This window comes from Hermetia illucens, chromosome 5 (genome assembly GCF_905115235.1).
Source record: "Hermetia illucens chromosome 5, iHerIll2.2.curated.20191125, whole genome shotgun sequence".
Taxonomy (NCBI): Eukaryota; Metazoa; Arthropoda; class Insecta; order Diptera; family Stratiomyidae; genus Hermetia; species Hermetia illucens.
Genome location: NC_051853.1, coordinates 32506262 through 32649977, shown reverse-complemented (window position 1 = coordinate 32649977; position 143716 = coordinate 32506262). Strand labels below are relative to the sequence as shown.

The 143716-nt window shown below is 43.1% G+C and overlaps 12 protein-coding genes across 13 annotated transcripts in view; 5 read left to right on the top strand and 7 right to left on the bottom strand.

The window, feature by feature from the left end:
• Positions 1-1475: 1475 nt before the first annotated feature.
• On the bottom strand, positions 1476-12041 carry LOC119657647. Its single transcript, XM_038064654.1, has 5 exons — positions 11882-12041; positions 6487-6613; positions 6188-6344; positions 5933-6119; positions 1476-1775 (listed from the first exon to the last, which is right to left on the bottom strand). Exons 1-5 carry the CDS (start codon positions 11968-11970, stop codon positions 1607-1609), a joined length of 729 nt encoding a protein of 242 aa, XP_037920582.1. The 5' UTR covers positions 11971-12041; the 3' UTR covers positions 1476-1606.
• A 14460-nt stretch (positions 12042-26501) lies between these two features.
• LOC119657023 lies at positions 26502-35533 on the top strand. Its single transcript, XM_038063772.1, has 7 exons — positions 26502-27032; positions 27095-27549; positions 27612-27726; positions 27795-27851; positions 33329-33479; positions 33535-34227; positions 34292-35533. Exons 1-7 carry the CDS (start codon positions 26618-26620, stop codon positions 35403-35405), a joined length of 3000 nt encoding a protein of 999 aa, XP_037919700.1. The 5' UTR covers positions 26502-26617; the 3' UTR covers positions 35406-35533.
• Positions 35534-38704: 3171 nt separating this feature from the next.
• LOC119657635 (mpv17-like protein 2) lies at positions 38705-39425 on the bottom strand. Its single transcript, XM_038064640.1, has one exon. It carries the CDS (start codon positions 39339-39341, stop codon positions 38745-38747), a length of 597 nt encoding a protein of 198 aa, XP_037920568.1. The 5' UTR covers positions 39342-39425; the 3' UTR covers positions 38705-38744.
• Positions 39426-43711: 4286 nt separating this feature from the next.
• LOC119657526 (mpv17-like protein 2) lies at positions 43712-44757 on the bottom strand. The gene has a single exon (XM_038064469.1). It carries the CDS (start codon positions 44633-44635, stop codon positions 44057-44059), a length of 579 nt encoding a protein of 192 aa, XP_037920397.1. The 5' UTR covers positions 44636-44757; the 3' UTR covers positions 43712-44056.
• Positions 44758-50000: 5243 nt separating this feature from the next.
• On the bottom strand, positions 50001-56827 carry LOC119656673 (putative inositol monophosphatase 3). The gene is made up of 4 exons (XM_038063156.1): positions 55979-56827; positions 55767-55915; positions 50468-50588; positions 50001-50409 (listed from the first exon to the last, which is right to left on the bottom strand). Exons 1-4 carry the CDS (start codon positions 56487-56489, stop codon positions 50156-50158), a joined length of 1035 nt encoding a protein of 344 aa, XP_037919084.1. The 5' UTR covers positions 56490-56827; the 3' UTR covers positions 50001-50155.
• LOC119656672 lies at positions 56790-58252 on the top strand. The gene has a single exon (XM_038063155.1). The coding sequence runs from the start codon at positions 56798-56800 to the stop codon at positions 58214-58216; it is 1419 nt and encodes a 472-aa protein (XP_037919083.1). The 5' UTR covers positions 56790-56797; the 3' UTR covers positions 58217-58252.
• A 369-nt stretch (positions 58253-58621) lies between these two features.
• Positions 58622-67908, top strand: LOC119656674 (glycolipid transfer protein). Its single transcript, XM_038063158.1, has 5 exons — positions 58622-58777; positions 67151-67206; positions 67276-67394; positions 67496-67637; positions 67698-67908. Exons 1-5 carry the CDS (start codon positions 58645-58647, stop codon positions 67863-67865), a joined length of 618 nt encoding a protein of 205 aa, XP_037919086.1. The 5' UTR covers positions 58622-58644; the 3' UTR covers positions 67866-67908.
• A 5-nt stretch (positions 67909-67913) lies between these two features.
• LOC119656675 (transmembrane protein 17A-like) lies at positions 67914-72741 on the bottom strand. Its single transcript, XM_038063159.1, has 4 exons — positions 72671-72741; positions 72509-72612; positions 72334-72447; positions 67914-68175 (listed from the first exon to the last, which is right to left on the bottom strand). Exons 1-4 carry the CDS (start codon positions 72708-72710, stop codon positions 67939-67941), a joined length of 495 nt encoding a protein of 164 aa, XP_037919087.1. The 5' UTR covers positions 72711-72741; the 3' UTR covers positions 67914-67938.
• Positions 72742-78193: 5452 nt separating this feature from the next.
• On the bottom strand, positions 78194-93062 carry LOC119657020. The gene is made up of 9 exons (XM_038063768.1): positions 92768-93062; positions 88926-89088; positions 88603-88867; positions 88437-88542; positions 88271-88369; positions 88039-88198; positions 87075-87980; positions 78887-80017; positions 78194-78815 (listed from the first exon to the last, which is right to left on the bottom strand). The coding sequence occupies exons 1-9, from the start codon at positions 93060-93062 to the stop codon at positions 78260-78262; spliced, it is 3681 nt and encodes a 1226-aa protein (XP_037919696.1). The 3' UTR covers positions 78194-78259.
• A 6336-nt stretch (positions 93063-99398) lies between these two features.
• Positions 99399-100338, top strand: LOC119658273. The gene is made up of 2 exons (XM_038065564.1): positions 99399-100007; positions 100067-100338. Exons 1-2 carry the CDS (start codon positions 99549-99551, stop codon positions 100172-100174), a joined length of 567 nt encoding a protein of 188 aa, XP_037921492.1. The 5' UTR covers positions 99399-99548; the 3' UTR covers positions 100175-100338.
• LOC119658272 (DNA polymerase eta) lies at positions 100321-107732 on the bottom strand. The gene is made up of 5 exons (XM_038065563.1): positions 107520-107732; positions 107194-107461; positions 106797-107137; positions 106593-106733; positions 100321-101922 (listed from the first exon to the last, which is right to left on the bottom strand). Exons 1-5 carry the CDS (start codon positions 107681-107683, stop codon positions 100353-100355), a joined length of 2484 nt encoding a protein of 827 aa, XP_037921491.1. The 5' UTR covers positions 107684-107732; the 3' UTR covers positions 100321-100352.
• A 16812-nt stretch (positions 107733-124544) lies between these two features.
• The window catches only part of LOC119657969 (centriolin), a 154973-nt gene continuing 135801 nt past the window's right edge, over positions 124545-143716 (top strand). The window contains exon 1 of one of the 2 annotated variants that reach the window (XM_038065179.1): positions 124545-125788. The gene's annotated coding sequence lies outside the window, so the exon portion shown is untranslated. The remainder of the gene's footprint in view (positions 125789-143716) is intronic. The other variant, XM_038065180.1, reaches the window with a different exon arrangement.

Here is a 143716-nt window from a genome sequence, read left to right as displayed (position 1 = left end):
AGTTTCTCACTGACCATGGAGGATACCGTCAATACCTGTATACATTTAAATTGGACCCCTCACCTAATTGTCCAAACTGCCACGGGGTCCCAGAGGACTTAGCGCACGTATTTTTCCAATGTCCTAGATTCGTGGAAGAAAGGTAGAACCTAGAGGAAACTCTAGGTGAAGTGCTATCACCGGAAAATTTCATCCGGAGATTGGTAACCTGCCAGGAGGGCTGGGATGCGATGAATACCATGTTCCCAGCAGCCCAGGATAAACTGCCAAAAGCAGAAGAAGTGAGGAAGGTGCGATTACAAACCCCGCGGATAGACGGAAGGAGACCTAATTAAAGTAAGCTAGCTGCGCCCCATGATGTAATACCTACCACGGGGTAGAGATGAGTCGGGAGTGGTGTTAGTGGGTAAAAATCCCACACTCCGATGTGACCAGGCCAGACTCTTTTGAAGATTTTCCCCACTTTTAAAAAAAAAGAGGCAGACAGACAAACAGGCAGACGGACAAACAGACATCGATTCGATTCTTATAAGGTTTTGTTTCACACCAAACCTTAAATAAATGAGGAAACCGGAGGCTGGACGCTTCAGGTATGGAAGGTTTTGTATATTCCTTTTATAATAATATATCATTTGAATGTGCATCTGTTCCAATTATTACGTAGCACCTAATATGTGCATATATTATATGAGAACATCCACATTCAGTCTTAAATTTGCAAAGAAGCGACAACTTTGATCTATTATAACTTTGTTAGTAATAGTGCGATTTCCAGCAAACTTGGTAGGATCATGCTCTATATTATAGCCTACATTACTGCATTACTCCTGGTGCTAGGATGAACTTAAGAGGGGTTCTACAGCCAATTACTAAAAATTATAGTAATATACTATTATCAACTTTATTTGAACAGATATCTACATGGAAGACATTTCGGAGCCTAGGCATCATATAGTGGCTCCTGATTTTCTACAGATTTTCCGGTTGGGTAGTTTCGGAGATTGGGTCCATTAAAGAAATGATCACTTTCGACCCCCCACACTCCAAATCCAAAACCCTGGTTTCGATTGTGAACCAAAATAAGTCATCATACAGAACTCCACTGTCGTGAAAACTAAATATTTAGCTCCCACGTTAAGGCCAGTAGATAGATGACAGAAAAGCTAATGTTTTATGATGAAAAAATTCGTAAACTCAAAATCAAGGAGTGCGTCAATTTTGGAGCTCTTAGAAGCTACAGTGCTTAGACAATTTTGCAGCCAGGACAGGGCTGAGCCAATTGACTAAAGCCTCTCATTAGAGTAGATTATTTACTTATGTCATTTTATGAAAGAAGTAGTTTTGGCACCATTTCGTTGACTAGACCGATGTACAAATCAAAGATACCCCAAACCTAGTGTTATCCAGAAAATAAGTCAACGGATCTGGTGGAACTCTCATCCATTAGGTTTAAAAAATATATGAACAACAACCAATACATTTAACACATTTTATTTTACATTAAATACATTTTTTTTATTCAACACAGTATTTACTACGAATAAATTCAATTTCATTTCCTGATCTTCGCTCTCAAGACAGCCAATTGGTGCTCTTCAATCACTGTTCAATTTGAATTATTGGGAAGAAGTTTGGTGACAATTTTCATAGCCGACGTCGAATCGAGAGGACACTGCGAATAGATCACATCACATTCCTTACCACTGACATTCTTCCCATTTTCAAGGGCCTCCTTGATAGCCGTACCATCTAGCATGTAGTCCACCAGGCTGTTTCTAAATATAAAATTAAACAATTAATAAAACAAATAAAACAAATGGCGAGAAAGAGTATAATGAAAACAATAAATCATGGGAAAAATTAAGACGTTGAGTGAGTCTAGAAAACTCAGCCATTTTCAAGTGTACACACACATTCAACCAAACAATCGATCATTGATGAGAGGGCTTCACTGAGATACTACCGAGAATTTTATTTTTAAAGTTTATAAACAATTTAATTTATTTTCGGATGTCTCTATTTTGAGGGGAATATCTGATGGCAATGGAATTTGTCGTAGTCAAGGCAATGACTGACTGGGTTAAGTTTTGACGATGAATCATTTTCATTCAAAAGGAAAGTTTGCAGAACGGGCCAAGAAGATCATATGGAAGCATTTATAATTATATTGGAATTGTTAATGCACAAGGGTACCTTCAAGCGGTCACAACAATATATCTTCACGCTGGCACTGAACAGCCTCGTTTCAAACTGTCCTAGACGAAAGGATGAAAACCTAGGGCGTCACAGACCACTATTCCTCTTGTCTTCTAGGAAATGAATGGATTTTTTTGGGTATGATGAGAGAACGTCAAGGACTAAGCGATTTGAAAGTAAACCTCTCCATCACAGCCCCAAAAAGATAATCTAGATCAATCATTTGGTTGACTATATCAGTCACCTGCTAGTGAAATTCTTCCAAATATTTACTACTCTCATTGGAGTTCCGTCCACGACGATCCATTGATTAGGGTATTTTGGTATTCATACCACGAGGTTCACTGTTCGGGACGTTTCTCCTCTATCTAACAAATCTTTGACAATTGTGAAACCCGGCTCATCCCTGCCTTATCATTCATCCACACCACGCTAGGTATCTTAATAGGCATGTCACCCGTCTACCCCCACCTCATATTCGACTTATTGAGACAACTTTTCGTTGCTACTTTGAAGTTAAAACCAATTTGCCCATATAGCTTCACTGGCTTACATTCTGGTTTCGCCTCTTGGTGAAATTTTATTATTTGCCAATCCTATGATGACAGTTTGGTTGAACCACCAGTGTCGGAAAACATATGACCTGTTCCGAAAATAAGTCTCTTTCAATGGCCTGACGCTAGTTCAAAGCTTGAAGCATTCCTGATAACCAAACATTAATGGTTTCGAAGGAGGGGATTACAAGAAAGCATTATGGGTACCAAATAATGTGTTTGTACCGAGGACTAAAGGTGACACGGCACGAATACGAGCCAAGACACGTCAAAGTAATTTTGTAGCTCAATAATTTACTTTGAAATGCTGGAATTATGGGAGGTATACCCTATCTAATCTACTGTTTAGATCTTTTTGAATATCACTCTTACTCCGACTGATAACTTACGGCTCCCTTCAGTGGAAACCAATTCCGGAATCTCATGTCTCTCATATTAAGTTGTGCTTGATTGAAGTCTAACTAGATGATCATCCACGATAGCTCATTGCGCGGACATACAGCAATAACTGTAGGAACCTGCTGCTCACTTCAATTATGCATAATAGATCCTTTTGATGTGCGTTAAAAACCCCTTTTCACAGCCAGCAGAGGCCGTCCCTCGCCATTATCTACACTGCTCACCACGTCATGGTCCACACAATGCTGCTGGCTTATTTAAATGATCCATCCCTTAGTTTAATGTCCAAGTGAGCGGTTCAGGCAGAACGGATTTATGGCTTTTTTATGTAAGAGCAAATTTTATTATGCAGTATTTATTACGGAATACCATTGACTTCAGTAGCAAACGCGTACCACTCACTGTAAAGGGTTTAACAAACCATATATCTTCACCGAATTTCATAGCAATAGCTTTAGCCGTTTTCCAGACGATGCAGCCTGGCAAATACACAGAAGTGATCTGTCTTTACCATGCGGTTAGTAAGGACGCCATAACACCGGATCATGCCGACAGTGTAATCGTGATTTCAGTTTCAAAGCACCACGAGAAAGGTGAGTTCTACTTATTCGAAACAATTGGTAACACAAGGATAATGAAATGGCTGAAAAATGGGTGAAAAATGGTACTGCTCCTTTTCTCGAAATTCTCAACATTAACGGAGACATAAACGTTTCAAGTTTTTGCGATGATTCCTCCGAATTTGAGCAATTTTTCTGGCACCCAGACCCCCCAACCTTTACACCATTTTGAAGCTCAAACCCTCCCTCGATAGTAGTGATCACGAATTAAAACCCTTTTCTCGAAATTCTCAATATTAACGAAGATATTAGAGTTTAAAGTTTATCCCAAGATTCCAGGAGGAAAAACACTATAAAAAAATATCTGCGCCCTTCTGAGTAAAGAGCCACGTTATCACTTTAAGACTAGCCATCAAAAAATAAAAACACGTACCTTTAAACTCCCGGAACAGAACGCCTTTGGACTTCCAACTAAATACCTCCACATCACCAGGGAATTAGACTCAGGCCGGAACTCACAGTCAAGAAATCGTGTCTTCCCAGATTTGTCCGGATCTAAATTGCCGATGACAGTGCAGTCCATTTGCCACTTGACACATTTTTCCATAGAAGTTCTACTCATTTAGTATAAACACGTAGTCGTTTTTCATAAGGAACCTCCACTTTTTAGTCTTCTCCCTGGCGTTTGTAGGTGGCTTCACATTCCTTAACAACTAGCGTAAAGGGGATGACTTCCGCGATCACCATCACAACTTATTCTGAGACAGTGCGATAGGGAGGCGATTTACCAGAGGCTCAGAGAAAACCCGGTCGAAAGAAGGCACACAGGCAACTGTAGGACCGCTTAAAAGAAATCATTTGAAAAAGTAAAGGGAACTGCTTCAAACAGATGACCTGCCCATGCCTTCTAAATGTAAAATTGTTTCCACTCTGTTTTCTCACCATCAGGGCAGCGGAAGGCAACCGGTGACTTAGTTCAACGAACCCATGGTACCTCCAGTTACTGAGGAGGAACTATGGGAAATATGCAGTAGAATCTGTAACAACAACACTCCAGGCAGGGATGGCATCCCTACCAAGTATTGAACCAACAGGGCAGTGCTTTTAGAACCACATCCGATGAAGCAATACTTGTATTGGCCACCGTGAACTTAGCCTACAACGAAAGACGTATAGGGAGGCACACAGAACCCAGTAATACGAAAAGGTCGTCATTCGCAAAACAAATGGGACCATCCTTGAAAGGGTCGACGGACGCACAGTTCCTTACAGGACACGGTAGTTGTTGCAGGTAGTATCTACATACATCGCTTCACATTATAGATGCGCCAAATTAGCCTGGATGCAGGGATGTGTAAGGTTCACCACGGAAAGAGGAAATCTGAACCAAACGCTAGGAAGGAGCGTGAGCGCAAAGAGTATAGTTGTGGAGATGCTGAGGTATGGCGTTCATCATGAGGAATCAAAACTAAGGATCAAGCTGCCAAAAAAATGTTCATATTAGCTTAGAGGATTTCAGATTCACTGATTGAAACAATGTAGCGAATGGTATTGTTCTCCTTGTCGTTAAGTTTCCGCAGTTTGGTAGAAATTCACGAACCCGATTCAATGCAGTTTCGTCTAGCAAAAAAGTGCAGTCGTAAGGCCCCAAGGTAGTTATCAGGCGGCAAAGCAGGAATTTTAATGCCTTCTGATTTGAATTGAAAATATTCAGACATATAGAGGTAGTGTCTGAAAATTTCTTCAAATCCTAAACTGTCTAATCCTATTTGAATTTCAAAAGCAATCAATGAAAATCTTACTTTGGTTGGAAATCTCTTATTTATGAATATGTGTGGAACTAGCCCTCAAAGTTTTTCTCAAAAAACCATGTCTCCCCGCACAAAATATCATTCACATCCTGACTCACATCTTGAAGATTGACACTGTAATTAGTCTGAAGACAAATGTCCCGAAAATACCACTCGAAAAAGTGATCGAAACAACATTGTTTGAGGATGCAATAAGCAACCAAGTATGCATAAATCTGTATTTTTACAGCCGAACTCATTTTCCCAACACAAACAATTGTAAACATTTCCACTTTTCTCTCATCACAGCTTGGTAGCATGTTTCCGATTATGTATGATTACTTACTCATACCACAAAGACTCACCAAGAAACAATCGATCTTTTCACGTTCTTATTTTTAAATTTAAATTCTTGGCTATTTGCCGAACTTACCTTGACAGTGTGTGCACAAATTGGTCGATCTGGTCTGCAGCTCCGGTTTTAACACTTGACTCAGTTGACCTCAGGTAAGCGCAGACAGCTCTTTGCATACAGTTTGTCGAGTCAATGTTATTCTGGCCTAACACCTCATCAATTTTGTTAAGCATCTCGGTAAGGGTACTCATCTCGTCATCTGTACCTGTTGTCAGTCAAAAAATTAAATATTATTCTAACAAAAGCATTCATTCGTCAGTTTTGGAGTCATACTTCTTGCATACTGCCCGTAGCCACCAGAGAATACGGTCACCAATTTAGGAATGATTAAAATTGCTCCAATTCCAAGAAGTGTCCCAAGGACAACACCTCCAAGGTCTAGTTTAACTGGCGAATAAGAGGCAACACCAGTTCCAGAATTTGGATAGCCCTGTTTTAAAATAAAAAAATTGTATCACACAAACACTGCATCTTGGAGGTTACCAGAAGGAGTTATGGGATGGGATTCAAATTAAAAATTAAAAATCTAAAAGTTACAAGTGTATGTCCAAAAGTTTGCGAGCAGTTCTTACATTTATTCCTCCATATCCGGTTGCAAATCCAAATCGCTGAATGCGTTCGTTACTAGATTCCGCAGCAGCAGTTTCGTTTACTTTGTCGTTATAATATGACCTTTTCCACTGACTGGCGTCGTACTGTCTGCAACGTAGAAAATTGAGAAATAAGGACAAAATTCAATATTCTTTAACAAGCAAAGTTCACTTCCTATCTTAAATGAGAATGCAACGAATGCTTCCTCAGCGCTTTGTCACCACCTTGTGTGTTTTTTTGTGCGATATGTTGAAACCCTAAACCATATGGACCCATATGGAAACCCTAACCCATATGGAACCGACAAATAGATCCGCAGCCTTCCTTTGTTTGGACTTATGTTATGACTCTTGAAAGTAAGGATTGGCACAAAGACCATCTGAGTTGACCGAAATCAACCACGAGGACTAAGGTAAACCAAAGCCTAAAGGAAATAGGGTAATTGACCGTGATGGTCTGCTTCCATCTGAATACCTCGTAAACATGCACTTATACGCCTCTGTGCTAGCCAAGCTAGAGAATATAGGGGAAGAGGTCATTCTGACATTTCAGTTCCTCTCATGTCATTTACATAAACGCAAGTAAGACAGTTTCCCCAAAGCTCAAACGGTACCACCTTTCAACCTTTAATCGATAAGGCTTCCACAGAGTTAAGAGAAGCTCCCTGGGAATACCTAAATCCCCAAACATAACACAAACGAAGATCAGAGCAAGACAGTTCTCAGCGCCTAGAAACCCTTCCAGCGACATCTGAAAGGCTTGTCAAATCCACACTTTAATCTCAAAATGGGATGTGAAGCGAAGCTTAAGAATAGTTGCTTTCGGGAAAAAGGCGGGCAACCCGAAAGGTGGGGTGCTGATGCTGGTCTATCCGACAAACCAAAACAAAATTGAAACCGGAATAGATTGTATTCCATAGGTTCAATTAAATGAACTTAATGAATCTCTAGCCCCACTCATGCGTTTAGATATCGCTGTACGTTTGCGATTGAGATATAATTTTCTAGAGAAGGTTTGCAAAACTTGGTTGGTAGATGCAGAAATCATGGTACCTAAACCTAAAGTAAGCTTTTGGGCAGAAAAAACTCAATATCAATGTTGAACCCGAAAGAAGTTACAATAATGGTAGAGTTGATACCCACTTATTTAGTATATCTCCTTTTCGCTTTGTTGTATCCCCTATTTGCAACGAGAAATATACAATTGGATTTCACCCTTGAACCTGGAGAGATGGATAGGTGATACATATATGTAAAATCACCGTGGACAATCCAAAATAACCTGATATTAGGTCATTAACATCAGAAATAACTGCATCGCCACCCAACATAGAAGTGATAATGAAATGCATTACTGTTGTAAATGTGATATATATATAGTGTTACGTAATGTTAATGCCGGTGTGATATCACATTGTAAGACATCACTAAACATCATCGAATAATACTGTATATATCGTTCTATGTATCACACCGCTCTTCTTCGTTCAAGTGGCGGGTTTTGGATTTGTTTTTGATACCCTAACTTTTAACTATAGGAATAGGATAACATTACATGCACTGTTAAGGTAACGAAAGGTGATCTTTGTGATATTAATTTTCAATATCACTTTTTTTCAAAAAGTGATGTAATATCACATCACCTACTCAGGTGAAATTTTATGCATTCTATACTTGGAGTTATCGACAAGAAATATGTAGCGTATTACTATACACGTAAAGTGCAAACTTATTCAGAAAACCTAGGAAGAGCTGAAACAGATTTCACTGCACCGTTTGCGACGGCGCGTAGGCGCGGTTGATGTGGTTTGCTCCTCTTAGGAGATAATGGCAACAATACCTTGTGTGGCTTATCTTGCTAGTTTTTATCATTGTCCTTGAAATTAATGTCGCTAAGGCCGGTGACCATCAACTTCTGTACACTCCACAAGCTTCTTAGCTTATTATTTCTAGAAGAAATCAAAACAAGTTTTTCACCACCGAGTGATTTGGACCTCGCAGGGATTTAAAAAAAAATTAAAAAGATCTTTCAAAGAAGTAGAGATCGATCTGAATCTCAATTGGATGTTTAAAACCGCATTGAGAAGCATGATTTAGCTGTAGATGTAGCTGTAGTAGAAATTCCTCGTAAACAATTTGGTGCGAGTAATAACAAGTACTAGCAACGCCTCAAATGGTTGGTATAAATTGACCTTTCACCATTTTGTAGAGTTTTTATACAGTGATCTGACGTCGCTATTATCACTTATCTAAATCCTAAAATTTCGGGGATTTTTCTTAAACTAAATGAAAAATTATTGTAGGTCTTTCCCATTTAGCAGTGATTTGTGATGATTAAGACATTTAAAAGGATTGCCAGGTCTCTACTTCGTTTCTTATTTAGTAGTCACCTAGTAATTAATACTCTGGTTTACAAAGCCGATACGCTCAATATCATAGTCATAGAGGCATTCTCTGCGACCTTCGCCTGAAATATTTTAAGGACACCGGTTTTCTTATTCGTGAACGGGTCACTTTCTCTAGCAAAATGGGTATGTCAGTACTATTACTTTACTGAAATATTGCAGACTTTCTTACCAGTGATTATGATGACTGAAATTCTCATAATAATACTTTAGTTTGCAAAAGGAAACGTAACAGCGCATGGGAGGCGAAAGAAGGAAGGATAGAGCCAACGATATCCCAAAGCCCAAAGGTTTCGATAAGCCAAAAATTAGAAACAAAAAAATTACCCCTATAAACAACTTTAAAGACTAAAATCAACATAATGCTCTACGGCATAATACACTTTATGCCTTACCCCTTGTTTTCTGTATCAGTGAGTAATGACTAACTTCTTTCTCCCTTTGCTACAGCACCTACAATTCAGTAGACAATCGTTTTCCCCAATTAAGTAAGCTGGACGACTAGATGCCATCTGAATCCGCATATGGATAGGACGAATCTTTAACAAAGAAAGACTTCTTTGAAGTGGATTCATTCACGAAACGTCGTCAGGTAAAGGAATTGACTAGATCTTGTGATAAATTTTTAAGAATATGCCTCCAGCCCAGTTCTTTGCAGTCAGCATTGATCTGTAAGTCGTCCCATCCCAATTCGATGGGAGCTCCCCACCGGTTTACGTCCGCCTCACAACATCCTCCCTCACTTTGCTAGATAGCCAGCTTGAGGTTTCTGTAGGCCTCTTTATAAACCTGGTCAATCCTACATGCCGACCCCTGAGCTACTCGTCTGGCTTAGTAACAAGTCAATCATAGGTTAGCCAATTCGTTGTTCCATAAATGGTTGCATGCTCTTCTTTGGAATTGGATCCCCTTGCATACTTTGGCGATTTATTATATTATGTAGAGAGCCCTTTCCTTAGAGATACTTGCCTTATTATAATGGTCCAGTTACACCTACAAGAATGTCTGTCCATACATTGCTTTCGTTAAGTCGTAGCTAACGTTCCAGGATATGTTAGAATTTTGTCTACATGGCATAGCTCACATTATACCCCTTGGACCTCCATGCCTCATCGATTAAAAAACTATAGATAAAAGGCAAGGTGAATCAGACTAAAAATGAATAGCGTCAAAAGCAAGCTTCTAGGATATCGAGTTATCTGAGACGCTAAGCAATTAAGCTTTAATTAAGTTAAAAGTAGCATCGTGCTCGACACTAGTCGAACTACACCATCGCTGGTACCACAACATCATATTGTTTGTGCAGATTCATACAGTAGCACCAGCAAAACGCCACTAGAAGTTATTAGCTTTCATCAAGGGATACAAACCTTGCCATGCCTGGACAAAATTTCTAGAGAAGAAGTATATATACAGTCTAGGCACCTGCATGGACTACGAACAACCGAATAGAACAGCAGAAAATTAGAAAAACTTTCTTTGTCCTGAAATAGGTTTCAGACGAAATTTCAGAACAACCATTCAAGGAGAATATTTACCAAACACTGCACATGTGATATGTAACACAAAAAAACAGCTTACATTTCTTATATTTGCCAGAAATTTAAATCCAGCGTTTAACTTTTAATCGTAATAAAACAGTACCCAAAAATCGGACTACCTATGTTAGATATTATTAGTGCTTCCTCTTCACACTTAATGCTGCGGAAGTAATAAACTCACAACAGCGAACAAACACAATGCAAAACGTACACATCCATGACGGCTGGGATTCGAATCCAGAACAACGAGATTGAGAGGCTGACGCTCTACCCTCTCGACCATTGTGCCCATGGTAGTAGCTAGTTAAAAATTTGCAATAAATAAAGCACGAGCCATAACAGCATTTACTGATTCTAAAAATGGTAATCGGGAAATGGTTTCTAAAAATGTACTTCAAAGAGGTAAAACTATAGAACCCACGTAGAAATGCACTTTAAACAAATCAATGAAAATAGGGAAGCCAACAAGCATATTCAATCATTTCTTTACCATTTTCAAGAAAATGTGTCTAGTGGAAGGTAACATATAGCAATTAACGGCACTCCAGATGAAATTAACAATTTTCCAAATCAAATTCACAGTTTTCTACACCTAATTGACATTTATCCGAATCGAATAACAACTTTTTATATGAGATTAACATATTTCCAAATCAAAATTACAGAATCAAATTATTACGTAATCTAAAAGGTAACCATATTCCCGCCTTTCATACATAGTTTTTTTTCGAAGTTACGTAATAAGTTGATCCTATGAGTTTAATTTGGAAAAACAATTTCATTTAGAAAGTCATGAATTTGATTTCGAATAATGTTAATTTCATCTGTAAAATCGTGAATTTAAATTGGAAACGTCAATTTTGTTTGAGGAATTTGATTGGGAAAATTGCCATTTTGATCAGGAATGTCGTTAATTTGAGGTGAAAATGTTATTTTTGGAGTTACTTTGGTAGCCAGTCTTTTGCATAAAAATATGATTCCCGAAACGGTATTTGTCTAATAAAGAAAAGTGGTAACCCCTTCTTTTCCTGGACTGCTACCGAAAACCAGCCAAAACTAGTCTTATTATCACTATCTCCAGAAATAACGAACTGAAGAAAGATGCTTTCCAAGAGCGACTGGATGCATATTATCTGGTAGACTGAACTTTGAATACTTTAGAAATTGAAACAGAGGGGAAAGTAATTTGTGTAACCATTGTGCAATTCCTGTGTTTCACTCTCTTCTAGTTGGTCCTAGAAGCCTAATGTTAAAAAACTGCGGAATATCTCTGTAAGGGTCCTATTATCCCACATTTCTTGTTTTGTCTGACAAGACATTTTATTTAATTATTTATTTTATTAAAATATGCATTTGCACTTGCATTTGCAATAGCTTTTTATACTATCAACTATCCACAAAACTAACTATGAAAATAATTAAAGCACTCACTTTGATGGCGTTTCATATTTAGGAACGGCTTCACTATAACTAATAATTCCAAAGGCAAGGATCACCACTAAGGACCAGTTTCGCAACATTGTACTCGTTGATTTCTAGAGTCCTTTCACGTATCTTCACTAAGCAACCACCTATCGTTTTCTACACACAATCTAATGTCGTCGGCGGTTATATACTCCAAATTATTGTCACAGTTTACAATTTTGAACAATACGATAAAAGAATTACGCGATTACGTTATGGCTCTTCACTCTCGTTAGGCGAAGAAAATGGCTGCAGTTAGTCATCATCAAATCAATTTAACGACAATTTCAAGAAAAGTACGTTACCCTGAAATACATATTAACACAAAATTTAAGATGAGGTAAATGGTTTTTGGCGCTATAGTTGTGAAGAAGGTAAGAGTTTTATCTGTTGAAGGGATCGTTTAACCCGTAACTGTTTTCTTTATCTTTCCTTCTTCTTCAGGAAAACACACAGCGTGTTTAGGTAAAGATTCTTTTTAATTATTAATTATTAATAATTGGAAAATTCGATACTAGATAGCCTATTTACTCTATCAAAGAAAAAAATATATAGCATAGCTCTAAAAGGATAATAAACAGATATAGCGTTCATAAGACAGCAAATTAAAATAGATAACACTTAATTTACTTAACTGTATTTTGTTGCATACAAAATTATTTGCCTATGCAGTGAAGATCAGATTCAGATTGAATAAAATCTTAATAGACACCTAATCCGCATAGATGAAAATGATCCTACCCGGAAAGTCTATTAGAGAAATGTCTGCGATAGGAAAGGAACACTTGGTAGACCTCAGATGGGGCAATGGTCACGGTCAATATGTCAGACAACTACTAACGATATTGACGCAAAACCAAAATGTTTGGAGTCGTCAGTAAGTCATGCTAGACCTACCTAGCCCGAACATCGGTTCATGCGCTGTTACTCATAATGACGAACAATAATAGTTGAAACTGTATCCTAGAAGAACTATTGTATCCCTTTGATAGCTATAGTATATGCACCTATTAACTATTGCAGCTGCAAATATCCCTTCCCTTAGCCAAGTGGCAGTTTGGCCTGCAATGATCAGTGAGTGTTCCTACTATGAGCCAAAGGCTCTTCTTGATGAGATTTAAATAATCCTGTGAGCGCCTGGGTTCGCATCGCTCATGGGTACCCTAGATTGCTCCATTCCTGGTACGTTGACCATGTATAGTTCCCTCAACCGTATCATTTCATAGACTAATACTTTCTCCTAAATGAAAACTGCATAGAAGAAGCCAAGCACTGCAATTCGATTGAAGGTAGTCTGCAGACGCAACGAAATCATTCTCACAGGAAATGTGCGGGTTTTGAAACTTTCTAACAGCCCCAGATGTCATTGGAAGCTGAATTTTATAACCAACATTACTTCCATTGACGTCCATTTTCAATGTAATTATGTACCAAAACTGCCGACGTAGAAGTATGCTAGTTCGTCTATTGAAATGGCTGGAATCGTAATCGTATAATTGGATTATTGTCTCCATGTGGTATCTTTGTGAAGAGCAGCATCCGCAGCAAACCTTAAATGAAATCGACTACTGAAAAGGTCTCAACACCAGAAGATGTCCGAGAAGAAATTCAGCTCCTTCGAACTTAAAATTAGTAGGGAACTAAATACCGTCATTAAAATAATAACCCCAGCCGTATACCCACTTAAAAGATGTTGTTTAAAACAAACATTGACATGGCGTATTTGCTTCTTCTAAACGTAGATGTTATTTAATGAAATAAAAAAACTTGATGTTATTTATGCTAACAATGGGGACAAGCAGTGCACTGCAGGATAGACTAAAGCGAAGTATAGCTCCCTGGGGCCAACCTACCTCTCTTTGAAGGTGAGTTGTCTCTCCTCTAGTGCAATATGTGGCTGTCCATGGGCCGTTACTGACTGGTAAAATCCACACCCTGTACGAGTTGACAAAATGCTACAGATCTAGACTGGGGAGTCAAAAAACATCTCCCCCAATCCAGGGTATCATGCAGATCCATTGGATAATTTGCAGTCGGGGGTAACTGATTGCATTCGAACGGAGCCTCACTGGTACCTGGTGACCTCAGTGAGTAAGTTTGACTTTACGGTAGACCTCATAACCCCATACTCGTGGGAATCAAATGAGTAATATTGCAAAAATAAAGGAAATCAAAAAAACTACGTCCAAATAAACGGGACCCCGTACCACTCACAAACTGGTTAACCAGGCGGAGGCACATCTCCGAAATATTGAGAGCCAGCTGATTACACCCAAGAAGGCAGAAATCGGGACATGAAGTAGTAGATCCAGTATACTGCGAGGACAACAACCAACAAACACCAATGCTCAAAAAGCAGGGACAAACAAAAGCACGTCTGAGATAAATATATCAGACGTCAGGAAAGAGACAGGTCTCAGTGGCGCAGGTGCTAAATGGTACCTGCGTTATCTGAACGAAGGCCTGAAACCAGAAGAGGCCCTTAAAAAGGCTCGGGATAGACCTAAGCGATCTTTATTTAAAGCAGAGAACAACGAGGATTAGCCGGCATGAAGGGAATGGTTCCAAAAAATCCAAACCTGAACCCAACAGGGGAGAAAATCCGGGCAGGTCAGAGGTGAAGGCAGGAATCAGGATGCCCGCCATTAGTTATGCTTGTACGGTTAAGGGCATTCGACTACCAAAAATGTTTTTCGAACAAATACTGACTCGTGACGAGTAAGAAACCATCAAAGACCTTGTCGTCAGACAGATGTGCAAGGGATGGACTGCGAAGCTTGTATTCACCGGGATACGCTTTCGCCAGGTCGTATACTGGTGGACTGCGCGACGGAAGACACTACAGAGTGGCTTAGGACCATAGTTCCTAAACTGCCATGCTGGGAAGGAGCAGAACTGTCAACATGTGCTGGGGATGATATACCAGGAGCACACATGGTAACAGTTTTTCTCCCGAAAGCCGCAACGGTAGAGACAGAAGATCCCATGGACCTGCTAATCGCTCAGAATAAGGTTCTCAATAAGCGATTATGGAGAGTCTTCAGAAGCAAGGTGGAGGGCACGATCAAGGTAGATGACCGATTCTTGGAGGCAATCAAACATCGGAGTTGCCATATCAACTATCGATATGACAACATACCTGTGCACGTGCACAGAGACCAGCCGAGGAAAGGCACGTCGGAGGAGACACCGCATGACCGAGGTCCCCGAAGAACTCTCAAAAGCCATAGAGGCAGAAAGGACTGTATAAGCTAGAGATGTAAACCCAGTGAAGAGCAGAGGCGAGACGACCTAGACCTAGGACTTCTAGGGCTTAGGGTGGACAGCGACGCGCAGGAAAGCAAGTCGGGGGAAAAGGGCGCTACTCCGGCAGTAGAGAAGAGCTCCAAACTATAACAGAGCCAATGGCCAGCAGTAACATAGCCCAGATAAACCTCTACCATACAATAGCGGCATCTGCGGTAATTGCAAGGCTAGTTCCAAGGAGAACATTAGAATAGTGCTGGCTCAAGAGCCTTGGGTGCACTGGCGGCAGATTCGCGGTCTGCAAGGAGGTAGCATGCAGGTAATTTGGAACGCCTTTTGTAAAAAACCAAAAGTTTGCATAATTATTAAACGTAATTTAAAATATATATGTATTTCAGAGTTCCTGACTTTTCCGGACCGGGTCTGGACCTTTTGGCTACTCAAGTCTCAGGGGAAGCTGGGAGCACTCGAGAAACAGTCGTGTCATCGAGATACTTCCCAGAAGACGACATCCCGGTTCCACCGGAACAAACCGCTAAACTGGTGCCAACGCCCATCACGAAGTCTGGGGAAGCAGCGACACCAATCGAGGAAGTGAGTACCTTCTTGAATTTATTCTTAGCAATAAGTTAGAAATATATAACATAGGGAACATTTGTGACCAGCACTAGACAGGAGGTACTAGACATAACTTTAGGAAATACTCTAATGAACGAGCTGATATAGCTGATAATCCCTCCGAGAGGCCTAGAAATCATATTAAAGTCCCTTCTGAGGGTGGTAGCCTTGGGATATTTTCAGACCAATTTGCCTAACATCGTTCATACTCAAAACGGTGAAGAAGGTCATAGGCAACTAATAATTAAAACTAACGTTCTAAACGCGCTTACGGGACATATTAGGTACCACTACGTAATCACGTGTTCCCTGATGTAAAATACGGTTAAGAATTTTCCACCTTATCTGCCGCAAATATTTGGAATACTTCCTCTGTTGTAGGAGTACTTTGGACAACGTTTTAAATATGTTAGCACTCTATGGAAACTAACGTTTCCAATTCGAGTCATTATTGGTACTTTTCGCTAGGTATACCCAGAAGCCTAATATCAATGTCAGGTCCCCACCTACATCTTTGACCTTGACTGAAATTCAAAGCCAAGACATGAAAACTAGCACCCCAATCACAGCCTCATTGGTCATGATCCTTACCTATTATACCGGTTTCTGAACTTTCTCCTTTAAGAATTACACTTCCCTTATAGAGATAATGATTTTTTTGATCCGTTTTAGCAGTTATCCGATATTTAATTTAAGGCTCCAAACTTCCTTTTCCAATTTCTCTCTAGCCTTCTAGCCTAGTTTTCACCCTATTAATTTTTTTTTTTAATCTTCCAGTGCTGCTTTGCTAGACGAAAAGCTTTTATGCCTTACCATTGGATGTTATGCTAATGCAGCTATGCAACAGTGAGGCTTTGCTATTAAAGGATATCAAGGACAGGATATGTACTTGTCAGCTCTCAGAAGCTGCCAGTACCTGCCCTACCTAAACCATTCCTACCTTTCCTTTAACGCAGCCATTTTGGATCTTTTAACAACCATTTACAAAGGAACTTCCTATAGAGATGGAAGATCTGGCCTATCCTCACAGGACTGTGCGAATGTTTTTCATGCATTATCTAGTCACGCGTCAATTATCAAGAAATTTTGTCGGAGTCGTGATACTAAGAAATTTCACAAACGGATGTTGATTTTCCATACAGACAACATAAGGATGTTAATTTCTTTTTCATAACTTATAACTCAGATATGAGACATCAAAGGCAAGTCACTTCGATTCGATCTCTCTTCTGAATTGGAAGCTTGCCTAGTCTATATTTTAGCACTTCCTTCAAAAAGTCTACAAAAACCCTTGGTTTATTCATATTGCTATAAAATTTTCATATAAACTAAGCGAAGGAAATCCGCAGGTAATGCTCGGGGTTAACTATCTATCTTTTGCCAAATTCCAGGGTTTTACTTTTGAAATTATAGATATGAAAGCGAAAAACGCACGTACTCCTCTCCAATATTAACGCACATACGATAAACACTTTTCATACCTTCTTAAAATTGTAGATACGCCAAGATGTTGAACAACCATCATTATACCGCCATTGTGCAGCCTCGAACTATTGTTACAAGTGATGCTCGGCAAATTGGTGACAATTTCACGGTGATATGCGATGAAAATCGAAAAAATGATTAAGTTTTACTGAAAGGAAAATGAAAACTTGGTTGTGGCGCATGAAAGATACACAGAAAGGTTACTTCTTTGAGGAAAAGCCAAAGACTCTTGCAAGTGTTCATGGTGTAGTGAGTTTAGGTAATAGGTAATTAAGAATGATGTAAGAAGTAAATATGCAAGATTTCAAAGAAACTTGGCAAAACCGGAAGAGTCTGTCTTTATAAGAAGTGTAGTTAGCGAAACCTTCTCAGATACGTTTCCTTTGATTGAGTGGGTTCCTATTTCGGAAAAATCTTATCAGGAGAAACTCTGCAATCTTGTTATACTTTGCTGTAAGAGTATCTGTGTATCTGGGTCAATCTGGGAATATGATTGCTATCACATTACTATAATCAAAGCTTCATTAACATGGGAAACTGAAAGATAGGTCAAAATTCATCCCATCCTCTAGTGGTCCATATTTGCTGAGATTCGTCCCAGAACTCGGGGAAGATTATTGCTTGTCTCCGAATTGAAATTGCTATGAAATGACTACATGTTCTACCCCAAGAAAAGATGGCACAAAAGGTCGCTTATTTCACTTGGCGAAAAGATAACGATGCGATCGGAAATGCTAAAAGCGTAAAGCAAAGGCCATAAGTGGTGCGCCCTAAGATGCTGAGAAGTGGAAAAAAGATGAATGAACTTTTTGGGATCGGATAAAGTCTACCAAACATTTTTACCTTAGAAGAAGGATACAAATAGCAATAACTGTTTTCACTAAAGATAAATATGTGGAACACCTTGCCTCATCGGAAAGGAAAGATGGTCCTGGATATGAACAGCATGTTAATGGAATTGAACGAATTAAGAGTTAAAAGAGCCGACAGTTTCTACAGAAAAAATAGGTAATTTTAAGCCGACAAGGCAAAGGCTACCCTTAAAAACAGGAGAATCTCATCAAGTTTAAAGGCTCAGATTGGTCTCCACTTGATACTAAATAAGTCGGGCAATCCAAAGCTGGACACTTCAGGTATGAAAAGTGTATTCCTTTTATAGAGGTATTTGAGTGTGCATTTGCCCCATTAATACGTAACACGTTATCTATGCATATATTATGTAAAAATTTCCACTTTCAAGTTATATTGACATTCAAAGTCTTAAATTTGTAAAGAAGTGAAAATTTTGACCAATTATAACTTTATTAGTAATAGTGCTATTTCCACCAAAATTGCTAGGATCATGCTCTATATTATAGCCTACATTGCTGCAATTGAACATTGGTACTGCATTGGTACTAGAACGAACTTGAGGGAGGGTTTTATTTGAACAGATATCGGTATGTAGGGTATTCCGAAGCCTAGGCACCATATAGTGGCAGGTTCTTAATTTTTTTCAAGATTTTTCGGTTGATTAGCTTCTGAGAATGGGCCCTTTAAATAAATGATCACTTTCAAACCCCCACACTCCCCACCTTTTCAACAAATCTCAAAACTTAAACCGGCTCCGAGACCTTTCATTTGATACCCCACATCATCCCCACCCTCACTACTGTGGAACATCGTGCATAATGATGTACCCTCCCCACATCATGAACCTTCCTAGTTCCCACCTTTCCACTAAATATGATGTCAATCGCTACAACCGTCTCCGAGAAACATGCGTGTGACAGACAGACAGACAAACAGACAGGCAGGTGGGGTAGCGCCTATAAAACCGTCGCTGGACGATTCAGATACCGTTCATCTCTGCAGATTAATCCAGGAGTTATTTCCCCAGCAAGAGGGGGGTACTAACACCCTCCAGCGCCCCTTGAATGTGACGCCGATTCCACCACTTACCAGGGACCAGCTGCTGAAGATCTACAGCCGAATAGGCGACAACGAAACCCCAGGTCTGGATGGCATACCGAGTACGATCTTCAAACTTGAATATATTCGCGAACCATTGATGTCATCTAAATGGTTACTGGGTTGGGCGAAAATGCAATTCACGGAAGGGTTTGTATCAGCAAATATTGCATGATGGTCATCCTAGATGTGAGGAATGGATTCAACTCGGCCAATTGGTACCTTATACGAAAGCCTCTGACGAAGATTGGTGTTCCCACCTACCTCGTTGCTATTATCGCTAGCTACTTGCAAGCGCGGACGCTCTGGTATAATACCGATGATGGACCCAAGGAGTACGTTGTTTCCGCGGGTGTCCCACAGGGCTCTGTACTGGGCCCACTACTGTGGAACATCATGTGTAATGATGTTCTTAACCTTCCGGTTCCGAAGGAGGCCACGGTGATGGGTTATGCCGATGATATAGCACTGGTTGTGGTCGCAAAGCATCTCGAAAATGCGAAGCAATCAGTGTTGTTAAGGTTTGGTTAGAGAGTGCTGGACTGGCATTCGCAGAGGGAAAGATGAAAGCGGACCTCATCACTAAGCACCGCGGAAAACTCAACTCAACTCAACTCAAACTCAACTCTTTAAACTTTCAATCGTCTACAACGACCTATTTAGTTAACTAATGTACAATTATGGTTATTGAGGTCATAAAGCATCTTACTCTACATGTAAAAAATTAAATAATAATAATAACAGTCACATATTTCTAAATATCTAATTCAATAGCCGAAAAATCAGCCATTTTTATAAAAAAAAAGTAAAACTCGAGTATCTCTAGGTCGACTTATCCTGTAACCACATATACAGGGTTACAGGATAAGTGACCAGCATCATTAGACAAGAATTTGTTCATGGAATTGAAGGAGAGCTGGAAGAGTCCACAAAAAAAAACCTAGGTAATTTTAAGCCGATAAGACAAGGTCTACCAATGTAAACAATCGAGTCTCATCGGGCTTCAAGACTCAGAGTGGTCCACATTTGACACCGAAGAAAGTTGTGGAAACACATCGACCCCAATAATTAATTACCATAAGCAAGATGAGAACAGGTTGACCCTGTTTCATACTAAGAAATTCAAAGTGAAACTTTTATATACATTAAATGGACCTCAAACAAGGAGATGCAGATAATAGTTAGTTAATTAAAGATTGCAGTTTTGAATGAGAGTATATGTTGCATAAGTCCGAGAACCATTTTGTTTGGATGAATGGACATATTGAACGCGGAAACGACGATGTGTGTAGAGGAGTACTCTACCTTCTTTGCCCAAAAACAGTTATTACTTCTATGTAAAACGACAATTTCCGAAAATTGGTTGGGATCAAAAAAAATTCCTAACTGACCTCAATTTCCAGACAGAAATGATTCCATTCCCGGTATGCAAAGAGGCTCACAGTTCCAACGAAATATCGTATGAATAGATACAACCGTTTTCGAGGAAAGCGCGTGTGACCGACAATAACTAACTTGCAGCTAGACAAAAAGAAGACCGATTTTAATGAAATTTTGTTTTCCTCAAAACTTCGTAAGCGATTCTAAACAATGTAAAATCAGCACATCTTCGATGAAAGTCGCACCATCAACAGGCATAATTTGATAAGATGGATCCCGAAAAAGTACTCGTTTACGAGAGGATAAACATCTCCAACAATAGCCAAAAGAATGAACAAGGATTTTGACAAACGGTTAAAAAGGTGACAAATTAATTCCACTTTTGGGTTGGCGAGGGAAACAGATCCTGGCGAAAATAGCAACAACTCCGCCACAGTACACTGCGTGATGAGAAGTTGGCTCGGAATTGTATCGCATCTGGTTAAGTACCTTTGGATGATATGATTAGAAAAAGAGGATGATTTCAAAGGAGCACCCGCCTTATGTGCGGCAACTGGAAAGGTATTTCAATGTTTTCTGCTGTTGCCAAGATGGTAACTAAAATAATTCTGGATTGCATCAAGAACCATCTCGGAAGTTTGATCTAGCATTACTAGAGAGTGAGAAATGCTTCCTGAAAAACCCTTGCTTTTTGAGTTAGTAGAACAGCCAAGCACGTGAAGACCACTGGATATGACCGAAACATGAAACTCAAGAAGTATTCAGAAATGGAAAAAAATTGTGAATAGACCTATAGTTAGTCGACCCAGGTTATTTCCCCTTCTCATCGTAGTTTGGCTTAGTGAAGGCATTTGTGGAGACTTTATATAAGGAAAATGAGAGCTTTCAATCAATTTTTTGCCTTTCCTCCCATGTCTTTCAGGGAGTTTCAAATTTCTTTGCTGAACCTCAAACTTGAACCTTCATCCGTGGAGAAGAACTTTCCAGAATGAATAAGAACAACTGATTTACATTGGAGATAACATAAGCGAGACTCCTGAGCTGGCACCTTGATAAATTCCCGAAAGCCTTGTAACTCTTACTGATGACCAAGAAGGATGCTTTCATCAAGATCTAAAGAGTATCAAAGAGCGCTACTATGGGCGAGGGTAGGAATACGCCGGCGTATTACCGCTGGAGCGTGAAACGAATTGTCCTTGACAAATACAAAGGCCAAACGGAAATTCTTGCCTGGTAGGACCTGCACGCGACTTATACAATTGTGGGATGACGACTTTGACGTTCAGACCAATCTTGACAAGTGAATTCTGGTTAGCACATAGGACTACAATAGAACTTGAAATTCAAGCATAGGATATCGCATTACTTAAATATACGAACGTGAACCTGAAAATGAAAAATAGAAAAATACCGACTCGGCCGCGCATCGATCGGCGGAACTTAAGACCCAAGAGCCGGGATGGAATGGAAAAATCCACGACGATAGGATTGGTCAGTGTTTCTACTGCTCAGGTTGTAAGAAGACGCGGTCTATGGGGGTTTCCACTCTACCTTGACATCCTCTAGCTATCATACTTGAGTATACCCCTAATCTTAAGCGTAAGTTTGATTGGGAGTCAAAACGAGAATGGAAGTGAAAAATCTTAACAGCTTCGCAAGGAGACAGGCTATCCTATATGTTTCCTAATTAATCCCGCGCAAAACGTTGGTTTTCAAGACTAAGAGTACATGCTAATCCAACTCGGGCGGTAGTGATTTGACTTGATAGCCTCAAAAATGTTGACAGTGGGTGCCAGGATAAATATCCGAGATAAGATGATTTTCGTTTTGCTTTGGGATGCTTATAATCTGTGCAGCTCCCAGATGGTTAAATAATATGAACAAGCAAGAACTAATAGCTACAGCAATTTTTTTAAGAATCATGGACGGAATTTTGTAAACCCCAATAGGCATTTCATATTTTTTCTGCTAATTTGATAAATTATATCAGCGAGTCTCTTTGGGAGGAGGAGGTGGTGACTTCTCGATATTAAAATACTGAGGATTGAAAGGCCTTGTTAATGCATTGAATTACACTTCAAAGCTTTGGTCAAGAATATGGGGAATTGAGTGATACATTGATTTTCAATAGGAAGCCAAGCCGAGCACTTGTTAAAAACTAAAAGAGGGACGAAGACGGCTACAGTTTCTTACCAGGTCAGAGACAACTCTTCAGACGCTGCCTCACCTCTGCCCTGGGAGCAGCGTGACCGAAGCGGCTCACAGATGCTATATAATTCACAAATCACGACAAGGGTGCGAATTATATTCAACGTAAATCCTCCCACAGTTCAGACCAAGCTTGGCAAGCGTATAGCATCTGCGAGCCGCTTCGGTCACGCTGCTCCCAGGGCAGAGGTGAGGCAGCGTCTGAAGTGTTATCTCTGCCTGGTAAGAAACCGTAGCAGTCTTCGTCCCTCTTTTAGTTTTGGAAACTTGGGTGTTAAACCCAAATTGAGGAGTCAGTGGACCATCAAGAGTGGGAGCAAGTTGCTCTCCATTTGGTCCGATCCGGCATCAATTGGATACGGACTTAGGACTTCCCAATCCCTAAAACAACTTGTTAAAATATCCCCGAAATTTCAATTTCAATTTCATTATAACGTCTAATTCAGTTTTAAAGATTTTGAAGCGCATCTTTGACAGACACATTAATGACCACATTATCGCAATTGAATCGTGTATTGTCTTGTTAATACCAGAGTTTTTGGCAAACTTAATTTCAACAACGTTGTTAATGCTATTGTTTGTATGTCGTTGTTATCGCTTGATTTTAGTTAGAAAAAAAAAAGTAAATTTTCTTGAAATGTCGAACAAAAATTTTTATTTCTCATACACCAATATTTTGGGGACCAGTTGTCCTTATTCTCAGTGAGTTTTAGTTTTGACCTTCATCAGTAAACACACACGAAGAAATTTGAAGTTCAACTGCAAAATGGTCGGCCATACCTGATGATGTATTACAGGATTTCACCTGGAGACTTTGTTTGGTTTCATCAGACAGCAGGAAGTAGTCGTGGATAGTCTAACTACTTTGTCTTCTCGATGCATCTGGCAAACCCGTCTGAATATTAGTGAGCAAAAGAAGATCGGGGATCTATTTTAGCAGGGTTTCCCAGTTATATTGGCAGCCTTGTCGCCACAGAAAGTGTGCTTCAAGCTGAGCTTAACTCCATAAATTAAAAATAAGTTTAATTGCGTTGTTGAGCCACTGTGTGTTTAACTGAAAATTTCTCAGTTGCCTTCGCGGTTTCCCGTCTGGCTATCATTTCCTTATAAGCTGGAAACCCACATTAGCCTGCAGGGTGCCCAGTTTACCCGCAGTTGTAGGAATCCCCAACTTCCGTCGTGTGGCTTGAGCATTCCCTATCCAGCAATTTTGGGTCATATACCCGAAGTTTTGGCAGTTGTAACATTACACTTCCTCCACTAATTTCGCCTTTTCGAGGGTAATCTTTTGATGAAGGGTGTACTTCACCTTGAAAACTTCACTTAGCTCTCGAGGGGGCTTTTAGTTAGCTAAAAAAACACCGGATTGAGATTTGATAGGGAGTCAGGGATTCTTATCTTTCCTGATCACAAAATTTGCAACCGGACAAGAAGTGAGTTCGGCCTTAATTTCTTCAGGGTTAGTTTCCCTGTGAAGACCACAAGTAATTATGGACTGAGTTCTAAAGGATGGAGGGGTGCTTGTAGTGGCTCTAGGTCCTTGCTCTTTGATAAACGAAAAAATTTTGGAATGGTTCCCTATGGACTCCGAAAAAATGAGGATTCTATCATCCCTCATGTTTTTAGGGTCGCCTTTAGGCCCTTGTCCTTTTGTGTTTTCAGTAACTGTGGGACATTAATATTATATGCCCTAATTGGAGGAACTGCTTCACTTTTGGGCTTTAAGGCACTGGATGCGGAGGAGACACTGCCACTTAGCATTTGGGGAAACCGTTTCCTATTTTGACGTTTTCCGACGTTGACGTTGGCTACTGGACGTGGCTCGGGCAATGGAGGGAAATGAGCTAGAACTTCTATTGACTTTGTCAAGAGTTCAATGTGCTGTTCCTCGTTTATAGCGGTAGATAGTGTCGTCAGCGTAGATTGCGGGGATTTCACGGTGTCCCTAAGTTTGCCGGCCGTTTTCGTCAGCAGTTCGATTTGCCATTTTGCCGTAACACATCATCATACATGGCTCGCATCTCGTCGAACTCGCTGACCTCCACATGCATTTGTTGCTGTGATTCGAAGTCATTGCTAATTTCGTCATCGCATGGCATGGGTAACTTCGACCCCACGCCATCTTCGGAAACTTCGTTAATACGCTAAATGTAATTGCGCAGTACTCATTACCTGAAATTGCTAAAATCTATTTTTTAAAAGAATCTATTTTTATAAAAGAAAAGGAAAATTAATTTTGAAAATTGCTGGGTACAGAGTGCCTGAAACTTTGTTTGCAGGTCGCGTTCTCAGTCTCTGCTCCTAAAATCTGAGAGTTAATAGCGGCGGTGAGAACTTTCCCAGAGTAGAAACAGATACAAGTTTGTGGCAGTCCACTTTCAGCGAACCTAAAAAAAGCATATTCTACCCAGGGCAGCAGTGAGTGCTGCAGCGTCGTCCACTCTGTTGATCATGATGGATCCGAGTCCCTCCCGGTTGAGAAGACGACATTATTAGGCTGGATCAGTGGTATAATTGGCTTTGATTAAGTCCTTAGTGAAATCATTCGCAATTCCTTTTGTCAATGGGGCACGACCCAAAAGTTGAATAAAGAAAAGGTAGGTAGGTTACACTAGAAAAAGACTTCCACTTCTGTTTTAAGGTGGAGAGGTGCTAATGAATATATATAGTTCCTCGTAATGTTCACTGCTTTCACAACTTACAAAACTTTCAACTGACCTGCTCCGTCATCGACTGGAATGTAAAACCAGTTTCCAACGGAATGAATTTTCACTGCTCCGCTAACAACTAAGTACAACTCCCTTGAAGTCCCCACCATCACTTGCGCTTTCACTAGTCAATTCGGGAAGATAGCTAAAAGACTTCTGGTATGTCAACCTCCCTTTCGTCATTGCCAAAAATCATGCATGAAACAACCCAAAGGATAATCAAAATGGATTAAACCGATGACAAAAGTTGTGGAACTAAATTAAAAAAAAAAAATAATGGTTAGTCAGTGCCCCTGGCTACCCAGGAAAAATCAACCACAGGTTGCACCTCATTTGATATCTCTTTCGACATCAATTGCAATTGAGGCACGGACTTCGCTCCTAGCAGGTCCACACGGAATTGCACCTCAAATGAACCTCCTGCAACATCGATTGTGATTGGGGCACGGCCCTTGGGATTCGCTCTTAGTAACCGGCAGGTCCGAGTGAATAAAATTCGCCAATCATTTAAATTTATTGGCTAGCTTTGCCCTTGAAATTCACATTAGTTGTAGTTTCTAAAAATGTAATTTTCTGAGTCATTACAGGTAGACCTTTTGTTGAACGCCATTTTAACAGCTAGGACTCATATATTCGTAGGGGTCCTTCAAAGCTTCACTCCACAAAAAAATAAACTACTTACTAGTTACTTGAGCCACTGCCGAATCTTTGGGTTCTCAATAGAAATTTCAAAGTTTTCATTGAAGGACAATATACAGGCAGCCCTCGTGTTTCGAAAGGGAGCAAAATTGGACTTAGAAAACCCTGATCCCTAAATCAGGACTCATAATATTTTTGTTACTATGTAAGTAATAAATAAAAGATCTTTAAGGAGAAATACATATCTGAGATTTCAAAATCTATGTTGATAAGCTCCACCATCAAAGATATCGGAGTTTTTACCTCAAATTGACAGTACCTTCTAACTTGACAATATCCTCTCCAAAATTTGAAATAAATTTGCATTATGCGAGTATCAAGTCCTTTTGATCTAATCGAAATTATTTTTGAATAAATTTGTATTTATCTGATAATTATTGAATTAAAGTGTCGCTATTTATGAGCAACAATGAGTCAAAAAGAGTTCGTGCTAGACATAATTGTCAATAAATTAGAATTGAAGGATGATCAAATAAAAGATACAAAAAATCTTCTTGTGAAATTTAGTTTCGATGATATCCAGTTGGATATTACAACAAGTCGTATAAATGTTGCGGATTTTGGGGAAGGGAGAAGTGTTGAATTCTCATCAACTTTGGAGGATTTAAAGAGAAAACTAAGAACGACTCCATTGGAGCTAACGATTCTTAATCCGAATGTCAATGCCGACTCTGGTGGTGACAAATCCGAAGCAAAATCCAACAGTAAAGTGATTGAACATGCTGGAGAAGGAAATGACGGAGACACCAACTCAGAAAAGACTGAGCTGAACAGCACGTTCAAATTAGGGACTTACACTGACAAGACCCCATCAAATATTATTGGTAAATTTCCAAAAAATTATAAAATTTTAAGGACCTTGCATGGTTTGATAACTTCCTTCCAGGGTCTGTATCCTGCAATTGGCCTTCAGCTCTCATTGAGAAGCTTAAAGATAACTGCACGGCAGTTATTCCACATATTCAAGTTTGTGACATTAAACGAAATGACGATGTTGTTGGGAACATCACATTGGGGATCATGCTGCACTGCAAATGCGAGGAGCGACCCTCAACCACTGACCGTCCCTACACCAACGATCGTGGTATTTTAACTGCCTTCGAAAACATCCACAAGGAAATCGAGAAAAACGATGTTTTCTTTGTTATTGGTAAGAAACCTGAAGAACGTGATGATCCAATTTCCGACTTTTTGCGAGAAGTCGCTCCTTGCTCTGAATCTAATAGACACCCCGTTCGACTGAATACAAGTAGATACAAATTTCTTAGAGGGACTTTGGTAAAAGATTGTGACGCCCTGAACAATGATGTTTGTGGACAACAAGGAGGATGTCCTGATTGGGTAACCAAAAAATTGTCTTTTTATGCGGACAAGTATGTAAAGGACATTTTCAAAATTTTAAGTATCAACCACCAGCGAGGCCCGCCGAAATTTTTAAGAACAAAGAAAAACGACGATCCTGTCATTGTGACATCGCGCAATTAGAGCTGGTAAATAAAGGACGATTATCTACCAAAGGTACAAATTGGTATTCATCTACGAAAATAACTTTAATAATAAGTTTTTTCTCTGATTGCATTACTTAGTGAGGAAACAAAGTGGAAAACCTGATAGAAAAGTGAAAGAAAATGTATGCCACCCTGGTAAGTTTCATGAAACTATTGAAACTTTTAACAATCAAATAAGATTTAAATTAAGAATACTATACCACCTAACTAAAACTAGTTTAACCAGGAGTTTTAGGCTTTATATCAAAGCTCAGCTTCACCACTTAATCGTAGTTTGCGCAGGTTGGAATAGTGAAGGTTCCAATTCATTGTCTAAAGTATGAAACCGTAGCTGCCAAAGTCGGCCTTTGAGTCGTACCGAATTGTAAACCGAAATGAGATAGCCAATATTGCTAAAAGTTTAGGCCAATTTCACTAGCTAGTTAACACCAGCGAATATGAAATGACCATGGCACTTAAGGCGTTTCTATCATATTTTCTCGATTGTGAGTGCAACGCTATATCCATCTCGAATGTCCTCATTTCGAACATAATTTTGGCTAGTTGTCAGGTTACGACAGCGTTGGTTTGCGGAATAAATTGACAGCACCCTCAAACTTCGGTAGCTTGCTGTGTCAACTTCTTTCAGGTCCGTCATCAGAAACCCTGTTTTATTCAGATTTAGCCATAGATGATGCTGCATGAGGAAACCATTCCAAAGTTTCTAGAGATCAACTATGCTCTAAGACGCGAGGTAGTATCCACAACAAGAAAGCAGAGGGGTAGTAAAGGAACAATCCTCGATGAATTCAAACGAAGATCCGAAGTGGATGTGATGTATCCGGCTTCGTTCCAAATCTGATCCTTGCATCTTGGTAAAATAGTTTAACCTATCGGACAAGATCATGTAACAGTAGATTCAAACCAGACGACTTTGTATGGCGTGGGTCCAACGCCTTCTCTCTTCTCTCTCTTGACATGGCTACTTTTTAACGAAATTCAATGCATGCTCCTGGTCAGCCCCCCGAAACACCTGTCATCAGGAGAGATCAAACGGTTGATTAACGTCGCTTTCGTCATTTTCTTGATTGGGTAAGATGTAGTGACTTATGAACTCACTTAATGAAGCACCATAAATAACATAGACCGCACCATTCGCCTAACGGTGAGCATGGGCGTGGTACGAAAATGATTATATGCTCGTTGGTTTTAAGAAGGAAGTTTTGATGGAGATACTTCAGCACATTGTTCGAAGAATAGTTTTATTCTTGGTATGCTCCTGATTGGAAACACCAAGGAATTTGATCCATCTGTTTGTTTTTAAGGTTTTGTGTAAACACAAAACCTTATTAAAATCGGTTTACCGTCTGTCTGTCTGTCTGTCTGTCTGTCTGTCTGTCTGTCCGTCTGTCTGTCTGTCTGTCTGTCTGTCTGTCTGTCTGTCTGTCTGTCCGTCACACGCATTTTTCTCAGAAACGGTTACAGCGATTGACACCAAATTTGGTAGAAAGTTGGGAACTGTGAACGCTCACGCATACAGTGAGTTACATCCTCTTACGTCGAATTTAAGGGGGGGTCCCCATACATGCAAAAGGGGGGTGTAATTTTTTTTTTCGTCAAATATAGTCATGTGGGGTATCAAATTAAAGGTCTCGGTTGGTACTTTTCGAAAACGGTCTTAGTTTTGACATTTGTTTAAAAGGTTAGGAGTGCGGGGGGTTGAAAGTGACCATTCCTTTACGGGGGCCATTCTCAGAAACTACCCAACCGAAAAATCTGAAAAAAATCAAGAGGCTGCCACTATATGGTGCCTGGGCTCCGAAATACCTTCCACACTGATGAGTATTGGCTGATTGACTGGTGTTAGGTTAGACGTGTTGATCAGAAAGCAAAAGTAGCAATGGGTAGCTTACCCTTGAAGAAAGAGTAACATTTCCATTGTATGGCCCAGGCCAATGAAGAAAGATTGGAAGCTTCCGGGAAAGTTCTGAAAGGGCTCAAAATCATATTTCATTAAACAGCGATGGCATGTAACCATGATTGATTGATGGGTTAGTTGCTAAATTTAGTTGCGCGGGGGGGGGGGGGGGGGGGGGGGGGGGTTAAGGCTATATTGAATTGAATAGAATAATGTTGTCGATTTTGGAATATTGTAGTATCCGTTGAAGAAAGGTCGGCAGTTTAACTCAGTCAGCTATTCATCATCATCAACGGCGCAACAACCAGTATCCGGTCTGGGCCTGCCTTAATAAAAAGACTCCAGACATCCCGGTTTTCCACCAGAGTCCACAAATTCGATATCTCTAAAAGCTGTCTGAGGTCCAGGTGTACGCCATCGCTCCATCTCAGGCAGGGTCTGCCTCGTCTTCTTTTTCTTCCATAGATATTGCCCTTATAGGTTTTCCTCATCCATACTGATAAAGTGACCCGCACACCGTAACCTATTGAGCCGAATTTTATCCACAACCAGACGGCCATAGCAGATTTTGTCCTTATGTAGGCTACGGAAGTCAGCCATTGCGGTGACTAGATTCTAGCCAGAAAAGCCTGAGAGTTCTGGGAGATGGAACCATATCGTCGAAGTACATATCGCGGCAAACTTCGACAACTTCCAACATCAGAAGCTGCTCTCCAATACAGATCACATCGAGGAAGTTGCAATTTCTGAGAGCTAGAGTATCTTAAGAATAAAGTCTAGGCTTTAAAACTTCGAGCTGAAACTTTGCCCAATATAAAACTTTGATGGTGCTTATAATAAAGCGGCAGAAGCCGGGAAGTGCTGAAGTTTGCATTGGTAAAGGCGTCATTCGCATTCAACCATTAGGGGACATTAGCGGACAATAATACTAAATATAGGCGGTCTGAAGCACAGCGAACGGTTACTTATAGCCTGAGTCGTCAGGTGTGCGGCACCAGTGGGCACATCACTAACCAGCATCATAGAAAATCATAGACTGTTCCAAGGTGTATGTCGACTCAGCGCAATTCGAACATGCTGAGCCTACCGGACAACATCGTATGAGGAAACATGCATAACTGCAGAAATGATCTATGTAGATAAACATCCTAACGTAACTGGGCGAATAAGGTGACAAATTGCATGAGTCCAGGCGAATACACAAGCTTACAGCAAACCGAGAAGACTTTACACAGGAAGAACAGCTTCAGCGACAAAGGGACACGGAATCTCATTGGCATATTGATGTAACCTAGATGGTTTTCTTGCGTGTTTTTCTTCATCCCAACAGGAAAGGGATGCATCCGAAAGATTGATCTCGGATACATCTACTTATTTCCTCCTCACTTCCTAGGGGAGCAAACGTGGATCTATTGCCGAGAATGTTGTGCATGTTAGCTTCCACCAAGTTTCACATAGAGGAATTTGACGGATACTGCCACGTACTCGCAGCCCCTGATAGCCATGTGCTCGCAACTACATAGGCTCACACCAATGCACTGCATCACATATATAACACCAACATCAGCCCTTATGCGCAGAATTTTGTTCGCGCAACTCTCGTCGCGATCAAAACTGTGCAAGACTTTTCCGTCACCATAAAATTTCAGAGAATGTGCTGAAAGTTGAATCTCCTGTGTATAGTCTTCTTACTCCAAACATAAGTATGCATATAGACTACATGAAGTCGCGGGGAGGCGAGTTATGATTTAAGGCAGCTCTCAAGTGGATCGTGTGGGTAAACGGATTTGGTTTGGATGAACAGCTGATTATCATACATGCGAAGGTACAGTTAAAGAAACCCTCAGACTGAACTAGGATTCCGCTGCGGTCAACTATACGATATGACGAGATGCAGTATGGACCGCAGTGGTTGCAACAGTAAAACGGATGCACCAGCGAAGGCCCTGTGAGTTCAGGTTTATGAATGTACTGAAAATCTTCCCTACTTGTTGTAGGAGGCGATTAAAAGAGATAGAAATTTGTGGGCCAGCAACCTGCAAATTGAGAAACTTTATTGCTACTGAAACGTCAACAAAGCCTCTGATAGGAACTAACTTCACATCAGTCTTTGAATGGTTTCTGGAATGTACTCACAATGAAAGCGACAATGTTCACTGTTTCCAACTCGAACAAGAATTCCAACGATATAAGCTGGATACTCTAGGTCTAAGCGAAATAAGATGATGCACACCTCTCTTCCTTGCGGCAATGTGTTTTGTACTTTGGAAAGCCAAGTGGTAGCAAACGCGAATCCAATGTCAGGTTGCTTCCCACTTCTATTGTAAGGTGCGCTCTCTTGACGTGGGGTCCGATTTCTGACAGATTTCTGAACACAAAATTCCAACTCAGGTCCAAGAGCATCACAATTCTAAAGTGCGCCAACAAAAACTTTCGATATAGTGGATAAGGATGCTTTCTACGAGCAATTACGCACAGTTCAAGGACGCCTTCTAATGATGACATCGGGATCGTACATGTGATAGCGAAACACGGTCTTAGTGACCGTAACGATAATGGTGCGAGGTTTGTGGATTTCTACAATTTCCATCGCCTCGTCATTGGTGGCGTATTGTTCGAACACAGAGCCTTCCATAAGGTTAGTTGGGTTTCAACTGACGGTAATAGCAATCACATCAACCACTTCGCGATCAGCAGTGGATTTAGGAGTTGCCTCCTGTGCGTAACAAATGAAACGCTGGCATCGGCTTTGAAAGGAATCACCATTTGATAGTCGCTTACGTTCGCTTGCGTGCTATGTCCGCCACTTCTCGCAGGGTTGGAGAGCTGCGACCCCTCAAGTTCGATATATGATGCTGTTGCTCGATAGTGGCAGAGTTATCTTGCTGATCGGACGGCAGATATACTGAGTAGCACCTGAGAATATCAATGGGGATTAGGATGCTATCAGAAATTCCTTTTTCTCGGTTGCTACGCAAGTCCTCCGCCACGCCCTGGCTAGATCTGGAGTGAAGAAACTAAAAGCTATTATCAGAGCGACATATGATGGCGCGCAGTACCACGTACTGCACTGAGGTAAAATTTCGGAAGATTTTAAGGTCCAAAGCGGAGTCCGCCAAGGCTGCGTCTTGTCACCGATATTATTTCTTCTTGCTTCTTGTTATCAGTGGCATTCTTCATGCTGCATTGTCCAGAGGTTCAATGGACTATGACATCTTTCTTCAAATACGTCGACTACGCTGATGACGTTTGTTTGCTCTCACCAGGTTGTAGACCTTGGCTCTAGATGGCTCTAGATTTGGCAAAAAAAGGCAAGTAGAGTTTGACTGTTTATGTTCAACAACAAAATTAAGGTTCTCAGTCTGACGGGTCATCGCAGCCTTCCTACCTGCATTAATGGATAGACCATGGAACTTCATGGAACGCCCATCAAAATGTAAAAAATAGAGCCCAGCATAGGTAAAGGAAGTACCCTTCAATATCTGGCCGCCTTAATTAATTTGAACACAAAATGTTCGATTTGTATCCACGAAATTCTCCATTAACGTGAAAAAAGTGAGCATTTTGTCAATAATTTACCATAAGTGCCTAAAACATGAGGGACAAGTGCACCTTCAAAAAAATAATCTATAGTCTAATCACAGCCTCTTGTTATGGAAAAAATGTATTTCTAATTATTTATTACTGTATTACTAATAGCAAATTTCCCAACTAGTTGAAATGCCCCAAGAAGAAATCAATCCCACGAAGATGCTTCACCAAATATTGGAAGATCGCCTCAAATTGTATGAACGTGAACAAGAAAAACTTGGCAAAGGTCGTCAAGATGCTACCAACCTTCAAGCGAAGGATACGCTTCCAATTAGGTGAGTCAATTAATTACCTCTCAAATGTCTTTACACCCTCTCACCACCTTCGCAGATATTGTATCAAATGTTGCCAAAATTTAACATTTCAAGCCAAATTTGCGCCATGTCCTAACTGTGGATATCGTCCTTCTAAAAAAACTGTTTTTAGAAAAGATGAAACTGCAGAGGACATCGCCCAAGAATGGGACTCAGACGAAAAATGTTTCTTGGAAAACAACGGCTTCAGCAAATACGACCATTGCACATGTCATGAAAGGGGAGATCGTAAGAATAAGGATCGAAAATGCTTGTATTGCCGAATTAGGAAAATTTGCGATGAAGTCACGGACTTCGGCCCGCAAAATGAAAGTTTGACAAGTCCTCGTAAGGATCGCATCCTTTCAGAAAGTGATAGGGACGCAGATAATGAAGATGCTTTGTGCGATGAAATTATAGCAGAATATGGCGATGATCCTAATAAACAAATTCCTAAGAAAAAAATATGGAAAGGGGGAGCTGAAGCGCCAAGGCTCTCACTTATCATGGACTTCATGAAACAGCAAATCGCACCACCTATAGAAGAGCCTTTAAATGAGAGTGTAAAGTCTAGAAAAGGTAAACCAAAGAAGGATTTAGAAAAAACAACTATGACGGTAAAACAGAGGAAACCAAGTAAAAACGAGGAGCAGGAGATAGCTAGTCTGTCAAGAGAGGAACGAATAAAGAAAATGATGGCGAGTATATGTGACCCAGAGCCTGAAAAACCGTAAATAACCATTTAATTATCAATCAATCCACTCTTGTAATCTTGTTGACACTTTTCCTTACAGACCTAAGAAAACCAAACCTAAAACTATCAAACAACTAATGAAAGAAATGAAACGAAAATACCGTCACCGCTATTGCTATCCAAAACGGAAGCCCGTTCTAAAGTCTGCTTTCAATCACGACGAATGCGTACCTGAAAGTTGCCGCGTTCCAGCAAACATGGGTTGGCTCTGGAATCGTGATGCGAAAGCCATGAAAAGAGGCTGGCGGCCAGGAAAAATTGGTCGTTCAATTCGAGAACTGATGACATATTTCCTGACTGAGTTTCCAGTCGACACTCTACCAACAACTCAAGAAACTACTGCCTTAAAAAGGCCATCACTTCTTCCCGAGCCTGAAGAGGAGCTGGTCCAAAAACCCACGCTCCATATTCAGAAGCGTTATGGGAAATATTTCGTAACGATGCATCCACTGAAATCGGAACAAGAACTAAAACGAAGTGCTGATCCTTACGCAAAGGCTGACCCGATCCAATTCATTGTCACAAAGGATCCCATTGAACTGAAACGACGCCAAATCAAGCGCTACCTAAAGGAAATCGGCTTTAAGAAATGTGAATGCAATGAACCGATTTCGAAATGCACTTGCCGTAGTTACATAGAGAAAGAGCGTCTAGAGAACTCCCTTAAGGACATTTGTGACGTATTGCAAACATCAACTCTGAAAGACATGCTTTGCTTATCGGACACTACAGATAGTGAAAGTCATCTCAACATCGAATTCACACCACCAGCGGGAATAATTAAACCACACTTGAAAGAGAAACCCGATATTGCGGAGATGTGCACCCAATATCAGGAAAAAGACTACATCATCGCACTTCCCGAAAGAACTGAAGCAATGATTCGTAAGGAAGCTAGGAAGAAAAAGAGGCATTCTTGTTCTGGACCCATTGCTCAAGGTCCTTGTCAATCAGAATCAAAACAGCGAAAATATCGCAAGGCGAAACATACGACACCTGGATCTCCTGGTAAATCATCAGAAAGGCACTTAGCAGGACAAGATAGAAGACTGCACGGTAAAGACCGCAAAGGAAAGTCCGCTAAGGGTCAAACCGCCAAAGGACAATCCACTAAAAGGCAGACGTCAGCTAAGACTAAGGGAAACAAGAAATAGGTACGACTTAGGTAGGGTTGAAAAGGAAAATGAAAGTGCAACCCAGAGTGTAAATAAGTGTAGTGACTTTTTCCAATTAAATTAATGGCAGTTGAAGAGCAAGAATGAGTAGTAAATTTTTTGATGACATTTTGTATGCGTATTTATTCATTTTAATATTAAAATATATAAACAAACTTTGGATTATGTTCTTTATTAATGGAAAATATCTCAAATCCTTACAGCCACTAATTTCGGATGACGAAGTCTTACCACCTTCGCCAAGTCGAAGAGGATCTGGCCTTTTTATAGTAAGACCGACCGTGAGGGCTTTTAGGCTAGACGCATGCAGGACTACGGCGGTTTGTAAGGAGCATATAAACGATCATACGTTCAGACTCGGAATACTCTACAATTTGCTGGAAGTTGGGAAGAGGAGGGAGAAACCCACAGGCACTTCCGTTGCGCTCTTGCTATATCCAGGCCCCAGACACTAGGTAATCAACTCTCTGAGAACCTCAATGAGATATGCTGATTGCATGCTGGGGAGTCTTCTATCCTTCGTTAACAATAAGGGCTGTCTGTGAGGAGCTAACCAGGCTGGATTCTCTTCCGCTTGCTCTTTGGACAGCGGTCATGATGTTAGGAGTTTGTGGCATCAAAATGGCGCATCACAGCGCTAAACGCGCTCCTCGAAGCGGCCACTGATACCTATCTACCTACCTAGCTACGCATTGAATATCAAACATCCTCCGCATCTCTGTTTTACCTAGCATGAGGTTAGTCGAAACATGAAACACTCATATAAACATAGCTGAATACAGTAGATATCCCCACTTCTCTCTCAACATCGGTGTGATTCAACATACCCTAATTGACTGAGCCAAGAAAAAAAATAAAATTGTGTCCTGATCCATAGTTCAGGTCTGAACTTAGACGAAGTGTTGAAGGATCACTTGATGTCAGACTGGACCAAATGGAGATCCTAATAACTGGTCTTAGCAACCAAGCATTTAGAAGAGAAGAAAATGACTTACGTTTTAATCCGGGGCAGAAGCAACTCATCACACGCTGACTCGTTTCTCTCCTGGGAGCAGCGTGACTGAGAGTGGTTACAGGTGGTAACCGCCCCTTTATATATAATCGTAGACGCCGCGTGAGTGTGAATTATATTGAACGTAAGCCGGGCGAAATTTAAGCCTGAATTTGGGTTCCTAAGTCGACAGTCACTTGAAGTCGGACCGGACCAATTGGAAAGCAACTTGCTGCCCCCCCTCCTTTCACGACCCCTCTTTTTGGGCTTAACACCCAAGTATTTAAACAAGTTGGAATACCGGAAACTGGTGCTTCGGGTATAAAGGTTTCTGACTAAATTGCTAAAATATGCTAATATACTATTCTTAACTTTATTTGTGCAGATATCGGAACCGAATGTATTTGGGGGCCTTGATTTCGTTTACATACAATACATCATTGTGACTTTTTTTCAGATCTTTCGGTTGGATAGGTTCTGATAACGGGACCTGTTAACACTTTTTGAGGATCATATTTTGAGCCCTCCCTCCCTTACATTTCACCTGATATCGAATATGAGGCCAGTTTCGAAAAGTACTAATTGAACCCTTTCATTTGATACCTCACATGGTCATATTCTGTGAAAAAAATTTTACACCCTCCTTTCGCATGTATGGGGACCCCCTTAAATTCAACACAAAATGGCGCTACTTGCTATATATAAAGGGATTCACAGACCGCACATTGTCACCCAATTTCGGAATATTCGTCCGGCTGTTTCCGAATAAATTGGGTGTGACAGACAGCAGGACACCAAATCGATTCAAATGACATTTTGGCTCACACGAAACCTTGCACGTCCTCCAAGATCCTGACGGAAATCATCCAAGCTAGGTTAGAGCCGTAGATAGACAAATTAATTGCTGAATACTAATGTGACTTTCGAAAAGGACGATCCACGGTAGACCAAATGTTCACGGTCAAACAACTACTGGAAAATTGCTATGAGGTCAATATCGATGTGCATCAACTCTTCGTTGACTTCCTTCAAGCATATGATAGCATCAAACGAGAAGTACTAAATCGTATCATGCGCAGGTTCCGCCTACCACAAAAACTGGTACGAATGAGCGAACTGACTGAATCCCATGTAAAGGTGCTTGGCGAGCTAACACAGTGCTTCAAAACGCACTGCGGATTAAATCAAGGTGGACTCACCCCCACCCTTCTTAACCTAGCTCTTGAACATGCTATCCGCAAATTGAAGTTAGGTACCACGGTAACATTGCTTCACAAAGCTTCGCAAATACTGGGATTCACTGACGACATAAACATCATGGCACGTTCAATTACAAACGCCAAGGAAGTATTCCTACATCTAAATGAAGCAGTGTAAGAAGTCGACCTAAGAATTAATGAAAAGAAAACACAATTTATTACCAAATCAAGAAGACGGGTGTCAATACCCCAAGACCTGGCAATGGGCGACTTTTGAAAACGTGGACAACTTTGTGTACTTAGCAGTAAATATTGCGAAGGATGGTCATGAAAAGTACGGAGTTCAGCGACGAATAATAATGGCGTGGAAATCATATTACTCAGTCTTACGGATAATGAAAAGTAAAAGGATGGACAGGAAAAATAGACTCCAAATCTACAAGACCATAATACGGCCTGTGATAGAGAACGGCTATGAAACGTGGACTCTAACGCAGGCGTTAGAAGAGTCCATCGACACACTTGAAAGTAAAGTTCTACGTCGAATACATGAACCAGTAAAAGATAGAGCTGACTGGCGAATTAGATACAATCATTAGTTGTACCAGCTCAGTGATGACCCAGCGTCATCGATAGTGGTGAAGCTACAAAAACTGCAGTGGGCCGGTCACGTGGAACGAATGGACGACAAGCGAATACCTTACAGGGTACGAAGGACCCCGGGCAGTGAAAAGCCACGCAGACGGTGGAAGGACTCCGTGGACGAGGGCAGTAAAAAGCTGCCGAAATTTTCCAGCTGGAGGACGCGATCAAAGGATCGAGATGGTTGGAACAAACCTATCCTAAAGTCAAAGAGCCGGTTTGGCCTATCGACCCATTGAAGAAGAAGTTAACAAGGTCGGTCCCTAAGAACAAACAAGAAACCGTACAAATAAGTCAACATGAACCCATGGCTAAAAGCCTATAGAGCAGCGGTGGCTAAGCTAAATTTGACATGACCAAACGGCCATGATTGAATTGATGAATTGATGCTGTTTTGGTTACCACGATTCATATTCCCTTCAACAGAATCCAGCACAATCAATCTTAATTTAAAAACTTTATTTGCCTTTTAGTTCCAGCTTGATCCTATCGGTATTTAAAATAAGAAGTATACATAGCGGCCCCGAGAGACAGCGTGTTCATGTAGATGAGCCGGTACTGACTTGGTATGAACCAAAAGTTAATAATTTGCGTGGGGGCACAAATACAAACTTGCGCCGTGTATAGCATCCAAAGGTTCAACTTCATCTCCTCAAATATCTCCTTCATCCCTTCAGCAGACATGAATCCAATGGTTAAATAGAATGCTATAAGTGAACTCATGGTGAGCAAGGTCTGGTCGACGAGCAACTTCCTCCCTACATTGGTGAATGTTGGTTCCGGGTAATACTTGTCCAATCTTCGGTATACGAAGTGAGCAAGAGATCCACAAGTATACCCGTCAGCAAGAGCAACTCGCATGGTCCTGGAGTAATCAAATCTATTTCCATCTCTCCGATTGCCGAATTTCCATTGAATAAAAAGATCACCGATGGCTGATATTAAAACAGATGAAGAAATATTAACTAAATACAAATTTTCCTCCTTTAGCAGTACATCTCGAAAGGTTTGCCACTTAGGTACATGTGGACCTGACGCTGTCCTTCTCAACAGGTTCGCTAGAGTTGACACTAAATTAACCATTTTAAAACCTGAAAAACTATTGAAAATTTAGACATTTTGTCCAGAAAATTTGGAAGAGGTGACTCTTAATATAAAAGCAGCTGACTGACAGATATAAAGTCATAGATTTGACAAACCCATTTGAAGATACTGGGCTAGAAAATTTGGTTCGGAGTTTTCTCTATAAAGTAGTTCTGACCTTTTGCTCATAACTGGTTTGGTGTAGGGATGGGACTTCACCTTTACCGGTATAATTGCGCAAGCGGTTAAAAACTCATGCCAGTCAAATCCAATCTTTACAAGCCCTTGAAGTTTTAAATAACAAAATCCTTTACTTAAGCTCTCCACTGCCATTGTTTCCCCAACTTGACACTTTTATTCTCTTGTTCAATGAGAAGCCTTTTTGCCTTTCAGCATCCTGCAAGAGTCTGAAGGAATCGTTTGCTTGCCCTCCATTTAGGTTTTGACTAAGCCTGGTCATGAGTGTGGGATGAGGAACAGCCCAGCGATAGCCCTCCCTGCACTGGAGAAGGTGCTAATAAGACCCCAAGCCAAGGTGGAACAGCATACGCCGAGGACTGTGTGGCCAATGGGGAGCTTGGTTTTTAGAATGCGAACTCTGAATACCTTGGGCACCTTCAGTTTCAAATAAGACCTGGCCGGCTAGCCAGGATGGACATTCTTCCCAAACTGCTCTCGTGGGACCAAGACATATACTCAATCATCGAAAAGACAAATAAACCGACGGGCGAAGAAGAGGTTGTGATGCCAGGCACATCATCGAAGGATGAGCTGATGGCATCCAGCCAGGAAACCCTAGCCGTAGCACCGTTGTGCTGAAACCAACCGCAGGCACCTCTCGGAACGAGGGGCAGACGGACTGGTGGCTTCCAGCCTGGAATCCACTGCCGACAAGCTGGAACTCTCAACGTCGGGGGATTCCCCAAAAGTAAAAACCAGCAAGAACGTCGGTCACTAGAAATGCGGTAAGAAGCGAAAATCCACTGGTGTCCTGCTCAAGAGCCAGTACCAACAGGCCATGCATATTCTCAACAAGATTGCTAAGAATATGGAGACCGGTACTGCCGACTAGCTGTATGAAAAGGACGTCACTAAATACCAAGCGATTGTTCAGGAATATAAAAGCAAACGCCAGGCAGACGAGCACAAGGTGAAGTACGCCGCTCTCAAACGCAATCGATCTTAAGACAAGGTCGAATAAAAAGACAGGCGGAGCAGAGTGAGCAAAAACTCGGACGCTAAGCAACCTTTGGAGAAAAGTAAGCAGTAACAGCTAGCCGACGAGCCACGAGCTGCGAAACCCTTCAGCGACGTCCCCAGGAGCCACTTACATGTGACGCTGGCGGATGGCACTTCAATTCAAGGTAATAATCTTGGGCGAGCGCAATGCTGACCACATTGCCTCCTATAGGGTACTATAATCCTATAGTGTACCGTTACGGTCTTCAATGAAGTGCTCTAACACACTTCAAGGCCCTGATCCAATTGGATTGTTGCGCCAACGATTATTTTTAATTCTCGGTTCGTGCGTAGCAAAGGGCAATAATGCCTGTAAGGGCGTCAAGCTCAAAGTCATATCCTACTATGAGACAAGCTCGTCCAATCCCTGCGCCTTCAAACTTCCAGGATTCCCATGGATAGTTACCAAAGAAGCGGAACCGCGAACAAATAGTCAATCTTTTCTGCTCCGTATAAACGGAGAGTGCCTGGAGGCAATGGAAAGGTAGACTATAAGGTGCGGTTCGGAGTCAGGAACCCAAAGGTGAAAAGATTCCGATCTGCATCCAATCATCACACTAACCAGAGGCGACTGAAATATCAAAGGGCTCCAAAGCAAATATCATAATTTATTTCACAGCATAGAAGACACTGATCAGGACAGACCTAGAGTATGTATCCTCGTGCGGAAGAGTCTGCACGCTTTTCTGTATGCGGACCTCAGTTCCAATGACCTAGTGGGGGTCAAACTGGAACAGGTGGGGGTAGAGAACGTGTATATTCCCTCGGTTTACATGGCTCACGACCGATTAGCTCCGCCAAAAAAACTACAACATTTGACGAGCAAAGAAGGCCGACCTCTTGATTGGCTACGACGCCAAAGCAAGGCATATGCTTTGGGGCAGCTCGAAAATCAACGAAAGAGGTGAGTCATTCTTCCATGATGTCACACCCTTACCTCAGATGTCACGAGGCAGGTTCATCCGCTCCACGGCAGACTTTCGATGATGCATTCGGAATTTGAACATAGTAGTTCGTATCCGCCGCTGGACCATTTTCAGATCGATCGTCGTCCACGACAATATTTCGAATGCATAAGCCAGTGAAGGGATAGCGAATACATTCAACGTGCTTATTTTATTCTTCCCGGAGAGATGCAATTTCAATACCAGCTTTACAAATCGCAGGAATTCGGACAGCGGAGCATCCTTGAGATCACCAACTCGATCATTGGTTCCTTGCAGAATTCTTAGGTACTTGTAGAAGTCTGTCTCGGTAATAGCTTCGTTATAGAGGTCACCCATGCTATGTCCGGCATGAGGCTCGTGGTGACCTTGGATTCGACACTTGTCTAATCCCAACTCCACCCGAATATCACGGATCACAACATTTCTACTATTCGCAAGAGACTTCTAAGATGGTCATCAGTACCAGCATACAGCTTGATGTCATCTAAGTACATCAAGTGTCAGTTCGCACTTAGCACTTAGGTCATATTTAATTGCTAAACCATGCTCTCTAGCATCATTCAGTAGCCATGAAAGAGGGTTCAATAACATGCAAAACCAAAGGGGACTCAATGAATCCCCTGGAAGATGCCCCTCCCTATATATCTGAGGTATTAGCACCCTCAGATGTACGGACTGATAAGGTGGTATGCCACTCTTCCATGATTGTCGCCAAAAGCTTTATTAGTTTCGCATCAATGCGATACAGATGTTGGATATCGATCAACCAGGTATGCGGAACGCTATCAAAAGCCTTGGCATAATCGATATAGCAACTAAAGAGGTTTCTTTGGCCTCTAGCTGCTTGTCCTACAACTACCGAGTCGATAATGAGTTGCTCTATGCAACCCGTTGACCCAACTCGGCAGCCCTTCTGCTCCTCAGACAGGTTGGTAAGCAAGTAATCGGTCTTGTGTCTGCGGGGTCCTGCATCCAATCTGGCCTGCATAAGCTTGCAATGAATAGTTTTCCTGAGTTCCATAGACCGTGCGGCAAAATAACGTCAAAAAGTTCGTGGCTTATGACGTCAAAATCTCTCACAACGCTGCATACACGAATCAACATACTAGGTTATGCTTTGAGGTGACCATGTAACCAGATCTTGCAACCATCAAACGAACTTTATTAGAGAAGTGAAAAGGCAGTTTGGCGCTCGAATGCATCCACGGAACCTACTGCCCAAGCGGAGTACTTCTAATGATCAAAAAATTACAATTTCATTTTTAAATCAACGTCATTATCAACGGTGCAATCACCGGTGTCCTAGATACCCCGATTTTGCACTGAAGTCCACTAATTCGATATCCTCAGAAGTTGTCTGGCATCCTGGCCTACGCCATCGCTTCAGCTGAGACACGGTCAGCCATGTTTTCTTTTTCTGCCATAGATATTGCCCTTATCGACTTCCCAGGGTCATCCTTACCTATACGTATTAAGTGCTCCGTCCACCGTAACCTATTGAACTATTTTATCCGCAAGTAGATGGTCGTGGTGTCACTCATAAATTTCGTCATTATATAGACTACGCACTCATCTATGCTCAGGTAGAGGGCCAAAAATTCTTCTCTCGAACGCGGCTAAGAATTCGCAATTTTCTCTTTCTCAATTGTACCCGCCCCGCCGTTATTCCGTAGTAGGAACGAATGATGAAGAGGTTCATTTCTTCAGTCCACTTATCCACTACCTCCGCGAACCTGCTGAAGTGGTCGTCACAGATTGAGGGCAAACAGCTGCAGGAGGCGGAACAATGCTCCTGGTCGTCTTGGCGCCTAGACGTCGACCTGCCCCACGAGTAGCTGTTTCGACGCCGTGCTGTCCATTACGGGAGCCCGACCCAATCGCCAAGTCAGACGACTCCCGCCGGCTATCCGTACCGGACCTTAAATTTCTTCTTCTTCTCATTTGTGGTGGTGTGTTTTATCCCCAGCTGCCAGGTGCGGTGATAGCTTCCTCAGCGAGTGATCTGCAAGACTAAGTTCCTGCACTCCTGAGACGCTGCGGTGGCGTACAGCCATTCAGAATGTACGTATCCCTCCTCCATTCACAACCGGGCTATTTTAACTTCCTTCCCCTCCCTCCTCCATTGCAAAGTTTGAACACTTCCAGTCAACAGTTTGCTAGGAGTGAAAAAAACGAAAACCTTACTTTCGATAAATACAATATAATTTATTTCATATCATAACGAGTGCTTATCCTATAATTTATTATCATACACTTTCGAATGAGGTAATACTTTTATCAGTGACTACGCAGGCTGCGCTTGCCACATGACTCTTTCCAAGTAACTCTCCTCGATGTTACATGTCCCTAACTTTTCTTAAACTTCACGCAACGAGGTTTGATATCAGTAAATTATGAAGACCATTCAATTCCAAATTCTACAATATAATAATCGAGGTAGCAATGCTTGTTTATGGAAAGATTTCAACAGAAAGTTTCTTCCTCCATTTCTGCATCAGTTCGGGATGTAACTTTCCAAGGAGCCTAGTTTTAGTGGAACTTAAGATGCGACATATAAATTGCGTACAAGAGTGAGATCGTGTTGATGTAGACCATTCGAAGTCGACTCGGTATGAAGTAGAAATTAATCATTTGGGCCGGTACCCAGATAGCGAACTGTATTGCGTACACTTTCACGATACTTTCACGATATTCCCTGACAATCTCATTAAACGTATTCGCCGACATGAACCCAATAGTAACATAGAAGCTCGTAAGGGTAGTTGGCGCCACCACCAATTGATCCAACACCAGCTTCTTCAAAACCACTGCAGTCGTCTGCCCTGGCCAGAACTTGTCCAAGCTTCGGTAAAAGAAGTGCGAAATATTTCCACTAAAATAACCGTCAGCAAGGGCCATCCGGGCTGTTCGATGGGGGTTGTACTCGTACTCGGCATAGGAATATCTGATAGTGAGTTGCGTGGAAATATCGCCAAACGCCGACATTACAAAAGCGGAAATTACATTAATAAAATATAAATTCTCATCTTTGAAAAAGGTTTTTTGTAAATTTCGTATTTTTTGTGGGGCTACTCGGATTTTATGGAAAATAGGCGAGAATAATTTCATAAACAAATTTAGAAAAAATATTATACCCGAGAGTTTTCTTTAAAATTGAAAACTACCCAAAATTTGCTACTATTTCAATGAACATATTTAATTTGACATAGGGGAAGCGTTTCATTGGCAGTTTCGAATCCAAGGCTACCTGAGGTGAGCTGTATAATATGTTAAAACTGCCTGGACTGGACTGGGGTTACCAATGGACTCAATGGACTGCAGTAGTTTACTACTGCAATAAGGGTGTCCAAAACATGAATATGGAAGCGAAGGATTTAAACTCTACAAGTGATAAGAAGTCACAGACTTCGAATCCACCCGCGACCATGAGCAATCATGTCGCGGCCGAGGCGTGGATTTTGGAAGCCTGACCATATTCATACCCCACTATAGATAAATGTGTAGCAGGCATGCTTTCCGACTCAGTGGAAAGCCAGCCCGTTCGCGGTACTACAGTCCAAATCTACCCGCAAACGAAAGGGGAAGGCTCGACCCAAGGGAACTTCTCCTTCTCCCTTACCGGGAGGAGCGGAAGAAAGGGAAGCTGGTGACGTGGACGCTACTGGTTTAACGCCGTGAACCTGAAAAGGCCCCAAGCCGCGGCAGAAAAGGGCACTGCGAGGGAAGATGAAGCACTTTGGGAATGAAGACATGGACATGGCTGTACCACTAGGTGCGGTAACGTCCAGAAAAAATCGGACGCAAGGAAGCATCTACGGCGAAAGGTGGGGATAAACTGGAAACCCCGGTGAGATCCACACTAAATGCACCAGACTTCTGTCAGCGGTAATGCGCGCAAGAAGCGAAAGACCAACACATCTGTTGTGGCCAACACTTTATTGTGCTCCGCATCAGGGTTTACACCCACGCGTCCCGCTGGAATTAGGACCGGTGTGCCGGGAATGATCAAATCAGCGAGAGAGATCTCAATGAAGCTGGTCCCTCTTATAGAAATGCGATCACGAAGGCGGGAAGGAAGAGGACGTATGCGGAAGCTGCAGCCTGTGTTCTAACTGCTGCCATGGGAATTTCCCCAAGGATGGCAAAATGTCAAAGGGGAATGTCTGTCGAAAAAATTGCTGGAGCCGGAAACGAAACCACGATTTAACAATGAAGATTTTCGCGATGGGCTTCTCCATTTAGAGTGCACTGACTTAAAGTGGCTCCAGCATTCAATCCCGGCTTTGAGTTCTGGCGGTCGCCTCAAGTTCACTATTGTGAACACTGAGCTACGCAGGACAAAACATGTCGGATGTTGGTTACATCATCCGCATGCTGAGTGAACAGAACCCAGGCATGAACTTTGGACACTGGAGGGTAAATTTCATTAATGCCAGGAAGGACAAATCTACAAACGTAGAAGGTTTTAACTTGGTATTCGAACTGGACCAAAAAAGTCTAAATGTGCTCAAGGGAAGTCACCAAATGGCGCTCTATTTTTTCCTAGATAGACTGAAATTCAGTGATATCAGGAAACTGTTGAGCATCATCTCCATTTTGAAAGCGTAGAACAATGATGGTCTTCGACTCACACAATATAGAGCAAATTGCAGCATCTGCGGTGCGCTCTCCATCAATGGAGACGTGCGCGGAGGATAGTGCATACAGAGGTGGAACCCCCGTATGGGGGCTCGCACTGGTGAAGGGACTACAGAGTGAATTCTATCTGTTAGTAACTTCTCCTACACCTTCCAAGCAACGGGCGGAAGAAAGGGAAGGCAGAGACGTGAACGGAACTGACTTGAAGCTAGGTCGAGTGATCGAATCTATGCAAACCGGACACCAAAAACCAGTCAAGGTGCTAAGTGGGAAACAGACGAATGCTCTGCGGGATGAGATTTTTCATAGATGAGGATATGGGAACTGCGGTATCTCCGAGTCCGGCTTTTCTCAGAGAAATCAAACACGAGTCTCTGGCGGTACGGTGTGGGGGAAACCCCGTCACACGCGGATTGCGGCATACGCTTCTAACTGTTTTTCATAACACATTAGACGAAGTTTATGTCGGAAAACATAAAGATTGGCCAAATCAGCCTGCAGCATGCAGCTTCAGAACTTCCCCTTCATTTTTCTGGTGCAAGAGCCGTGGTTTTGATTTAACAGAATCTGTGGCATTGGATCAGAAAAGGGGGCTAAGATCTTCTACGATGAAAGATCCATAAGACCGAGAGCTTGTGTCCTGATGTCAAGACAGTTAGAGGCAACCATGGTGAGACGGTTATGTTCCCAGGTGTTAGTTAAGGTCATCGTACAATATCTGATAAATAGCGACTACTTACCATATGATTTTTTGTATCCTCCACCGACACAAGAGCTTAGCTTAGATCTGGTAGCGTATGCAGAATCAAGTGGTCTCAAACTCTTAATAGGTTGCGATGCGAATGCTCGATATATTTGTTGGGACAGTAACAAATGCAATCCAAGAGGAAAGAAACTATTTGATTTCGTCACTTCAGCTGATCTTATGACTACAAACGTAGTGTGCGCCCTTACATTCGTGGGACCGAGAAGAAGCGAAGTAATTGACCTAACAATCTGTACCTCAAAAGTGTTAGAGTTGATTACACACTGGCGGGTGGTAGACGAGGTCTCATTGTCACTAGATCGATACCTAGAATTCAATCTGACTATTGCAGGCGAACAGTCTGCATTACAAAGGCGGAACCCTAGGAAAACAGATTGAACAAACTTCATTGAACTTTTTGGCAATAAAGTACAGTTCCGTAGGCGACTGAAGATTCCTCCGGCGCTGGAAGATGAATTGGAGACTCTGAACTGCACACTTTTAGAATGCTATGAAGAGGTTTGTCCTATATTCCGAGGCCAAAGCGGTAAAACGGTTCCCTGATGGAACCGGGAACTGCAAAAACTCAGGAAATCAACCAAGCAACTTTTGAACCGTGCTTGCAAAAGTAATAAGAACGAAGACTGATTAAATTTCAGGAACTCACAGCGTGAATATAAGAGGCTCGTTAGGGGTTCGAAATGAGACACCTTTAGAGCGTCCTATGAGGAACTGGAAGGCGAAAGAGAGAGCTATCCAGAGTCATTAAAAGAGATGGGCTAGCCAAGTTGGACTCTCTCAGAAAACTCGACGGTACTTTCACAAGCTCCAGACTGGAATCAATACAGACCCTCCTGGACGTACACCACCTGGGAGAACGAGTGAGAGAAGTGGCAAGGGAGAGTTGACGGTTCTGGCAACCCCTTCAACACGCAAATGTTGCAAGGGGAACTGGAACACTGCGAAAGGGGTTGTTACCTATGAAAAGGTGAGAGCTGCCATACAGTCCTTTGAACATTTCAAAGCACCTAACATGGATGGCATTTACCCGGCAATGCTAAAAAAGGGTAGAGATCATTTAGAGCAACCTCTAAGAAATATTTTTCGAGGATGTTTTATTCTGGGTTACGTGCCTTACTTTTGGCAAAAGGTTAAGGTAGTCTTCATACTGAAACCTGGAAAAAAGGTGACTATTTTAATCCAAAGAAATTCAGACAAATCAGCTTGACTTCATTCTTGCTGAAAGGTTTGGAGAGACTGGTGGAGCGTCACATTCGTGGAAACGTACTTAGGTCGCACCCACTTAATGAAAACCAACATGCTTACTAACGTGAAAAGTCCTGTGAGTCTGCTCTTCATTCATTTGTTACAAAGATAGAGGATGCAACTTTGAATGGTTAGTACGCGATGAGGGTGTTCGTGTACGTTGGAGGGTCATTTAACTGTGCGCCTTTTCAAAAACCTTGTGATGCCGCCAGAGCGCAAGGTGTTGATGATGCTTTAATTAAGTGGATCCATGCTATGCTAACGCAGATATTGCTGTGCGCTGAGGTCGGTGTCGATCGTTATATAACAGCAGAAGCAACGAAAGGCTACCCCCAAGGAGGTGTGCTCTCGCCATTTCTGCGGAGTATGCTGATCGATTCACTTCTATACGAACTGTAAAATTTGCCAATACACGCTCAAGCTTATGCTGATGACGTGGCTGTGCCTACTGTTGATCGGGATCTTGGAACAGTGTGTAGAAATATACAACTTGTCGTTGATTTGATAGACAACTGGTGCTTCAGACATTGTACTTCAGTTAATCTAAATAAAACCACAACGGTATTATTCATAAAAAGGAGCAAACTGGAAACATTTGAAGAGTCATTAGCAGAACTGAATCTAGTTTTCGCAATGCCTTCCGATTCTCAGATCCCCACACATCTGTTTGGTGCAAGATATGATGTTATCTTGAAACGAAGAGAAAACGGAATCCACGGAACATTTTCTATGTGAGTGCCCCTCCTATGGACGCATCAGACATCAGATTTTTGGTGCTGGAATCTCAGCGCTTCAAGGCGGGAACACGATGGCTTCATTTATACATAGCTCGTAACATATATACGTATTTTACGGGTCTGAGATGAATTTAAAAGGTATTCACAGCAAATTTTAAAAATACATTAATATATTATTATTAACTTTATTTTAGCAGATATCGATATAGAGTGGGATGGGTAGTTTCTGAGAATGATCCCTTAATTTAAGTGACCTCTTTATAAATCACTCACTTTCCTGTTTCGCAATCGACTTCAAAACATAAATCTGGTTTGGAAAGTACTAATCAAAACCTTTCATTTGATATCTCACATGAGTATACTCGGTGAAAAAACAAACAGCAAACCATTTTCAACAAAACCTTAAAAAATGCCACATCTAGACATCATAGCTACCAAAAGACGATCTAGTGAAAATATTTTTGGTTAAACAAATGCTGTGTTGTTCCATAAAATACGATTGGAACTAGAAGTACTTTCGGAACTGATTCGGCTTATAATAGTCACGATAAAAGGTAAAGAGTAACAATTACAAATTCAAAACGAGTTGGCTGATAGCTTTTGAATTGGATCTGCATTAACACAATGCGATAGCTTCGCCACCATATTCTTCAACCTAGCACTGTAAGCTATTTTCAGAGAAATTACTCCAGTTACTTAGAAAGATTACTTCTGCCCGGTATATATTGGATAAATCACTGTTTTGTGTTAAGGAAATATATCAGAAAATCAAGTCAGCATTTCAGATGGCAATGAAAAACGAGCGGATGATCCTGCCAAAGATTCTCGACCACTAAAAGAAAATGCATGACGAATTAGGTGCAAACATGAGTTAACACTTAAGTCTAAAGTTTAAATGCGCTAGGCATATTGGACAAACGGTGGACAAAAGAGTTCTGACGTGACCAATGGATCGAAAATCTGCAAGCTGTATATCCATGAGGCAAACGCTCGTCGTAGGTTAATACTTCATTGAAGAAAAAGTTTCCTTTTCCAATCTTGAAAATTCTCGAAAATTTGGTGGAGCAGAGAAGTAACAACACATACATTTTATGATAAATATAAATATTTATTTCAAATGTTCAATTTCCTTAAAAACTAACGAAAAGATTCAGATCTCTTAAAATATAAAAATTTTTAAATACAATAGGACCCCAAAAATGTTTTCTCAATAATAACCAATTACCCTGGCAATGATAAAAGCTAAGCTTGCAGAACTTTATGCGACATAATTTTACTAATGAAATCTTCGTGATGACTCAACGTACTCAGCAGCCCCTTATCGTTAACCACAGCCTCATTGGATGAATAATCGATCTCTTCGTTCATCAGATTCGTCATTTTCCCCCCAACTGCATTCAGAATTGCATTACCCGCACATAAGTCCCATTTCTTTATTCGAGTTGTGTGGAGGTAAGCGGTAGCGTTGTTGAATACAACTTGTAGCACTTTATAGCCTGTTGGTTGAAAGGGTATTCGTAAATTTGAAAATTCAGAATGACGGTGTGTTGTTACCTGCACCAGCTGCTTTGATTACTTGAGCATTGTCTCCAAAGACTTGTTTCGAGATGTTCTGCACTAGGCCAGAATGCGACCTGGATACGATTATGATGGGGTTCTTTGTTAGGGTTTCTTCCTGCAAATACAAAATTATGTTTTTAGAAAAACCTGGGTAGTTCGGCTCTTAATTACATTTAGTTACAATCATTGTTTAATATTTTTCATGATAATCGATTATTATACATTTTCTCGATTATAGACAAAAATTGGCCGTTATAAGTGATATGATTTTTCTTAAGGGAGGATATTTGTTTGGAACCTTTTTTCCTTGATTTCAGCGTTCTTGTTATCTTGGTATCTGATATCTTGTTATAGGCAGGCCATATCCCCTTCAACTTGGCCCAGGTGATAAGCCTTCCCCATCTGAAGTCCGCACCTGCTAAATAATACGAGTAGATTGCGCCCTTAATAGTCATCAGCGAGACACCGATTGTGCCCACTAAGGGACTACCAAGAACAGAGCTACGTCTGGCCAGTTTGTCAGCCTACTCATTCCTCTCTATGTTCCTATGACCGGAAACCCAGAGGAAGATGACTTTGAACATGCCGCCCAGAATGTTCAGGGCGTCCCTGCACTGTCCCACCAGCCTAGAAGATGTTGCCACTGAGTATAAAGCCTTAATGGCCCCCTGGCTATCGATCAAAATGGTTATGCTAGCCATCGACAGGCTTCCAGTACTGTCAATACTTCCGCTTGGAATATACTGTATCTGAAAAACTTCACACCAACTCCACAAACCTTCTTTAATCCGACGGTGAAAAATACTGTGCCATAACCTGGCAACACTTCGCCGATCTTCCACTCTGTCCTAGTTGGAAAATCTCGGCTTACGTGTGGCGTAGTCCGTAAGGAATGCCACCTAAGTACTTCGTCCAAAATTTTACTATGGCTGTAGAGATTCCCTGTCCCACATCCGGGCTTCGTCCGCAGTCCTTTGAATCTTATTAAACTTCGATCTATTGTAATTTTTGCTCAGTACCTGCCACTACACAATAGAACCGTCCGTTAGGATGGAACGAACGACGACTCTTTACAGAGAATCATCCCCAGCTGAAGACGCCATTTCCTTACAAAAGGCCTCTTGCAGGCGTAGAAGCCTATACATTTAGCCGTCGAGGGTGGAATTCGGGTACCTTTCCCTTGACAATGAAAAGCATCAGCTCCGTTTTAGTTGGATTTATGCCAAGTCCGAATCTTGCAGCTCACAGGCACACCTTCCCCAACGCTCCTTGCCTAAAATGTAGGCGCGCTGAGACTGGGAGAAGGGCATTTTCTCCACAAACGTCCTTGAATGGATTCCCAGGGTCCGCTCTAGGGTCTTCAACATGAAGATGCGTCCCCAAGAGTGTGATATGTACCCCAAAAAAAGCAGCTCCGGTAAATGTCCACAAGCGACGGCACTTACTCCATCTGAACCCGATGATTTACATGCAGAGAAGCTGTTTATTGCCCAGCTGATTCTATTTTTGATAACACCGATTTGATAGTATCACACGACTATAGCTTCATACCCTCCAAGTAAGGCTCCGACTAACAGTCCTCCTCGATTGCGGGGAAGTGCGTCTGAACTAGACAATTCAGATCAAAAGATTCCGTACATGAGCCTTCCGACTTTTTAAGAAAAGATGAGCACCTGTGTTCCTTTGTCAGAATCTTACTAAGTTTCACAAATTCGCTGGTGCTTTCTGACAAAAGTTTAACCAGGGCCGCTTCTTGAGTCTTCCTGGCCAACTTTTACTTATTCTACCAGTCCTTGTATGGTTGCCAATATAGTAGATGTTAAAGACTCCATGATTAGCTTCCTAAGACTGAACAGACCTTCGTTCCACCACGGCGGTAATGTCTTCTTGGTGTATTTAGTAGGCACGACTTTTAAGACAGTTTTTCGTCAGTCATATCAATGTTACAAATTTGCATACCGGAGAGTTCATTATTGACAACGTGGCCAAACTTCTTCCAGTCGATCCTCTTGGAGCCACTGAAGGGTTGTAACGAAATCTAGACTCAAAAGTATCCAACTGTCCATTGTCATTTAATAGGGTGAATATCAAGAACCTCCTCCCAACCGTCGTAATTCTTTGAACTGGGAAAGTGGAAAGTTAGTGTACTGACCCTGTTAAACACCGTCCCGGTTCCCATTGTACCAGATAACCTCCGGTGAGGCTTCGTGGCCAGAGCCACTTTGGATAAATGCCTTGCAGGCTCGGGTTTGATCACCCTCCTCGAGTACGTGGGGACGGCACTTGCCAACGGGTTAACTGGACTTAGCTCGAAACGAAAAACTGCATCGGAATCTATCCAGCAGTCAACAATCGATCTGCGTACAATATAACACGAAAGACGTCACAAGACAAAACTAACACAAAACACACAGGACTGGTGGCTCTCCACCACGGCCTTTATGGACATTCCCCTATCATACTGCAGGCGAAGCAGCGTCGATAAACTCCCTCCTTAGTTGGAAGGCAGCACGCGCGAATACATCAGCGCATTGAAGTGTCTCACTGCTAGCAAAGCACTGGCTAAAACCAAAGATACCGGCCATGTCGTCTAGATTATGGATGTCACAGTACGCCGGGCAAACACAGAGTACATGGAACCAGTCGTCTGAGTTTGCCCCACACAGAACACAACCCTGACTGGAGGCAAGGTTCCACGCGAAGAGAAACTCATTCAATCTACCATGGCCCGTCAGGAGGAAGCCCGAAGTCTACGACGGAACTTCCTCTGGAAGACACATATCTGACGAGCTTATACGTGACCCAACCTTTCCCACATTCGTTCCATGTAAGCTGCCACTTAGATATTACACTCACATCTAGCATCCTTTTGACCGCAAGCCGTCCTAGCCCCTCCACCTGATCTACACTTACTAAACCGGTTTACAGCAAAGGTGCGCCCCTCCTGATCCTGTAGGCCGTTGCACACCGGACTACCTCCAGATCAAGAGGAGGAACACCCAACAAGACCTGCATGGCGTCGGTCGAGACCGTACGACATACAAGAAGACACGATAACAACGCCACTCGCTGACAATCGTAGAGCAGTTCCCTGCCCTGCACCGTCATCACAAAATCATACAACATAGGGGACCCGTACGTACAACATGCAAGGAAGAGTCCCACATTAATGGATCTAGCAACTCTCCTGCCAAGACCCCATTCACACTTCATCACACGCCTCAACAACCACACTTGTGAGTCACGATCGCGGAACGCATGTCCTTAAGTTCGCATCTGCGCGGTGTGGTACAGATGCGGACTCAAGGACATGCGTTCCGCTATCGTGACTCACAAGTATACCACTTTCTGCCGGTATTTCAATGAAACTCCATTGAGTTTAACCAAAGGTGGACGACGTAGGTAGCCTTTCAGTATCATCGCCACGATTTTTTCCGTTGAGACCGCGACACCGAGTTTAAGAGACCACGCGCTAACGATGCGCATGTACTCAGTACCCTATTGCTCGAGCTCAAGTCTACTGTTGACCTCAACAAGAACGAGGAGATCACCCAGCTAGGCAACACATTCAGCAAAGGTCGAAAGCTCGCCCAAACGTTCGTCCATCATCAGGTTCCATATAAATGGACCTGCGATAATTCCCTGTGGGCAGCCGCGCTCCACGTTACTCACACCCGCTCGTTCACATCTTCGACGAATGCTTTTCTACCATGGAAGTAGCTCTACCATAGAGCTAATTCCTGGCAGTCACACTCACACAGGTTCGACAACACAGACGACCAACTTAGGTAATCAAATGCGCCTTTGATATCTACAAAGATTCCAAGGACGTACTTGCTATGACAACGATCAACAAAGTTCTTCACAATCATTAAGACGTCGTCGGTGGATCTGCCAGTACGGAAACCATACTATCTGTCAGACACCAGATGATATGTTTTCACCCCCAGTCGGTGGACCATAATCCTCTCCAGGACCTTGCCAAAGGCCGGGAGAAGAGATATCGCCCTCTACGACCGATGATTACTCTTATCCTTCTCAGGTGTCTGAGTGAAATTATGCGGTGTTTCCAACGATTAATTATTTGAAATAAAAAAAACTTGTTGTTTCTTTTTCGTTGGTGTGAATATTTATTCTTGCAAATACCGATGTTTCGGGAACCACTTGTTCCCTTCATCAGTGCTCAAACTTCTCAGGTGATCTCAGGAGCACAACCACCCTGGCAGTCTTCCAGAATGCAGGGAAATACTCCTCCCAAGAGAAACATTCAAACAAACACTGGACATGAGATAGGATGGCCTGCCAGATGGCTTTAGTTGCGCTGACATGAAAGTTCTGGGGGTTTGAGTACTTGCCGTGTAGGCATAATGCCACGGTCTTCTTCGGGCACGGATTGATTTTGAGAGCCCCGCCATGACTGGCACAACAGTACTGGTTTATATTGAGTGCAGGCTCAGCATTCATACTAGAGGATACAAGGCCTATCTAACACCTATTCCGCAACTAAGGGGTACACCACCCGCTTGAGTTCGAGGATCTCTGCCCGCGATGTAGGCTTCATCGCAACCACCATGAGACTCCCACAAGGGAGCCAACCGCAAATATCCGGGCCGAGAGCACATCCCCCAGGAGCATATGCTCTCAGAGAGCCGTCCCGGTTCCTATAGTACTAGATAAAATCCGGTGAGGCTTCCTGGCCAGAGCCACTTCAGATGAGTCCCTTGCAGACTCGGGTCTGATCGTCCTCCTCGAGTTCGTGGGTGTTGCGCTGACAGGTGAAATTGCCCCAAATGTCGGCAATGCTTGTGGAAGTGGAGGATGAACAAATTCTTCAGTTGAAATCTGCTCGAAATATTCTCGCCGTCTATCCGCGTAGCTCGAGGTACCGTACTTTTCATAAGCTCAACAGAAATGTTCGATTTCTATTCTTGTCTGCTTTTCGCAAGTCGATACATACCTCTCTCGCCATCCCGAGTGTCCAGTTTATCGTAGAGATCTTTGTAGTCTGCTGCTCGGGAAACAGCGAACACTTTCTGTGCTTCCCGGTTGCATTCTTGTAAATTTGTCAATTGGCCAGCGTTTTATGGTCGAGAAACTTGTGGTAGAAGCGTTTCTTTTCAGGGACCTTCATTTGAACATTGTCATTCCAAAACCATTTAAATATTATTATAAAAATTAGGAATGCCGAACAGCTCAACATTAAGAACTGCTTCCTGTGAAACCTCACGTACAATGCGGCTATGATTTTTTCTCGCTCATTAATTAATTAATCGCATTGCTTCCACCAACTTACCTTCTTCACTTTGCTGAGATCCTCTGACAAAGCCTTCCCATGCCAAGCCCAAGTTGTTTTCATTGTGAACGGATTGTGCACGACCCCAATCACTGGCTTCCCTCTGATCGCAACACAAACCATTGTCGTTACGTATTGGTAAAGTTTTTCTGAAATTAAAAAGACAATATTAGTACAAAACGATCAGCATGTCTCTTCCGGGCAGGTATTACCTGTATACTCTTGTGTGGCATCCAAGGGATCAATCCAAACCGTCACATCGCTGGTTTCAACCACTTCATCCGGGATTACCGCATTCTCATGTAGCACCGTCGGATCCAGGTTGAAATGCGCCGTATCTCCGCACCCTGTTCCCTTGTCCTCCTCTGAAATAATTTCCAATCTGGGGAATATCCTGTGCAGTCCATTCTTCATGACGCAATGAGACCTCGCGTCCGCATCCGTGACCGGGTCATCCGCTCCCTCCTTCGTCTTTCCCTTGCTCTTCTTGTTCAGGAGCATCGACTTTGACACTTCCACGATTTCGACACCGCCTTTTTGCGCCGCCTGGATAGCTCCGATCAGGAGCTTCCTTAAATTGACTTCGTTTGCATTTCTGGCTTGACCGTAGGCACTCCCCGACCGATCAGAGAAAAGGTGGTAAAAATACAACAAAGTGAACCCGCAGACCACCACGACCAAAACGGCTCCGCGGTTCACCCGTATCGAGCGCCCGAAATTCATTTTCCCAGAGGAGATCGAGGATGATTCAGTTCGCCACAGAAGTGACCTTTTCTGACTCGACCCCGCCAGCAACCACTCCTGCTTACCGCAGTTTTCTAAAGATTTTACCCGCTACCGACTACCGGCATCAAATTGCCACAAACGCACTACGCGATTGCATGGCAGGCTTCAACCTTGTTGACGTTTCCGTGACGGTTCTTGGACTGAGCTACATGGAGTAGACGTTCTGGCAACATGTTGCAAAATGTTTGTTTACGTTGCCCGTCTCACGTTAAAAGCCGATCAGGTGACGGTATCGATTCGTAAACATGACCGGCTGCGGGTTACATCACGAGGTTTTCACGGCAAACTTGAAAAACGATGAAATCATCGGCCACCAAGTGGTCGTGATTCGCGGAACGGTTACCGGCGGTATTTGCGATGCGGGACGCGGAGAAGTGCTGGACACAGAGACAGGTATACGGCGAGATTTTCAGCTGACAAAGGGGAACGTGTTCAAAGTGCTATGGAGTCTGAGGGCCGGGACTAATCGAATACGGATCAATTACTGCACAGCGACCGTGAATTTCAATTTAATTTACCACGAGACTGCAAATCAATACCGCGTCCAACCGCTCTACATTGTTTGCCAAGGCCACGACGGCCATTTCAACGAGGAATCAGGTAAAAGTAACAGTCCCGAGGAGGCTTGCAAAAAGATTGTTTTGGGGCTGAAACTGGTCCAGTGTCTGTACGCCGAGAAACTCCTTGAGCACGACCAAAGTCGCAAGACCTTTACACTCATCGAAAACTGCCATATCTTCCGAAGTAAATTAAGTGCCGAGGCTGCCAAGAAGTTAGACGAAAACGCACTGTGGAATGAGTTTGCCCGTGAACTCCTCAACTCTGAGTTCGGTGAGGACGAGAAGTTGAAATTCGTGGCCTTCATTGGGTGCACCGAATACGAGGAGATCGCAGACGGGGACTATTCCTACGAGAATATTAAAAGACACACGAAAGCGCAGGCCAACTTGGGAGGAGGCGGATTGGCTCTGTTCGGATCTGGGTACCTTTACTGCTGGCCCAGCGAGTTCGACGATATTCTTCCTTATTTCGAGAACTCCAAGCGAATCGACTTGAAGAACTTCTTAGACGACAGCAACTACAGAAGAACTTACGGCGGATGTTACGCGACCACAATCGGTGCAGTCTGCCACGAACTAGGTCACATTTTCGATTTGGGTCACACCGAGGAAGGGATTATGGGCAATGGCTTCGACTACGTCAATTTAGTTTTCACCAGTAAGCACTTAACCGAAGATCTTCCGAACAGAATCATCGACAGCACAAACCAAAAGGATCGAAGGCTAACCGCTATCAAACGACCAGGAAAATTCCTTCAAAAATATCACGAGCAGAAAACCGGCGACTCGACCTTTTTCACTCGAAACTGTGCCATAATCTTGTCCCTTCATCGTTGGATAAACCCCGAAAACTCACTATACTCCGAGACTGATACTATCGAACTTAGCGAATACCCACTTTCCGTTAGTTGCACGTCATCTCACCTGCGTCTGATTGAAATTCGCGACAAACAAAGTAACCTTGTCGTTGACTATCAAGAGCTTGGCGTGTCATCAGCCGCGGCCGGTGAACTTCGTTCCGTAAACCTATCCAACCGGCTGGATCCCAGTCGGCATAGTTTATTCGTGATAACATCGAACGGATCAAGCAAGTTTTTCGCCTAGTCCAAACTGGGCTGATAGTGGGAGGTCGGTAGTAGATAGCAACATCACCCAGTAGAGACTGCAGCTCGAAGGCCGCTCATTTCCACAATCAAGTCAGCATCTTAGCGGTAAAAGTGAATGGACCCAGTATCAAGTAACCACAGCGACTGGATCAAAACAAAACCAACCTCGACGCTCTTGCGTATTCGATTTGGTCAATTATCAACCACAATATCTTGAGCTGATAACCAGCTCACAATCTTGCCGAGGCCAGTCGTTAGCCGTGCGTGGTGTCGAGTTAACTGCTCAGATTAGTTTAGCTGCTTCTTCCGTGTAAGACCGCTTACGTGTATGGTTTAAGTCTCGTTCGATTTGATTTTAGCTTTTAGTTTGTCTTGTAATCCGTGAAAATTCTAACTATTTTGGAAACAACAACCGAAATCCCTAAAATGAGTGAAGCCGAACTTCCTAGAATCGTAATGCGAAAGTACACGGGGTTCCCGCAGTTGGAGGACGAATGTACCACTGCTGTGGAAACGTTACACCTCTTAGATGCCGCAAAAGAAGTCGTCCAAGCCATAGGTAAGTTTGATTTTGTTAGCCCAACTTCCAATTCCCTTTTTCGGTTTTTGATTTCTTTCCAAAATGACCCAAAGCTCTCAGCCGTTGAGTTCAACTTATCAAATCATTGTTGATTAGATAAGAAAGACTTATTACCCTCTCCAAAAGTTAGAACAATATTTTGATTTTATTTCTCCGCCGTTTATTGTTAAAGCACTATTGACGGTGTTTAAATATTGGGGCCGAATGTTTCGTGGAAATAACCGCGTGTGGGTCATGAGATCATAGTCTTGCATGCGGTATGCAGTGAATCACATCACCTCTCTGTAAAGCACCGCATTTATCTCAATCTATTATTTTGTTTCTCTTTCACCATTTCTTTGTTTATCGCTCATTCATAATTGAATTGATACCACAGTTTTGCTTCTACTGATAATACGTTTTTGAATAAAAAGCAGTTACGCTGGTAGACGTCCATTCAAAATAAAATTGCAGATTGAGAATTAGATGATTTGCTCGTTTCAAGAACAGGAACTGATCAGTTTTGGGCTCCATAATAAGGTAGGTAGGCAGTCGCCGCAAAGCATAATTAGTACTATTGTGCACCGTCTTGATATCACCAACCGCGAAGGCCATGGTAGTTTTGGGAAGGGCAAGAGCAAAACGAGTTGAATCCAACTCGCACCGATCTTCAAAGATCTCTTTGAGACCCCCAAAGAATTATTTACCTATTGTTCACTGCTTGACCCTAGCTCCCCAATCGCAAATGAAGCGCATGGAGACCTCCTCCTCTCCACAACTGCGGCAATGCGAATTGTAGGGTATGCCGAATCTGTAAGCATAGTTCCTGCGTCTACCTGTGGCGCGGCAGGATCCGCGGCATTCGAAATTTATTTCAGATAACGCCACCGGCGCTCTCCACACATTCTTAGAACTCGCCACAGGAGTGGAGAGCAAGTGAAAAGAGTGCCATGAGTTGGCGGCAGAATGACAGGAAAAAAATAATTGCTTATCTTCTGCCTTCAGTTTGTTAACCGCAGCCACCACGGGAGGATTTCCAATTTTGAGTTAGGACTTGTAAAAAACTTTATTGTATTTTGAATTCGACTTGTTGAAACTTAAGTGTAAGCGATAAAACGTATTTATAAAGTTGGAAAAGAGGCATTTTATTCTGTGTCCAGCTTTTCGAGAAGACGATTACAGGGGCGCTTTTCGAGGCCCTTTTAGCTTAGCTCTTACTAGATTTAATTGTGTGCCTGTTTACGACCTACGGCTTTTGGCTTAGTTTGACGAAACGTGTTTCAGAAGTTGTGGGATTTTATCTTCAATCGTATCTAGTGAAGCTAAGATACAAGCAGTGTGATAGTTTTTAGGAATGTCAAGAAACTAAATTGGAGATTGCGGGTGGCGTCATCTGACCGTTCACATTCGCAACATTCGACATAAATTTCGAATGCCGCGAATCTTGCTGCTACATCACTCCGCCCCAGACGAAACCGAGAGGTTTCAGCGACGGAATCCGGAACCGGGCTTTCATAAGAAGGCTACAGCGGCTGCCGGACCTCATCCGTCCTGACCAGGACGTGGGTACACGTGTTCAGTTCCTTGGGCGCACAGACAGGTGCGGACAAGTGTTGGGTGGGAGGGGTGGCCTTGATGCGTCGGAAATTGTCTCTCAGCAGACGCACCAACCCCGACTCTGTGAGACCCGATCTCTTGTCGAAGACTGGATCACTTAGGAGTTTCGGGTTCTCCCCGTATACCAGCTCCGCGGGGCTGGCAGCAAATTCCTCTCGGCGGGGTGTTCGTAGGCCGAGTAAGACGAGAGGCAAGACTTGAGTCCAAGACGATTCGTCGCATGCCATAATGGCGGCTTTCAGCATCCGGTGCCAACGTTCTAGCATCCCATTAGATTGCGGGTGGTATGCCGTAGTCCGCTGGCGTTTGAAACCCCGGAGTTTGCCTAACTCTGAGAAAAGGGTGGGCTCAATTTGCATTCCCTGGTCAGTGATGATCACTGCAGGGACGCCAAAGCGAGGTATCCACTCTCGACAGAAGGCTTCGACACAAGATTGCGCCGTAGTGTCTTTGAGAGGTATTGCCTCAGGCCACCGCGTAAACCTGTCGATGATTGTGAGGCAATACTTCTAACCGTGCGAGTCTCGCAAAGGCCCTACTATGTCGAGGTGTATTGTGTGGAACCGCTTGGTAGTGCGGGGAAATGAGCCCACTTCTTTCCTTACATGCCTGGTGACTCTACACTTTTGGCATGCGATGCACTTTCTGGCCCAGGAATTGACATCCCTGTTCTTGGAGGGCCAGAAGTATTTCTTGGTGACTAACCGATGCGCTAAGTCGTGAACCGCGTGGAACACTTCCTTGCGAAAGGAAAGTATGGTCAAGGTCCCTTTTCCGAGTCTTTGCAACAGAGAGAGAGGTTCGAGCCAAAGATGGACAACTCCCGAAATTTGTATTTGGGGTTGGATTTGAGGCTCTGAAGTACTTCGTCGTCCACCTGCGCCTTGGCAATAGCCGAGAAGTCGAGTGAGGCGGGGATGTTAACCTCAGAGACACGAGACAAAGCGTCAGCAACTATGTTGTCCTTGCCGGACACGTGCTGGATGTCTGACGTAAACTGGCTTATAAAACTCAGGTGTCGCAGCTGACGAGGGAACGCTTTGTCGGGCTTTTCTTTCAAAGCATACGTGAGAGGCTTATGGTCCGTGAACACTGTGAACGGCCTGCCTTCTAGGAAGAAGCGGAAGTATTTGATACTCAAGTACGCAGCGAGCAGTTCACGATCGTAGATACTGTAGTTCCGTCGAGCATACCCATCAGCTCCAACAGGTCTCTTAATCGAGTTTTGTTGTTTGTTGTTAGTCGTTAATCCCCGTTTATGTTCTTAAGACCGGGAACCCAGAGAAGGATGAGTTTAAGCCAAGAAGACTATATAAAGAAGGAGTAAATCCAACGGCGAAGGAGCCGCCTTTCGCCTTTCAGGTAGGAGACGAGGTAGATAAGTGGCTCGAGATCCATGTGGTTAGTGTAATGGTATATGTGTGTGCCAGTGTCGTCTAGATGGTTTTGTTGTGTTTTTCCGGATGATTAAACTTGGATGCATCTACTTATTTGCTCCTCACTTTCTAGAGAGAGCAAACGTCTATTGCCCAGAATGTTGCGTGTGCTTGCTTCCATCGAGCTTCCCATTGATGAATTTTGAAATAACATGCGCTCAGTGATTCCATCCATTAAGATCCATTACTAAGCTGTAAACAGCTGTGCAATATCTATTGTTATGGCAGATGCCGCCACGTGCTAGCGGCAACTCACAGCCATGTGCTCACAACCGCATGAACACACCACCGGACTGCATCATATACAAGTCATTAACACCAGCTCTTATGCGCGGAATTTTGCTCGCGCAATTCCTATCGCGGTCGAAGATGTGTAATGAGTTTCCGTCTCCATAAAATTTCAAAGAATGCGCTTGGAGTTGAATCTCCAGTATATAGTCTTCTTGTTTTAAACGTATCGCTCAGACTGTTCAACGAATCCCTGCACTGCCCCACCAGCTTGGAGGATGTCGCCACTAAATGCTTTGCTTCGTCACTTATTGAAAGGCGCCGAATTAGCTGTTCCTTCAAGCGAACATACCAACACTCCTCAAGTATGTGGAAAAACAACCCCGATTGTCTCCTGGTTGAGAAATCCATGTTGGATCAGGGCCTTGAAGTGTGTTAGAGCACTTCATTCAAGACCGTAACGGTACACTAGGAGGCAATGTGGTCAGCATTGCGCTCGTAATGTAATATATGCATATATTGTGTGAAAATATCCACTTTCAAGTGATATTGACATTCAAAGTCTTGAATTTGCGAAGGAGGACAACTTTGCCCTATTATAACTTTGTCAGTAATAGTGTGATTTCCACCAAACTTGGTAGAATCATGCTCTATATTATAGCCTATGTTGCTGCAATTTGGTGGTACTAGGATGAACTTATGGGAGTTTTGCTGACAATTACTAAAATTACTATACCATAGCCTATGTTGGAGAGAGATCCCCTGGGTTTAAATAGAGCTGCTGGCAAATCCCATCCCACCTTCCTCAAGAAAAAAAAGTATGATGGACGTCGTCCACAACTCCATTACAAAACACACAATCCGGAGATCGTGCCTTTCCAATCTTGTGCAGGTAAGAATGAAAAAATCCCATACCCACTTAGAAATTGGGAATATTGGGAAATAGCCAATCTCACCATGCTTGCGATTCAGCCACGCACCTAAGTTGCCGATGAGCCGCGCAGTCCATCTGCCTTTAGTTTCATTTTGCCAAGAGAGCTGCCACTTGTCTATAGTGCGTTGCCGTTCTTCACGAGCAATCACCTCCCTTGCGCTTGTATATAGCTCAACGCTCCTTAGCAAAAAGGGCAACAGGGATCACTTCCGCGATCACCATCACGACCGGTTCAGAGACAGTGCGGTACGCAGACGCCACCCGCAAAGCTCCCCGGATCGGAATTCTCTTTTTATTCAGGATGGCTATTTCGATTTTTTTCCAGTACAAAGTTGAATCTATGAGTAGCAATCCATCCAATATGCCGAGTCTGCTTTGTGTCTGTTGGGCAGTGCGTCCAGCAACAAGCGCCGCGACATCATCTGCATAGTCGACCAGGCGCAACTCTTCTGGCATGTCGAGTTTGAGTAGACTATCATATGTAGCATTCCAGAGGTCCTGCCCTATAATGGATCCCTATGCTACCTCCGACGTGACCTCCACCATCCTCTGACCCTCTAGCGTTTCATAGAGCAGGGAGCGGTTCCTAAGATAGCCCCTCAATATCCGTAAGAAATAGTTCGGTACGTGGAAAATATTGTCTGCGTGCCTAGAATGTCTTTCCATCTTGCGGAATTAAAGGCGTTTCTGACGTCAACCGTTACGAGGAGCACCACCCGTCGAGTTCAGCGACTATGTGCCTCCGCTCGTCGAATGGCAGGCATCCACGACTTGCATGACAGCATCAATCTCCCTGCCCTAAAACCAAACTGCCATGGAGATAAATCTCCGGCTGCTTTTCGAGCACTTTTCCAGCAGTGTCAAGCATACGTAATGAGCGGTATGAAGACGGCAACTCGGGGTCGCCTTTCCCTTTGTTGATCAACGCAAGCCTCACCACGGTTAATGTTGGTGCAGCACCAGTCGCCGCATGCTAAGTGAAACAAGCCAGCGCACAGAGAGAATGATGATCCGGCAAGTCGGAAGATGGATGATTGATCCCAAATTCTCTCTAACTCTGGCGAATGTCGAAGTAGTCAGTTGAAGAGTGCCGTCCCCACGTACTGGAGGAGGGCGATCAGATCCGAGTCTGTAAGGGACTCATCTAAAGTGGCTCTTATCATGAAGCCTCACCGAAGGTTATCTGATACCATGAGAACGGAGATGGCCCGCTGGCAACATATGTTCCTGGGAAGTATTTCAGTTTTTGTTACAGCGCACATTTCGCTGCACTTCACACGCAGTGGTCAATTGAGCCCAAAGCACCATGTGTTCATCAATCCGCCTCGATGTTTCTCTTTTCAGTTGTGTTATTATATGCCCTTTTGAGCGATCGATTGAACACTCAATTTCTTGTCTTCCTCAATCCCTTCACGCTTCCATGCTCAGTCAGATTTAATGGTACATTTTTTAAACGTTGATAACACTGATGCTAACAAACAAATGAGGATTGCTTTCTTTTGCGGGTAACACACCTTACTTTTTTAAGCCTCACTCCACGAGTTAAACTACAAGGTACATTTATGTTTGGGTCGGTAAAAGGGCTGACAAAGGAACGGTTTTTCAATCCAATTTAATATTCGAAACCTCTCCGAATGCACACCAACTTGACACTCGTGAGCGAATCCTCAAAAAAGGGGTATTTTCCAATCTAATGGTCTAAGGATGCCAAAGTAGGGCAAGAACCTCGAAAGTCGGACCCACGCATCGGTGAAGAATACATGAAGTGTTGGTATAATGACACGTGGGGGATTCAAGTGTTCAAAGGATCCAGGATCCAGCACATCCCCAAACCTTACTAGCAAAGAGCCAAGAAAGCACGTCTCCACGGAACACTTCGATGAAGCTTCAATATTTGTGGGTGGAACTTCACGGTCAATGTCTTTTTAGATTTTTGGGATAGCTCTTCCCTCTTGGTCGTCTCCGGCCCTTAAGGGGGTCATCCCGTGTGTCGGGTTGGAGAAATCAATTTTTTTTTTTGCATGAATTGTATCTATATATAGTGGAGAATATGTGGGCAAAGGGATTTTCCGATATTCCGAGTCCTTCAGAAATTACAGGGTTAAACAGGTAAGGAGTTTGCAGCCGTGGCTAGAGTACTCGATGAGAAAGGGCATCGAATCTTTTTTACCTGTTAGTTTTTTACCTGTGCCTTATAAATTCGAACACAGGTATAAATATAAAAAGATGAAAAACCAATCAATTGACTAAACTTATTTGCTGTTTGGAATAAAAAGGATAATCCAGTCTAGAGTGAGCACTGAAAGGCGTTCAAGCTATACTCAGTTATATTTTGTTGTAAGTATTGTGTTGTTTGTGTGTTCAGTGATTTTTTTAAATGGATCGTACGAAGGGAGATCGCTTTAACGTTCAACGTCATGCTCGCACTAAAAAACGAGTATTTCATGGGAATCGATACTTATCAGAGAAGAAAAAAACTTCGCATCAACATCAGCAAAGAAACTTTTAGCAAGCATGAACATGGATGTTCCAATTGCGACAAGTTTTCTATATTGTATATTGAATTTTGCTGGAGTTTTCTCCGGTATTTCTGCAAATAATAAAATATACGTAGTAGTAAAAAAGGAATGCGTAGAACACGTCGAGAAGAGACGGCTTAGAAATCAAAGAGGAATCACAAAGGCATTGGTGGAAAAGGGGCTGGAAAACTTTCTGATAAGGACCTCACTATATTTTCTGGGCTGGCTATTCGTCGACACGCAAATTCGATAGAAGGAATGAAGCGAGAAATTTAGGAAACTTTCTTCCATAAATGTGCTACAGACGAAAATCCTCAGCATCAAAATTGTCCAGCAGGCGAGGACAGTTGGTGCAAATGGCGCAAAGCGGAAGCTACAGGAGAACTGGATAGTTTCCGCCACGAGAAGGCAGCTTTGACTGAAGAAGTTCAAACAGTCATCAAACCAATCTACGAAGATTTGTCACGAGATGATCTCTTGAACAGATGTTTAGAAGCAGAGACCCAGAATAACAATGAGTCGTTAAATGCATTGATTTGGACTTTCGCTCCTAAACACCTTCATTTGGAGCCAAGGTCGTAGAAATAGCCACTTTTCTGGCTGTAATTATTTTCAATGAAGGATTCAATGGCATTCTCAAAATCCTAGTGACAATGGGATATCAAGTTGATCACATATGTCAGGTTTATGCCGACCGCCGTAATGAAGCGCGAATTTGGCGGTCCGAACGACGATCGGCTGACCTCGCTAAAAGAGCCACAATTGACACCAAAGAGCAACAATCGGTCTTACAAGACTTCTTTGAAGAAACGGAGGGTGCTCTCTATGGACCAGGTATAGCAGATTAATGATGAGCTAAATTTTTCCTGTTGATAATCACATTTAAATTTTCAAATGCGTTTTTCTCGAAACTGCATCTTGAAAATCGGCTGCCACCATAGCTCAAAATCTATCCAACCAAATCCTTTGAAATTTTCACGGCTTCTTTAGTACATATTTCTACGGTCCGCAAAATTGGAATATTTGCAATTGGACAGGTAGTTTTTTTTTATTCATAAAAAAAGCCGTAAAAAAACACCAAAATCCAAAAAATTAAGTTTAAAAGCCCACCAAAAATTTACCTTTTAATATTTTGTAATTATCCTAGTTTGCGGACCGTGGAATATTGTCCACATTAAAATGCCGTTTAGTTTTTTTTCCTCAGATGAACACAGCGCCCTCCAGCGTGGCAGCAGAAAAACACCTTTTTTTGGAGATGGGTGCATAAATTAACACGTATTTCGAGAATTAGCTACGAAATCAAGCTGAAAAATTTATCGCATATACTAGAGATATCAATAAACCTATGCTGAAAAAATCACGTTTCTATCTTTATTCAGTCCTTCAAAATAATTTTTCAAAAAAAGGCAAAAAAAAACGGCCTTCACACGGGATTCATTATATCATTACGATCTTCCTCGTTCTTTATACGGTAAAGCCCATCGAATCACACATAGCTGTCCATTACACCGTCCGAGTTGTCGTGAGATTGATCAATGATCAACAGAATTAAATTTTGAGAAAATATGAAGTGTTATTTCTGCTACTATTTTAAATTTCTCGTCCTTCATCGTGTCGCTATATTTTATGTCTTTTTCAGAATCTTTCGGAACCTTGTTTTCACCAGTAGTTAACGATATGCGAAATAATATCCAAGTGAGTCGGAATTCATTTCTTATACCCTCTTCCTGGATCTCCAACCACATTCCCACTTTCATTTTACAGAAAATAACAACAGTTTATTCCAAAAATCCTGAAAAATATAGAAATCTCGACGAATTGCTGCGCGACGAGAAATCACAGCAAAGCATTTACGCAGCCAACGCTCTTCTGTGGCTCAAAAGGTAATGAAGACAACTTTCCTTGCTAGATAAACACTAGATAATATTTTACATACAGTTCTCAATGATTACAATTTATTATACTATTCAATTCTCATTCCCAGAGCTCTTGAGCTAATCTCAGTCTTTTTTTACAACATCGTTAACGATAAGGAAGAAAAAAACGAATTGAAGGAAGCTTTAAGAGACGCCTATGACAAAACTCTCAAGCCATATCATGGGTGGATCGTACAAAATGCATTTGCGGTAATTTTACAACCCTCGCAGCATAGTTAAACGAAATTAAATATAAAACTTCCATTGCAGCTAGTTTACCGTTGGGTTCCAACACGCCAACAGCTTTTTGGGACCGGTGATGTCTACATTGAAAATATGACGCTATTGCTAACATTTCAAAAACGAATGCATTCATATTTAGTGGCGATTACGACGTTGATTGTCACTCATGATCTTGATGATAAAACTGCGGTGTAACATTCGTGCTTGCCATAATAAAAGTCTTGACAGATCTAACGTCCATAGTGTGTGATAATTTACGTAGTATCTTTTAAGAGTTTTTATGCATTTTACCAATTAACTGGATGCGATATTGCTGAGATTGATGCTTAGATAATTTGTTCGATGCATAGCCACCGGTTGGAATTTCAAACAACAGGAGACAAACGAGGAGATACTGTAGATACACGATGAGGATCCAATCATCCGCTGCCGTTAAAGTAAAGTAAAGTTGGATGGGAAGTTGAACGAGTGTCGAGAGAATCCAAAAGCCTGCCAAATCCGATATCTAAAATATAAGTAGTAATGGTGAATAATCATAATCAGTTTTCAATTTTAATAAACAAAGTCAAAATAGTCAACTCCTAGAGCGAGTCAAATAGGATAGAAATTTTATAAACGAATCAATGTGATCAGTGTAGGACAGTTAAACATCGAGACCAAAAATAAAGTCTAAAAATTAAATGATTAAAATTGATATTTTATTTCACGGTCGAAAAAGAACAAAAGCAAAGTCATTTCAACAGAATTGCCTCTGTTGTCCCGTCAGGGTCCCTATGGATTACTTGATTTTTTTGTGTTAGGTGATGTTCAATTACCAGAAGAATGAGAGAGCGGACGAGGGGCCCCCTAGAATCACATGGCGTAGAACAGTAGAAGAACCGCAGTAGGGAAAACAGAGAAAACTAAAGCGCATTTCATCAAACCGGGAACGACGGCGCGTAGGTGTAGTGGTTCATTTAGGAGATGTTTTTCACCATATCTTCAGATCCGCGCCAAAAATTTCCACTCTTCTGAATTCTTCCAATGAAAAGAAGTAGATATATTTTAAAACGTTTCATTTCGCCATTGAAGAAGAAGGCAGTAACCGTTCACTGTGGGTTAATAAAAAAGTCCGTAGCGTCCTATTTTAACTCAATTTTTATCATTAGAAAATTTCGTTTTTAAGGTTTTGTGTAAAACAAAACCTTATTAAAATCGAAGCTGAACTGACCCGAACGAAATTTAGTGGATAGATGGAAACTAAGAAATCCCTCGCATACAGCGAGTGACATAAATTCAGATGGAGTTTGAAGGGGTGCTCCCCATACATGCAAAGGGGGGATCTAATTTTTTTTTCATCTGATATAGTCATGTAGGGCATCAAATAAAAGGTCTCGACTAGTGCTTTAATTGGTATTAGCATTGGCCTGAATTGCAAAGCGCGCAAGTAAGGAGTCAAAATGAACGCACTTAAAGTGAGACAGGACTCATTTTCGGAAACTACCTAACCCAAAAATCCGAAAAATATCAGGAAATTTAAGCCTGGAAAAACGTCCCATTCCGATATCTGCTCAAATAAACTTACTAATAGTATATTACTAACTTTTTGACTGAAAAATCCCACTTAAGTTCATGCTAGGAGTACTAAAGACACTCCAATGAAATATTAAAACTCCACTCATTCCCCTCCATTCCCCAGCCTTTTTAAAGGTTTGCTGTATGTTTGTCTGTCTGTCCATCACACGCTTTTCTCTCGGATACTGTAGCAGCGATTGATACCAAATTCGGTGGAAAGGTGGGAACTGTGAACGCTCACACACACAGCGAGTTACATCCTTTTACGTCGAATTTAAGGGGAGGTCCCCATAATGCAAAAGGAGGGTGTACATTTTTTTTTCACCAAATATAGTATCAAATCTCGTGTCTCGATTAGCACTATCGGAAGCCTTGTCTTAGTTTTGACATTTATTGGTTGTGAGTGCGGGGGTCGAAAGTGACCATTTCTTTAACGGACCCATTTTAACCGGATGTCTCAAGTGGTTAGAACGCTGGGCTGTCGTAGCGGAAGGTCGCGGTTCAAATCTCACTGGCGGCAGTGGGATTTGTATCGTGATTTGACGTCGGATACCAGTCGACTCAGCTGTGAATGAGTACCTGAGTTAAATGAGGGTAATAATCTCGGGCGAATGCAATTCTGACCACATTGTCTCCTACAGTGTACTGTAGTGTACCGTTACGGTCTTAAATGCACTGGTCGTCCTCCACCCGTTCTTTCATGATGAGCTTTTTATAAGCTCGGGTGGCGATCACGCCGTCCTGAATGGCACACTTGAACCCTCCGTCTCAGCAAAAAGCTCCCCAGCACACAATTTACGTGTTTACCCTGCATTGCCTTCGACTTCCATTCATCGATCCGCTCTTGGTCTGACTTCACCCCACTCAGAGGATTGAAAGATCGATCCTTCAAGTTAAGTGGAGTCAGCCCACAGTCTGCCTTACAGACAGCCGCATGCAAGGGGCTCGCCTGCTCTTTACTGTAAAAATAAGCGCGCAGCGAATCGACTTGACGATGATGTTGTGCCGCCACGTCAACCTCCAATGTCACGAGGCAGGTTCATCCTCTCCACGGCAGACTTTGGGTGATGCATTCGGAATTTGGACATAGTTGTCCGTATCCGCCGCTGGACGTTTTCCAGATCGGTCTTCGTCCACGGTAATATTCCGAATGCATAAGCCAGTGAAGGGATAGTGAATACATTCAACGCGCTTATTTATTATTATTTATTCTTCCCCGAGAAATGCGATTTCAGCACCAGCTTTACACGTCGCAGGAATTCGGACAGCGGAGCAGAATTTCAACTACGGGTGTCTCACTGGGGATGGCATAGATCCGGTAAACCCTCTGCACTTTATTTCTCACCCGTCTGCTGGTATTGCCAGTGCTGATCTAAATCAGTCTAGCAATGTCCTACCTTAGTGAGTCCCGCCGACGTAACCAGGCCATGGTAGATCCCTCTGGTCACTCAAACCAATAACACGAAAGCGAATCTTCTGACCGTGCAATCTGATAGCCGCAACTGCACCACAATACACAAATGATTGTAGTTGCAGCAGCGACATATCAGCACACAGTCGGGAAGCAATCTCATCATTGATTTGAGATAGAATTCCCGGAGTTGCTGGAGATAGAGCCTGGGAATACCTGCTCTATGCAAAGGATCCATATCCGAGAATTCTATACACGCTCTTTGGAATTCGTTCCGAACCTCAGCGGAAACCTCAGCTGGACGGTGGAGAAGAGTGCTTCGGCGAGTACTGAACCTGTTTCCTGCAGTGCGGCGTGGCCGCCGCCTCTGCCCCCATCGACTCTCGGTCACCAGTTTCCCCGATGACCTCAAGTCGAACACGCTCCCTGATGGTGCCCGGGATTATGTCGGTGCGAGTAATAAAGCGGTACTGGTCTGCGACTCGCTGCACAGTCACGTGCACGAATTGCGGGAAACGCTCGACGAATCTCTGGTGCAACAAGGGGCGGTAAAATGATGTACCCGCCCCCGCCGTTATTTCGTAGTAGGAGCGGATGATGAAGAGGTTCATTTCTTCAGTAAATTTCATCCGCTTCCTACGCAAACCTGTCTATTATTATTATTTAACAACCCAACCCAAAAATCAGAAAAATCAGGAGGCTGCCTGGGCACCGAAATACCTTCCATACCGATATCTGTTCAAATAAAGTTAATAGTATGTAACTACCATTTTTAGTAATTGGCTTCAAAACGACCCTTATGTTCATCTTAGCACCACGAAATTTTGCAGTGATGTAGGTTCTAACAGAGAGCATGATCCTACCAATAATAGTAATAATCGTTGGCGCAACAATCCATATTGGATCAGGGCCTTGAAGTGTGTTAGAGCACTTTGTTCAAGACCGTAACGGTACACTGTAGGAGGCAAAGTGGTCAGCATTGCGCTCGGCCGAGATTATTACCCTTTTTTAGTCAGGTACTCATTCACAGCTGAGTCGACTGGTATCCGACGTCAAATCACGATACAAGTTCCACTGCCACCATCCGGACACAGCACGGCGGGCATGGCATCAGTAATTCCGGAGTTCTTGATAAATCCGGCTTGATTTATTTGAATGATGTCGCGAATACAGTTGCCAAGAATACGAACGAAAATCTGCATGGTGTAAGACAACATTCGACAAAAGATAAAAGTTGTTTATGGGGCGAGAGTGATGCCCACCAACATCTCGTCTCCATGGTTATTTTATTAGAGGCAACTCTATTAATAACATCCCCCATGAGAGTGAAGATTCCACCTTTGAGAAGATTGAACCAGTTTTGAAGGTCTATAAAAAATTAGCATTCTTGATAGTAGTAAGAATAATTTAGGCATAACAATGCAGCAGAGGAGATGAATGGTGTCTAGCAAAAGGATTAACGTATCCCTATCAGGAACACTTTTTTTCTTAGACGCGTGCTTTTCATAACCGATTTATATCGCGTCTCTAGTAATATCGTATTTAGATCGAAATTTTAGGATTGTTTTCTGAATTTTGCACTTTGAATCTTATTATGCACTCAACATAGGAAATGTGATACTCTCGTTAACAGCACTAGCAGCTAGTTGGCTGGATACCATGGTGACAACAGAAGCTATTCTAGACACAAAATATTACCTTTCCTCCCAAATTTCCTGAATATCCCAAGTACAATCGCAATACTTCGCCTGGCATAGCTATGACGCTAGCCATGATTGTAAGAGTTCGTTGAATCATTCCAAAGGTATTCACCTAAAACGAGCACCAAACACTAAATATTTACAGTTGAGTCTGCAATTGCATCATTGAATACCATTTCGTACACGTAATTCCCGTGGACCACCAACCAAATTGCCGAGACATACACATTCACGAACAAGAAAATCTGCAGCGGAAGGCTTGAAACTTGCTGCACATCTGTAATATGTAGAAGCATTCTAGAATCTTCACTCTAGCAAGGAAATTATCAAATTACCTTTCCACCCCGTACGTGTTTTATATTTTTCATTCGACATTTTGGACAAACTGTCCGGGTCGTGGAGTTGATTGTTGGAGTAGTTCCTATGGCAACGAAATTAAGCCAAAACACGGAGGGTGTACATAGTTTGCTAGACATTTACAGATGCATAAGAACAGGAATATGGAGATTAGTGCGGCCTATCGACAAGGTGGACACTGTGATGTAATGTCTATTTGTACCAAGTAAAATGAGAAAGTGTGTAGAGAAACGATTCTATATTTGGGGGATTTCCCTAATTATCAGTAATAATAGTTCTAGCTTATCATAGAACATTGATTGCATACGTAGATACAATGCCCATTGTTTTATGGAAATGCAGCAATACAATTGCTGCATACGCACTGCCTACAGCCCAAACACAATTATTCATGTACAGTGTGTCAGAAAAGTATTCGTCTGATTAACTTGAGATTTTCGTAACTAAATAAAAAAGACAATGTTCATTTCATGTCCTCAACTTTTCTCTATTATCTTTTCTTCTGCCTTTGTCGCGTCCACAAACGAGGTCGGCTTGTCGTGGCCTTTTTCGTGATTTGGTTCTATCAAATTTGAAAGATTAGATTTTTGTCTGCCATTTTTAGTCTAGCCTAAAATTGATAGACTACAATTTTCAGTTTTCAATGTAAATATATATTTCGGGAGCAACTTACCCCCTCAACAGTACAAAGCTAGTAAAAACAATTCCGATTATACGGTTCTTTTATACTTACTGGTGGCCAAAGTGTAGTACAAGTCCCAGGGCGAAACGTGGATTGGTACCCACGATGGAGCATACAACCTGGAAAATGACTGCTGAACCAACACCAACAGTTCTACTACCAAACCCTATCTCCACCTCCACGTGGTGACCGCTGGGAGCTCTTTCTTAACGAAAAGCTGCAGACGGAGAAGGATGTAGGCGAATCTTCCGCGCCTAAAAACGGGACAAATTGTACCAACTGGTCCTCCAGGTTGGGGGTTGGGTAGGGTTGACAACCCTACACGGAAAACAACTTGTTACGAAGCCACAACAGGAGCCTCGGACTGGACGGATTACACAACCACGAACCCGGAAACGACAAAGGAATAACGATTTGCGCATATTCTCATGGAACGTGCGCTCCCTGTACAAAGATGAAGCTGCTGAGCAACTAGCCGATACCCTGTCCCAATAAAGGGCTGATGTAACAGCGTTACAGGAGATGCGTTGGACAGGGACTGGTTTCCTGGAGAAGAACCGCTACACCATATATTATAGTTGCCATCCAGTAAGCCATGTGCTCGGAGTAGGTCTTAGTCAGCCAAAAAATGAAACCTGCTGTTATCGACTTTGAAAACATAAGCGAACGGCTATGCACTCTGCGCTTGCGGGGCAAGTTTAGAAATATAAGCCTCATTAACGTTCACGCCACTACAGAGGAGACTGCAGGGTCGGAGAAAGATACCTTCTACGAGGCAGTAGAACGAACCCTCCAAGCCTGTCCCAGATATGAAATCAAAACCATACTTGGGGATTTTAACAGTCAAGTAGGGAAGGAGCCCGTATTCAGGCGATACGTTGGCTCCTATAGCTTACACCAAAATACAAATGATAATGAATAACAACACCACCCAGAATCCACTCTGACAATCAGGTGAGAGTTAACACTGAAGCCATCCACAACAAAGCCCTAGGCAACACCTAACAGAGGACCTGGAGACGAAGCATCAAAAAATGATCTCCACAACCACCTGAAGAACGTTATCATTGATACGGCCACAACAAAAGGAGTCGGAACGGCTGGTTTGACGATGAATGTAAGCTAGCAACAGAACGGAAGAATGCTGCATACCGAGTAATGTTGCATTCTCAAAGAACACGGGCACGCGCAGAGACTTATCATGAACTCCGCCGAGCGGAGAAGCGACTTCACAGACGGAAAAAGGAAGCCTGGGAGAACCAAGAAGTCTGTGAACTATAATAGAAAAGTACAGGGAGCAACCGCACCAAGCGCGGAAGTTTTACCAATAAGTCAGCAGGATGAAGCCTTATACACCTCGATGCTTATTCTGCCGAGACAAAGAGGGAAATCTGATTTCCGACAGAATGGGCGTATTGGAGCGATGGGTTGAGTACTTTGCTGAGCTACTGAATAACCAGAACATCGGCGAGTTGGAGGTCCCGCCAACTGAAGACGACGGACAAATGCTGCCACCGCCAAGTATAGGAGAAATAGTCCGTGCAATTCATCGGCTTAAAAATCATAAATCGCCAGGATTCGATGGAATTACAGCCGAATTGGTTAAATATGGAGGCGAACAGTTACACCAAGTGGTTCATCAACTAATGCTCAAGGTATGGGACAGCGAATCAATGCCTGACGATTGGAAACGGGGCATTATCTGTCTCATACATAAAAAGGAAAATATCACACAGTGCAGCAATTATAGAGGTATAACGTTGCTGAGTACCATCTATAAGATATTCTCCGCTATATTGCTAAGCCGGATAGCCCCATACGCCCAGAACATCCATTCATTCATACCAAATAGGCTTCACTCCAGGCAAATCAGCAACAGATTAGATATTCTCTCTGCGGCAAGCAATGGAAAACTGTTGGAATATGGACAACAGTTGCACCATCTGTTCATCGACTTTAAAGCCGCCTATGATAGCATAGCCAGGGTAAAACTGTACACGGCCATTAGAGAATTCGGTATCCCGACGAAACTGATAAGACTGACTAGGCTGACCATGATCAATGTGTGAGGCCAGATAAAAACAGCAGGATTACTCTCAAGACCATTCGACATCAACAACGGTCTACGACAAGGGGATGCCCTATCATGCTTCCTCTTTAACCTGGCCCCCGTGATAATGAGGTAAATGCAAGAGGTACAATCCTCTTTAAGTCCACCCAACTACTGGCATATGCTGACTATATCCACATCAAGGGAAGAACCACCCGAGACGTACAAACTGTCTTCATCCGGATCGAGCAGGCGATAATCGTAGCGAGATCTTGGGCTGCACATCAATGAAAGCAAGACCAAGTAAACAACATCAAACCGTACTGGTCAAACGGGAAGAATAAAGATAGGAGGCTACAACTTTGAGACCGTTGATAATTTCTCCTATCTTGGGTCGAAAATCACAACCGATAACAGCTGCGACGATGAAATCCGCGCACGGTTGTTGTCAGCCAACAGAGCCTATTTCAGCTTACAAAAACTGTTCCGCTCGAAACGTCTCACCATAGGGTCAAAGCTCTTACTGTACAAGATAATAATCTTGCCAGTCCCCATGTATTCCTCGGAGACGTGGGTTCTTAGCAAGAAGAATTGCGAGCTCTTGGCCGCGTTCGAGAGAAGAATCCTCCGAAGAATTTTTGGCCCCCTACATGAGGATGGACGATTCCGTAGCCTACATGACGACGAAATCTATGAGCGATACCATGGCCGTCCGGTTGTGGATAAAATTCGGCTCAATAGGTTACGGTGGGCGGATCACTTTATCTGTATGTATGAGGATCATCCAGCCCGGAAAGTCTATAAGGGCAATATCTCTGGTAGAAAAAGAAGACGAGGCAGACCCTGCCTAAGATGGAGCGATGGCGTAGGTCCGGACGTCAGACAGCTTTTAGGGATATCGAATTGGTGGACCTCGGTGCAAAACCGGTATGTCTGGAGTTCCTAATTAAGGCAGGCCTAGACCGGATACCGGTTGTTGGGTCGTTGATGATGATTTATACTTATTTACTAATTACTTACATTACTTTTAAACATTTTTTCCAACTATCGACCTAATTACCTGTTAATTACCGTGGCGAGCCTTATTAATTTTGAAGGGCAGTTACCTGAATCTGTATTTAATAACCGGGTCGCGTCTCCTCTCAAAATTTCTAGACTTTCCCAAGGATCCAAGGTTGTCTTTCGGTTTGTATGACTGAAGAGCTCAAGATTTTCCCGTTGAATGGCTTCTTCGACTATGTGCGCTGCCTCTGATGATCTTATGCACGACTTTTGCTTCCGAACACTACTTACCGCTTCCTTGATAAGTTCATTAACTCTAGTCGTTATCAGGCTTTTGGTCTGTCCTATGTATATCTAATTACAGTCGCTGCACGTTATTCGGTAGATCTCGCTTTTTTCCTCCGTTGCCAAAGAATCCTTGACGCTTCCCTGCAAATTTCGCAAAGTGAACGATCGACTCGAACCTACGACTTCCAATTGAAACTTTTTTATCCAATTCCTGATGTTGTTAAATAGAGAATACGGGATACTTATCTGTCTGGTGGTTGCCTCCTTCTGCTACGAAAATAATGTTGTATAGGTATGCCTATTGTTGCTTGATTTTCCTCCCGATCAGATTCTCAATAGCCTGCGGATAATGCCTATTTTTGCGGTGTCAATAATATGCTGTCGTTCCTTATTGAAACCGTATTCCGAAAGAGGCTATGTGATCAGTCGGTGGATCATGCAATTACAGGCTGCCATTTTTTGGGAAAATGTATGGTGTGAAGTTGCAGGTATCGTTCTCTGCGTTGCGGTATATCTAGGAAGGGAGAACCCCATCATTTTCTACCTCTAGTGTAAACTCGATTTTATGATGAACCTTGTTTATAGAGGAGATGGCCATGCCAATATCGTCTCTTCTAACGATCGCAAATACCTAAACCTTACGTTAGGCATGATTCCCCTCGAATCAATTTCTTCATCGATTGATGACATGAAGCTTTCAGTGAGTAACGGCGAGAGGGGGTTCCCCATCGCTACACCCGAAGTTATTTTGGAAGCACAGGATTAGCCATTCGGAGTCGCCCAATGTTCGAGAATACTACACTAGTTTCCTTCAACGCTCGATCGACCCTTTTTTCAGATTTTTCGGGTGGGTAAGTTCTGAGAACGAGATCTATTTCACTTTCTGGGGCACATATTTTGAGCCCTATCTCCCCTATGTTTCACTCAATATTAGAAATGAAAATGAAGAAAATACTAATCGAGCCCTTTCATTTGATACCCCACATGACCATATTGGGTGATAAAAAATATACCCCAACCCCCGGGAAACTCAAGATAAAATGGCGCTACTCGCTGCATGTTTTGTTTCACACAAAACCTTAAAAACCGTCATAGGATGTCTCCTATTTCTATGTAGAATTTATTAAAAATAACTACTCTATTAAAATATAATTTATTACTCCAATTATGAATTATTCTCAGCCAAATAACGTTGTCACACAAACGGTCTTACTTTTTACCGAATTTCTACCGAAAGCTCTCTAATATCGGGCAGCCTTGCCAAAAGGCAATACTTCGAAATGTTATTTTTAATGTTTTAGTAAACAATTTTAACTCTAATAAGGTTAAAAATATATAATTTTACAAAATTGAGTACGCGTGAGAGGTTTCAATTAAAAAAATTTGCAGGCGATCAGATGTAAGGAATGTTTCAATTTTTTAACGGAAGATTTTGGCAAGGACGGTCTGGACAGGGTGAATTTATATTACTTTTTCTTTTGATGATTTTTTCAAATTAATGTTTTTTTTATACATCAGGTTCTGTTATTTAATATTTAGCTGAAATTATTGGACCGGAATCGCTTGATTCGCATTAGTCTTCACCTCCTTCAGCGTTTTAACCGGTTTCATACAATGTCTATGGTAGGTCGACTTCGGTACTTTCTCCGGAGTTATTTTTGGCACTTCTTCAGTTTGCCAATCTTCCGTATTACATGCTTTGTGTTTCTGTTGTCGAAATCGAGCGGATCTTTGTTGATTTTGAAAATTTTTGTTATTTTTCGAAGGATAATTCCTCTGAGGGGATGACCGACGGCACGGAGATCTATTATTGCGGGCGGTGAGTCGTTGAGGTGAGGCACAACGTATTGGTGGTGGTACGTATAGGGAGTCATCCCACGGTGGACGAACTGGACGTTTTCGTTTCATTCGTTCCCAGCGATTGAGTGGTTTTGTTATCCTTGATCTACCTTGTGTTGGGCTCTGCGTTCGGTGTATTTTTTCTTTTTTAAAGCCTCGACCTACGCGTCGATGACTTTGAATGTTCACATCCCTTCCTTCAGGTGGGATATCTTCACCACCACGAACTCGACTCTTCGGATTAACATTCATTTGTTTTACTCTGTGAAAAGTGAGATGGAATCAGAATAACGATTCTGAATGTGAATGTGTAGACTCTAAATTTAAACTCACCTGCTCTGAAGTTTCCCTTTATTTTTGGCATAGTGCAATCCTGGAATTGGAGATTTCAATCCAGTTGTGGGAAGTTCAACCTCATCAATCGATTCTTGCTTCTCCACTGGTTTGAGTTTTCCATTTGCTTTCTTCATACTTTGGTTCTCTTCTTCTTTTGTTAATTTTTCTACTTTTACTTGTTCAACCCGGCGTTTCGGCAAGCTCTTTTCTAAAACTTTCGGCAGACAAGGTTCAATGTTTTTCACACCAGGACAAAACTTCTGAGAGACTTTCTTCGCATGTTCCGCAAGAATCATTTCATTAGTTCGAATTCGGCGTTTCGTGGCAAAATCATTTGCATCGTATTGTGTCCCTTGACTTTCTAACCTTTTAGGTCTTAGGTGGGGCTTCACTATTCCTCCAGGAGGTACAAACTCCAGATGAACCTGGCTATCACTATCAGTCGTGTCTGACAAGCAAACAATATGTTTCAAGTCATCGACTTTCAGCAGAGTCGCCAGACTCTGTATAGTTTTATCAAGGCGCTCCTTTTCCATGAAACTTCGGCAGGTGCACGACGACACTGGCTGGCCACAAGTACACTTTAGGAAACCCATGCTCTTCAGGTGTTGTTTGGCTTGTTTTCGTCTAAGGTCAACTTCATTTTTACTAATTTGGAACTGTATAGGCGGAACATCAGCGTAAGGATTGGCGCTGGTCTGTAATGACCTAGCATCTTTTAGAGGCCTCATAGTGACCAAATATTTATCATCCTTTTTATCGATTATGATTGTTGGTTTTTGAGTCAAATCTTCCGGAGGCTCCTCTACCCTTGGTCGCCGTAGCGCTTTCCACTCTTTCGTTGTTGGCAGGTTATCAACAGGGAACTCTACGAGGAAATATTGCATCAATTCACGGATAGATCTCTTCAACCGTCCAGGACGCCATCCTTTCTGTGCTTCAGGGTTTTCTGAATTCCATAGCCAACCCATTTTTGGGGGAACATACGGCTCCTTTTTGATACAATGTTGGTGTCGCTCTGATGCATGAACTGGTCTGATTTTTGCTGAGTAGCTGTACCTTTTGCCGTATCTGCGTACCATTTTTTTGATATACTGTTTCTTGGTGAGAGGTTTTGATACGGGTTTACTGAAACGTGAATTTTGATAGCATTAGTATTTCCTCTATTCTTAATATATTTCCTCAAATTGAGAGTGACGAAGTAAAACCAGTCAATGCTCTAGATTTAGCTTTATTTAAGCGTTTAATAGCATTGACTTCCTTCTTGCCCGTTAGAGTTGCTCTAGTTTGCAGTACGTATACTAGCAATTTTTATCATAAAATAGAGCTGCGCCAGGGCACAAGGGATGTGGTTGCCTGAGAAGAGCGGCAACATACACTGAATGAGTAGCACCTCTCTTGGGAAAACTAGTCGCAAATGAGCGGCCTGGTTTATGGGGGACTTTGGCTGAGAGGTTTTCGGCATTACCTGCACATGATTGGCAGAGCATAATGCATCGGGGTGGTGGAGATGCTGATCACCCCTTTTTCTTCCTTATGGAAGAAGGGAGCTCTTTCCATACAACTTTGTCAGAGAAATGTTAAGGAATTTTTCCAGATAGAGCCGTGTTACATCTTAAGTCCGGTTTCTCTTTATAACGAAAAATATTAAACTCTAAACTGGTGGGAGGACCGGATGGTGAGGGGTTCAATGGAACAACAAATTCCCTTCTTCCTATCCCATCTGGTTGTTAAAAAGAATTCTCTAAGTTGAAAGCTCCCTGCGGCTGGGGAGCGTGAGGGCCGGCCCGAAGTATGTACCAAATGATTCTAGGCTTGTTCTCTAACGACAGGGAGTTAGAGTGGTCTGACGACTGGCCTTTCTGACAGTCCAACAGTCAATGCATAAACGCGCGAGTTAGGTCTATGGCTCGATGTGGTGACGTCACTGACAATAAGCTGAGTAACCTGCAAACCTAGTAAAGAACAAATTTGAAAAAATAGCTGAAGGGGTGAAAAAAAGTGAATTCGAGGAGAAGTCGAGCTTACCTAAGGGAGGGCGATTATTAAGGAATTAAAATATAGGGGTTAAAATAGTATAAAAACTATGTTGCCTACATTTCGGTCATTCAATCAATAATCAACTTTTTACCTGATATTTCTCATATATGACGGGTCTTTCCACATTGCCTGCAACATTTTCCCTTGATGACAAATTACTAACGGCGTGATGACCTATCTTTGGAGGCGGTCAAAATCAACAAGTACGGTATCGGTTATACAGATTCGGTAGTATCCCCGAAGCCGAAGGTAGACCTGCTGCCTATTGAAGAAGCGAAGCTGGACAATCTCAACCTGGTTCCCCTTAGGGGGACACGAAGTCACAGACAAGTGTCATTTCAGAGAAAACGAGGATACTCTGACGCTGAAGATGGGATCCAATCATTCATGGAGCCAATGCGAGCAATAAAATAGCTCAGGTAAACCTCTATTATGCAAAAGCTGCTTCCTCCAGTAATTGTCCAACCCATTGAAATAAGTCATTAAATTAATGGGGTACTGCGAAAAACGCTACTACTTCTGCTGCGATGCCCACGCGCACAACAAGATTTGGGAAAACGGAAATACCAACAATAGAAATACAGAAAGTAGGAAATACACCAACAAGTCCTCAGTGAATTCCGTTTGGAACTACCTACGTCTTAGACATAATCCTACGAATGAGCTGTTCATGAACTATCGGTCGGATCAAAGAATAATAAAATGAAAGGTATATAAATACTAACATCGCTCATCTAGAGGTGGGCGATGATATTAGAAATGAACTAGGATTAGAAACAATTGTGGAAGACCGCAACAGAGTCATCAGTGACGCATATAAAGCCTCAACTCAACAATGGACTTCCCTAGTGGAAGGGAACCTAGCTAGGATGAAGGCAAGCCAAACGACTTTTCAAATGGAGACACAAAGGACTGGTCACGGTACAAAACTTTGCGAAGAAATTAAATAAACCGCAGAGACATCTAGGCTTTGTAGCGGTTTAGCCAAGCACAAAGTAATATTCTCTATATGAGCAGGACACAGTACATTTATTCCTCAAAACTCATTTCCCGGGGTCCTATCCCAAGTCGAAGGACAACATTCAGCCTGACATTCCAATCATAAGGAAAACTGGAAAATAGCTAAAGAGGTATGCTCAGAATCTAAAGCGTCCAGCTTAATGTGACAAATTTTAAGCCACTAAAATAACCAGTAGTTGATGGAATCTTCCTAACACTACTCCAAAGGGGCCTAAAAATCATTCTAGATTACCTTCTGAGGCATTCAGACCGGCAAAAGTGGTGTTCGTTTTGAAAGCGGGTAAAAAGGATCGTTTGCCTTTTATATCTTTTGGATCAATTGACATGACACCTTCCGTATTGAAAACGGAGGAAAAGGCCATAAATAACTACTTTAGTACGTCCTAAAGAACAGGAAAATCTACCGTAACTGTCCAACTGAAGTGACGGATGTACTACGCAACGTAATATACACCAACAAAATTGCTCTGTGTACCATTTTGGATATCGGAAGTATTATACTTTCCACAACATATCGCATACGAGCCAATGAAGACCTTTGCAGAGGAAAGAAGGTATCCATGAATCCATAGTCCGATTAATGCCGACTGCAGCTGCATGGTGCGAATTTATTACCTAGCCCAGACGGTTTCCGACAAAGTGCTGACAACGAGGTTCCGCCCCAGAAAGAGTGACATTTCAATAGTATAGTGCAGATGAAGGGAAGGAGACTCTCTATTCCAATTAGGTGTGCACCGGGACAAATGGAACTTTAATATTCCGTTGAATAGGGATCTCCGGGTGCGTTTGATTAAACTTATGCAATGACGAGGCAAGTCATAAGCTGTGACTTCCTAATTCCGTATATATTTATGTTGGAATTTTTGTTGTTCGTGCTACTTATGGGTCCCTTCTGCTGAGTGAAAGTCCGATGACGGTATGAGGAACAAATCTCCTTTTTTTCTGTCAGGGTGTTGCCTTTTTAACTTGTGTTCCTTATGTTGTACCCATGCCTACTGTTGAGTGTTCCTCCTCGTGACCCAGAAGTAGTTCCGCTTGTCACAGCATACAGGATCAAAAGAGGTGCACATTTACTGAAAAACTATATTACGAATAGTAATCAGGTGGAGAGGCTGGCTAGGATCGCTAGCAGTTAAGATGATATTAACGAAAGTGTCATATCAAAGTGGCCGATTAGATGGAACAATAGTAGTAAAGTTCGGCTGGTTGTATGCTTTCTGTGCCTAGAAGGCGAGGTATCAGACCCAAGTATACACAACCAGAGACCAGAATGGCCCTTTAAGGACATATGATCAAGGAGGATGATATGCTTTCAGCCCGGTTATTCGTGGTTGGCCTCCTTGTTTTATGGTGTTTGTGGCAGTTACGCACGAAACGCGGGCAGAATTTCTCGTTTGCACAATTGGTGGAGTTGCACTTTACAAGTCAAAGGCCGTTGTCCTTAATTGCAGCAGAAGTGTTATATACATATATATCGGATCCATTGGTATGAATATTGAGCCTGCAGTTAGTATAAACTAGTACGGCTGTGCTACTCAAAGCCAAGCTCTGATTGGAGTCCTCATATTGGAAACGGCATGATTATGCCTATACAGCATTCTGTTGGTAAAGCAAAAGCTACCACAAATAATAAAGTTCTCAGTCTAACACGTCATCACATTCGCCTTGTCTGTATCAATAAACGGAGTGTAGAAGGCGTTGATCAATTTGTATATCTGGGAAACGTTTTTTACTGCCGACGGTAACATTGAACTTGATAACCAAGAACATCAAACCGCACTGGTTAAACAGGAAGAATAAGGATAGAAGAACACAACTTTGAGACCGTTGATAATTTCTCCTATCTAGGGTCGAAAATCACAACCGATAACAGCTACGATGATGAAATTCGCGCACGATTGTTGACTGCCAATAGAGCCTATTTCAGCTTACAGAAACTATTTCGCTCAAAACAAGACAATGATCTTGCCAGTCATTATGTATTCCTCGGAGACTTGGATTCTTAGCAAGAAAAATTGCGAACTCTTGGCCGCGTTCGAGAGAAGAATCCTCCGAAGAATTGTTGGCCCTCTACATTAGGATGGAGGTTTCCGTAGCCTATATAACGACGAAATCTATGAGCGATACCATGACCGTCAAGTTGTGGATAAAATCCGGTTTATTAGATTACGGTGGGCGGGTCACATAATCCGTATGGATGAGGATGATCCAGCCCGGAAACTCTATAAGGACAATATCTATGGTAGAAAAAGAAGATGAGGCAGACCCTGCCTAAGATGGAGCGATGGTGTAGGTCCGGACGCCAGACAGCTTTTGGGGATATCGAATTGGTGGTACTTGGCGCAAAATCCGGATGTCTGGAGTTCCTTATTAAGGTAGGTCTAGACCGGATACCACTTGTTGCGCCGTAGATGATGATGATGAATTCGTCTAAAATTTGAAAATGCATATATACTAACACCAACAACAAGTTCAGGACCTCCCATGCCAAAACTCTCTCTGTCCTGTCATACCTATATGACGATTGAATGAATCGTAACGGTCACTGCTAATCGGAAGCTCCAAGCTTTCATCAACTCAATTCTGTGTCGTGCTATCAAAGACCTCTTGGCTTGGGGTAAATAGGTAAGCCTCAGTGGCCATTTCGAGGAACCTAGTTAAGTCTGTTGTGCGTTGTTTTGATGTCACAAACTCCTAAGACCATGGCTGCTGTAGGAAGAACAAGGGGAGCAAAATCCAACAAATTCCAGTAGCATTTACAAAAGATAGTAGATCTCAACTCAACCAGAAATCTCATTGATGCCCCCAAAGAAGTGTTTATGTAGAGTCCACAGCCTGACTCTAACTAGAGCTGGACAATCGCATTCCTCCTCTCCGCAATTTCAACAATGCAAATTGTAGGGTATGTCGAGTATGGCGGCATAGTTCTTTACCTACAGGGGAGTATAGACCGCCGTAATCCTATAGGTATTTATCCGCTTCTGACACAAAACTCACACGTTCGGCTCTTGTTATAGAAGGCTCAAATCCTCCTCGATTTAGCGCAGACTTCGCCCACAGAGAAACTATCAACGGTAGAGCCCCGCCTAGCCAGCCTCTCAGCCTGCTCATTCCCTACCAGGTTCCTAGGGTAAAATCAGTATGCATGTCCTTGTACTTCCCCACCACTCTGGCTGTGGGTCAGAATGACTATGGGTGCTTGGAGTCCGGATCATATCCCAATTATCGCCAGAACCTACGCTTGGAATACACCAATGAATCTTGGAAGGCAATACAACTCGCCACTGTTTACTACTCAGACTATCTTTGATTCGTGGGTGAAAAATATTGTGTCATTATCTTCCAATACATCACCGATCTTCCAATTTGCCTTGGTTTGAAAGTCCATAGCAAAATTCCTCTTGGAGCTCGGCTTGCGTGTAATCCGCTGGGAATTCCCAGATTTCCGAAGGTACATCATCTACAATGTTATAAATTATCTGACAGCACTGCACGATACATAGTGTATTTAATATGGAATTCCAGAGGGAGAAAGTATAGGAGTACATTGAGGGCATTTGCCGGGAAGGACTGAGGAGCCCCAGTAGCACTTACACATGTGGTTCTTTAGGATCAATTCTATTTTGTTACTTGATCGCCTCACGACGGGATAATTGGACGAACCACGGCTGTGCACATCCAAAGAACTAGCCTCGAACGAAGACCTCATTTCCTTACAAAGATCCTCTTTCAGGAGTAGAACCCTACATAGGCTTTCTTAACTCGTTCTATATTCCGTTTCCAATTTGACTTGGGAATCAGGATCGAACCCGGGTACTTTACATTGGACGAAATTGCCAATTTTTTTTCCATTTAGCCCCAGGAGGTGAAATTTATCTTGCTGGTATATAGCTCTGGGTTGAGATAATAAAAAATGAAGGTCAGATACACATGAATACGTTAATCAGAAGGTAGAAGTGGCAGTGAATAGGTCACATATTAAGAACGGGCGACGACTCCATTTCTAATTATGCCATGCAATGAAATCCACAATTGCAGAATGGAGGATAAGTGAGTCGCTTTAGAGCCAATGGCGTAGAGCAGTGAAGGAAGAGGGTGAGCTTTTCAGAAAATCCTGAAAGAGATAGTTGAAACAGATGGATAAGAATTGTCTCTTTGGAATTATGCCTGGTGAGGACAGTATAGAAACATCAATCTCGTCATCTTATAAGTTTTCATAACCTCGTGATCAGCGACCGTGAATTTCATGAAAACAATAATTCCCATTCATTGTTTGCAAGTCTAGAATATAGATACTGATCATAGCGAAGTGCAATAGTGGAAGTCATTTAGCAAAGGCCAAGAGAAGCCGATCCAAAGAACTTAAAAAAGTCCTTTCTAGGAATGGATAAGAGCCTTGAAAAGGTTTCCAAACGATTCCCATTTTAGTCAGCCAAGTCTTCACTGGAGATATGAAGGCGTCGTGCCCTGCAGCTTGTTCCATTGGACTATATTTTAGTGCAAGGCGGATTTAATATGGTTCCACGTTCAGCTTGAGGTAAATAGGATGCAATGATAAGTGTTCAAATGCTTCAGAAGCATAATTAAGCCATTTGATCTTGACCTGAACTTGCTGGTAGTCAATGTCTGGCACCTAGTGCATTATCCCAAAATGAAACATTTCTCGTCATATTGATATACCCACCAACCACTTGATAAGGTTGACGTAGAAAATAAAATTTAACCCAGAAAAGGCATGACAGATTTGGTCTACCCTCGGGTCCGGCTCTTCATTATCCACTTTTGAGATAAATTGAATCTAGATGGCCCCTGATTAACGGAGCTTTGCTTTTGAAAAGGAGGTTCCGATTCATCACTTTACCAGCCGTCGATTAACGACAGCATAGATTGAAAATATGACCTACATCTAGAAAGAGGCATAACTCTGGTTATGGGGATCTATGAATAAGGACTGTCCAGACGTACAGGTTGATAGTCCCCAGGGGAGCAATGTAACAGAGCCCGACATTACTCGCAAACACGCTGGCCAATTGGGGAAAAAAATGAAAGGAAACCTCCAAGGATTTTGTCAGCAGTTTTTGCACACTTATATCGATGTCGAATCACCAAGCATTGCCATACTTACGCCCATTCCTGTGCTGGCTCATAATCACATAATTGTTGAATTGCGCTCTTCAACTTCGGATCCAATATTTTATTCAACATACACTCCTTGCTTATGCGTGTCGATGTCTTCTGCAACTCATCACACTCATTGAAGCTCATATTTATGAGTTCCTTCATATCCTTCGAGGTACGATTTTCATGTAGTTTATTTCTCTTCCCGGTTTTACTAGGCTTTTCCGGTGGAATTGCTTGCTTCATTGCATTAGCAGCCGTATTTGCTTGCTTAGGTTTTCGGGTGTGTTTTAATTCGTTGTTGAGGCTGTTCCTCTTCGAATCATTAGCAACATTTTTTCTTTCTTTCGCTACAGATAATTTTGACTGAGGAATGCCAGAGGATCTCCTTTGCTTCTCGGAGCCAGCGTTCAAGCGTTTCACCTTGGGTTGAGTGATGCATTCGAGCTGTTTTTTGGATGTGAAGGAACACTTGGTTTTCAGCCATTCCAGCATTTTTGAAAGTTTCGGTGTATCGTCTGGGTGGGACTTAATCAGTTTCCCGTGCTCATCGCGCTCTACGGCACCAACATGCTTGGATAATACTTCTTTGCAAACGTCATCCACCTGATTTCGAGACTTCTCAAGGTCTCGTTTCACGTAATGTTGGAAACCTACCGATTCATTCTTTTCTCGTATTTTATTTATGGCACAAAAGACACATTCCATCCCAGCATTTTTCTCACAAGTGCAATGATCATATTTGCTGAAGCCTTTGTTTTTTATGAATTCCTTTTCGTCTTCACCCCATTTTTCCACAATGTTCTCCATGTCTGTCAAACTGTGCTCAACGGTTTTTAATTTCTGTCCGCAACAAAGGCAAGGAGCCTTTATCGGCTGGTTTGTGCGGTCCACACAACACTTCGGGCATCGACTGAAAAATACAATAGAATTAGCAGACCGCAAAGGACATTTACGTTTTGGGAGCCAACAGTGGTGGTATATCTGACAAATCTGGGAATTCAGCTTTTTGCTTCTCCAAAGCAGTCCCTATTCTGTTGAAGCATTCTTGTAGTAATGGGGGACTGTGTTTCGATAGCTTTTCATTTTCGGAGTCTGTGGTCAGTGGAATTGAACGACAATTGAAAGGATCTAAATATTATAATAAATTTTTATCAGAGTTCCTTAGTAAGAACTATAAATGCCAAGCTCTCATACACATACCTTTGGCACGAAAAACTGACTTCCGCCGGGTCTGTTTTGGGCATGGATTTCTACTTGAATCGGTATCGGAGTCAGCTTTCTCAGAGTCTCCATCGGATTCTATATGGATCATATTTATATGTGTATGATTGAAACAGGAAATTCATTTAATCGTAGCAGAAGATACCTGGTCTCCTAAGAGCGTTTTCCAAAACATTTCGGCAAACATTTTTACAATCAGTTTTCGGTGCTCTCGATGCTGCTTCTTGAGCTTCTGTTGCCGGCTCTTGATGCTGAAATTTTAGATTCAAATGAACATAAATTTATGCAAACTTTATCCTTTCGGCCATTACAGGGGGTGAGCAACTTAATTGTTCCATTACTTTGCAGTTGGGTACTACTGTACCTCTCAGTTCCATAAAACGCTCCGTGTTGAGCCGAAGAGGGAAGTTATCATCGTTTTTGTTTACATTATTCATTGACGATACAACAGGGATCGGCTGGTGCGATCCCACTACAAAAAATATGTCCTTTTCATCAATATCTTTTTTAATGTTGTTGAAAACTCTCAAGTTTCCATCCTTATCAAATCTTAGGTCGGGTGGCTCTCCCATATCCCTGAAATCCAGAAGATAGGTTAAACAAAGTGGATATAAATAAAAATGTTTCCTGTTACCTTGGATTCTCACATTTGATATGCAACATAGTAGCTAACGATAGGTTTCCAACGACTCTTCCATCGAGTTTGATGTCACATTCTTTATGGAAAGGTACGGATGCAAATTTGCCAGTTCCTATTTGACCAATTAAATCTTTTGGCCACAAACAGGATACCTCGCCTAGAAAAAGGAGAAATCGGATAAGGATATTCATAATAATGACTAATTCACAAAGGACGCCTGGTGGTTTCGTCTAGGACCGAAAAGCAACTCACCAGATGCTCCCTTACCTCTGCCATGGGAGTAGCATGATAAGTCAGGGGGGGGCTAAGATAGAAGGTTAGGAAGTGCAGAATACCTAAAAACATCCCTTTTTTCGAATTTTTGGTTTTAGAATCAAAGATCCAATTGGATTGATTTGGGATTTTTTCAGAAATATTTCTCGAAGAGACGGAATTTTTAAAGGTTGAGTTTTCAACGTCATACCCGGAGGGATTACAGATGCTATTCAAAGAGAAGGGACCTCCCTTTGCAACACCTATGAAAACTGGTGAAGACACAATCTCTTCCTGGAAACGCTTTTTTGATATCTTCTTTTTTCTTCAGCATTTCTCCCGTTCACAAGCGGGGTCGGCTCGTCGTGATCGGTTTCGCCATTTGGCTCTATCGAATGCCTGATCTGGGTGCAATCTTGAGGCTTTTAAATCCTCATCCAGTGTATCAAGCAACCGTTGTTGCGGCCTGCCTATTGGTCGCTTACCATCGACTTCGATGTTCAGACCAATCTTGGCAAGTGAATTCTCCTCAGCACGAATTGCGTGACAATACCATCGAAGACGCCTCTCTCGCAACTTTTCCACGATCAGTTCAACCCCATAACGATCGCGGATATTCTCATTTCGGATGTGATCTAGACGTGCGACGCCACTAGTTCAACGTAGCATCTTCGTCTCCATTACCGCAAGACGCCGTTCATTGGGAAACGTTTTTTTTTATATATATCTCCGGAATGGATAGACATGGAGAGGGTATGCAGGAGGGAGAAGAGTTTATCCTCTCCAAAAGCATGCGAACCGCTGGTTTGCGTTGAATGTAAGCTAGCAACAGAACGGAAGAATGCTGCATACCGAGTAATGTTGCATTCTCAAAGGACGCGGGCACGCGCAGAGACTTATCACGAACTCCGTCTAGCGGAGAAACTACTTTACAGACGGAAAAAGGAAGCCTGGGAGAACTAACAGGTCTGTGAACTAGAAAAATACAGGGAGCAACCACACCAAGCGCGAAAGTTTTACCAACAAGTCAGCAGGATGAAGCCTTATACACCTCGATGCTCATCCTGTCGAGACAAAGAGGGAAATCTGATTTCCGACAGAATGGGAATATTGGAGCGATGGGTTGACTATTTTGATGAACTGCTCAACAACCAAAATATCGCCAACTGAAGACGACAGACAAATACTGCCACCACCAAGTATAGGAGAAACACTCCGTGCAATTCATCGGCTTAAAAACCATAAGTCACCAGGATTCGATGGAATTACAGCCGAATTGGTTAAATATGGAGGCGACCAATTACACCAAGTGGTTCATCAACTGATGCTCAAAGTATGGGCCAGCGAATCAATGCCTGACGACTGGCAACGAAGCATTATCTGTCTCATACATAATAAGGGAGATATCACACAGTGCAGCAATTTTAGAGGTATCACGTTGCTGAGTACCATCTTTAAAATATTCTCAGCTATCTCGCTAGGCCGAATAGCCCCATACGTCCGGAACATCAAATCAGATTTCCTCTCTGCGGCAAGCGATGGAGAAACTGTTGATATATGGACATCAGTTGCACCATCTTTCCATCGGTGTTAAAGCCGCCTATGATAGCGTAGCCAGGGTAAAACTGTACACGACCATGAGAGAATTCGATATCCCGACGAAATTGATAAGACTGACTAGGCTGACCCTGACCAATCTATGAGGCCAGATAAAAGCAGCGGGATCACTCTCGAGACCATTCAACATTAACAACGGTCTACGACAAGGGGATACCCTATCATGCGTCCTCTGCAACCTGGCCCTGGAGATAGCGATTCGCGATGCCGATGTAAATGCGAGAGACACCATCCTCTTCAAGTCCACCCAACAACTGGCCTATGCTGACGATATCGACATCATGGGAAGAACAAACCGAGATGTACAATCTACCTTCACCCGGATCGAGCAAGCGGCGCGAGATCTCAAGCTACACATTAATGAAGGCAAGACGAAGTACATGGTGGCAATGTCAGCGCCAAAACCAAAACAACGAACAACATCGAATCGCACTGGTCAAACGAAAACAATGAAGATAGGAGGCTACAACTCTGGGACCGTTGAAAATCACAACCGATAATAGCTATGACGATGAAATCCGCACAGAGAGAGAGAGGTAGCATGTTGCTGAGTACCATATAAACTTTGTCATTTTGCAAGAGCGGATAGTGTCATATGCCGAGAACATACAAGAGAGCCTTCACTTCAGGTAAATCAACAACAGGTCAGATTTTCTCTCTGCTACCAGCCATGGAAAAACTTTTGTAGTAAGGCCGAACTTAAGGCCGCCTATGATAGTATAGCCAGGGTGAAACTGTACACCGCCTTGATATCTCGACTAAAATTATAAGAGTGACTAACTAATCCTGAACAATGTTCGAGGTTAGAAAAAAAGCAACAAGCTCGAAATCATTCAGTCTAAGCCAAAGTGATGCGCTCGAATGCATTCTTTTTAAACTGGTCCTGAAGAAAATAACCCGTGATGTTAATGTAAATGCGAGAGATGCAATCATCTTCAAGTCCACCCAACGACTAGACTATGCTGATACTATGGGAATAACAACCCGAGATGTACAATCCGCGCAGGATTGTTGGCAGCCGAACAGGGCCTATTTCAGCTTATAAAAAATGTTTCGCTCGAAACGTCTCACCATAGGGTCAAAGCTCTTACTGTACAAGACAATGATTTTGCCAGTCCTTATGTTTACCTCGGAGATTTGGGTTCTTAGTAAGAAGAATTGCGAATTCTTGACCGCGTTCGAAGAAGAATCCTCAGAAGAATTTTTGGTCCCCTAAATGAGGATGGACTACATAACGACGAAACCTATGAGTGATAGCGCGACTGTCTGGTTGTGAAAAAACATCCGGCTCAACAGGTTGCGGTGGGCGGGTCACTTAATCCATATGGATGAGGATGATCCCACCCGGAAAGTCTATAAGAGCAATATCTATGGTAGAAAAAGAAGACGAGGCAGACCCTACCTGAGATGGAGCAATAGCGTAGGTCAGGACGCCAGACAGCTTTTAAGGATATCGAATTGGTGGACCTCGACGCAAAACCGGGATGTCTGGAGTTCCTTATTAAGGCAAGCCTAGACCAGATACCGGTTGTTGCGCCGTTGATTATGATGATGATTCGAACGTTTTTGGGACCGGAAAATACGCACTTCATTACCGCGGTCGAAATAAACCTAACAACGACGCTGTACCTATTTAACAGTGTAATTTTCTTACGACTCTGAATATCGAAAAATCAATTTACCCAAATATTCTACACTATATCTAGATACAATTGATGCCAAAAAAAAAAAAATAGATTCCTCGGATTCGACGCATGGGATGACTCTCTTAAAGCAATATTTTTGCCCGACAGGCACTTAAATATATATAATAGCTTCAAAAAATCATTTGCATTCTAAAGAAAAGGTACCAATGGTTTCTACCACCTTGAGGAAGTCCTGGCAAATAAGTATAGAATCTTATCGTCTTCTTGAGTACTACGTTCTTATTACTCAAATACTACTTAAAATTGTCGTTAATTTCTTACCTACTAAATGTACTTCATCCTTAATTTCTTCATAGAGTTTAATCTTTATCGAATTCCGAGTAAATTTATTACGTAATTCATTTAATGTTCCTGAAAATTCAATGCTCCGTCCGTCACGAAAATTATTAATACTAATTCTGCTGCTCGCCACATCAAACGAAATATCATCGAAGTTTATTTCAACGAATAGCTTATCATCCCCGTCTTCATCCCTCTTCTCGTCGTCAATATCTACTTCATTTAGATGAAGATTGTTCACAATAATATCCAAATTGAACTTCTTGGTTTCGCTCATATTTCCGAACAAAAAGGACACCGACGTATTCTCACCAGAAATATCTTAACTAATGCCAATGTTATAAGTTCCCTTGCTCCAATCAAAGTTAAAGAAATATTTCGATATAAAAAACACACAAGTTTAGGGGCAATTCACAAATTTAAAATTTTGGACATTACGCCTCGTTTAAAAAGGGATACGGAGGAAATATGAACAAAATACTCGGTATTTTCGTTAAATTACCACTAAAATTCTTAGCATGGAATGAAAACGAACCGCCTACACCTGAAAACAAAATTTATTTATTTCATATTAAAATTTTGTTGAAGGGTTCGTTTGAATGTCATCAAACCAAGGAATACTAGATTTTACTTTCTACTATTGTAGTAGGAAGGGCAGATGACATCCGGAGACCTCTAATTAGGATGTAGCATATACTCTGCAAGTAACTGCTAACTGCTGTTAACTCCGCTAAGTCATGGTTGGGAAAGGAGGAGGGAAGGACGACTGCAGTCTGAATGGCTGAGTTCCACCTAAGCGTCTCAGGTGCGTAGGGTTTTACGAATTACATAGCCAGACTTGTAACATACCGCGTTCTGTGAACTCTGGCGCGTTTCGAACCACCTGAAGCAGCTATCACCGAAGCCTATCCTAGATAGGGGGGCCGACAACACATCCACAGAAAAACTACTTCATGCCAAGAAACCCGGAACATTTGCCTCAGATTGGATGGATAAACGACGACGACCAAGCACACATCTTACGGGCTATTCTTTCGGATCCTGGAATGTACGCTCCCTGATCAAACCAGGAGCCGTCAAGGGCCTCCTTCAACAGGTCGAGGTTTACAAATTGAGCATGATTGCAGTCCAGGAAAAAAAATTGGATTGGTAGGAAAACAAGCGATATGAATTCGCACACAATTTTCGAAAGTAGCAAACCATCGGGTCACAAGCCGCACGTCATCGACTTCAAACCTATCAAAAAAAGGTTATGTGCGATTCGCCTCAGGACTCATTTTTTCAACCTCTGGCTCATCAACGTACACGCCCCGACGGAAGTCAAGGAAGATGCAGTAAAGGACGAGTTTTATGCAAACCTGCAGACACTGTTTCACTCACTCCCAACAAACGATGTCAAAATACTGTTGGTGGATTTTAACGTGGAAATCGAAAACGAAAGCTGGCATCGGGGAAGCACTGGAGGACACAGCCTCCATAAGGAATGCAATCATACGGGCACCGATTAATTGACTTCGCCGGCAGCAGAAAGCTTCCCGCACCGGTGCATCCACAAGCAGACCTGCAAATCACCAAATGCATATACCGTCAACCAAATTGATCAAGTTCTCATTGGTAAAAGATTGGCGTCCAGTATATTGGATGTAAAATTCTATCGAGGAGTCAACTGCGATTCAGACCATCATCAGACCTATTCAATCTTTTCAGTCCACCAATCGGGAATCAACCCTACCAAAATCTTCGCGGCTAATAAACTCCTGAGCGATGCTACGGCGCAGGCATATATAGCAGCCCTGGAGGAAAACATATAGGATACAAATCCCGACGAACGCGAATTGACTGGTTTGGCGATGAATGCAGATTATCACTCGACGCAAAGGACGAAGCCTATAGACAATATATCCAACGTTCGACCAGAGACAAAAAGGAAAGGTATGACGAGCTACGACGAATTTCGAATAGAATAATTAGACATAAAAACGGAAATATTTTGACGAGCAGTTGCTGAATATTAATGAAGACCTAGCTAACAGAAACACCAGATAGGCGTATAGACTAGTGAATACAATTAAGAACGGCTATCAACCCAGGATTAGCAAGGACAAAGATGGGAACATCATCAGCGATGCCGGCAGCATCAACAAACGCTATTTTGAAGAGCTTCTAAATCCTACACCTGGCATCCCCATACAGGTAGCCCAAATCGATGGCGAGGTTAGAGATCCTGGCCCCACTTCACATCCTCCGACAGCAGAAGAAGTTGGGACGCCTTGCGGTCGCTGAAATCAAACAAAGTACCGGGCGCGGACGAGATTCCAGCGGAGCTGTTAAAATCCGGTGGAGCGGATCTACTAAATGAATGCAGCATTCCACGCACAGTTGGCCTGTGAAAGGTAAGGAGCTTCGTGTTCATTCAGTTAATTTCATGGAGTCACACTGCAGACTCGAACTATGCTGTGACCAGGTGAGGAACGCGAATCTTGCTATCCCACTTGTGGGACAGTTTCAGCAGCTATCTCTTCTACAAGGACAGCTTCTGCTGGCTACATTCATGGTTCCCTTCTGATGTTAATAACAATGATATTTTGTACGGGTGGACATTATCAAACTTACCTGCGTAAGGGAATACTCCTAATAGTGATTGTGTATTTGTAGGTCATGCCAGTCCAGAAGTGTGCAAGGTAGCAAATCTGAAATTCTTGGGGAAATAGAGCCACTGCTTCACTGTAGAAGTATCACAATGCAAGCATTCGTGCGTGTCAAAGTCGAGTTTCAGGTTAAGCTTCATGGCAACCGTTCGATTTCTTGGTTAGCTTTTGCTCAACAAACGCCTCAAGCAGTATCGCATGGGCAAAAATTTATCATTCTTTTAAACCTCAAATAAGGACCTCAAGACGAGGGTAATCGTGCCGCCAGGCCAGTCCAACTGAACAGATATTCCTTGAGACATTACTCCTTTTTTTCGCTGTTGGAATATGGACATCAGTTGCACCATCTTTACATCGACGTTAAAGCCGCCTATGATAGCATAGCCAGGTAAAACTTTACACGGCCATGAGAGAATTCGGTATCCCGACGAAATTGATAAGACTGACTAGGCTTACCCTGACCAATGTGCGGGGCCAGATAAAAGCAGCAGGATCACTCTCAAGACCATTCGACATCAACAACGGTCTACGACAAGGGGATGCCCTATCATTCCTCCTTTTTAACCTGGCCCTCGAGAAAGTGATCCGCGATGCTGAGGTAAATGCTGAGGTAAATGCAAGAGGTACGATCCTCTTTAAGTCCACGCAACTACTGGCATATGCTGACTATATCGACATCAAGGGAAGAGCGACCCGAGACGTACAAACTGCCTTCGTCCAGATCGAGCAGGCGGTAATCGGCGCGAGATCTTGGGCTGCACATCAGTGAAAGCAAGACCAAGTAAACAACATCAAACCGCACTGGTCAAACGGGAAGAATAAAGATAGGAGGCTACAACTTTGATTCGATATCCCTAAAAGCTGTCTGGCATCCTGACCTACGCCATCGCTCCACCTCAGGCAAGGTCTGTCTCGTCTTCTTTTCCTACCATAGATATTATCCTTATAGACTTTCCGGGCTGGATCATACTCATCTATACGAATTAAGTGACCCGCAACTTATTAAGCCGGATTTTATTCACAACCTGACGGTCCTGGTATCGCTCATAGATTTCGTCGTTATGTAGGCTACGGAATCGTCCATCCTCATGTAGGGGGTCAAAAATTCTTCGGAGGATTCTTCTCTCGAACGCGGCCAGGAGTTCGCAATTTTTCTTGCTAAGAAACCAAGTCTCCGAGGAATACATGAGGACTGGCAACATCATTGTTTGTACAGTAAGAGCTTTAACCTTATGTTGAGACATTTCGAGCGGAACAGCTTTTGTAAGCTGAAATAGGCTCTGTTGGCTGCCAACAACCGTGCGCGAATTTCATCCTCGTAGCTGTTATCGGTTGTGATTTTCGACCCTAGACAGGAGAAATTATCAACGGTCTCAAAGTTGTAGTCTCCTATCATTATTCTTCCCATTTGACCAGTGCGGTTTGATGTTGTTGATTGGTTGGTTTTTGGTGCTGACGTTGCCACCATATACTTTGTCTTGCCTTCGTTGATGTGCAGTCCAAGATCTCGTGCTAATCCCCGCCTGCTCAATCTGGATGAAGGCAGTTTGTACGTCTCGGGTCTTTCTTCCCATAATGTCAATATCGTCAGCATATGCCAGTAGTTGGGTGGATTTAAAGAGGATCGTGCCCCTTCCATTTACCTCAGCATCGCGGATCACTTTCTCGAGGGCCAGGTTAAAGAGGACGCATGATAAGGCATCCCCTTGTCGTAAACCGTTGTTGATATCGAATGGTCTTGAGAATGATCCTGTTGCTTTCATCTGTGCTTGCACATTGGTCAGGGTCAACCTAGTCAGTCTTATCAATTTCAGTGGTCAGGTATTGATTCGCTGTCCCATACCTTGAGCACAAGTTGAACCACTTGATGTAATTGGTCAACTCCATATATAACTAATTCAGCTCTAATTCCATCGACTCCTGGCGACTTATGATTTTTAAGCCGATGAATTGCATGGACTGTTTCTCCTATACTTGGTGGTGGCAGTATCTGTCCGTTGTCTTCAGTTGGCGGGATCTCCAACTCGCCGATGTTCTGGTTGTTCAGTAGTTCATCAAAGTACTGAACCCATTGCTCCAATTTGCCCATTCTGTCGGAAATCAGATTCCCCTCTTTGTCTCGGCAGGATGAACATCGAGATGTGTAAGACTTCATCCTGCTGATTTGTTGGTAAAACTTGCGCGCCTGGTGCGGTTGCTCCCTGTACTTTTCTAGTTCACAGATTTTTGGTTTTCCCAGGCTCCCTTTATCCGTCTGTGAAGTAGCTTCTCCGCTCGATGGAGTTCGTGATAAGTCTCTGCGCGTGCCCTCTTTGAGAATGCAACATTGCTCGGTATGTGGCATTCTTCCGTTCCGTTGCTAGCTTACATGCATCGTCAAATCAGCCGTTCCGACTCTTTTTGCAGCTGGGGCCAAGTATGTTTGCGGCCGTATTTATGATAACGTTCTTCAGGTGATTGTGAAGATCATTTGTTGATGCTTCATCTCCAGGATCTATGTCGACTGCAGTTATTGCGGTATCCATTTCCCTCTTATAGGTGTTGCGGAGGGCTTTGTTGTGGATGGCGGTGATCTGTCCAGAACTGAACGATTTAAATATTTCAGGTCAACGATATCAGCCAATAGAGAACTGCGTTATGAAATTGCTTCACGCATTAACGCAACCTGGATGAAGTGGCGTTCCACAACTAGTGTTCTTCGTGATCGACGTATCAACGAACGTCTCAAATCTAAAATTTATCACAATGTCGTCCGTCTAGTCGCTCTCTATGGTTCTGAGTGTTGGCCGACTATAAAAGATAATGAACGGCGTCTTGCGGTAATGGAGATGAAGATGCTACGTTGGACTAGTGGCGTCACACGTTTAGATCACATCCGAAATGAGGATATACGCGATCGTTATGGGGTTGCACCGGTCGTGTAAAAGTTGCGAGAGAGGCGTCTTCGATGGTATGGTTACGCAATTCGCGCAAACGAGAATTCTCTTGCCAAGATTGGTCTGAACATCGAAGTCGATGGTAAACGACCAAAAGGCAGACCTAAACAACGGTGGCTTGATACGCTGGATGGGGATTTGAAAGCCTCGAGATTGCACCCAGATCAGGCATTCGATAGAGCCAAATGGCGAAACCGATCACGACGAGCCGACCCCACTTGTGAACGGAACAAAGGCTGAAGAAAAAGAAGAAAGAAGAAGATCATACTTGGGACGGGCTTCGAGGGTTCGTTCTACTCCTAGAAGGTATCCTTCTCCGACTCTGCAGTTTCCTCTGTAGGGGCGTGAACGTTAATGATGCTTATATTTTTAAATTTGCCTCGCAAACGCAGAGTGCACAGCCGTTCGCTTATGTTTTCAAAGCTGATAACCGCAGGTTTCATTTTTTTGCTGACTAAGAAACCTATCCCGAGCACATGGTTTATTGGATGTCTGCTATAATATATGGTGTAGCGACTCTTCTCCAGGAAACTGGTCCCTGTCCAACGCATCTCCTGTAACGCTGTTACATCGGCCCTATATTGGGACAGGGTATCGGCTAGCTGCTTGGTAGTTTCATCTTTGTACAGGGAGCGCACCTTTCGTGGCTTTGTAACATCGGTTTTCCGTGTAGGGTTGTCAGCCCTACCCAACCCCGAACCTGGAGGACCAGTTGGTACTTTTAGTCCCGTTTTTAGGCGTGGTAGACTCGCGCTCATCCTTATCCGTCTGCAGTTTTTCATAAAGAAAGAACTCCCAGCGATCACCACATGGAGTTGGATATAGGGTTTGATAGTAGAGTTGTTGGTGTTGGTTGAGTAGGCGTTTCCCAGGTTTTATGCTCCACCGTGGGTACCAATCCACGTTTCGCCCTGGGACCTATACTACCCTTTGACCGCCTTATCAAAAGATAAAAGTAAATATTTGGTTTCAATCTACTCGGCCTCTTTAACAGGGGAAAAGTCGCTTTGATTGACATTTTTTATTCATCGTCTGTGCACTGCAAAATTTAAATCGTAAATATTCAAGAGCTCGTCAAAATTCAGTCAAGTTGTCAACAGCCATTTGCAGCCAAATGTAATAACAAAACGGGAAAAAATTCTTGAATAAGCCCAAAATTAAGGGCACTTTCTGTGTTTCATGAGATATCTGCTTTTCATATCCGTCCGACTTGGTCATCATACCCGAAAAACTTTGTTAAAATTAGAAAAATGTCGGAACTATGCGTTCAGAGACGAAAATCTGTATTTTGTGAATGTAATCGGATCGACGATAATTTCAGCGTTAGGTGACTTTCTCTGTCAGTCAAGTGCGAGGGCCTTAAATTCTAAAATTGAATATGATACCCGCCGAACTGCAAGAATGGCAATTTCCGATGGATACTTTGGGGGCACTTTCAGTCACTTTGCCTACGAGGGTTTCGATATATATTGGCCAGAGCGGAGTTTGCGATCGACTATTAAGAAGCTGGCAGCAGACCAAATTATTGTAGCACCGATCGGGTTGTTGATCTTCCAGGTTGCGGTTGGATACATGTCGGCTGAATCATTTGAAGAAATCGTTCAGAACATCAAGGATAGTATGCTGAGCTTGTACAAGGTGCACGTATGCATCTGGCTGCCGACGCAACTGGTTAACTTTTATTTCGTTCCAAGCAGATATCGAATGATGTTTGTACTTGCATTTTCTACACTCGAAGCCGCGTGTTTTTCAAGGATGATGTTCGGAATCCATTAGAAGTGAAGACTTCTCTCAACTGGTGCTAATGCGATAAGTCAGTCGAGACGGATATCGCAAGTAGAACAACTTTATCAAAGCATTATTCATTCGTAACAAGGAACAAAGCTAGGTTTCTTTTAAAGATGCATTTATTAATCATGATCGTATAAACATTTGAAATAAACTCAACAAAATATTGAAACAAAGTTAATCTTGACCTTAACACTACGTTTGCGTAGCAAAGAACATTTTGATGTTCTTCGTCTTCACTTTAGCTGGTCCCGTGGTTTTCGTTGCAACAGTTATCTGCCCGCCCACAGATTGCTGTTTACCTTCCGTCATGAGTTGCTTGTTCCACTCTACTTGAATTTTTCTTGCCGCGTGGTAGTCCAAATGTTCGGTTATCTTCTCCGTTGGAACGAGGTTTCCACATTCTATACACTTTTCGGTTGGCTGCGTGGTTTCATCACTATCGTTTACATTCGGCTGCTCCTTCGAAAGAAATTTCGCTATTGAAATCTCAGCGGCGGGCTGTGATGAAGTTATCGGTTTTTTACTGGTATTCAGTTGGCTGCTCGATATTTTAGACTTCTTCCTTGGCGGGGTTGTGATGATTTTGGATTTCACCTCGGATCGGAATTTTTCCCGCTGTTCCTGACTTAATTCCAGAGCGAAGTGAAAGTCGTTATGCGTTTGGAAATCGTAGGCTAGAACTTTTTTACCGCACTTGTCGCAAGTTGTGAAATCTTGTTCTTTCGGTTCAGGAACTAAAAATTCGGCATATGTATCAGTGTAGTTTGAAGCTGAGGAAGTTGATGGCATAGCCTCAAGAATTTTCGTGTTTTGTACTTGAGATTCACAGGGAGAGTCTTCTGTTGTCGGGTGTTCGCTAGTTTTTGTATCAGATTCATTACTTTTTCGCTTTATTGCATTCAAAAAGAATGATTTAGGGCCTTTTACGCTGGTTGTATTGCTGCCAGCTTGCGGTTCCTCAACAACCAATGCGGCTGAAGAACTACCATCAGATTTCTGTTGTACATCGCTTGCCATCTCTCCAGGATTGACTCCGCTGTTTTGTTGTTTTCTAATTGCTTTTAGGAAAAAAGATTTACTTTCCTTACAGTCTGCATTGCTCTCTGAAGACTTGACTTCTTCAAGTGTGGCTGCACTTTCTTCAGCAATATTGTTGCTTCCTTGAACGCTTTCATCCTTTTTCTTCAAATAATTTGCAAAGAAGCTTTTTTTCTCAACCTTTTGTTCAGGAACTTTCTCCTTTTCCGTTACGATTTTCTGCTCAGCAGTTGACCCTTCTTGTTCCTTTTTCTTGCAATGATTCATGAACAGCTTCTGTATCGTATTTTTATTAGTTTCAATCGTTTCGAACTTTCCCACACTGACGCCTAAAAACTTCAAAGGATTATTGAGGACTTTGTCACTCCCGGGCTTAATGAACAAATCAGTATTCTTTCGTATCACATCAAAAGCACATTTCGCCATCGCTTCCAAATCGTAAGATGAGAGAGGAACACTTCTAGAGCTTGATACGTCTTGGCCGTTGATTTCTTGAATGTAGCTCACCACCATTTGCTTGGCTTTACGATTGTTCTCAATCACATCCTTCTCCATTCGTTCACAAATTTCTTTGGCCAATTCACCAAGCCAATGTTCAAGAGTTGGAATGCCGCTAATAGCGTTACGGCCAGGGAATTTTTTGCAGCATCCAATACTCTTGGAGTAGAAGCGAGGAGTAACGCATTCTAAGTCGATGCCGCGAGCGATGAGATATAGCCAGGAGCTAAAAATGTAGAAGAAAATTGATACTAGATTTTTTGAACTAGGAATGATATTTTGAATAGGAGTGAATCAAATTTAATAATCATGAAAATGTAAATACTCATAAATGTGGAGAGGGAATAGGGTCCAATTAATTTAGTAACGGACGGAGCAAGTGTTAAAAATGCAGGCTCACAAATAAATTCCGGGATCTTTTTTCTCAAGCTAATAAATTGTGTTAGCCCCTTGTTCAGATAGAGGGGAGGGCGTTGTACTATTCACAGTAAGCAATTAGAACACTAGATTAGGGAAAGCATCGGATAAATAATAAAATACTGAGGTGTTAATTCCGGCATGTTAAATCCCCAAGCTTATGGTATTGTCAAAAAAGAATGGTATTAACTGATGCAATTAATCGAACTGATGGTGGCTAGGACCGAATCTCACGTGAAAGTGATTGGTGAATTGTTACAATGATTCGAAAGTAACTGCAAATAAAAAACAATGATATGGGCTCGCTTTCATGCTATTGAACCTAACCCATGAATAAAATAACCAAAAACTAACTTTAGACACAAGGGGAAATTATTTTCAAATTCATATAAATGATATAATTCATATAAATGATATAATTGACTGACGACACTAACACTATAGGTCAGTGCCAATCTCACAATAATAAGACCTGCGTATACTTGGTTCGGTAAAGGATGGAGTTGGATCAGTTAGCCATATGGTAGTTTAAGCCCTAACTAGCCCTTCTAGGGTTTTCATGTCCCACTTCTTAAGGGACAGCGAAAATGTCGCTCTAGTGACCCTAGGCTCTTTCACAAGGATTTTTGCTTGCCGGCAAGAGTTCAAATTTCTCCACTCGGCTGCGTGAATCCTTACAATTTCACTCTTTAGAGTAGACTTGACAGTGGATGGCCGGATTCCAAAAGCTGGTTCTGCCCCCACCATTGTGGATTCAGACCCTTGGCGAGCCAATCTGTCAACCTCCTCATTACCAGCGATGTTAGAATGCCCCGGTACCCACATCAGGAATGTTTCGTTCAATCAGCCAAGTTTCAGCAGTACCTGATGACAACTCCACACCAACTGGCTTGATATGTCGTTGCTATTTAGTGCGGATAATGCCGCCCGACTGTCGGAATAGATTCGAATGATGTGGCCCCTCCATTTTTGTCGCAGACATTCTTCAGCTGCCAATAAAATGGCATCTTTCCGAAGGGTCGGGCCAGTTCCATAATCGGATTCCCCGAGAAAACCCTTGCGCCCAATCCGCCCTCCATGACCATTCTTTTCCTTTAGTGATTACGACAGTGTTGTTTTTTCAAAGACGAATCTGGAAACCATATGATCGGCCGGCATCAGAGCTACCGGATGTTTGTCAAAGAATTTCCAGACCGTATGATTGGCCGCCTTTCCACGCTCCAATGGTATCGAGTCTATAAGCGTCATTGGCTGCTTCACGTTTCACCTCCAAATGAGTGGGGGTAGCTTTAGGATAGCTTCAAGTGCCGCAGTCAGCGTAGTACTCATTGTTCCAGTAATATTTAGACAACCAAGCCTCTGAATCTGCGTTAGCAGCTTCCTGCTGTTAGCAAAGTTCACTCTCGGCCACCGTATGGCTGCATACATCAAAACGGATTTTATTATGGATGTATGCATCCAATGTATCCGTTTTGGTGAAAGTCCCTAGGTCTTACCTATCGCATTCCAACAGCACTAGAGCAATCTGCAAGACTTCACGTTAACTAGGAGTCAAAATGTACCTCTGAATACCTGGGTGTTTGTGCCCGCTGGATTTCCGCCCCTTCTGAGGTGGGTAGCGTATGTCTGCTCCACTTGACGTTCCTAGTGAACATAACTAGACCAGTCTTCCTAGCGTTTACCGTGAATCTATTGCGGAGGTACCAACTGTGAATTTCATGCAGAGTTCAACTAGCATAGATTCTCTTGTAAGTTCACCATCCAGGAGGTGAGTGTGAGGGAGAGGATTGTTAATTTCTGCAAGACCTTCAACACGAAACTGTTGCCAGAAGAATTGAACCACTGCGAGAGCGAGTTACCAATGAAAAAATGTGAGAGGTGCCATACTGTCTTTTTAGCAATTCAAAGCATCTGACATCTGACAGATGGCACCGAGAACCTAGAGCGACTTGTAAGAAACATTTTTCGAGTTTCTATCTTTTGACAAAAGGTTAAGGTGGTCTTCATGGGTAAGATGACTTTTCAAGTCTAAGAAACTTCAGACGGATCAGTTTATATCATTCTCGCTGAAATATCTGGGGAGATTGGCTAGGCGCCACATTCGCGAGAATATGCTAAGGTCGCATCCACTAAATGAGAACAAACATGTTTACACAGTGTAATTATGCGGTGTTTCCAACGATTAATTATCTGAAATAATAAAAAATTTGTTGTTTCTTTTTCGTTGGTGTGGATATTTATTTTTGCAAATACCGATATTTCGGGAACCACTTGTTCCCTTCATCAGTGCTAACAAGTTTGCTCATCTGTAGGGAATAAGGTTGTATTTATACTAGGTTAAATCTATACTATATACTATAATTATGGCTAAATTAGAATATTTAAAAGAAACTTATATCTGTTCACGCTATCGAAAACTTTCTCGAAATCGATGAAGAGCAAATGCAGTGAAGATCTAAATTCCGCACACCGTTCCAAAATGATCTGTAGGGTGTTGATGTGGCCAATACAGGTGGACCCCGAGCGCCTCTTAAATGCGTTTTATTTTAGCTATTATCTTTGCGGCGGCAGGGATACCCGGAGATACACTCAAAACGGTTGCCCTTTTTTGGAATCTTAACAATCATCTCCCTCTTCCACTCCATTTGAAAGGTCTTGGATTCCCAAGATTTTTGTACAAGTGGAAGCAGCAGATCTGCAGCAGCTGCAGGTATAACTCTGCGGGGAGATCGTCAAGTCCAGTGGCTATACTCCGTTTGAATGTATTGATTACCGAAATGATTGCTCTTCTGCTTGGAGGATGTTACGATGACTAGCCATTTGATCCACAAGAGGAGGCACCTCGCCGAATGTAATACGGTTAAGAATAATGGTGAAGTGTTTTTTCCACCTCTCCAGTTGTTCATCATGGATGACAAGTCGACCGTTAACGGCCTTCACAGGACCATTGAAAGATTTGCGACCACATACAAGCTCTTTCGTGACGATACAGGTCTGAAATCATTGTGACCTATGGCATCTTCCGCTTCCCTGACCAGCGCAGTAGCAAATTCTCTTTTGATATTAGCGCTGAACTTCTCGGGATTTCGCTCCGTATTGGAATTGGAACGCGTCACGCCCACCACCACAGCGGTTAGTAGAGCCTTCAACCCGTTCCGTTGATCGATCGGTTTCAGCCAGATCTTATGACGCCCTTTCGGAACGACCTGTGCACCACCCGAGAAAAGAGAATTTTTGATGGCGACCCAAAACTCATCGCTATTCTCAGGGGCGTTACTCAGTAGATCTGTCGCTCGATCAGCTAGCTCAGATAGTTTTCTGACTGTCGAGTGAGAGCTGGGTCGTACAAGTGGTCGATGTTGAACTTAGGGGGTCGCCCAACCCTGCGAGAATTGGCGGACGCAGAGAATGTAAGCAACCATCAGATGGTGATCCCTTTCCAGGTTGGTGTCAGCGCCTCTCTTATTACGCACATTCAGATGACAATTCCTAAATCTACTGCTGATCGCAAAGTAGCCAATCTGGTTGCTCGTACGGTTTCGGTCAGTTGAAACCCAACTTATGGCAGGCTCTGTGCTCCAATTGTGTGCCACCGATGACAAGGCCGCGGAAGTTGCAGAAATCCCCGAACCTCCCACCATTACCGTTACGGTCACTAAGACCGTGCTTTGCCATCCTAGCAAAGTGCTGTCAGATCCCACCTTGGCATTCACATCACCCATCACGAGCACAATGTCACCTTTAGGAAACTTCCCCTGACCCGCTTTTAGTTGCTCATAGAAAGCATCCTTCTCCACTACATCGGAAGTCCCTGTTGATGCGTAGCATTATGCCATTGAGGTGCTCCTTAACCTGGAAATCTAGAGGTTAGAAGTCTATCAAAAACCGGCTCCCAGGTCAAGAGAGCGCGCCTTGCAGTAGCCATCAAAAGCACCCCGACACTGGATTCCCATCTGCTACTTGGTTTTCCAGAGTACACAAGAAGGTTTCCGCAAGAGGGAATGGAGTACTCTCCAGAGTCCGACCATCTTACTTCGCTTAGGCTCAAAATGTCCAGTTTGAATCGCTGGAATTCCCGCTCAAGTTGGAGAAAGCGAGCACTCTGACCTTCCCTACCGTTGTCCAGAAACCAGTCATAGTCCGTGTTCGATAGCCAAAGGTCGTTGCTGTGAGGTCAGTTCCTATTCGGGGTGTTGTTGACGTTTCGGTAGCAGTAGAGTTTCAAAATTTGCAGGTTGCTAGCCCACAGATTTCTATCCCTTTTAGTTGCCGCTTATGACAAGCAAGGAAAGGTTTGAGTATATTTTTAAGCCCCAACTCACGGGGCGGAGCAAAAGTTACCAACTTTATTTCCATCATTTGTGGATTACTGGCTTACATTTCCAACGTTTTACGACTTCTTAATTCGCGATTATTCGCAAATATGAACGTCAGAAACTGTTGATTTGTTGGTACCCGCTTAATCCGATTTTTACTTACCCGTTCTTCTCATCGAATCGTCTCTGCAATTCTGCCTCAGAAAACTTGATGAGATCGCCAACAAATTTGATGTTTAGCAGCGTACAGAGGTCCTCCCCAAACTTCCCTCCCAGTCCCTTAATCTTACCGAGTGGGAGGGTGCTAAAATGAAGAAAAAATCGTTATCAGAGGAGTTGGTTCAGGGATTTCACCAGAATTACTGACCTAAATAAAGGCTGAATCTGCTTCAACGGCAGTATCGTCTGCTTGTTGGGTTTGTTGATCCCACAAGCCAACTTTGCGAGGATTTTGTTATGCGCAATGCCAGCAGAACACTCGTATCCAGTATCCTCTTTGACTTTTGCCCGAATTTCATTTGCAATCGCTGCCCCCAGCAGGAGTTTGATGTTGCTTTTCTTCACGGCAGGCAAGTCGTCATCGTTGCAATCGAACTCGTCGGTATCGCTTTCTATACAGCTGGATATCTCCTGGACGTAGTCTCCGAAGTTCGAGTAGCCTACAGCGTAGGTACTATTCAGTTCCGACGGTTTCAAATTGAACTGACCCTGCAATGGAGGATAAAGGGTCATTTGGGAACTATTTCCTGACAATTTTTAAGTACCTGATTCATAACTTCCAATCTTTTGACAACCTCGTCTGTGATGTCCAAGTATGCTTCGTCCACACTAGCCCTTTCCAGGAGAGGAGTGAGTTTCTGCAGTACAGTCGCTACCTCCTTGCCCGCTTCTCGGTATTTGGTCAGATCCGCCTTCTCGCGGACACTGGGCACTTTCACAAGGACAATATCTGGACACTGCTCCTTGGCTTCGTCTCCTCGCATATGACGAGTGACTCCCTGCTCCCTCGCCGGATAATTCACTGCAATAATACTAGAACAAGCAAAATTCATTCGTTGCGAAATTATTCCCGGAAAGGTTGAAGGATTACCCGCCGCCTCTCCAGGCATTGTACTGGACAACTGCAATCGGCTTTCCTTTCAGCTCAGGTTCCAGTTTCTCTTCCACCTGGCAGTAGAAGCAATCCATATCGATGAGGAGAATAACGCGATCATATTTATTCGCGATATTTATAAAACTCTTGGTCGAAGCCATCACATTTGGCGCGAGATATTTTGATTTGCCGCTCGACTGACAACTTATCTGTCAGCTGAGTTGCTCGCGGTTGATTAATGTTTGTTTGAGCTGGAATTGGTCGATATTTGTTGATAGGCATTTATCGTAGGCAACAACCAGTCTCTCTCTCTTTCGCAACAAATAAATGTGTAGGAACTATGAACTGATAAATGTTGCTAAACACAGATGCAACCTTTTGATGTTTTAGTCACAGTTGTGGGTGTTTTGAGGGTTTTGGATTTCTCGGGTGTATTTGCCTTTTTAGTTAAAAAGGAATTTTTGGCAGTTGGATAGGTAAGTTGGGTATTTCCCAAATTATAATTCATAGCCAGACATAAAGATTTCTATTTGCTATTATTATAAATAGATATATCTGTTTTCCTTGCTCGCATATTATTTTTGAAAAAATCATTAAAAAGTTGAATGTTTTTCTTGAAAAATTTTGCTCAATATAATATCTATTTAGGTGCCTTAATTATTTCTGGATTCTTCTACTCCACGGATTATATCACATTCAAGAATTTTGTTTTTGAATTGAATTGGAGGAGGGACCGGACCAATTGTGTGACCAATTGTGTTGGTCCAACAAATTTTCGCTTCGGTAACTCACGGTTTCCTCCAGAGCAGAGAGAGTTTATCAAATGCCTTTCCGCCATCATATCATGTTCTTCTTTTTCTTCAGCCTTTGTCCCGTTCACAAGCGGGGTCGGCTCGTCGTCATCGGTTTCGCCATTTGGGTCTATCGAATGCCTGATCTGGGTGCAATCTCGAGGCTTTTAAATCCCTATCCAGCGTATAAAGCCACCGTTGTTTCGGCCTGTCCGGATCGGATAGTAATTTGAACATTCTGCTGGACTACCTTCCATTTCCCATATTGGAACGGTGGTACTTTCTTGCCAGTCAGTCGGTGTTCTTCCTTCCTGAATAACCCGATTAAAGAATTCACTGAGCCACAGTGTTGGGTCCCAGCTCTTCGCTTTCCAAAGCTCAGATGCGATGTCGTCAGGTCCTGTGGCTTTCCCCGATTTCATTCGTTTTATTGCCTCCTCGACTTCAGTTGCGCTGACAGTTAAGTCCCCGAGGGTTTAACGTGAGCACCTGTCTGGACGACTCAATCCTACCGTCTTCTTAAGACACGGATTGATTTTGTGATCACAATCAGAGCCCCGCCGAGACAAGCAACCAGTCTATACCAAGTGTATGGCTTAGCATTCATACTGGTGGATGCAAGACTTTCTTAAATCTCTACCGAACTAAGGAGTAAGGCACCCGTGTTGAAACGCAACACCACGCCGAGGCCCGAGCGTGAGCACAACCACAACCACCATGAAACTCCCACTAGGGGGGCCAACCGCAAATAACCGAGATGTACTCACATACAACGAGAGTTCACCCGAAGTATGAGAGTCCTGGGGCTATTCCGGTTCCAGTATACCCCTGGTAAGGTATCGTGACCAATTTGCCACTTCAGATGAGTCCCCGTGTAGACTCGGGTCTGATCGCCCTGATTAGGCCTTTGGAGAATTCACCTACTGCATCACGGCCGGCAAGCCAAAGTGAGTACAACGTCTCCCGGTGCCACCACTGTGGAGGTTCTCTTCGGCCACTTGGTTTTCGTTCAGCTGACAGGATTACCGCCCCGTCTTCCTCGCCGCCACCTCTGAGCACCAAGTTGCGCTGACAGGTGGAACTGGTCCAAATGTCGGCAATGATTGTGGGAGTGGAGGATGAGCAAATTCTTCAGTTGAAATCTGCTCGAAGTTTTCTCGCCATCTATCCGTTGCGGCTCGACGGTTGGTAAGCAAAGTACCGTTCTTGTCATCAACGCAACAGAAGTGTTCGATATCCTGTGTACGTTCGTTACGGCTTTTTGTAAGTCGATACAGATCTCTCTTGCCATCCCGAGTGTCCAGTTTATCGTAAATATTTTTGTAATGGTCCGCTCGGGTGACAGCGACTGCTTTCTTTACTTCCCGGTTGGCATTCTTATAAATTTGCCAATTAGCAGGCGTTTTATCGTAGAAAAATTTGTGGTAGAGGCGTTTCTTTGCACGGACCGTCATTTCAACATCGTCATTCCAAAGCCAAGTATCTCGGTTGATGTACCGCTTAGCCGGCTTGGTGATCCCGAGGGTTGCAGAGGCCGCTTTGTGGATCGTGTCTTTCATTTGGTTCCAATCGTATGAGTGAGATCGTTTCTTCTTTCTTCTCACCAAATCGCGACCATTTAATGCGCCGCGGGCCAGTGCAATGGTCTCATAAGGAACGAATTTGCAGTCGCTGACAGTGGTAAAATGTCTTATGAGAATATAGTCGATTTGCGTTTTACTGTTCCCACTATAAAATGTAGGAAGATGAGACAGTCCGCAAAATCGATTATACGCTCGCCACCCTCATTGCGCACTCCAAACCCCTTTCCCCCATGGCACCTGTTACCGTTTGCCTTTTCAACCACATGACCATTTAGGTCGCCGGCAATGATAATATAGTCGTCAACAGGCACGTGACAGGTCCTTTCATCGAGAAGTTGCCAGAAGGCATCTTTCTCAGCATCAGGTTGAGCTGTCTGTGGTGCGTACGCGGTGAGGAAGTGAATAGTGCGATCAGCTGCTATAATGGTGAGCTTCATCAGCCGATCGCCATCATATCACGTTGTTATATATATACATACAAGGGAGGGACCGACACCTGGCAATTACTATTTGTGCCGCAGCTCCTAGGGTAAAGGTGAGGCAACATTAAAATGACCAGTGCCCTGGAAGAAACCCTCATCTAGACAAGCGTTCAAAGTAGTGGAAGCCTTTAGACTGGCTTCCAAACTAAAACCTCTTTGCTCTCTCTAGAACCCTTTTCTCTTCTTCAGCCTTTGTCCCGTTCACAAGCTGGATCGGCTCGGAAAATCAAAGGAATTTGGCATCTCGAGCGGGTGGTTGTAGTTTCCATAATATTGTCAGTTACAGGTATTGTACCTAAATCCCTCACCGCTTCCCTTAATGTCCTGGGACTTTTGCAGTATGATTCAAACCATGCAGAAATACACCATTCTGCGCGCTCGATGTTGCGGGGAGTTCTCGACGGATTCTCCCATTAACCACCACCAGCGCCCCTTTATCTTGGCACTTAGTGCTAGTATTAGGTAAAATCTGGCATCCAAAATATAAACAAATATCAAAAAAGCCGAATTTGAGGGAAACTCCTCGCCTCTTCCGGGAATGGAGTTGAATATTCAACTTTTACCTCTCTTCGTTTCTAAAGAGCTCATAGCCCACCCTTTTCACGTATCTCCATTCAATGTTGCGGAACGATCCCTCTTGTCAACTAACAGCACGTTAGGCTTGTGGTGTGAAATGTAGCGATCAGTTAGAACTCACCGGTCCCAATTCATGCTGTAAGCAGAACTATCAAGTATTGCTTGCGGCTCATATCGGTAAACTGGACATGTTCCAGTGATCAGTCCATGCTTGTACGCAAGGTTTTGATAAATCACCTTACATACAGCATAACGCCTGTTCGTGTATTGCACCGATGCCATTACAGTGCAGCCAGAAATGAGATGGTCCAACGTCTCCAACACTGAACCACACATTCTGCACTGGTCGTTCTCCACCTACCCTTTCATTATGGGCTTTTTATAAGCTCGGGCCGTCCCTTTATGGCGCACATGAATCCCTCCGTCTCAGCAAAGGGTTCCGCAGCACTCAGCCATTCTGTTCGACAAATGGCTCTCAAACACAATTCACATGTTTGCCGTGCATTGCCTTCGACTTCCATTCATCGCTTTTGCTCCGACTTTACCCCATTCAGAGGATTGAAAGATCGATAATAATAATAATAAGTTTACCTTCCAAATAGTCGTATGCAAGGGACTCGCCTGTTCTTTGCTGTGAAAATAAGCATCACAACATCAGAACATCATGGAAAATTCGACTCGCTACGGATTTTTCGATGATGTTGTGTCGCCACGTCAACCACACCCCTACCTCCGATGTCACGAGGCGGATTCAGTAGTCATGAAAGGGGGTTCAGTTCCATGCAAAACCTGAGCGGGCTCAACGAATCCTTTTGGAAGATGTTTCTCCGTATATGGATAGGCTCTGAGGTATTGGCACCTTCAGATGTACGCACTGTTAAGGTGGTGTGCCACCCTTTCATGAGTGTCGCCAAAAACTTTATTAGTTTCGGATCAATGCGATACAGATGAAGGACATCGATTAGCCAGGTATACGGGACGCTGTCAAAAGCCTTAGCATAATCGATATAGCAATTGAAGAGATTTCTTTGGCCTCTAGTTGCCTTTGAACCGACCCGGTAGCTCATCTGCTCTTTGGACAGAACGTTGTTGACCTCAAGGTACGCGTTGATCCTTCTACTAATAATAGACGTTATGAATTTGTAGAGGGTTGGTAAGCAAGTAATCCGTCTTGTGCCTATGGGGTCCTGCACCGTGTCCTTTTTAGGGATAAGGTAGGTAATCCCTATAGTGAGGAAGGGTGGAAATTCCTCCGGCCGACTCATGACGTGATTTATGTTGTGTGGTAACCGACTGTGTCCGTTGGTAAATTACTTATACCAGAAATTCTGAACCCGATCCAGACCTGGGCCCCTCCAGTTCTTCGAGCTGTTCATGGATCGTCGAACCTCCTCTTCGGTAATATTCGCAAAATTCATGCTAGGTGTAGTGGCAGGATGCTGGGCGGGTAACCCCCAAAGTCCACCTCAGTATTCTTTCGTTTCCGTTACCGAAAACTGCACTGTCTGGACACTCTGTTGGGATTCGTTGAGAGATGTGAAAAAGCTCCGCTGAGGAACCAGCGTATGTTACATTCTGGACAGGTCTGGAATAACTTTCGCCATACCGTCATAACCGACTGCATACGGCAGGAAGTTTCTGCTTTAGTGTGTCCAGAATCTCAACTATGGGTATCTCACTGGGGAAGGCATAGTTTTTGAAAGCCCTTAGCACTTTATTGTTCTGGCATTTGCTGGCATTCTCAGAGCTGAATTGGGTGCGCCTACCAATGTCCTACTCCGAGCACATCGTTTACTGGATGGCCGCTATAATATATGGTGTAGCTACTCTTCTCCGGGAAACCAGTCCCTGTTGAACGCATCTCCTGTAACGCAGCCATATATTGGAACAGGGTATCGGCTTGGCAGCTCTATTTCTGTACAGGGAGCGAACGTTCCACGATTTTGTGGCTTCGTAACAAGTTGTTTTCCGTGTAGGCTTGTCGGCCCTACCCGACTTCCAACCTGGAGGACAAGTTTGTAGAATTTGTCCCGTTTTTAGGCACGGGAGACTCGCCTTCATCCTTCTCCGTCTGTAGCTTTTTCGTTAAGAAAGAGCTCCCAACGGTCACCACGTGGAGGTGGAGATAGGGTTTGTTAGTAGGCTGTTGGTGTTGGTTTCCAGGTTTTATGCTCCATCGTGCGTACCAATCCACGTTTCGCCCGCCTTGGAACCTATACTGCCCTTTGACCACCTGCATGAAAAACAGCAGTCGTATCATATATTCCTAACACGGGTTGAGATTTAGGCTTTCCGGATCAAAAAATATCATGGCGGGACTTAGATGCTTGATAGGTTGTTAAGTGAGCAGCTCTTCCGGAGGGGCCAGGGGATGAAAACTATGCTTGGTTAAATGGCCTAGTGGAAAGTTTTTCTTGAGGTTATTCGCCAGCTGTTGGAGGCAAAATCAAAGTGGTCTCTACTGTTTGATTACCAGGAAGTTGATTGGTTGCGGTTGTGGAGAGTCGTAATTATCTTAATGTGTGGATAATTAACAATTTTGTGAAATGCGCACACTAATTAGACTCGTTTGGTGATAATATTCTTGTCAGTTACACGATTATGATGCTCAGATTTCCACTATACCAATTAACCAGTTTCCTTCAACAATATCAGAGACTTCAAAATGAACACCAAACTACATTCTCGCTTCTCATTTCTGTAATCCTTGCGCCACAAGAAACACAACTAAGCTTCTTGCTTAGCCGGTGTACACTTATCAGCAACATGCCTAACACATGACACACATCCCATTCCAATCTAAAGCTCATACCAATTAAGCAATCCCACTTCAAGGTTTTACAGTAAAAGATTCTTCTCTAACCAGTAGATTCGAGAATCCTCAGCCCCGCATGCAGACCAGCTCGTCGTATCTTCAATTGCCATTAAGAGATCAATACATCGAGCATATGAACGGACCTACGTACGCTGGTTACTCTGTTACTCCATCGCCAGCCACTTTATCTAGACCTCTCCACTCTAGACTCTTAGTGCCGGTCCCTTTTGAAGTCGCAGCGGACAGTTGAGACCTCATTCTCGATTCCCAACTGAAAAGCTAGAAAAAAGATAAAAATGTATCTATCTGTAAAAAACAAGCTGATCAAAATGCTATTACGATTATCCATCTGAGCCGATCGTCGTGAAGATCACAGTTGAAACTTTGTTGCATAGTTGTTCCATGCGTGCCCGTTGAACGGCGAGGAGCCAGAAAGGTGCCGCGGCCATGGGAGGGAGTTTCTCATCTATCTTGCATTGATTATACCATATAAATAAAAGATTCATCATCTTATCAACAAATTGGGTCAAGCACATTAGGTGGTCGTTTGTGTGTTTTCTCGTTTTCTACCAATTTATAACCAATCTTGGATCGAGGAGATGCTGATGACGGGCCAAGATGAGCGTGGAGATATGTGCACGTACGAGTATCTGGAGAGATTGAGAACTTCTGCAAAAAGCCATACCTATGTTAGATACATATCGAAATTTGCATATACCCTAATAACAGTTCTGTTCATTAATATATGACAAGGTTTTTACACTGTCCCCAGCTAAAGTGGAATGGAGGGAGTGGACCAACTGCATATCTTGCCGGTAGTATATCTTGCAGGTTGCAAACTTTTTCTGGAAAGTATAACATTAGATACTTGCATGTTATTTTTACTGAGTCCCATGGAAAATTGTATTTTACAAGCATTAACGGCGGTGTTAAAAGACAGCAGAATCAACTGTCCGCAATCGTCTACTCCACCGCGCAAACGCTAAAATGTCTTGAGGTTCTAGAAGATACAAACATATTTGTAAGTACGCCAACGTTTATTACGAAATGGTACATGCATAAGTACACATATGTACATATGAGAGCATTCAGATACAGGTTGATTTGCAGGAAGGAAACTATACTGTGAGGTGAGAATTTTCGATCACTTTTGAAAAGTCGATAGACTGAAAGTTGTAGCACTTAATTTATTTAATGAGAAGGTTGCGTCCAGGCATAGGCAACTCATCAGCTGTTGTACGACCATCAGTTCTCATTTTTTAAGGTTTTGTTTGCAAAACAAAACCTTATTAAAATCGGTTCAATGTCTGTCTGTCTTTTTTTTTCCCGATGGAAGGTGGAAAGCTTCAAAAGCTACTGCAGGCTCCTGCCACACGGTTATGTGGGACTCTTACCCACTAAAACCACCTCCTTCTCCTTCCACTCTCCCCGCGGGACTCCCATTTGGCATTACGTCGCGGGGCTGGATCAGAATTTATTCTGCGCTCATGTCAACATTCGTGTTCCTCTCGCGTTCATTCTTTCGGATGACTTCCTCCTGCCTAAGCTTCTTTCCGATGGCTGTAATCACTTCTTCAATTTCGGTCCATATCCCCCTTGGCTTTCACCATAAGTTCCATGATATTTTCGGGTATAAAGTGCTCCCCGGTTGTAGCTTCTAATGTAACCCTTTGGGTTTCGAATCTGGGGCAGTGAAAAAAGACGTGTTCTGCGTCCTCTGGAATGTTTGCACACTGTGGGCAATATAGCGAATCATCACGCCCAAATCGATACAGATATGCTCGATAGTCTCCGTGTCCGCTCAAGAATTGAGTTAGGTCGAAACCTACTTCGCCGTGAGGTCGCTCGATCCATTTCCGGATATCCGATATGATTTTGTGAGTCCAACGGCCTTTTTCTGACTCGTCCCATTTCTCTTGCCATTCCGCGACAGTTTCAGCTCGTGCGAACTGTCGCCGACGGGCTGGAGATTCTCCGGTGAGGTACGTTTGATAGTAAAGTCGTTGTATTTCTTACGCCAGAATCTCAATCGGGACCATTCCTACTATCCGGCAAGCTGTGTCATTGGAAATTGTTCTGCAAGCGCAACATGTTCGGAGTACGCAGCTCCAATGTCTGTCTGTCTGTCTGTCCGTCCGTCTGTCTGTCTGTCTTTTTTTTTGAGGAGGTGGAAATCTTCAAAAGACACTGGTCTGGACACACCAGCGTGTGGGATTTTTACCCACTAAAACCACCCCCGACTCCCTCCCTGCCCCGCGGAACCACCATAAAGTATTACATCACGGGGCGGAGTCAGCTCACTCTAGCTTAATCCCATTTCTTCTATACGCGGCGCACGTGACCGCGCGTTTCTCCTTTCTTCTGCAATTTATCTTGAGTAGAAGCAATCATGGAGTTGACTGCATCCCAATTCTCTTGATGTGCTAGCATTTTCGGCACCAGATTTTCTGGTACCAGCACCTCTCCTAGAGTCTCCTCTAGATTCCTCCTTTCTTCAACAAATCTCGGACAGTGGAAGAATACATGCTCTGGGTCCTCTGGGACTCCATCACAATTTGAACAGTCGGGTGAGGTCTCCAATTTAAACCTGTGGTATTGGAGATATCCTCCATGTCCCGTGAGAAACTGGGTGAGATTATAATTAATCTCACCGTGTCGCCTCTCCAACCACTCCTTGATGGCAGGAATGAACCTGTGAGTCCACCGACCCTTCCTCGAGCGTTCCCACCGCTCTTGCCATCTATTTATGGATCTCTCCCTCTCAGCGTTCTTCGTCTGCAATAAGGGAGAAATTGGCTTCGCATGGTATATATTCGCCATCTCATCTGCCAAGATGTCAATGGGCATCATTCCAGAGTTGACGAATGCTGCATCATCTGAGACAGTCCTGAAGGCAGAGCATACCCTCAGAGCTGTCCTCCTGTAGACTGCATTCAGTTTGCTAATGTTAACTGACATCCGCTCGCTCCAAACTGGGGTCGCATAGAGCATGATTGAGGTACCACCCTGGCTATAAGCAACCTAGAGGTATGCCTCGCTTGAGTATAACTCAGCATCTTCGAAATGTCTTGCGACAACAACCAGTGCTATGTCGTCGGCGTATCCCACCAATGTGGCTTCCTCCGGAAGGGGAAGATTAAGTACATCGTTGTGCATGATGTTCCACAGTAGTGGGCCCAATGCGGAGCCCTGTGGGACACCCGCGGAAACAACGTACTCCTGGGGTCTGTCATCGGTGTCATACCATAGCCTCCTTTCAGTTAAGCAACTATCGACGATAGCAGCGAGATAGGCGGTAATACCATCCTTCGCTAGGGATTTGCGTATTAGATTCCAATTGGCCGAATTGAATGCATTTTTCACGTCCAGGATTACTGCCACGCAATATTTGCTGGTAGTACCCTTTCCATGGATTGCATCTTCGGCCAAGCCAGTAACCAATTTGATGGCATCAATGGTTGATCTGGCTTTTCGGAACCCATACTGTCGATCTGAAAGGGCGCCTTGGCTCTCAACAACCGGGAGTAATCTATTATAAATTACCCGCTCTAACATTTTCCCCACAGTGTCCAAAAGACATATGGGTCGGTACGACGATGGTTCACCTGGAGGTTTACCAGGCTTAGGCAGAAGTACCAACTTCTGTCGCTTCCATGCTGCTGGAAATATTCCCTCGGACATGCACGCTTCGAACAACTCAGCGAACATGTCCGGATCTGTCTGTCTGTCTGTCTATCTGTCAATCTCTCTGTTTACCACAAGCACTTTTCTCAGGAACGGCTATACCGATTGACACGAAATTTGGTGAGAAGGTGGGAACTGCGGACTATCAATATCACATTGAAGTGGGTAGTTATGCTGAATGCAAACGTACAAATGGAATAGTTCTACATTTAAATAAACTCACAGAAGAAGTAAACAAAACCTTCCATACCTGAAGCGTCCAGCTTCCGGTTTCCCGACTTGTTTAAACTCTGCTGAAAACAAGGGGATGGCGATTAGAGTAGAAGAGAAAGTCAGTTTCTCTCCAATTGGTCTAGTTTGTCATCAAGTGGTCGCGGACTCAGCACGTCCTTATTTTCAAAAACGGATTAGTTCTACTTTGACCAGGTTAGACCGAAACTAGGCATCTTGTGCTTGTCGATTTATAAAGGGGAGCTTCAAGGCAGAAGTGAAGCGTCACATTGACATTGGGACCCGAGTGGTTCCGCTTTAGGGGTGAGGTCCGCTTCAGTCGTAGTGCTGTTAGATTTGCCGCTATGGTACATTTCCGCTCATTGTGGGGCTTGGACTTTTCTTCGCTTTCTTCTCGTAAATTAAAGTTAAGTTCGCCCAATGTCAAACGGCAACAACGCACCCCCTGTGGCTGTAGTGGCGGTTCGGGTGCCATTGTTTTAGCGGCGTAACTCGGAGCCTTGGTTCAGCAGGTTGGAGGTGCAGTTCGTGCGCGGGCATCACTACTGACGCCACGCACTTTAAACATGCGGCCGTCCCTGGACCAGGAGTCGATTGGGCTCGTCGCCGACTTACCCGAATAATGCTTATACACAAAGTTGAAGGACCCCCTCACCCCGTCGGTAAGTGAGTTTGAAAAGCTGAATTACTTGCTGACGGAGCTCAGCAGCCGGTGGCCACCTACACGGCTACCGTCTCTAAGCTAGGCGTTGAGGGGGTAAATCCTGAATCCGTTCACGATCCGCCAACCGAAATGGGCGATCGAGTAGTCGCGCGTCGTGGAACTCAACCAGTCCTGCAGTTTACTGGTACCACCTCATCTTCGCTGACAAGGTAAAGAATTGTACCAGCCTGTGCACGTTCACAGCACAAAAAAACTAAACTTATTAGGAGCTCCGGCGGCCACCCAGAACGCCGCCGCCGCCTAACCACCTACGACCTTTGAGCAAGCGCCATTACTTAATTGACACAGGCGCACACGTTTCGGACCTCCCGGTATTGCGGAATCACAAGTTGATCCCGCAACAACTTGAACTAGCGGCGGCAAACTCCTCAACCGTACAAACTTACGGCTACAGGCAAGTGGACGTAAACCTTGGACTTCGACGAACGTTTTCTTGGCGTTTTGTTATAGTGGACATCAGCAGTACCACATTGGGCGCAGATTTCCTAGGCCACCATGGATTCCTTGTAGATCTGCAGAACAGGTTTTTAATAGACCGCACAACCATGCTCATGTCTCCATGAAAACTTGCCCCCTACTCAAACTTCAGTTTTCATATCCTTTTGAAGAAGTAGCCGACCCTCGCGTTCGCGGGTTCCTACAAAGATACAGCAACATAACCATCGAAAGTAGTCTCTTGCAGTCAGCTAAGCATGATGTACAGCACCACAACCGCACCACTGGCTCCCCACTCTAAGGTGCGTCCATTACCACCCCAAAAGCTCGCTGTTGCTAAGAAAGAATTTGACATTCTTTTAAAGCAAGGTATTTGCAGACCATCAAATAGCTGGTGGTGACGATTCCGAAGCTCAATGTCGACTGGAGACCATGTGGCTATTACAGATGACTGCTCAAACCATTCTGGACCGCTACTCCATACCACTCGTCCTCGACTTTGTGCACAACCTAACTAACTGCCGTATTTTCCCGGCCTTAGACTTAGCCAAGGCATACCATCAAATCACTGTAGTTCCAGAAGACATTCCGAAAACGGCAATATGCACACCCTTCGGACTCTTCGAGTTCACACGGATGACTTTTGGTCTATTCATTGCGGTGAAAACTTTTCAGAGGTTCATCCACTCTGTCCCGCGAAACCTTAACCTTAACTTTTGTTTTGTGTGCTTGGATGATGTTTTAGTCGTCTCTTCCTCTGAGTTTGAGCAAGATCTTGATTGCATTTTTCAACGTCTCTTTGGGGCCGGTCTTTTACTTAACGTTGAAAAATACAAATTCTTTCAACCGCAGGGAAGTTTTTATGCTACACGATTTCCTCTCAGGGAATTCGCCCGGATCCAGACAAGGTTCAGGCCATTACACACTACCCACAACCTAAACTAGGCAAGGCAGTTCTTCAACTTCGTTAAACTTAAGATCTTTCAGCAGAGTCTGTATAAACGAAGAATCTGCTGGTTATCCGTTTTTAAAAGATTCAATTAAATTGACAAAAGCCTCCATACGAGAATCGGAAAGCGTCACCATGGTGGCCTACGATTCGAGATATTCAACGAGTCGCTTCCGATTGGATGCGTGGACGATGTTGCGACACTAGTCGCCACAGGTTGGTAGTGTGATTGGCCAGTCATCAGTTGGATCAGGTGGATCTAGGTTTTCCTAAGCAAGCTGAGGAGATCATGGTCAAGTCTATGTTAAGCTGACAGTGAATTATCTACGCACAATGACAGATTCGAATATGAAATCCTTAGAGCAGATTTAGAGCAGTGGGGACGACATTTGCCTTTGTTTGTTTTGGTCTTGAGTCCGCCTTCTACTCAATGACGGACCACACTAATTGCAAGAAGCAAATTTCTCATTCCTCGTAGTGCGTGGACTACTCCTGTTTCTTGGACGAATGCTCACCTTTTCAAAAAAGTTTTTACTTGCTAAAGGTTTCGTTGGCCAGGGCAGAGGCAAACTCATCAAATCCTTCCTCAACTTTTGCTTGTGGAGTAGTGTGATCGAAAGGGGTATAAGTAGATGGTGGGGTCAGTTAGTGCTCCTTGAGTTGCGACTTAAGAATACTTTTTTACTGCTTGTCGTAAAAAGTAACCAAAAGGTATAGAAATTTTTAGACTAGCCATCTCCAAATTTTGAAACTTTACTGCTACCGTAAAGTCAAAAATGCCTCGGATAGGGAATGAACTCACACCGAAGACTCTTCACTATCGAAAACGGATAATGACTGATTTCTAGAGTGTGCGCGCTTCTCGAAAACGGTAGCAGGGATCCTAAGTGTGCTCGCTTTCTCAAACTCTAGCGGGAATTCCAACGATATAAGTTGGACATTGTAGGTCTAAGTGAAGTAACATTTTGGGACTCTCCAAAATACTCTTCTCTCCCGTGCGCATTTTGCTTTGGTATTCCGGAAAGCTAAGTACTAGCAGACGCGAATCTGGTGTCGAGTGTTTTCCGATGGTTAGTGCAGGTAGCGTTTTCTTGACCTGCGAGCTGGTGTCCGATCCAGGTTAAGGAGCATCACAATTGTACAGTGTAGTGGAGAAGAATGCTTTCTCAAAGCAATTACATGTTATTCGGGGGAGGCTTGTCAAAGGTGGGATTGCGATAGGTAATCTTAATGCCAAGGTGGGCTCTGACAATACCTTGTTTCGACATGTGAAGGGGGAACAGTGTCTTTACGACCGTAATAATAGTGGTTGGAAGTCTATGGATTTCTGTAGCCTTCACCACCTCGTCATTGGAGGCACATTGTTCGAATACAGAACTTACCGTAAAGTTAATTCAATCTATACCAAATGAGACCGTATGAACAAACAGATTGATCACTTTACAATCAGTAGTAGAAAGGGATGACCATCTGATGGTCGCTTACGTGCGAAATTCCTGGAAGTTCAGCATAGTGTGCGTCGTGACATAAGGGAATTTGCTATTGCTATTGGTCAGGGTAGCGGATGATGCTGTAGAACGCAATAATTTCAAAAGTGTATACCACATCACGAAAAAGCTTGCAGCTCTCTCGATGGTCCTGAGAAGTACGGAGTAGAAACTCTTCTGGATAAAATGGCTAGTTACCGTAATATACGAATACGGACTTTTCCTCCAAGTACAAGAGAAATCATGTCTACTATCAATACCTTCAAACGGAGTAAACCCGCTGGGATTCACGGTCTCTCCGCAGAAATTGTCATTACATCTGCAGTTACTGCAGATCTGTTACTTCCAAATGACTCTGGATTTGGAAATAGAGGCAAGTAGATTTCTACTAACAAAACCAAAGTCCTTATTCTGACGGGTTATGGCACTCTCCCTATCTGAAAAAAAAACAAGGATTAACGGTTTCGTTCAGGGCAGAGGCAACTTTTCAGACGCTGCCTCACTTCATTACATTACTTCACATTAACAGGTAGAGCATCGAAAGCGTCGATCTATTTGTATATCTAGGAAACCACGTAGTTTTTGCTAACGGTTACATCGGACTAGCTGCCCTGTCGAAAATTTGGTAATGCGGTTATCTCAACACCACGATCAAATTGAGACTGTTCTGTGCTAGTGTTCTTTCTGTGTTTCTATATGGGAGTAGTATATGGAAAGTGACTGTTATTAGCCCTCGAAGGCTCCAAGTCTTTGTCAACACCTGTCTATGTCTTATCATCCGAGGTCTGATAATATTACAGGTGTCTGATATTATTACAAATGAAAAACTTGGTAGGCGCACAGGCCTGGTAACCGTACGCGATGTGATCGGAAGACGGTAGTGGCAGAGGATGGGTCACACAATAAGAAGGGGCAACAATTGCATTGTTGGCTATACCGTGCAGTGAAATCCATTTTCCCTAGATGGCCGTCGAGTGGCCGCAGAACAGTAGAGAAGGATGAAAAGGGCAACTGCAGCGTGATTTGAAGTAACTGTGATTGATGACGCGTAGATGTGAATGACGAAATGAACACGATTCAATCTGTTATTCTCTACGGTACTGAAATGTTAGTTGACGTCCTTTACCGCAAACGCCTAACACAAGTACAATAGTGTTGAGCTTTGCTAGGAATGTACGAATATCGGACTACCTGGAAGTCATTGATATTAGAGACAGCAGCAGTTATATTGAACACTATACACGCTCATACCTCCCAAAAGGTGAAGAAGTCAGAAGAGCGGTCGCTCGTGAAGAGAGGGGTCACAATCTCAGTATATCAAATCTGTTTTCGGGGAATCGAACCGGAGGGTGCATTGACCGTGCAACTTGATTCAACCGAAGATGGTTACCGGTACTTGGGTCATGTTACAAAATAGGAACATGTGAATCCGGGTGGCACGTTGAAATTAAGGGGGGAAACCACATTAGGAGTTCTTCAGAATCGATTATTCTTTGTTGGGTAGATCGTTAGCTTTATCTATCCCAGAATACGCTGCAGAAATTTCAAAGTAAAATTCGTAGTCCTTTAGATTGTATGGATGTAGAAACGAGCGATTGGGTCAGGCTCAGGGTTCACAGTCCAGGAGGTAGTCGCTTTATGTCCTTACGAAATCAAAAAAATTATCAAGAACCATCATTTGGGATAATATTATATTTTGAAGGGGCTTTTTCTTACAGAATTAGTGAAAAAGTGATAAAAATTGCTGGACTGTTGACTATTTTCTACTGCAAAATTAAAAGCTGTTTGGTTCCAGATAAAAAAATGGGTTTTAATACGGTTTCCCTCCTTAAGGCATTTAGGAGATGAAAATGGATACACTGCGAGGACTTTTCGCTCCCAATGACCAATGACAACTCTAATTCAAAAGTCTCGCCGAAACCAATTCGAGGACATACTTGTCTTTCATGAGATCTAGACTGAAACATGTCACGTTTAAGGGTTTATCTTCCGAAATACCTAATAACACAGACGCGGTCTTCTACATTTCAAACTTCATCTTCCAGAATTGAAAGCTTAGCTCACAAAGCAGATGAAACCATTTCGCAAAGCATTTGTATGCTATAGGCATGGTGGTTAGGTGGAGTTCCAGATCCGCGGTGAGAATTATCTGGGCTCCTTCGACTTAGTTTCACTCAAGTCTCCACTCCTCCAGTAAACTCCAGAGACCGGGGAAGATTACTCCTTCTCCCTTGGCCAACACTTTTGCCTGGGATCGGAGTAGAGACTTCATTGAAATAAGCAAATGAGAAGGGGCCCGCATAATTTTATCTCTGGGCCCGGATTTTCCCTCAATGTCTCTGGCCAAAATTATTGCAAACACGGTAAGAATCCTTGCCATTCTCATATTACCTAGCAATGGGGCAATGTAATAACTTTACTGTTGAATGGTCAGCTCAGCCTATTCTGAGATAATAGTGCTTTTAGCTCAAATTTTAAACAATGCCAGTTTGGCGCCCAATGTGGGCGACATGGACATGGATTTAGCGTTCTTTAAATCTTTGAAAATGGTCCCACTGAAAAATTTATTGGTTTGACTCTGGTAGGTGATATGAGTTTATATGAGACATTCCCACATTCTTCAAAAAATAGAGAACAATTTAGGAAGACATCGAATATTCATAAATCGAACAATGTACTCTTTAGCAAACAAAAAAATTTCGACCTAAATTTGAAATCCAAAAGTCAAGTGCTCATCGTGGATTTACTCAGCATGCAAAAAACTAAAATCTGAGTAGATCAATACTTTTGCATTCCAGTTTATTACGTAAAATTGAAACCCTTCATCCGTTGAGTGAGATCACTGTATAAGTTATTACTGCTCCAGGCGAAAACATTACGTGAAGTCTTCTGGTATTCGCTCTCTAGTGATCTTGAATGAATGGGACTTGGCTGGGAGCCAGCCTGAGGGATCTGCGTAGCCTCCACACGATCATCACACCATACGTAGATGGCCTAGGTTGGGTTTAGATTGAAAGACGAAAACATTAAAAACACATAATGTATTGCTTAGCCTGGGACCTGCTGGGAACCTACCTCATGCTCCAGCTTCAGGTTCAAAACCTCGACAACATGTTTCTTTCTCTCGGCGAATAGGTACGAGTTTGTAGTGCAAAGCAGGCTGCATCGCTCAATTGATCATTCTAGCTAAGCTAGTCAGGGTACATAGTGTGCCAACTACTATACTTGCTGTGTATAGTTTTCACCATGTAAGCTGGGCATAGAAAGATCGCGATCCTCTTCTTCCGCGGCTCAGTCTAGAGAGTCTAGATGATCTTCGGGACTTTTTGGTCTCAAAGAAACACCAAAACGAAACGAAATTGCATGAAGCTGTTCTACAACTTTGAAAGCAGACCCACCAGATCACGGGTACAGCGCGATCACCGCAATCGCGACACAAGTCTTTGCCATCCAGGTCTTTTTCTTAAGACGACCATTCAGTTAATCGTTAGCGGTTGACCAACGCGATCATATGTGTTACGCTATAGAAAAGATACAAGTTGTGCTGAGGTTGTTGTTGACCGAGAAAAGGCTGGCTGCGCCTGGCGATCTTGAAATTTCGGTGCAGTCTATTAGGACGGGCGAGGTGCTTGCGTACCCTCGGTCGTTGCTATTTTCCGGGAATCTAAGATTTTAGCCTGTATCTGGAGCGTGCTAACCGGCGAAATTTTAACGGTTCCCGAATTCGAAAATCGGTTGATGACTCAAAGATACAAAATAGTACTTAGACAGTGGACAACCGAGTGGCTCAATTCGTGCGCAGTGTGTCAATACTCCAGTGTTGCGACTTGAACTGTGTCGCCAAAAAGCATTTGAAATTTGGTCCGTTACAATAAGCCAAGTGCCCTTGACAAATTCAACTCGATAGATTCTAAGTGACTTGATGGAGATAGATGGATTTGCGAGTATAACTGGGTTTTGCAAGTACCAACGACCGCTCGATCTGAGAAACAACTAAAATTTCCTAAAATAGGTTACTGAATGCGATTGTTGCTTTTGCGTTGCATTCACAAGAAGTGACTGGAGGATATTGTCTTCAAACAGCTGCTCTGGTTGCGACAGAGGGGTTTGAAGGTGTACTGGACCGGCTGGCTTTCGCGTTACTCATTTCGCATTCGCGCGCCTAATGTGAACTATGAGTTGCCTGCGGGGGAGATCATTTTGCTGATTGGAAAAATTGAACGCAACGCGTAATCCTTGCTTCGTTGGAAAGACAGATGTTTCTTGTTAGATACAAGATATGCACGAGTTCGACAAATGTAGACAATCGTGGTGGAAGCTAATGTGCAAATGGTGTGACCATCATTGTGAAGGATAACATGAGATTGTTGGAATGTGATTGTTTTGGTTCTGTTGATCTACTTAAAGAGTTGTAGTTTTAACAATTAACTCGGCAAGCAGGGATTACAAAGACTTTGTGTTATAGAAAAGCTGGATTGGATTTCGAAATTAAGAGATAATCTCCCTATGGTGAGTATGTAGATAATCAAAATAAAATTCCCAAAATGCCATGGGCTCTTTCAAAGACTGTTACTTCTGACTGAAAAAATGTTTTTTGGTTCAGTTCAAAAGATTCTCTTGTCCAGCCCCGTTTCGTCATTTCCCTGTTTTCGTGCTCAATTCAATGAAAATTGTTGAACTTACTAGAAAAGTTGGTCTCCTTTGAATAGCATGACAATAAATCCCGAAATGTGGCCTACCTACTGCTGCTTTCGCCTTCATATTAATTAATTAAGTGATTTACGATGAACGCAACAAAGCAGTCCATTAACTGGCAATTCCCAGTAAATAAAAACCCATAAAGACTCTGCAGAAGCGGAACCTTTCCAGGTGATATTGAATGAGGATATATATGATATGAAATGATCTTAATTTGGTTCTATTTAAGTTGGGACAGTTAGAGAAGGGAGAAGAATCTCCTTTCGAGTTCGGAGTATATAGTTTTCAACCAACTTAGGACTACTTAAGCAGGTCAGTTCGATATTCTGACTTTCAGTAATCGGAATAATACCGTGCGGTGTTAAAGAAATTGTTTCAGTTTATGCCTCATACTTTTTTCCTAAAAATTTGTTAGGTTTTATCTCAGATCTACTCGGCTCAGTAAGATAACGAGTAGGTATCATTTGCATAATCGAAGAGCTTTAAGAAAAATAATCGTGATATTTTTCAGCGAGTGAAGGATGTCGCTGCTGATAAAAGCAAATGACATCGGTAACAGGACGTAGTGCTCGCTTTCGCAAAAATCTAACCTTGGAAATGAGCATGCTTGCGATTGAATTAATGAAAATGCAGACATCATTTTGTTAGAAAAGTGCTACCTCGATCCTGTCAGCAGGCGCAGCCTTACAATTCTGTTTTTGGCTCTTCTGAAAATATAGGACTAATTGTTTATTACGCAACCATATCGTGCCAAAATTGCTACTACTCTGCAGTCAGGCATACTCTACAGGCGAGGCAACAAATACGGCTTTGTAACCCTTCATACATTTCAAACGATCGCATCTTTCGACATTATAGGACTTTCAGCAATGCCCCCCCGAAAATAATTTTAGGTCAGCGTTGCTGATCATTGGGGAACAATACTGAGGAGATTAGGTTACTGATTACTTGAACGCTCATTTGCACGGTTGTCAGCGCTATGCTGTATTCATTGGCTTCTTATTCGGCTTAATAGGCATGGTACAGCCAGCTCCTATTGCCTGTTCTTTACTTCGTAGTAGCTTGTGGGTTTCAATAGAACAGAGAAAATATCACCAGATTAGTTGTTCAGATTATTAAGCGGTGCTGCTAAAGAACAAAACTTCATTAAAATGGGTTCATTGTCTGTCTGTCTGGAGAATTGGAGGTGCTGGAAAACATCGAAAGCCGCAGTGTGGGACATTACAAACTCCAAACCCAGATCTCCTCATCCGCTATGCTGCATGGAGCTGCCTATTGGCATTGCATCATGGAGTGTCCGCTTTTCGTAAGCGCTCTAGCGTGCGAAACTCCTCCTGAATATAGCTCGGGGTGGCCGTAACTCTATTCCATACTATAATACTTGGAATACAAACATTTGCGAAATGATCGCTTCCACTTGTAAGGATCTCTAATCAAGGTATTTCCTCTCACTAGTAAATCTCGGGCACACCAGCAGTTCGTGCTTCAATCTTCCCATTTACTTAGACATTCTGGACAGAAGGGAGAATCGTCATGTCGAAAACAGTGTAAATACCGGCGGTCTCTCCTTTGTCCGGTTAGAATACAATAACACAAACAAGGTTAGGTACGAGGTAGCTAACATGTGTCGGTGACGCCTAAATAGTTAGCGTTGAATATATGTAATGTTTTTCTTCCACCATACAAATTCAAGCAATGCGCCGCGAGACGAATCTCATGTCTGTAGTATTCTTGGATAGTGGACATCTCCATGGCTGTGGATAATGCAAAGGGGTCATCTGTGAGAATTATCCCTACATTCCTGCCACAGCACAACATTAAGGGCCTTCATGCAAATTGGTGATACATGCAGGAAAATGGATAACAACACTCTGGCTAGCAAAAGCCTCCTCGGTGTTTTGTGTCCTCCAATGTTCGGCATCATGTCAGTTAGTGCAACTACAATTTTTCTGAGCAATTGATCTACGGGGCCCAGCTTTCAGCTTTACCATTACCGCTCCCAGGTCATTTGTATAAGGGAAAGTAGCAGCTCTGTAGAAACTGTAAGAACAACGATGAATAGTTGTGTGGTAAGAGGTCGATATTTCGTATTTATTGCACCCTCAAAAAACCTCAGTATAGTAGAACGGTTGCCATGATGGACTAGGAGGCAACTTAATTTTGCAAATGAAAAGTAAATATAAGTGTAAATGAATAATGGAGCCAGTGCCTAGAATTCAATTCAGTATTGTCTAAACTATAAGGAGTCACCCCGAGGTGCTCGCCATTCCTCACTCCTCAATGTGGCGTACGTGTTGAAATATCCTTTTATCGATCACGTTATTCTACATGGGCAAACGCCCCATTCAGTTTCTTGAAGTGGCTAGTATAGTATTATGCAAGTTTTATCGGCGACCGCTTCCTTGTCTGACTAGATGATGATGAAGATGATTACCTGACATGGTCAGCTTTTACCATATATTTCGTTTTTAATCTGTTTTTGTAGGAGAAAAAGTCCTCCTTGACTTAGCGATGTGGAGGACCTTCGCCATTAGGGTTCATTCATTGGTAAGTAGTGCGATTCCTGTCTCAAAGTCACCATCGGAATGCAGAATATGGTCACCAAGGTACTGTCAAAAACGAAGCAGGGTTTGACCAGCGCGACGCGTACTCTTTGCCTCTATATTCCTATGATCGGAAAATCAGAGGACCGGCAGATGACTGTAAGCATATTGCCCAAACTGTTCAGCGAGTCTCTACACTGCCCCATCAGACTAGAGAATGGATTATGCCTTAGCTATCGACAGGCTTCCAGAGCAATCAGTACCTTCTCTTGGAATACATTGGCGTATTCTGGAAAACCGCAGTTTAAATGATATCACGATATCCTTCGATGCTTTGTTAATTTTAAAACTTGTATTCGTGACCCATTTTCGGGTTAAATTGGAAAGAAATTTGGTAATAATCTAAATGCATACAACTACGTATGGGTAGAGGTAGGAAGGGGGGGGGGGGGGGCGGGTATCTGAAACAGAAAGGTGCTGATAGAGGGGAAGTTTTTTCTTCACGTTTGGAGGGTTGTGGGGGTTATCTTCGTCCAAAGCTCATGGTGCAAGGGATTACTAAAAAGCGCTTATTAATCCTTTGAAAGAAGTCCCTTATAGGGGTGGCATAACTTTTTCGGGACTAGTGGCCGCTAGGGCTTTTTAGCTGAAATTTCTACAGCATATTCTGGGATAGCTAAGCTAACGATCTATACAATAAAAAAAGTTAGTTCTGAAAACCACCTAATGTGGTTTGCCCCCTTTAAGAAGTGGGACATGAAAACCTGGGTCACTGCTCCTTAAACTACCACATAGTAAAAATTGAGATGGTGATCTCGGTTATATACAGCCAATGTGAGGAGGAGAATGAGATGGTACGGCACGTGTTACGCAGCTTTGGGGATATTCCAACCGATATAAAATAAAACAAAACCGTTTTTATTTTTTTGACTTTATTTACTTTAAAACGTCACACTTCTCCGTTCTCATCGCGTCGACGGTCCACCCGAGAGTCTCTTGTCATCTTGATATCCCTCGCCTCGGTCTCCTGTCAGGTCGTCAGCTGTTTCCACGGCGGTTCAGTGCTGTAGCAGAGACAAATTGGCGGTCTCGTTCAGGTTCGCACCTCTAGTCTGCTGCCACATCACACCGCCCCCAGCTGAAACCACACGAGTTCAACGAAGCAAACCGTCCGCGCGATCCCGCCAATGGGGGTCACCGGGCGAATTGATGCTTCGCAGGCAATTTATCGAAGCGGCCGCCGGCTCATCGAAAGCCTTCAGCCCCAACAAAGATACCTACTTGAGCTCGACTCGGACGTGGATGGTAGCAGCGGTTACCAAGGAGCATCCCTCAGAATGAGGACCTGTGATCAAGTGTCGAGGTCCCTGGTGGTGTTGACCTCCGTTGTCGTGTGTCGGGAAAATGGAGTCGGTTCCAACTTCGAAACCGCTTCCCTGAGCAGACGACGCATTCCATAGTCGCCTAACTCTACTTTGATGTCCAGCGTAAGGTCGGCGGGGGGATGCACATTCTCTCCGAACACCATCTCCGCGGGGCTACCCGTGAAATCCTCTCGTTAGGCTCTGCGGAGGCCGAGGAAAATGAAAACCATGGAACGCGACCACGACGGATCGTCGCGAGCCATTAAGGCAGCCTTTAGTGTCCGCTGCCAACGTTTCATGCCAGCCATTGGACTCTGGATGGTATGCAGTACGCACTTCAGGTATGCGATGCACTGTCTGGCCCAAGAGTTTACGTAATTGTTCATGGATGGCCTGAAATATTTATCAGTGACTAACCGGTTCATCGTTCTGATACCTGGATGCGCATCGTGTATTGTTTTAAATACTTCCCTGCGAAAACAGGCCGGAATGAATGGCCTGTCTCCCTTATCTGAGGCCTCGCAGAGTAAATAAGCGTTTGAACCCAAAATAGCAAACTCCTTAAATTTATATTTCAGTCTTGAGGCTCTGAAGCTCTGGGTCCTCTTTTTTGCCTCAGCGATTGTCGTATAATCGACAGCAACGGGGACTGTAACTTCCGAGATTCGAGACAAAGCGTCTGCAGCAGCATTGTCTTTTCCAGACACGTGTTGGATGTCAAGAGTAAACTGTCTGATATAACTCAAGTGCCGATGTTGGCGGGGGACGTTTTTCCGGGGTTTTGTCTTAACGCGAAAGTAAGAGGCTTGTGATCCGTGAACACGTTGAACAACCTGCCCTTAAGGGAGGTTATGACGAGGTACGCCGCGAGTAGCTCATGATCGTAGGCGCTATAATTACGTTGTTCTGGGTTGAGATGTTTTGAAAAGAAGCTCAACGGTTCCCAGATTTGATTCACCCGTTGGTGAAGAGCAGTGCCTTCAGCTGTATCTGAGGCATCGATGGACACAGCTAGGGGTACATCTAGCTGAAGAAATGCCACCAGTGTTGCACCAACAAGCTGTTGTTTGACGGACCCAAGCGCATGGACGGTCTCAACAGACCACGCAACCTCGCGGGAGTCTGTAGTTTTGGGTGTAGGCAAGTAGGCGTTCAGGATCGTGATGAGCGGCCTTGGGCAAGAAACGATGATAGAAGTTTAACATGCCCAAGAACCTTCGAAGATCCTTTACCGTGGTTGATAGTGGAAAGCTCTTTATTGCCTCAATCCTGTCTAGATCAGGTTGGATGCCGTCAGGGGTCAAGTGGCCGAGAAATTTTACCTGTCTCTGCAAAAATTTGCATTTCGTAAGACAGAGTGGGTGAAACTCTGGAAAATTTGCGCAACGTTGCACAAGCTCGAATCGTCCGAATGGTGTTCAGATAGCCGTTTTTGGAATGTCTTCGGGAGCGACAGGGATTTGGTGGTACGCCTTGGCTTGATCCAAGGTCGTTAGCAGTTCATTAGCGATTGCGCAAAATCATGGATGAGTGGAATGGTGTATCAGTCTGGAACTGTCTGAGCATTCAGACGCAAAAAATCTCCACGTACGTCACGAAAGCGTTTTACGCAGTCCCAGACGTCAACCTGTCTATAGGTTGGGGTGGGTGAAGAGTTCGCGGCCGCTAGTCGTAGGTTTTGTGGAATTAGGGTGTTCAGACGGGGTACAGGGAGAACCAACACCTCAGCGTCCGTGTCGACCAGGAAGGAAAATCTGCTTAGGGGGTCGAAGATTGTAAGGCGACGTGGTACCGCGCTTTGGGTAGCCGTGGCGTTCAGATTCGCAAATTTGCGGTGGTGTTCAGGTCTACTAGATCTATACGAAAATACCTGGGTAAGGACTTCTTCAATGAAGAATCTGCGCGCTTTCTTCTTTTGGAGGGCCATCGAATAGGCGATTTCGGGGATTGTTAAAGGGCTGAGTGCTTGGAGAGAGCAATTTGCCCCACTAAACCAAACTAACTATTTTCGTTCTAAATTGATCAAGGATTCATCCGACGTTTCCGTTTAGTTTAAGTTTTTGAGACTGAATCTTATATATAGTATACATATGGACGAAGATACAAATCTTTCCAAATAGTTTTCCAAAATAAGTGAAAGCTAACTTGTGTTCTATGAAAAAACCTGAGAACGACAGGGAATTGAAAATTAATGATAAATGTTTACGCTTTACAATTCAAGTGTAATAGATTAGCAGCGATGCCAACTAACAAAGCCACAACTGTCTTGACATCCGACAGTTCTAGCGTACCATCTAAAAAAATCCCTTGTGGATGGAGGAATGTCCACTTCACACCATAAATCCTTCCACTGAATCCCTTAGTTTTTCACAATGCACCTCTCCTATTCCAGATTGCAACATTTAGTATGCTGCTTAATACTTCATGCCTACCTGTCTGTATTATTCCATATTGGGTCACGCAGATTCAAGTGTTTGTCTTTTCAGATACTTTCTGTACCGTGACGATTAATCTTGCAATGGTCTTTCTTCGGCAACATTGTCGCTGCACGATACACTATCAAAGTTTAAAATCGTTGGCCTAGACCTTTTTCCATGCGGATCTTCTAAGAGGTGTGTAGAATATAATATCTTTCCTCTGAATACGCCGTGAAAATGCCGTCCGTTGTTTTAAAGATATAAATGTGTAGACACCATAGATACTAACCACGATGCCGACAGTGGCTGCAAAAAATCGTTATTTCTGCTAGACTTAAAAATTATTACTATTGGCCTTCGATTCGCATTCGAATTCCTACCTTATTGTATCTTGTATCTGCAGTAGCTGTGCTGTGTAGCTTAGGCTAGTTAATGCTCGTTCATTGTTATTATTTTTGCTTGTAATAATTTAGAGGATTTTTTGAAATGTGTTTCTACCGCTCGGCTCTCATTTCGTAAAGCACTTTAAGTCTTCAATTTGGATCCGACATTTTGCCGCCGTTTCGGAGCAAAAGCGATTATATATTATTATTATTCCATTTGATTGCAGCTGTGAGATAGTCCGACGGAAAACCACTTATCATTTACATTTTTTCGTGATATTCCACGCATTTGACTTTCTTTATTTTATCTGCATCTGGTGGGATTACAAAATGTTATCTTCCTATTTTTAGCTACAAAAATTTCGGTTCTTTCTTCATTTTTATCTTTTTTTTATTTCACATTCCTTTTGCAAATTTTAACGGATTGCATAAATATTTGGTGGGCTCTACCCACAAGACTTCTGCTAGTGAATTGTTTATAGGAAAAATATGCTAATTTCTACCTTCTTCTATCAAATATGTCTTCTGAGGTTTTGGTTCCTATTCCATTAAGTATCTGCTGCTTACTTTCCCTTAGAACATTGCTTAACAATCATGCCGGTGTCCTTGGTACTACTATTGAGGTACCTGCACAGATTGCAAAATTCTATATTGGTCAAATACCGATGGTCAAAAGCCATAAGAGCAAGGTCGCCTACTAAAGACGGTGACGGCATTACTACTAAGAAGCAGATCAAGATACTTGAAACCGCTGGCCCATTCAGTATTGGTAGTTATCGATATGATTCAATTTGTGGAGGCGGATGATATAGAGTGTTAGAAAATATTCACCTGATAGCCAATATTTATGACCTCATTACAATTCCATTTTCATACCCCAACTATTTCACCATCATCCAATTTGCTTCACAAAGAGGAACTAACTTTCTTCATTGGTCATTTAATTGGGTGAAAATTCTTGCCAGTGATATTTTCTTTTTAGTTATGCACGTAAAATTGCATAATTTTTAATTTTATAATTATTTCTGGGGTACCTTAACTAACAAAACTAAACCCAGGTAAGGGTCAGCTGCCCCCAAAAAATTCATATTCATGTATATATTTTTATGTACATAGTACGTGCGTATCCAACTTAAATACGATAAAACTTGATTCAATCTTAACTTACCTATCTAACTGTTGTCAGTGGAAAAGAAAAAGATTTACTGGGTCCATTACAGTTGATGCTATTCCAGCTTGAAGTCATTAGTATTTTTTTTAATAGCACCCACATACGCTCTCCGGTTGATGGAAATTTCGCAAAAATGTTACTCTTTTCATTATTTAATTGAAAGAAAATATATTTTGCTCCAAAGTATTTTTTATTTGATAGTAGGAGCTAAGAGTGGTATTCACTTTTACACGGCTTGAAAAAAATAGAAGCTCATTTATGGAAATAGTTTTATTCGAAGAATAATTCCGAAGTTTTTCAACGCCTGAAAGGTTATTATCTTCAAGAATAGTATTCCATATAGGAAAAGTAGTTATACGTTTTATGGGTTGAAGTAGATAGATATTGAATTAATTAAGATACAATAATTTCCACGGTTGAAAAATCTCTTCCTACACTTTACATTTGAGAAGATATTTGGAATGTCTTTTATATTAACCGCTACCCTCCGGAAGGCTCTATTTTTTTCGAGAGTATGTTAGGTGAGTGCGTTTACGCATAGAGTGTTGGACTCCCGCAACAGTACGCTGACTACCAACTAAACATCTCCCTGTATCAGAAAACTAGCCTGGAACCGTTTGACACATTGCTTCGGGCTAGCCCTCCCGGTCTCCAGGCTTTGGGAGCCTTCAAGTCAGGGAATTCCTTTCACCAACGGGTGGGGAGGGGAGGAAGGGAGTTGTCAGTTCAGGGAACCCCTTACCGTCCCATTCCTCCGCCGGACGAGTTCAATCTCCTTCGCAATAAAAAAAGCCCGAACATCATGCGCAATACGATTCCAGCTGCCGCCGCTCTTCAGCATCTCTGATAATGTTGTCTGGAGGGAGCACCCTTGTGACTGCATAAAGCTGCTGACGAAAGCCGCCCCATCTCGTCCGCCACTCCATTGCAGAACACACAATCAGGAGATCGCGCCTTCCCAATCCTGTGCAGGTAACACTCCATGCCCACTTAGAAGTTGGGTAAGGAAGTAATCAATCTCACCGCGCGTTTTGTTCAACCACGGGTATTAATTGCCGATGAGCCGCGCAGTTCATCTGCCCCTTGGTTCATTTTGCCAAGAAAGTTGTCGCTCGGTAAGGGTGCGTTGACGTTTTCCACGGGCAACCACCTCTCTTCATTTCTCGCCCGTTCGGTGGTAGATTGCTTTGCTCTCCTTGGCAAGGAGGGCAACGGGGATCACTCCCGCGATCACAATCACAGCCGGCTCGGAGACGGTGCGATAAGTAGACGCCACTCGCAAAGCACCTCCTTGTCAAGGGCATCAGCCCGTACCGCCGCGCCATAGAGCAGAACCGACTGCGTTGCTCCCATAAGGGGAGCCATTCGCCATTAGCCGACTCAAGGGCGCGACTCCTGCTGCAACCTTGTCCGCTGCTGCTTTGATTTGCTCAAAGAAGCTCATCTTCGAGTCGAACATTAAACCAAAGTATTTAACCACTGGTTTTGACTATATAGTCAACTCGTCGGTCGATATGGGATGCAGGGTCGGGATTTTCCTTCTGGTCAAGACGACTACTTCGATTTTTTCTAGGGCAAGGCTGAAACCGTCAGCAGTCATCCATCCGCTTACCCGTCACATCAATATGCCAAGTCTGCTTTGCACCTGTTCAACAGTGGGTCCTGCAACAAGTGCTGCAACGTCGTCTGCATAACCGACCAGGCGCGACTCTTCGGCATATCGAGTCTCAGCAGACTATCATTGGAAGCGTTCCAGAGGTCCGGCCCTAGGATGAATTCCTGTGCTACTCCCGACGTGATTTCCATACTTCTTTGTTCCTCTAGCGACTCATAGAGCAGGGAGCGGTCGTTCAGATAATCCCTCAATATCCGCAAGAGATAACTTGGCACGTGGAATGAGTTTTCTAATGTGCCTAGCATATCTGTCCATCTTACCGAATTGAAGGCATTTCTGACATCAAGCGTTATGAGGAGCACTATCCGTCGAAATCGGCGACTGTGTGCCTCGGCTCGATTAACCGCATCTACGACCTCCATGACAGTATCTGCTGTGGATCTCTCTGTTCTGAACCCGAACTGCCTTGGGGGTAAGTCCCTGGCAGCGCGGATCGCTTCAGCGAGTCTACTCCTCATGAGATTCTCGAGAACTTTCCCGGCCGTGTCAAGCATACACAATGGTCGGTATGCAGACGGGAGCACTGAGTCTCCTTTACCCTTGTTGATCAACGCGAGTCTGGCCACTTTCCAGTGGCAAGGAAAAATGTCCTCTTTCAAGCAAACGTTGAACGCCTCAAGCAGCAATTCTGGCCGTTGGCGGAACACCAGTTTGTAAACTTCCGCCGGGATGCTATTAGGACCTGGCGCCTTCTTGTTTTTCATAGTGAGAACCGCTTCTTTGAGTTCTCTCATTATGAAAAGGGCGCAATCTTCGACGCTTTCCGCGCTATTGACATCAACTCGTACAGGATGTCTGGGGAACAATGCCCGCACAATGCGGTCCATCTGGTCGGTACTTAGTATGCAGGGCCTCCGCAGAGCCCCAATTTTCCGGGTGATAAGCTTATAGGCAAGTCCCCACGGGTTCTCATTCACCTTGTTGACAAGGTTCTGCCAGCCGCGAGCTTTTCTTTTATTTATAGCGCAGCGGAGTCTCCTTTTTGTTGATCTATACTGTGACTTTATGGCGTATGCCTTCTCGTTGGTGTGCAAACGTTGAGCTAAACGGCGGAGCTTTTGACACTCCCTCCGTAGGTCGGCAATTTCTGTGGTGCTCCTTCAGGGCAAGGAAGCCTCATACGCCTTTGTCTGCTCTAGGAGCTTCGACGAACTTCCCGATATTCACTCTCGCGACATTGCACAGGCACAGGGAGCGTCGTGTTGGAGCAAGTATCGTCAACCACCTCGAACGCGATGTACTGATGATCGCTTGCCGAGAAGTCTTCTAGGACTCGCCACCCGTCCACCGATGATGCCAGAGATTCCGACGCAAAATTGATATCAGGAATGCTTCCTTAACAGCCTGGGCGCCGAAACGTTGATGTGGATCCGGTGTTTAAAACTACGAGTCCGGTTCTTGCGGTCATTTCCAGAACCCATCTCCCTCTGGCGTTTGACTGAGGCATGTCCCATTCAAGGGCCCTGGCATTAAAGTCACCGTCCACAACGATTCGTCCCTCCGTGCTCGAAACGGCGTCCTCTAGAGATCAAGCCGGCCCCGAAAGTCCGACATCGTCTCGTTTGGCGTCAGGTAAACGCTAAAAAAACGTTATCCCTAAACACCGGATCCAGACAAACTCGTTCCCCCGGTCTTCGGCAAAAACACGAAGTTGAACGTCGTCCCAAACCCAAATGGCAGCGGTGCCCGATAAGTCGAGATGTCATGAGGACGGGTCTTTGTTCCGGTATTGCTCGCTAATTAGCACAATATCAGCATTTATTTCCGCAGCGAACTGTGCTAGCAACTGGTGAGCGGTTGTACTCCAGTACATGTTAGTTTGTAAAATGCGGATCATACCGTTCGCACCCTAGCCCATTCAAATTCCGCCCTGAAGATTGGACTGGCTCCTGATACATATCACAACTACGACCTTGGCAAAGCTACGCGCACATCATCCCGTCGACGTCGACAGAGAGTTGCCGGCGGCTCCGGAGACTCCCAGTGTGTCCCGAAAAGCTCTTCACCGAGAAACTTTCTCGAGGCTACCACCTAGGACGCAGGTATACTGCCAACTAGGGGGTCAGAACTACTTACTCGGGAATTTCGGGGATGTCACAGCCCGCATCGTAGGCAACCCATTAAAGGTCGTTGGCGACCCCTGAGAGGAAGGTTCTACTGTCTGTGAAGCACTGAATCTATAATCAGAAGTGCTGCAGAAGGGATGATAGTTTCAGCAAAAAAAAACTTTTTAAGGTACATGGAGGTTTCAGGATTTACTATGAGCATTTACCAGTGACATATATGCTTTCTTTGGAAGTGAGTTGGTTTCGTGACTACATTTAAAATCGCATTTTAAAAGACCATGGCCCTACTTGTCTATCATCATCATTAACGGCGCAACAACCGGTATCCGGTCTAGGCCTGCCTTAATAAGGAACTCCAGACATCCCGGTTTTGCACCTAGGTCCACCAATTCGATATCCCTAAAAGCTGTCTGGCTCCATCTTAGGCAGGGTCTGCCTCGCCTTCTTTTTCTACCATAGATATTGCCCTTATAGACTTTCCGGGCTGGATCATCCTCATCCTTAGGGATTAAGTGACCCGCCCACCGCAGTTATTGAGCCGGATTTTATCCACAACCGGACGGTCATGGAATCGCTCATATATTTCTTCGTACATCCTCATGTAGGGGCCAAAAATTCTTCGGAAGATTCTTCTCTCGACTGCGGCCAAGAGTTCGCAATTCTTCTTGCTAAGAACCCAAGTCTCTGAGGAATATATGAGGACTGGCAAGATCATTGTCTTGTAAAGTAAGAGCTTCGACACTATGGTAAGACGTTTCGAGCGAAACAGTTTTTGTAAGCTGAAATAGGCTCTGTTGGCAGCCAACAACCGTACGCGGGTTTCATCGTGGTAGCTGTTATCGGTTGTGATTTTCGAACCTAGATAGGACAAATTTTCAATGGTCTCAAAGTTATAGTTTTCTATCTTTACTCTTCCCGTTTGACCAGTGCGGTTTGATGTTGTTTGTTGGTTGGTTTTCGGTGCTGACGTTGCCACAATATATTTTGTCTTCATTGATGTGCAGCCCAATATCTCGCGCCGCCTGCTCCATCTGCATGAAGGCAGTTTGTACGTCTCGGGTCGTTCTTCCCATGATGCCGATATCGTCAGTATAGGCCAGTAGTGGGGTGAACTTAAAGAGGATCGTACCCCTCGCATTTACCTCAGCATCACGGATTACTTTCTCCAGGGCCAGGTTAAAGAGGATGCATGGTACGGCATCCCTGGCCCCGCACATTGATCAGGGTGAGCCTAGTGAGTCTTATCAATTTCGTCAGGATACCAAATTCTCTCATGGCCGTGTACAGTTTTATCTGGCCTATGCTATCATAGGCGGCTTTAAAGTCGATGAATAGATAGAACAGCTGATGTCCATATTCCAACAGTTTTTCCATCGCTTGTCGCAGAGAGAAAATCTGACCCGTTGCTGATTTGCGTGGGGTGAAGCCTCTTTGGTATGGGCCAATGATGTTCTGGGCTATCCGGCCTAGCAAGATAGCGGAGAATATCTTATAGATGGTACTGAGCAACGTGATACCTCTATAATTGCTGCATTGTATGATATTCCCCTTTTCATTTATGGGACAGATAATGCCTCTTTGCCAATCGTCAGGTATTGATTCGCTGTCCTACACCTTGAGCATCAGTTGATTGGTTTGATTGGTTTAGCCCTGGGAATGAGACTCGTTACACTAAACGATGCGTATGTTTTGGGTTCTAATTCTCCTATCTTCCAGCTGATACTAAACGTTATCCCAGTTCTAGGTGCAAATTGAACCCTTTCACTTGATATGCCACATGATCATATTCTGGAAAAAATTTTAATAGCCCCCTTTACATGGATCTCTTGTCACTGCATCTAAATGTCATTCACATAGCACACACTCTTATTAAATTTCGTGGCAATAGTGCTAGCCGTTTCTAAGTAAACTGGGTTTGACAGACAGACGGACACGAAGGTCCTGGGGGATTTAATATGAGTACTTGCCATGTATCAAGACATAATTCCTTTGGCTTGTCCGAACGCAAATTGATTTGGGGACCACCATCAGAGCCTCACCGGAACCGCGGTGCTGGATGCAGGGTCAACATTCATTCTATTGGATGCGAGGCTTATCTAACACACGCACAGATAGACAGAAGGCCAGAGAGAGAGCGAGGGACAAATCAAAAAAGTTGGCTTTAAGAAGAGCTGATTGCCGCTTTTTGTGTCAGAGTCGTTTCTAGCTGTCTTGGATGTCCTAAAGCTGGTATGCCCTTTAGTTCAAGGACCATTAAATGAATTTTCTGAGTAAATTCTGATAAGTAAATCTATATTTTATATGAAGATTTATCTGAAAACTATTGCCTAGATAGTAACTAGTCTCCCTAATTAGTAGAATTCCCATGGCAGTGCAAAGAATCTATATATAAAACCATAGCAGGGCTATGACTATCTCGCCTGCAGTTCATTCCCTTCAAAGAGTTTATTCAAATCCTAAATGACCTCCCATATTTTGTTGGCAACAATCGGACCTACAGGCCTTTGACACCAAAATTTTAAATATTCCACAGCTCGCCTTGCCTGCCGTCAGCTTTAATTAAGAAACAACCATACCAGGATCTTCCACGAAACCAGTTCCATGTTTTATACTCTTATTTGTAAATCTCCCTCGCATCTTATCTGCCGCCTCCCAATTCGTGCAGTTTCACAAAATATTATGCAAATTCTTGACGATAAAAAATCCGAATAATTTCTGAAACTTTTCTTTTTACGGGATAACAAGAGCTCCAAATCTGGATTTGAAAGCCAGTACTCACCGGGCGGACTCCAATAACTCAATTATTAATCGGGTTGGAAAAAACAGTCGCCAGTCATCACCTGTGATATTTCCTCTACGCACATTATCTCCCTTGGCAATAAAAATTCAATAAAATTGCGATAGGCACCGATAACACGTTCAACTAATTTTCCACATGGGTGGTGAATTTTAATTGAAATCGAGGCTGGAACGGTCCACGACCTTGAGATTGGCGAAACCACAAAAGCCTCTTAGCATCTCTGCCAAGTGAGATCTAATTAAATTCTGATTTATCAGTGTCTTATGTTAATTTGCTCCGCATCGAGACCAAAGAGCCGGCAAGAGCCTCCATTGGAATGTAAATTGCGCGGACGAAGCAGAATAGGGACACCACTGAAGGATGCGTTAGAATAGGTCCAGAAGAATGTTGGTTCCAAATGGGTGCTTCGCTGAGTGTGCTGGAGATGAATGTAAGTGACGCGCCGGTCTAGATAATCTGGGCTGAGATCATTACAGAGAAGCATCAATCATGCACTATTAAGTGTATATTTCGGTTACAGATACTTCTGTTTTTTGCGGACTGTTCAGACTCTTAAGGTCTTTCCTAGATTTTCATGCAAATGTGCTGCGTGACATTTCGAACGTGGGCAAACCTACAGTTCACAAAACTTTTTTTGGGCCACGAATCTGGGTCACTCCGAACTACTTGCAATAACTAATGGTTCTGGTAAAAAACTGGTGCCTCTAACAAATTGTGGTTCTGGACTTTTCACATGGAAACTACGCAGACACCTGCTCGACATTAGAGCCAGCAAAAAACAAGCGTCTCCAGCAGAACCAATTTTTCAAGCTGAGAAATTGGTCTGAAGCGGCTTAAAGTCTTGAGCTGCTCCCTGCCATCATCTCCCTGCGCATCTTGGTTGGAATAAAGAAAACGCCAGACACCTTACGTACCGTCGCATCCTGATATATTACGTTATCTCGCAACATGACTATTTCCTGTATATTTACAAGATATCGTGTCTCCGCGATATAAATCGCGCAAATGTTCAAACATGTTCTGGAAGTGATGTGCACGCGTGGGATGCAAGATGCCATTTATTATTTCGATTACAGGTGAACTACGTAATTAGATCAACCTCCTCTTCTGCTGCTCGGCTCATCGGTTTGGTTGCTCTGGTTGATTCCGATAATCTGGTTGCACCGCGGTTGACCAGATTAAACGAATTAGATGGACGGGTAGACAGAAGGCGGGCAGCGGGACGGAGGAGTCGGACAGTGGAAAGAATCAGGTAATTATCAGACATGTTGCATGTTGCTAACAACTTTCTTGCAGGCCAGAAAAAACTGGGAGATGTTATGGTCAAGTGGAAAGACCATTTGCCGGGGCGACATGGCTCTGTTCTGAATGGAAGCATTGCTGTTCGTTGACTATGTTCCCGGCGTAGTTTCTATTGACTGAATGTTTGAAAGTGGTTGCGTGATCTCCACCCTCGCACTTCTTGTTTACAGAAAAGCTGATAGTTGATTGACATCAGAATTACTTGCTCATGTTGCCCATGATTAGAGAAGATCAGTAAAATCTGAGGAGGAAGCTGTCTTCCGTGCATGTGGATGTTTGCTTAGATTCCCGCTATTTACTAATTTCTTGATGATTATTATCGGTATATTGGAGGTGATTAAGCATCTACAATGTATTTGTGCAATAACGTTGTACCATTGTATGTAGAAGATGACCTGTCGCATTTGTACAGAAAAAGGAATCGTGTTTCTTTGAGGAAGTCTCTCACTAAGCCATCTAAGAATATTGTTATCCATGGCTTAATTAAAAATTCCTTTTATAAAAATAGTTCCTTTGTTTACTATAGCTCTTTTTAAGTCAAACAATTTTTCTGAAATTGTAATACCCCCTAAATTACTTACACTAATTACCTGGAATAAGCTAGATGAACAGTTAGTTCCCCATATGGGTGTCAACAACAACCTGGCGCTCCTCGGTTTAAAGATTTCCAGACTTTCTGCGGCGTCTAGTTTGTGGAGTTTATTTTTACCTACCGCTTAGTCTGCCCTATATATATACTGGTGTATTCTGGGCATGTGATCTTATAGATCCCGCTCCCTTCCTCCTTGAATTTCGGGTCCTTTACGCTCCCAAGTCGAGTTTTAAGTTGCGCATGTCTGCTTGTTGGAACAGCCTCTATTTTAAATCCTTTAAGCGCATTACTGATTCTCGGCCACAACGAGGTGTATATAATGCTCGATCTCACTGTTGTATGTTGTTTTCTGTTTTTCACAGCCTATTTCAAAATCTCTCACAGTGGAACATAACATCCTCCGGGCCCTCGGGTGTAGCGGCGCGTTCGGGACAGTCTGGAGACACATCCAATCCGAAGCGATGTAAGTACTTCCTGTATCCACCGTGTCCCATAAGGAACTGTGTTAGGTCGTAATTTAATTCATTCTCCATGGTTGCGTTCGGCCCATCTTTCAATACACGGGAATTATCCCACCATTGCTGCCATCACCTGTACACTTCCTTCCTACTGGCTTTTAGGAAACCCGCAGTCATTTCGGCCGGATTCACCCTCCTTCTCCGCTAGAGACAGTGTGCCTCATTCGCCAGAAGATCCAATGAAATCATTCCCGCGATGACACACACTGCCTCTCCCTGATACCTGATACCATTCGGTATGCCGAACTTATCCTTCTCTGGTTCGCTGTGTTATCCAGTGCGCACGCGTATAGCTAGGTGGATTTCACGACCCCTGTGATAAGCAGCTGGAGATTAGATATTGGCCCTCAAATATTTGGCATTATCTTTGCTAGAGATGAACTAGCCTTTGCTGCCTTTTCGGGAGCATAATTCAGGTGCCCCTTGAAGCTCACCTTGGTATCGATCATTACCCCCAGGTATCTTATGATCGATTTTGAAACGACCTCGTGATTACCAACGCGAATTTTGACAGTGTTGTTTTTCCTGCGATTGGTAATAAGGACCGTCTCCGTCTTATCTTCCGCCAGGTCCAATTTCACCATTTGGAGCCATGCTTTGATAGCATGAATGGTTTCACTTGCATACAGTTCCACGTCCTGGCGGTCTTTCGCAACCACTACCACTGCCAGGTCGTCTGCAAAACCAATCGATGCTGCCTCCATTCGCACGCGAAGGCCGAGCACTCCGTCATACATTATGTTTCACAGCAGGGGCCCCAGTACGGAGCCTTTGGAAACACTTGCTGTCACAATATATTCCTTCGGTCCGTCCGCCGGATCGTACCAAAGAAGTCGCTGCGAAAGGTAACTCTCGATTATCCGAGCTAAGTAACCAAGGACACCCAGTTTAGCCAGGGTGCCCCTAAT

Coding starts and splice junctions, on each gene's coding strand:
- LOC119657647 (XM_038064654.1), bottom strand. CDS start 11,970: ATGTTGCGAAACTGGTCCTTAGTGGTGATCCTTGCCTTTGGAATTATT. Junction 6,614..11,881: donor AAATATGAAACGCCATCAAA/GTGAGTGCTTTA, acceptor TCTACGTTGCAG/ACAGTACGACGCCAGTCAGT. Junction 6,120..6,187: donor CTACGGGCAGTATGCAAGAA/GTATGACTCCAA, acceptor GACTGACAACAG/GTACAGATGACGAGATGAGT.
- LOC119657023 (XM_038063772.1), top strand. CDS start 26,618: ATGAGTCAAAAAGAGTTCGTGCTAGACATAATTGTCAATAAATTAGAA. Junction 27,033..27,094: donor GACCCCATCAAATATTATTG/GTAAATTTCCAA, acceptor ACTTCCTTCCAG/GGTCTGTATCCTGCAATTGG. Junction 34,228..34,291: donor GACCCAGAGCCTGAAAAACC/GTAAATAACCAT, acceptor TTTTCCTTACAG/ACCTAAGAAAACCAAACCTA.
- LOC119657635 (XM_038064640.1), bottom strand. CDS start 39,341: ATGGTTAATTTAGTGTCAACTCTAGCGAACCTGTTGAGAAGGACAGCG.
- LOC119657526 (XM_038064469.1), bottom strand. CDS start 44,635: ATGAAATTATTCTCGCCTATTTTCCATAAAATCCGAGTAGCCCCACAA.
- LOC119656673 (XM_038063156.1), bottom strand. CDS start 56,489: ATGAATTTCGGGCGCTCGATACGGGTGAACCGCGGAGCCGTTTTGGTC. Junction 50,589..55,766: donor ATCTCAGCAAAGTGAAGAAG/GTAAGTTGGTGG, acceptor TTGTATTTGCAG/GAAGAAACCCTAACAAAGAA. Junction 50,410..50,467: donor AATCAAAGCAGCTGGTGCAG/GTAACAACACAC, acceptor TTCAACCAACAG/GCTATAAAGTGCTACAAGTT.
- LOC119656672 (XM_038063155.1), top strand. CDS start 56,798: ATGACCGGCTGCGGGTTACATCACGAGGTTTTCACGGCAAACTTGAAA.
- LOC119656674 (XM_038063158.1), top strand. CDS start 58,645: ATGAGTGAAGCCGAACTTCCTAGAATCGTAATGCGAAAGTACACGGGG. Junction 67,395..67,495: donor GCTCTTCTGTGGCTCAAAAG/GTAATGAAGACA, acceptor TCTCATTCCCAG/AGCTCTTGAGCTAATCTCAG. Junction 67,638..67,697: donor TCGTACAAAATGCATTTGCG/GTAATTTTACAA, acceptor CTTCCATTGCAG/CTAGTTTACCGTTGGGTTCC.
- LOC119656675 (XM_038063159.1), bottom strand. CDS start 72,710: ATGTCGAATGAAAAATATAAAACACGTACGGGGTGGAAAG. Junction 72,613..72,670: donor AACACGTACGGGGTGGAAAG/GTAATTTGATAA, acceptor TACATATTACAG/ATGTGCAGCAAGTTTCAAGC. Junction 68,176..72,333: donor CAGGAAATTTGGGAGGAAAG/GTAATATTTTGT, acceptor CTTATATTTTAG/ATATCGGATTTGGCAGGCTT.
- LOC119657020 (XM_038063768.1), bottom strand. CDS start 93,062: ATGAGCGAAACCAAGAAGTTCAATTTGGATATTATTGTGAACAATCTT. Junction 88,868..88,925: donor ATCAAATGTGAGAATCCAAG/GTAACAGGAAAC, acceptor TCTGGATTTCAG/GGATATGGGAGAGCCACCCG. Junction 80,018..87,074: donor GAGCCAGCACAGGAATGGGC/GTAAGTATGGCA, acceptor TTCACGTTTCAG/TAAACCCGTATCAAAACCTC.
- LOC119658273 (XM_038065564.1), top strand. CDS start 99,549: ATGAGATATCTGCTTTTCATATCCGTCCGACTTGGTCATCATACCCGA. Junction 100,008..100,066: donor GTATGCTGAGCTTGTACAAG/GTGCACGTATGC, acceptor CGTTCCAAGCAG/ATATCGAATGATGTTTGTAC.
- LOC119658272 (XM_038065563.1), bottom strand. CDS start 107,683: ATGGCTTCGACCAAGAGTTTTATAAATATCGCGAATAAATATGATCGC. Junction 107,138..107,193: donor GATTGGAAGTTATGAATCAG/GTACTTAAAAAT, acceptor CCTCCATTGCAG/GGTCAGTTCAATTTGAAACC. Junction 101,923..106,592: donor CGATTCGATGAGAAGAACGG/GTAAGTAAAAAT, acceptor CTACATTTTTAG/CTCCTGGCTATATCTCATCG.